Here is a 118569-nt window from a genome sequence, read left to right as displayed (position 1 = left end):
CAGGGAAGATACTGAAGGACACACACATGGAGCAGCACAAATGCAAGGCACATCAGACCTATACGTTTGGGCCTTGTCAGTGTCAGCAGGCCTGGGGGGTTTTTATCATCTCAGGCCAGTTCTGCCTCTTGTCTTTCTCTCTAATGGTAGGAGCTGCTAGGAAAGTAGTCATTCACTGCCTGTTCTTCTCCCCTGCAGCTCTAGTAGCAGAAGTGGACACAGGAGCAATGAGGTCCTGGGGCTTGTTTTAATGTTGCCCAGCCATGCACAAGGGCCTGAGCAATCCCCTTGGGCACAGCCAGCTGATTTATGTTATGTAAGTGTTCTCCTAGACATGGAGAAAACTTCCCGCCTCGCCTTGCAGTAAAATAGGAGAAATATCCCACCGTTGCAAACCCAGGCCACCTGAATCGAGGCTCCCTTCCTGCAGCAGAAGTTCTCAGCAGCGGCCACACGGTGGAGCTCCCCCTTAGAAGTGAAGCCCAGCTCACTGGCCTGGTGGTCACCTCCTCCGGGTGATCCTGCAAAGCTCACGGGCACGAAGCAGGAGACAGCACATGGACTGTGTGTGGGACTCCCAGGCCCTCTAACTCAGTACATGGAGCATTCTGCCTTGGCACGGGACAGACAGCAGGCTCGATTTCTGCCTCTGCTGGAGATCTGCTGTTTGACATTGGCTTTATCAGCTCTTGTCTGTATCAGCTGTCAGCTCTGGGGAGGGTTCTGTAGGGTTTCCTCAGTGTTTGGCAGTGTCCAGCTAGCCAGGGGCTGGACTTCAGAGGGGGCTGCACTGTAACTGTATCACAAATATCTTAACCCCTAGTTGTCTATGGCAAAGGTATATGCTCTAAGGAGGACAGGGGGAGAGATCTTTTAAAATGCATTCCAAATTAAGTATTCGAAGAAGAAGAAAGTTATGGACAATTGTTTTAATCCAATAATTTGAAAGAGATCCAAGAATTACACAGGAAAATGTTTCCAGGTGTTGCAGGACCACAGCATTGCAGAATCTGTCCAGTTAAATTTTCACTGTCTCTAAGGATGGATATTCCCCATTTCTTTGGGCTGTTGTAACAGTGCTTACCCACCCTCAGAGTGATGGTTTTATTCCTTTTATTGCACCAGAATTTCATGCTGCAACGTGCAACCCTTGCCTCTTGCCTTTTGCTGTGCGAAAGTCCCAGGAAGAGCCTGGCTCTGTCTTCTCTGTATCATCCTCAGTCACAGACAGGTGATGTTGCACTGCTGAGCCCCAGTGAGCTCTTCACATGCAGAGATCAGGGCCTGGATCATCAATTCTGGTGCTTCACCAATGTAAAACCTCTGTCAGCATAGAGGGTCAGGATGTCAGTCTCTTCAGAGAGCTCCCACCTGAAGGACTGCATTTCTCATTCGGCTTCCCTTCATAAATAAATAACCTCTTAGACCCAGCATTTCAAAGCAGTTTTTAACAACACGCTCTTACTCCAGCATTGTGGGTAGCTTCAGTCAGTGTTTTGATGCATACAGTTCATGGGGCTGCATGCTGCGAACACTAACCACCCTCTCAGTCAGCAAGTGAAGTCATTGTCATTTGCCAGTCCTTATTCCTGGTCACGAAGGAGTTTTCAGTTCAAAGAGTGCAATTTGCTTTCTTTTTTCCCTTTTTTTAATCTGTGTCAGTAAGCCAGATTTGGCAGCTGGATAACTGCTCTGAAGCAGCAGCTCAAGAGATGACACATAATGCAACAGGCGATCACATTCTTCTGGGAAATCAAAGCATTCTCCCAGTGATGGTGCTATATTGATGGAGGCATACATCTGAACACCTAACCACAACCCCATCATACACACGGCAAAGGAGAAAACCACGCAGAAGCCTGGTGATCCTGCCATACCCATCACAGCACAGTGGGTTTGCATACAGCTGTGCTGACTGGCTTCCAATTCACTGCTTCCACAGGTCACCGCTGGCCTGCCAGCAGTAGAGGCGATTGTGCCAACTGGTTTCAAAGCTCTTTGTGTCCCCGCTGTCAACTGAATCATCAGTCTGGGACGTGTTCATATTCACAAATGTCTTTATGAATAAATGCTCCCTTCCATGGGTACTGGGCATATTTGTGCAGGGTACATCACCTTCCCTAAGCAACAGCTCTGTATTCTTCCAAGTACTAAGCGTAACAGAGCGTCTTTTCCTTGAGGTGGCACACTTTGGATGCCCCTCCTGGTGACTGAACAGCTGACAGCTCACCAAGATCCACCAGTAAGAGCTGCAGGACAAGCCACGGCACTCCTGTTTCATGCTGTGCCACAAAACCTGTTCAAGTCAGTGCTTCCCATCCACGTTTTCAGCTGCTGCCACCGTTTCAGCTCCCCCTCTGCCACCTACTGACACAAAGGCTCTGCCTCACAGTTCCCTGCGTTTGGACTCTTCATCAGGGAATGTAGCAATAGGACAAGAGGTAATGGGTTCAAACTGAAACAGAGGAAGTTCAGGTTAGATATAAGGAAGTTCTTTACTGTAAGGGTGGTGAGGTGCTGAACAGGTTGCCCAAAGACGTGATAAATGCTCCATCCCTGGCAGTGGTCAAGGCCAGGTTGGACAGAGCCTTGGTTGTTATAGTCTAGCGTGAGTTGCCCCTGCTCATGGTGACAGAGGGGTTGGAACTGGATGATCTTAAGGTCCTTTCCAACCCAAACCATTCTGTGATTCTGTAAGTATCTCAGAAACCTAAAGCAGAGTTGGACGTAGCCCAAAACCTGAGCTGGAGGCTGCAGGCGCAGCTCCACCATAGTGCCCAGCCTTCCTTCTCTGCACTGTTGTGGCCTCCAGGGGACACACGACAGATCCGGAGGACACTTCCTCCGAGGAGCAGCTCCCTGAACCAGCCGCACGAGAGAGGGGTGTCTGGCAGGAGAGAGGCCAGCCCCTTCCTTCCCTTGTCCCCTTCCCCTTACCGCCTTCCCTCACACCACAGTAACACCGCCGCCATTCCTCGCCGCTCCCAAGATGGCGACAGGAGCGGGCTGGCCCCGCCCCCGCGGGTCTTCGTCTCCATGGCAACGCGGCGCACGCGGAGGGGGCGGGGCTACACCGGGCTCTTCCGGCCTGGCCCCGGCGGTGACGTGTCGGCGGGGTGACAGCGCCGTGCTGCAGGTGGCGGTGGGGCCCCTTGCCGGGCGGCCACTTCCGGTGAGCACGGGGACCCCTTCTCATCACAAGCATCCGTCTCAGGGCCGAGCCCCGCCGTTGTACCGGCGGCGGTGTCGGTGATCTTCATCCCCACACCGGCCCCTGTCAGGGAGACACCCCCTAAGCGGTCGCGCCAGTGCCCGGTGTACCCTCCCCCTCCGCTCTGAGGGCTGAGGTGTCGGGCCTCCGGGAGACCCCGCTGCCGCCCACCGGCCCGGCCCGGTGAGAGGTGCGAGGCCGCTGGCAGGAGGGGTGCGGTGTGGCGGGGTGGTGCCGGTGGAGCCCTCGCCCGTTGGCGGCCGGTGGGGTTGGGTGCGGTGGTAACTGCCTCCGGAGGCCGCTGCAACGTTGTGGGACAGCGTCACCGGGGCTTTGGTGCTGCCGAAGCATGTGTGAAGCCAAAGCATGTCTGCTGATTACTGCCCAAATTAGATAGGAAATGAAATGGGGGTTAGGGGGACGGGGAGGGGGGAGGGGTTATAGAATCGTAGAATGGTTTGGGTTGGAAGGGGCCTTAAAGCTCATCCAGTTCCAACCCCCTGCCAGGAGCAGGTTCACCTCACACTAGACCAGGTTTCCCCAAGCCACATCCACCATTGCTTGTTGGCACCAACATGCCACTCACACTACCAAAAAGCCTGTGAGAAAAACACATCTCCATAATAGTGCTAAGGCACACAGACATACCCTTCTGAATGGGATGGCAGATGGGTTTTAAGCACAGCCACTTACAGATGAGGCTTTTTGTGAGAACAACTTGGGAAAAGCTTTGTGTAGCCTCCCGAGATAAGAGGAGAACGCCAAAAAGTAGAATGTCAAATAGACTTCATAACTTGCTGTGAAGTCAAGAACAAAATGGAGATGTGTAATGATGAAGGGGATAAAACTGTAAATATCTTTAGCAGCTGTGGTGCAGGTAGAGTGTGTGGAGAAGCAGCTTCCAGAAGGGATCACATTTTGTTCTGTGCTTTGGAAACACTGTGCGGAAAGTACATATGTGCGTTTTTAACCAGGCGTCATTCAAACTTGAGGACTTTCTCTTGTCTTGTTCAGAGCGGAGAATCAGAGACACTTGACATGTTTTTCAGCTTTGGTACAAGAACAGAGGCCATGGTGTGACATGGAAAAAAAGAAAAACGAAGAAGGGCGCTGGCAAGGGTGATGGTTGATTCTCTGCAATTCTCTATTGAGGTCACTGGTTTACTGGGTTTTATTCTGTTCTTTTTTCCCAGGGAGTTTGGAATAAGCAGTTTCAGACAAAGAGGCTCTGCTTAACCGAAACAATGTTTGCAGATTTGGACTATGATATTGAGGAAGATAAGCTGTGAGTATTTTGCTTGTCTTTACCTGTTCTTTGTTAACACTAGAAATAGCTTTGCAGCCAAGACCTTATGGCAGTGTATAAATTTACCTGCTCCTGATGCTGTGTGCTGAAGATTTGCTGTTCAGTCCTGATTTCTTGCTTCCCCTGGAGACTGGGGATGGGCATTGCTGTGCTGCTGAGCAAAGGAGAACATGTTCTGTTGCTCTGGGGTAACTATTCTGTATTCCTGATTACAAAGCAGTGCAGAAAAACCTTCTGGAAATTAGTGACCTTAGCCAGGGAAAAAATATCTGTAATGGAGGATAGGAGGCAAGAAGAAGTGGACAGAAACTCGGAACTTCTTAGGTCTGTAAGGAGAACACCACTGGCATTCCCTGAGCAAGTAAAAGGTTTGATGAGATTAGCAATGAATTTAACCTGTAGCACTTATCTTGCATTTCATTTATGCTGTGCAAGGTTTCCTCTCACTCCAGCACTATGGCCCATGCTGATAGACTTTATGGCAGAGATAAAGTTTTCAGTTTGTATCAACCAGAGCTATTTCATACACATGCAGCTCTGCCTACCATGTTCAGTTACTCATTTCCCTCTCTGTCATTACAGGGGGATTCCCACTGTACCTGGGACAGTGACCCTGAAGAAGGACTCTCAGAACCTGATTGGGATCAGCATTGGGGGAGGAGCACAGTACTGCCCCTGTCTCTACATTGTCCAGGTGGGCACTCAGGGAGGAAGAATAAACCATCTGTGTAAAACAGTTTCCATCTCAGAGATGGAAAGCATAGAGAGTCCCATATGATTTGTTTTCCTCAAAGTGGGAGACATCATCTCACTTTCCAGTGAGTAAGATTTCCTTGCCCTAGCACCTAATGGATACATAAGAGACTTCTGAAATTATCCTCCTTGGAGAGCATGTTAGAATTCACAGGGGAACAGTGTGACTTTCTCAACATGAAGAAATCGTATGCTTGATGACATATGTCTTGGAGGCAAGAACTTCCTCAGGGAACTATATTATCAGCCTGCCCCTTCACTAAGAAAGGGAAAAAACTGCAGCTTCACCATGCACAAAATACAGCTGAGTTAAATAGGAGGAATGTAATCGTCTGGGTTTTTGTTCACTAGCCCTGTATTCACCTTCCTCTTCCTCTTGATTCCAGACTACTTGTGCTCTTTCTTCTCTCCACCAGGTATTTGATAACACTCCTGCAGCCTTAGATGGCACTGTAGCAGCTGGTGATGAAATCACAGGAGTGAATGGGAAGTCCGTCAAGGGGAAAACCAAGGTGGAGGTGGCCAAGATGATACAGATGGTAAAGGTGAGAGGTAGGAGGGGGCCAAGGGAGCTTCTGGGTCATAGTTTACAGTTTATTGTCCATTGGTAAAAGAATCCACTGCTGCTTGCTTCCAGCACAGCAGTTTGGGATTTGCTCTTTCTACAGGGAGAAGTGACAATACACTACAACAAACTTCAGGCCGACCCAAAGCAGGGCAAGTCTTTGGATATTGGTAAGACTGGTTTCTTTCTCCTTATAGTGTTAAAATTACATGGATGGGTGAAAGACTGGTCCAAGCTAAAACCAGAGTCAAACTTTGGTTCCATTCTTCCTCTTAAATCAGTCATTTTCAAGTGGATGCTGTCAAAGAGAATTACAGGTTTAGAAAAAAATCCTTGCCTTGCTTCTTGAAATAGCCTTGAAAGGTGAGGCGTGACTTGTTGCAGGAGGCTTGTTGCAAGAGGCTTGTTTCTTTGTGTTTAGCATGGATGGTGAAACTCAACCAGGTAATAATTTTATTTATTTTTAATACCTGTAAGTCATGCTGACTATTGAGATTTTCACAGAAATGAGGTATGCAGAAATGTGTCTATCAGAAAGTTCTGGTTGCAGTTTCTCAGCTTGGAAGACAATGATGAAACACACCTATCTGCACTGAGTTTTGTACAACCATAAACTCTATAGGAGAGGAGAGAGGCTTATTTCTAAAACAAAGCATGTATTTTGAAGTAAGCCTACACAGCTGTCTCCTTTATATGGTCACATTTCTCACTTTCCTAAAAATAAATGTATCTATTCTTTTTGCTTTCATGTATTTTTATGGTGATTAAGGTGCTAATGAATTGCAAGGGTTCAGGAAAATCATGAGGAATGAGATGGATTTCTGGGGAAACAGAAGTATGGTGAAAATGTGGCATTTTCCAGAGATGCTGGACACTGGCTTCAGCTGAACTCTTAGGAGCTGCAGGCACTTGGCACCCCTGCAAGTTTGCCTCTCAATAAATGCAGCTAAGTCATCTGATTCTGAAGAGGTTGTAACTGTCTCTAGTAATTTGCAGGATATAACCACCAGGGACAGAAATTTATTCCATCTGGAGGTGACAAAAGGGTTTAACTGAGATCGAAAAGATAAAAGCAAACAAAGGGATAACTTTGATCCATAAATTCTGTATGTCTTGCTTTTAGCCTTGTCTCCTGACTTCAGTTAGGTAAAACAGCAAGTAGCATAAGCAAAGTTTAGTTCCAAGTATCATGATAGGTGATTTATAGCAAAGTTATTGACGGGAATAATCTTCCAGCAGAAGTGCTGGAGCTTTATTGATTGGACTATATAGGATGTGATAGCAGAACTGATAGGCAAGATAGAAGATGTGCTATACACAGCTGGATTGAAAATCTAGTTCTTATGAAATGTCGGAGATTAACCGGAGTCAAGAGAAAGACTCAATATGAGTTATGCAACTTGCTTGAGTTTATTGCCAAAAACTGCCTTATTTATACAAGCAACAACAAATCACGCGGCTCTATCTTACCTATTATTGGTTAGTACCTACTGTCCATGCGCCTAACTCTATACAATGATTGGCTAAGCTAACTTCTTCACGAGGGTCTCTGCGTCAGCAGGGTACATTCCTTGCGGTAAGCTAGTTCCCAGCGAAGCGTTCCTTGGCAAAATTTCCTCCGTCAACTCCCCTCATCGGCGGCCATCAAGGACGGTTCAAGGTCATACAGCTACTTCGGTTAGTTTTGCTCCGGGGTTGTGCAGCCCATCATATGAGTCCAGGCTAGGGCTGTCAAGGCCTAGATATGGACCATATGGACTATGTCCTTGGTCTTTTAGCCACTGTTCTACATCTATGTAGGTGGGTTTTGTTTTTTTCTTGCTTGCTACCTCAATAGTGAGTTAAGTTCAGTTTATTCAGTGCCTGAGAAACCAGTGAAGTATGTTCATGAGCTTTTCATGCCAATGGAAAAGACTCTTATCCTGGTTTGCAACTCTCTTTTGGCCTTTAGTATTGAAGAAGGTAAAGCACCGACTGGTAGAGAATATGAGCTCAGGGACAGCGGATGCCCTGGGCTTAAGCCGAGCCATACTTTGCAACGGTAAGTATTGTCCAGGAGGACATTTTCTTAAGGAAACACTTACTCTCTTGTGCTTACCTACTCTTTATTGTTACTTGCATGGTCCACATGATTCCTTCATAATTCTTCCCTTCTGCTTTGCCTCACTGTTGTGATTGCCAATGCCCATCCCGATATATCCTGTCAGTGGGGCCATTTATGCTAGCTAGGGTCAAATTAATTTAAAGTGAGGAACCACTTAGTGATTGCAAATAGGTGGTGACCCCACACTGTAAAATAAGTTTGCAGTTGGTTTAAAAGCTTCCCATGCTGGGCCAGGAGACAGGCATTAAAAGGTGAGGGAAATTTGAACCAGAGGCATGAAACTGTTTTTCCAGTTGATCAGGTCTTAACCATGCAATGGATTTGACTGTTCTAATTCTGTATTCTGATTCTTGTTTCCAATTAGATGGACTAGTGAAGAGGTTAGAGGAGCTGGAGAGGACTGCAGAGTTGTACAAAGGTAAACTGCGTCTTTCGTCAGACACCAGAGGGGGGAGAGGGATACCTCCATTATGTTGCAGTGAAATGATTCGAATCCTTTTTTCTGGCTTCTATCACAGGCTTGACAGAGCACACCAAAAGTCTTCTCAGGGCTTTCTTTGAATTATCCCAGACGCACAGAGGTAAAGAATCCTGAGTGAAAGGAGCAGAAATCTTTGGCTTTAGTTTTCAGGAGTTTTAGCCAGTACTTAGATGTATGGTTCCCTTGCTCAAAGAAAACTAAGTGTTGTGGAAATGAGCTGGGAAGGGCTGCTCTCTTGGCATTGGCGGTCTTACACATGGGACATGCAAATAATGCCTTGTAGACCTCTGGTCTTTAGGAGGCAAGATTCTTCTCCAGGGTCAGTTTCTTTCATGTGTTTCTATTTATTACCCTCATCCAGCATTTGGAGATGTTTTCTCTGTCATTGGCGTACGGGAGCCGCAACCAGCTGCCAGTGAAGCCTTTGTGAAATTTGCTGATGCCCATCGCAACATTGAGAAGTTTGGGATTCACCTTCTAAAAACAATTAAGCCGGTAAAGAATTTAACTATAGGAGTACAGGGTCTGGAGAAGAGGGGAACCTAGAAAGACAGAAGCCTGTCTTTGAAGGTGTGATCTTAAAGATCATTCATTGTGGGAAAAGCTGTCTCTGCTTTCCTTCAATGAACTCTCTTCATAAAGAACCTAAGAGGTAGTGTAGTGAATATATCAGTCTTGTCCCTTTGACTTTTGCACGTGGGTATATTCCTCTCCTTTTCTTTTGAGGATGAGGGGATAGTTTGATCAGAGTAGTCTTTAGAGCCCTTTCCCTGATATTGGTACCCATACTTAAAAGATGTCACTAAATGTAAAAGTTTAGATAAACAGTCCAGGAACAACTTAAGGACTTCGATCAGTATATGTAAATTGGAGTCTCCAGGGGATCTGTCCACTTATTTTAGCAAAGAGAGGATTAGATGTTGATTTGAGCGCCATTTTCAGTGTCGTATTGAATGGACAGCACTGGGTAGTGGGCCTTTGAATCAGGGAGGGTGGTTTCCAGGACCAGTTGAAACAAGATGAGTTGAAAGAAGGTGAATTCAGGCTGGCAGTGAGGCATGCATTTCTGAGACTTGAACGACTTGCCTGTGACAGTAATGGATGCTCTGTGATAATTCTGAGTCAAGATCAAACATTTTCTTTCAGATGTGCTCTAGTTCAAAAGAGGGTTGACTCGAGGCAGTCTCATGACCTGTGCTGATTAGAAGGTTGTACTTGATAAAATGTAGTCATGCTTTTTGGTCATACATTCAGCAACAGGATATTTCCCTTGCAGATGCTTACTGACTTGAATACGTATCTGAATAAAGCCATTCCTGACACAAGGCTGACTATCAAAAAATACCTGGATGTCAAGTTTGAATATTTGGTGAGCCGCTTGCTTGCTTTTTAAATGCTGGTCGAAATTAAGTTTCGTGGAATCATAGCCTGATCTCTTGGAGTCCCCCAAAAAGCTCTCCAGTCCCCATTTTTCCGATAGTTTTAGATTGTTTTTCATTAGCTAAAGTAAGCAACTGTCAAGGCATAATTGCTTTTATTTAGAGCATGCCTTTTATTTTTTCTCTTCTCTTCTACTCGCCCTTTGTTTTCTGCACCCAAAAAGCATGGGGTTTTTTAAGTGCATCTGTTCTATAACTGTAGGAATCTTATTTTCTTTTACCAGTTGAGAGAAGTATTTGGAGCTGCAGCCCTAAGGCAAATGAATATGGCAGCATCTCTTCCCGCATCAGTCCTTCCCACAATTCGTCTTTTTTTTTCCCTTTTTCCCTCCTTATTTACTCCCTTCTCATACTTTTCTGATATTGTGATTTCCCAAACAGTAGATGAACACAGGATTTTTCTCTTGCTAGGTTATACTTATCTAAAGTATTTGCTCCTGTAATAGAAATATTAAGCAGCTTCTTTCTCCCCCACCGTTTTCTCTCATCTTTCTCCAAACAGATTTTCTTTCCACTAGGGATGTTTAATATACTCTGATCCCACTGTGCTTTCCCCAGTGCTCCTAGCTGTAGCATTGAAGGAAGACTTGAAATGGTACAACTGTATGGCTATGGGTGATGATGAAATCACTTCTCATTTTTAATATTTCCTTCTGTTTTAAATTCTGTGAAGTCTTACTGCCTGAAAGTCAAAGAGATGGATGATGAAGAGTACAGCTGCATTGTGAGTACCACCACTGTGACAATGACAACTGCATACTCTCTTTCTGCAGCTTCCCCATACACACTGCCCTGTAATTGTAAAATAGCTCCTGTGCCTGTTTGCATGAAACTGGTGAATGCATCCTAATAATTACATGCATTTGTTCTTAATGTTTTAGAAACTGGAGATCCTTAAGTGCTATCTGGGCAACACTGTCATGACTCACTAGTGCTGTGGAATAGTGGAGGGACCAGACATCTTCTCTGCAGCTTGTTTGCTTAGTGGTTGCCTATCTCAGTGTTTAAGTAATATCAGCGTATGTAAGGAGGATTAAGGTGTTGTCTTCACAGATTCCATTTGTGTGTAGTGTACAGCTTATAATTAATTCTGGACTTGTTTCTGAGAAATGGAGGTTGAGCTTCTTCGCAGCAAAATGCATGTGAATCCTACATTTGTAGTTGAAGAAAATTGACTAAAGGATCTCTGTTAACAATAGGGGATTTAGGGGCTTATGACTGTAATCCTTAACAGCTCTGTTTAAGATAGCTAAAGGTATCCCCTACATGAAGGGGTTTTGGAACTAGATGATCTTAAGGTTATTCCAACCCTAACCATTCTATGACTCTCTGAGTGTATGATTCTATGTCCAGATGCTCTGCATTAAAGTAAGATCTTGTTTTATCCCAGGTATTTATCTCAGAGCAGGGATTTGATTGTTTGCAATGCCTAGTTCCCAGTGCCAGGATGGAATAAAACTTTCCTAAGATAACATTTAATTATATCTTTCCTTGTAAATGGGAAGGAAAGAATCCCAGTCTTGCCCAGCAGAGTCACATCTCTGGTTCTGGAGCATGCAGCGTGCATTATCAAGCCATAGTCTGTAACATGTATTTTTATGTAGTTATGTTTACTGGTGCAAGAGAAGAATGCTGTTCTGCTGACAGACCTAACCCCTTTCTCTCAGGACAATGTATTGGTCCCTCCCTACTGTTTTCTAGTGTTGTGTCTGGATGGTTGTAGATACCACAGGGTTCTCTGTGTAGATGTATAGTATGTTACACAATCCATATAGAATCATAGAATAGTTTGGGGTGGAAGGAACTTTCAAAGGTCATCTAGTCCAACTCCCCTGCACTGAGCAGGGGAAGCTTGCAGAGGAGGGCAGAATTTTATGTCTGATTGATATAAATTAATATATCCCTCAGCTCTTGGACTCTTTTGTTCACAGTGCTTGTCTTAATAGTTCAGATAAGAAGCCATCCCACTTTTCCAGGCTGAGTTGAAAGGTGCTGGTCCTTTTCGCTTTGCGTAGTAGTGATGTTTTACTGTACTGTGGCTGGTGCGTATTTGGCCTTCAAAGTGGCCCCACTGACTGCCAGTTGTTGACGTGGCTCAGTGTTCCTCATGTTTCGTGCTTCCTGACTGCAGTTGCAGTGAGCCTGAGAGGGCTGTAATAACCCAAAATCACTGTGAGTCCACAACAGCCAACAAACTTTGCATACAAGGTGTCCCTGCCCATGGCAGGGGTGTTGGAACCAGATGATCTTTAAAGTCCCTTCCAACCCAAACCATTGTATGATTTTGTGAGACAAGCACTGCTGTGGGAGTCTCTAAAATGGTGCTGTGTTTTTGGCAGGCTCTGGGTGAACCCCTTTACCGAGTCAGCACTGGGAACTATGAATACCGCCTTATCCTGCGCTGCCGGCAGGAGGCTCGCACGCGCTTTGCCAAGATGAGGAAGGATGTGCTAGAGAAAATAGAGCTCCTGGACCAGAAACATGGTGAGTACCACTGTTGTGACCATCCCCTGAAAAGGTCAGGCAAACGTGGCTTTGGCCTTCATGCCTCTCCTTCATCTCAGCTCAGAAGTCTTTACTGAAGAACCCTTTTGTGGCTGTGCCTGAGACATCCGCTCTCAGAGGACAAAAGGGATTAATGCTTAGGAAACTGTATCTAATGCTGTGAGGGAGGCTTGATCACAGCCTTCTCTCTGTCTGGGAAGGGGGTTTTCACTGACCTGACTTGTTCCCAACGTGTCACCACTACAGTGCAGGACATCGTGTTCCAGCTCCAGCGTTTTGTCTCCACCATGTCCAAGTACTATGACGACTGCTATGCCGTGCTCCGAGATGCAGACGTCTTTCCCATTGAGGTGGACCTTGCCCGTACTACTCTCAGCTACGGGCAGAAGGACACATACACGGACGGTGCAGAAGAAGAAGAAGGAGGAGGAGAAAGCAAGAGAGAGGGTAGTGGGAAGGAACAGGCAAATGGTGAAAAGCTCATTGATGATGCCTGAGTGGCCAGAGGAAAGACTTTGCAGACTGTTATAAATGTCTGTTTCACATAGCGGTTCATCCTCTGTGATTTCTGTGTATGTCCAGCCTGGAATTCCTCCTCTGCTTTGGGTGGGGGTAGCTGGTTGGATCAGGACCAACCTCTGCTTTCTCCTCTCTTCCTTTGCTTGTTTGCCTGGGTATTCCTTTTACTCCTAGAGATTCCTGCTGCCCAACTTGAATACTGAGGTGTGGGGAGGAAAATCCCCTCCTGCACTGCCATATGGCTGTGTGCAGGCAAGACACTGCCGAGCATATAGGGCAGCAACCACTCCCTTCTGGCACATGGAGGCCAGTTAAACATCTGGAGATGGCTACAAATGGCATGAAGAGCCCCTTTCTGTCCTCCCCTTGTGGTAGGGGAAGCTGTTGGCACCAGCATTGTTTTCTTCATCCCACTGCTCACTGTCTCCAAGCTTCCCATTCTCTGGCCTGTTTTGAGCTACTTCTGTCTCTTCTGTCCATCCCCATGGGCTGCAGGATTGATTTCTATAGGATGATCACTGTTTTTAAGAAATAGAAGTCTCAACTGATGTCTAGAAGTGGTGGTAGTACATGTGATTGGATCACCGTCCATCCAAGGAGCTGGAGGAAGCCCTCAAAGCAGGGGCTGATGGGAGTATGTGTCTGGTATGCAGAGCTGCAGAGGTAGAAAATCTCTTCCTCTGGCTTCCATCCTCTTCAAAGTAACTGATCTCCTGCACAGCTGGCACTGTCTGCATACTCCATAGCTGCAGCCCAGAGCTAGAATCCTGTAGGATGTGGCTCTGCCCTTCCCTGTGGGAAGGAGGGACCTGGCTCAGGAAAGAGCCCCCCTAGTCAGCAGAGATGCTGAGGTAAGAGTGCTTGTCTGTGGCAGACAGGTTCCTGGGAATGACAAAAGCTGGCAAAGCTGCACCCATTTCCTTTCTATCATTCTCTTTTCCATCTCTCCTTCATTACTGTATGGCTCTTCAGCTAGAGAGGAGAGACAGGAAGCCTCGTGGAGAGAGGAAGGCATGGCCTGTAGGCAGAGGCTTTGAGATTTTCTAGTGCAAAGCATGAATAGCATGCTGCTTCCCGCTCTCCTCTCTCCACAGCCATTTGTGCTGTCCTGGGCCAGCCAGCACCAGTGGCTGACATCCCATTCCCAGCACAAGTGAAGGAGGGGAAGGAAAATTGAGGTAAGTGAGGCTGCGTCTTTCCTCCTTCCTTTTCTCTTCTTCCTTTATCCCTGTGGGCTGATCCCAGATACTGATGGCACTTTCACTTTTGGCAGACAGCACGACTGCCAGGAGCAGTATGCTTCTCAGAGGCAAGGGTTTTGACTTCTGTCATTACATTCTAGTGGTAGTGAGAGAAGTTATTTGAGGACATTAATTTATGATCGAGATGTTTGTTTTTCTTTGTTATTTCTCTTCGATTTGTCTTTGGAGCTTCGTCATCTCTGTGGGTGCCTGGAAGAAAGCCATTCACGGTTAAGCTGCTCTGGAAGATTTCAATGGATTCTGTTGTACTGACCGTTGTCTCTAATAAAGAAAAATGTGACATTTCATTTCCTGTCCTTTATGGGTTTTCTTTAGAGGTTTATTTGCACATCCCCTATTGGTTTTAATCTCAAAATACAGTGATGAGAAGATGGGTGTCATGTGCTGGCCATTTATTTTTCTTGCTCATACTGGTGGATAACCTCTGTGCCAAGCTATGGTTGTCACTGCAGCTCATGTTTGCAAAGGAGAAAGCTTATAAATGCTGTAGCAAGGCCAGTCCTCCATGTAAGACCAGTGTGGCTTCCCAGGGGAGCACCAAATCACCGGTTGCCTCAGTTCTGCTGGGTGGCATCCTTGCATACCTCCAAGGCCAGCTTCTCCACACAGCTCAGCTGTTGCATCACAAGCTTGAGCTGATGCTTAAGACCCTGATCCTCTTTCAGAGCTGTTTGTTATGCCATAATACAGAGCAGTTCAGAGGGACAGAGAAAACTGGCTTGAAAGCTGACAATGTGGAGTGGAAGGCAGCTTGGCCATGTTTTTTGCAACCTGACTGGTGGAGGAAGAGGTCTGGGGATCTTACAGCACTGTCTGTAGCAACATCTTGTACCCTGAGGGCTTTTATGTGGTTTGTGAAAAGATTTCAGAGCAGGAGGCTTAGTGGGGAATGTTGACTGGTGACAAGGAAACAGAGGGGACCTCGTTCCCATGACCTGCCTGGCTGACAAGGGCCTTGGACCACTGGGAAGATGTGAGCTGCCACTTGGAGGGGGTGCTGGTGACCAAAGGAAACCCGGCCTGGGGGACAGGAGTTTGGGGTTGCTGGGAAAGTGCTGCAGAGCAACTTGGTTGAGCAGAGCACAGACAGTGATATTACCTTGTGGGGAGGGGGGAATAAGCTTGTGGAGCAGTGAATGAACGCCTGCAGTGCTCCATCACTCTTGCTGCTCCTTCTCTTTCTCCCAGAGCTTTGCAGCTGCGCTTTGTCATGAGGCTTAGTCTGATTTGGGATGTTTCTAAGTGGATTTGAGTAGGAAGAAGCCCAAAGTCACGGCTGTAACTGATCCACAGTCAGGGCTGACAATGGTGATGGGGCAAGGCACAGCCCCATGGGGTTTACCTGCTCCCTGCCAATTGCATAGAATCATTGACTGGTTTGGGTTGGAAGGGACCTTACAGATAATCCAGTTCCAGTGTCCAGTTCTTACGTCTCTTTAAACTGACGTTCTTCAGCAGCTTTATTTTGCTTGTCACTTAACTGCTCTTTGCTTAGGAACATCTAGGATGGAACTTTTTCCTTCATGTCCCTGCTCTCCTGCTGGTTCAAATGGCTTTGCGGGTGCTGCAGGCTTCACCCACTATCTGTTAACTTGTAGTCAGTCTGGTTTGGAATGAAACACCTATTTTGATGGTCCCATGAGCTGCCTTCCCTGTATCCCTCTGCTTAGTTTTTGATCCCCCGCTATAGTCACAGGTTCCCCCAGGGCCTCTGAGGTGAAGCAGTTCAGGAAACCGGAAGAAAGGGCTTTGGCCAGGGTTGTTTATAAAAGATCCAGTCCTAAAGCAGATTAGGAGTGGTTTAGGCATGCCAGGGAAGGTTGTCTGCTGAATCTGGAAATCCACCGCTGCAGCAGGGGTGAGGGAGTCATGCCTGCCTTACCATGTGCTCCAACACCCTCATCAATGGCACTGGGGGCTCTGGATTGTCCTTCTGCCTTACCTTTGATTCCTTTACGTAAGGGGTTTTTCTCTGAGAGGAAAACATACATGGGCCTGGTGCCATTCCTGGTGAGTGGATAATTGCCTGGGACACGGTTATTTACCTGCCCTGAAACCCCCACCTCCCATAGAGGCCAAGTTGTTCCTTCACACATCAACAGCACTCACTTCAGGCTAGATACTAATAGCTTGCTGCTATTCCTGTCGGCGAGGCTCCGTCTCCTGGCTGCTCACCCAAAGGCATTAATCTTTTTAGACGCCTTCTTCCTGCACTGCAGCAGCAGCCTCTACCCAGCACTTCCCCACTTGGAAAACCAGAATCGTGTGTCACTGCCTCAACTTTACCACCCACAAAAGATGCTCCAGAGGGAGGTATCCCACCACTTTGGCAGTGCCCAACGGAGGCACTGCAGGGAATGCAGTGTCTACGCCCATGCTGGCTGCAGCTGGAAGTGGCCCATATGATAGCTATGAATTATACCACCTCCTAAACCTAGTTCCAGCTGGCCTGGCCCTATCCTGACTGTGGAAGTGAGGCGGAGGAAACACTGACACCAAACCAAAGCGTACCAGATCTGATTACAAAGAGTCTCTAATTGTTTGTGTTCTGTATTATGACAATGCAAAAGGAGAAGGAGAGTCCTTGGCAACCTCTTCAAAAGACTTTCTCTGGGGCTGGTTTGAAAGTGAGGAAAGAAGATGACTTTTTGTTTTCTTTTTGGTGTTTGGGCTGCTCTGAGCCTGAGTTGCACCAGCGTGGGTGCAGGATGCAAGTAGACCTATCACTGGTAGGTATGTGGACGTATGTACATAAGGACCAGATATTCTCATACCTCTCTCTCTTACCTCTGTGTTTGTCTGCACTTTCTCCTCTTTATCTCCCACCTACCCTGCCAAGCTGAGGTGCATGCAAACAAGGCCAGATTTATCCATCCCTGTTCCTCTGCCCTGGCTAAAAGCTGTCCCTCTCCACCGTCTGGTCAGCATCACAGCCGTCTCGCGCCAACACCTCCCCGTCCCCAGCGGGACACTCGCCTCCCTCCCTGCCCTGCTCCTCTGCCACATGGTTGGCCTCCTCGCTGGCTGTCACCACGGCATTGTCAGTGCTGTGGGCTGGCTGGTGGTTGTCACTGCTGTGCTCCTCGGCCTCCTGCACATCGGACTCTGCTTCCTCAGTGTCACTCCCACCACCCGCGGGAGGGCTCTTCTCCGGGGAACCTTCCTTCTTCTTGCCTCGGTTCAGGCAGCAATAGGTGGCCATGGCCAGGAAGAGAGCAGAAAGCACCACCTCTGAGCCTGCCAGGTAGAAGATCACCTCGTAGTTCTTGAGAGCATCAACCAAGCGGCCTGATGGTTGGAGAAGAAATGAGAGTTAGCTTCAGCCTACACTTTCCTGCATGGACAGACCAGCACCTGCATCTGGCTGAGGACCCATTTTTCTTTTTGGTAGAGAGAAGTCCTTTTGGTTGGCCCACAGCTGATGATTTCTCTGCCAAAGAGACGTTCGCAAGGTATCTTCTCAACTCACTGTCAGTAAATGTGGTGAATTCATCCCCAGGTGAATGTATGTGCCGTGTCCATCCAAGCTGGATGGCGAGCAAGGAGCCTGCGTGCACGCCAGCATGCGTGTGTGCAGCTTATCCTGCACCAAACTCCCTCAGCACCCATGGGGCGGGAAGCAGCTCAGGAGGATTACACCAAACAAAGCCACTTTGTTCAACCCCCTTCTTCCAGCTGAGCACTGCTCCCCAGGCCTGAGCTGTCGGGTTTGCCAGCACACCCAGGCTCCCTGGGCCGGGGGGTCCTGCAGGTCCTGCCGGGGGGAAGGAGGGCACCACGATTTGGCTACCCCCAGCACTGTTCTTCAGTGGCTTTGCACTATCTGCATCCCATTGTGCATGCGCACAGTGCCAAGGCACAGCTGAGCTGAGGCAGGAGGGCCGAGGGATGTCCCCCATCACTACCCCCTGGTGTGCCTTGCTCCGAGGAGCAAGGTGCTGTTCAATCTCCCTCATCCCCATGGTCTATCTGCATCTGCGTTCACGACATGTATTCCTTGACCCTCCCTGGCCTGGGGCTGCTGACTGCCCCACAGCTTTTAAGACAAGACATGAATTACTGTTATCATAAAGAGGGTCTTCTCTTGGACACCAGTTTTTACCTGAGGGCTGGGTGGAGCTGCTCAGGGTGGGTTTTGCTCATAACTGGCGGTATGTGCTAGGGAACAGATCATTAGAGGTCTTCACTGATGGGTTTTAGCTCACGCGTTGCCACTGAAGGAAGGGAGTGCACGGAGCAACAAAGCGGCCCACGGTCTGTCCCTGACCCTTCCTCACAAATCACACATGCAGAGAACTCACTTCATTTGTAAATAAGCCTTTGGCATGATCTGACTTTCTCTGACACTTAACGGTAACCTACACCAGTTTCTCGGATGAAGGGTATCTCTCTATTCAGCAGCTCATTTATGGACTGACCGTGGGGCACGGACCTTACTGTGGCCTAGACCAGGTTGGTTGAGAAACTGTGTCTTAATCCTCTTTAAACGAAGTAACAGCAAATGCCTCAGGTGGCTCTATGAGCTGTTTTGACTTGATTGGCACCAAAATGCCTGTGCCTTTGGACTGGGGCCAGCACAAATTGAGATCATAATTCACAGCACCAATCAAAAGGCCATGGACCCCAGGGAGAACTTGAAAGATCTTTGCCTTGTCCTAATGAAGACTCTCAAAGGTTTGCCTGCAGCATGTGCCTGACCCTACCCATAACATGATTTTATGCAACATTCACAGTGAAGGCAGAGTCCTGGATCCCAGCACAAAAGGACTGATCAGGACTGAAGGACACTGGAAGTCATGTATATCCCTGGATAGCTCTGTCTACCTGCCATCACTCAGGTCTCTGAGCAAAGCAGAGAGGGAAATACCACTTGCCGTCTTCTGCCATGCTTAGATTCAGTTGTGGTGCATGGAGTGAGACTGAGAGCTCTTACTTCAGAACCCAGTTTCCAGAGGACATCCGAAGTTGAGGAATAGGGTCTTTCATCAAATAACCATGCCCAATACCCGCAGTACCATGGAATGGCAGCCAAACGAATCACCTGTGTTTTGCAGCAAGAGACCTACCTGCAGAGGGTGGCCCGATGAGCACAGCGAAAGCCTCAATAAGCAGGACCAGCCCGATGGCACTGGAGAACTTCTGTGAGCCCACGATGGCCATGAGCACCTCGAACTGCAGTGCCCCCACCATGCCGTAGGAGATGCCGAAAAACACGCAGAAGATGACCAGCCCCGTGTAATTGCTAGCCCTGGCACTGCAGATGTCTGTCAAGCCATTGAAGAGCATAGAGAAGCTGAACAGGTATGCCACGTGAGGGCGGACCCACTTCAACCCTGCCACCATGCCGCAGGCCGGGCGGGCGAAGATGTCTATGAAACCAATGATAGAGAGCAAGAATGCAGCCTCTGTGTCTGGTACACCTGTGTCTTTGGCATAGTTGACCAGCAAGATGGGGGGCACGAAGAGACCCAGGACCAGGATGAACTTGGAAATAGTGTAAATGATAAACCCTCGGTTGGAAAAGATACTAAAATCCAGAAGCTTCTTTCCTTTCCTGGGCTTCTTCTTGGCTTTCTTGGCTTTCATGGTTCCATCAGTGGTGCTGATGCCCTCCTCTGATTTTCCTCCTATGGGCAGCATCTCCTTGGCTTCATATTTGTCCCGAGTTTTCTCCATCTTCCGCTTCATGCCCGCATCCAGGGGTCTCATGACTGCCCCACAAGTGCAGCAGTTAAGCAGGAGGCCACCCATGATAAGGAACCCTCCTCGCCAGCCAAACTTCTCCAGCAGCACTTGCCCCAGTGGAGAGAGGGAGGAAAGGAAAACAGGGCTCCCAGCAGCAGCCAGTCCATTGGCAAGAGGCCGACGCTTGTCAAAATATGTGCCCAGCATGATCAGTGAAGGCTGGAAGTTCAGCGCCATACCCAGACCTGCAGGAGGGTGAGAGCCAGGAGGGAACGGGAAGTGCAAGAACATGAGATGTGGTTTGCAACAGGCTGAAAACTCCCTTCAGGCTATCTTAGTCCCGAAGTCCCATGACGGGATTCATGTGTTCCTCACAAGCCTCTGCTCCTTCTGCTCCCATGGTGGTGGGCTGCCCCCACAGAAGGTAGGCTGAGCCAGCCTGTCTACCTGAGGTGTATCTGAACCAGGTAAACATGGACGTGTTTAACAGGACCTGTGCCTTAAACAGGAACTTTGCCTCTCTCGTCTACCACTATACACTGATGCCACCCCAGTTGCCATGGTCACCAAGCGTCGTTTTAGATCCAGCAGATGCATCTCCCACAGACGCAATGTTCAGGACTAGATGCCTCCTATGAGCAGATGCAAATAGGTGAGGGAAGATCTAATGTTAGACCCAATGCTAAAGGGAGATACAGCATGTTCTTGGCTCTTCTGCAGGTAAGTGTGTCCCCTTCCCAACTCGTGAGGCTCTCACCTGTCAGCACACCAGCTGTCAGATAAAGCTCAATGATATTGGTGGTAAAAGATGCCAGGATCATCCCAGAGGAAGCCAGCAGCCCGCCGATGAGCATCACGGGCCGGCAGCCAAACTGGTTCACCATGATGCTGCATACCGGTCCTGGGAGGAAGCAGAGGGGACAGAGTAGGAGACCAGGAGGAGATGAGACACCTGGGAAGGGGCAGCCATCCCAAATAGGGCACTCAGGAAGATGAAACATTAATGACAGAGATCATCGCTTGGCTGCTTAGATACGCATCCATTGGGCCCAGCCAAGGGATGTGGGGACTGCTTTTCCTTGCCTTCAGCCCCCCAGTGCCTGGGAACAAGAGGGGCTTGGTGTGATAGGGGCAGCACTTGAGCAGTGGGAGCAAACCCCATGTTAACTGTGTGAGAGACAGGTGGGGCACACCTCAGGTCTCCTGGAGCAGAGAAAAAGGGGACATGCAGCACACTTCTATAACAGAAGTGGTGGGACAGTTGTATTCTGCATGTCACCAGGTCAGTGAGCATGAGGAAGGCCCATGGGGACATGGGTCTTGGCCTGTAGCAGGGCAAGAAAGGCACAAGCTGAGAAGGAGGGAGTGTGTCCAAGCATCACCTGTCCCATAGAGCATGGCCAGCATGATGGAGGAGATCCAGGCTGTGTCGCTGTAGCCCACATGGAAATCTTTCATGAGCTCCTTGAAGTAGACACTGACGGCTTTTGGGAAGGCATAGGAGAAGCCGGTGATCACAAAGCAGCCGAGGAGCACGATCCAGCCCCAACCACCATCTGGGGGCTTCACAGGAGCTGGGAGATGCCCTTCCTCTGGGTCACGTCTCCCCATTGTCTAGCCTAGGAGAGGAAAGCAGGATGGGAGGAGGCAGGGCAACAGAAGGAGGGGAAAAAAGAAAGAGAGAAATCTCCAGGCACTGCATGAAGAGAAGAGCTATGAACAGAAGAGCTAAGAAGAGAAGAACATCTGCTACAAGGTTTCTCTCGATACCGGCCATCTCCAAGCTCTGAGAGCCTCACTGGGGTACCACACCATCTCTCTGTACCTTCATCCTGCCAGGCAGGGCAGGATTCCTTCAGGCTCTGAAGTCAAGCCACAACTGAGCCAAGGTGGGAAGGCCCCCCCCGAGCTTGGGCATCCTACAGCTCCGTAACTAGCTCCTGGTCAGACACAGCCAAGCAGGGTCACAGCTCTCAGCTGAGACTGGAGAGCTGCATTGGATGTGGTGGGGCACCAGGACCTGCAGCACTCCACTTGCTCCATATCCAGCCTTGCCTGCAGGCTGGTGCAAGGTGAAAGCCAGCAAAGTGGATCACTTTTGACTCCCAAGATCTTCCCTCAAGCCTCTCCCATCACAGTCCTGGGAGCCCTCCAGGACTTTCCCTGCTACAGAAGTCCCCACCAGTGAGGCACAGGAGCTCCATTAAGCCCCCTTGTGCTTTCCTCTGGGAGGCCCTGCCCTCTCTCGCCCTCCCTTCCCTGCTGTGAGGGGCCAGATTTGGGAAATGGGTGAAGGGGAAAAGCACTGCAAACCGGTGGTTATTTGCATGCCAGAGAGATTAGGGCTCTGTACCTACACATAAGGGCCCAAACAAAGCCTAAAGGGGGGAGAAGGAGGGAATTAGAGGGGATGTCTTGTGAGTAGCTCTCGGGGCTCTTAAGCTGCCCAGGAATTTTGTTTCAGTTGGCCGCTATGGGTATGTTTTTCTCGTTTCTCCCCTAGGCGCCAGGTCTCTGCCATGTCCCTTCCAGCACCACTGGCCCCAGTTTCTTGGTCAGCCAGGTTTATTTTCACACCTCTGTGTAAAGCTGTCACTGGACTTTGATTATAGATGCTCCCAAGTAGCATCAGACAGGCATTAGAAAGCAGAGGGGCTTTCTCCATGCTTGAGCTGGGCTTTGTCAGCTGGTTTGCCCTATTACCATCCTCCTGGCAGTACAAACTCAACGTGAGTTCTGTCTCCTCCCCAGATCCCTTGGCCGAAGGACTGTGAGATGGCGACAAGGTCCACATCCCTTGACACTGACGGTCATGGGAAATGCCAGCAGTTGTATCCTGAGACTGCTGAGGGAGCAAGGACACTCCTATGGACGGGACATACAGGGCTAGACCCGGGAGGTTTGGGTCTGTGTATGTTTCTCAAGGACTTCCTTCTTCTTCATGCTCTCCGAGCAATGGGCACCACTTGACCTGGTTCCCATAGCTGCTGTTGCTCAGCACGTTAGAAAAGTGCAAATCTTTTAGGCAAAAAGCATGGATGGCAGAAGCTGCAGGAGAGCCCAGGTAAAGGGCCCCTGCTTGGCAAGAGGTGGTGCTACCCCATGACACCACTGTGGCTCACAGGAAAGGAGAACAGCTGGTCTTTCTCAGGCTGCAGGAGGTTCAGGATGCGGAGCCGAGACTGATAACGGGGCTGGGAATTGCTATGAGAGGGTCTGAAGCTGCTGTTTAGGGGAACAAGGAAAAAAGACGACTAGGTGAGCCCATGAACCTGGGACAAGGAGGAAGAGGGAGCAGGATCTGACTCTGAGCACAGACTTGGGCGGCCATATCCTAACAGCTCTCAAGCTGAATCACGGGGCCCGGTGCAGCCTACTCCAGTCTCTTCCCCCTGGTCCCATTTCTCAGGGACTGTGGCAAGGGACAGGGGCATGAACTGAGAACAGGGTGCTATAAAGACATTTTCAAGGCAAAGAATGATGGCAAAGAAGAAAAGATGAATTGTACGCTCTCCAGACACCCATACCTCCCCCCTCACACCCTTTCTGGTGTTGTCTGGATCACTGGCACGTGGACAGCCAGGCTGAACGGTCTTAGTCAGCTTCTGCCATTCCCCTTCTCTCCTAGCTCCACCTGATTCACAGCCAGGTATGGCTGTACAAAAGGGGACCTGCTGCAAAAGCGCAGTGATTTCTCCATCAGTGCTGGTGCTCCACCACTGCACCATCTCCTGAACGTACCTACTTCAAGTAGGAGTGACTGCCACCAAACATACCCTGAGCCTTTTCGTCCGAGCCCCTCTCCCAGCCTCACTCTTCTTGATCTTGTCCTGCACCATAAATTAAACGAATCAAACCATTGCAATTCATCTGGCTTTTGGTTATGGTTTTTTTTCTCAGCTTCCTACCAAAAACCCTCTTGTGCACCTGTGCCGTGCTCTTCAGAGATTTCTGCAGCATCACCTGCCAATAAGTCCACAACATCTGGTTTTGAAGAACCCATTAGACAGTTATCCATCAGCACTGTTAGAGTTTGGAGCTGGATGAGCATCTCTACAGCAGCCACTTGTTCAGTGCTACAGAACTGTACATCAAGGCATGAAAGAGCTTTTACTTGCCTGCAGGTAAATATTGGCTGAAAAAGATGAGGTTCACCAGAGGAGCTCACCTCTGGAGGGCCTCCAAGACCAATGTACTGTAGCACATTTGTCCCAGCTCTGAGCTGGGCAGTTCAGAGTTGTTTTGCTCCTAACACTGCAGAACATGCATTAGCTCTTCTGTTCACAGCTGCACGTAGAATCACAGAATCAACTAGGCTGGAAAAGACTTTTAAGATCATCAAGTCCAACCACTACCCCAGCACTGCCAGCGCTGTTTACCCTGCGCCTGCTTTTGCACACTCTACAGCTTGCTATTCTTTTCTCCTCAGTTAAGGAGCTTTAGTCACAGGTAAAAATACCACGAGTAAGTTCACATGCACCTAAAAGCTCATCAGCATGGGCACCTGCCCTTCCCCGTGCATCGCAGGCAGGTGGACCAGAGCTGCAGAGCTACTGCCGCTGGTGGGGGTCAGGAGGAGACTTGTGCTGACACCAGAAGTCACAAGCCCTGGTGGGAGGGCAAAGACCACAGCAGGTTCAGCCGTGGCCGCCAGTCCCTGGACACACACAGAACATAAAGCAGCTGGCGCTGGACGATGCCCAGCAAAGCTCCACTGTGCCGGGCAAGCGGCATTCAGGAGGGTCCACATAAATGCTAGGGTGGCTCCTAGTGCCTCCACGCAGTACAGGTGGGGTGGGGGGTCTGTTTATTGAATGCAAGGGCAACGATTCATGCTACCAGCCTCCCCAGCCCACAGACAACACAAAGCTTTTGTTAGAGAATTAAATGAGTGCAGGCTTAAATTAAATGAGCTGCTCCGCTGGCATCCAGTGCCAGGATTCAAGCATCCCTCCACGCCACTGACCTGTGTAATGAAGCGACAACCTCCCGAGCAGCGGCTGAGCCTCTGAGGGCTGAGCGGACCGGTCAGCAGCACTTTCCTTCTCCCTCTGGCTGGCGCTTCCCAGCGCTGGACTAGGGCACACAGTTAGATGGCCCTGCTGGCTCTTTGCTCCATGGTGGGCACGCCGTCAGCCGGACACAGGGTGATGCCTGCAGGAATCCAGAGCCTGACCAGAGGTCTCTTTTGTTCCCCACTCCTTCTTTTGGGGCAACTATGTCCTCACTAGAGAGCTAACCCTGCTCTCAGCCTCCTCTCCTCTGGCTCCGATGCTGCCCTTGGCCGATCCAGGGGGATGCCCAGCGTGTGGGACCCCCTCGCCTGCTGTGTGTGCAGGTAGTGCCTCACGGCACTCTCAGCATCGATGTGGGTCAGCAGCCGCTTATGGTTTCAGGTCGGCAGAGACCGGCGGGTGCTGAGCGGGCAGAAAGCACCTCTCCACTTTTAAGAGGCTTTTCCAGCCAATGGGGAGGAGGTGGCTGCTTGCCGCGGCCCGAATCCCCCCCAACGTAATCCCGCTGCCCAGGGGCTCCTCCCCTTCCCAGCACAGCGGGGCAGGCTGGCGGGGGCAGAATCAGAGGGGCTGAGGCAGGAGGAAGCAGGGTGAGGATGGGGGATGCTGGTGATGGACCCAGCCAGGACAGAGGGTGCCGGGGAGGGGGCAGTGGAGGAGGAGGGCAGCAGCCCATGCTCCATTAAGGGGTAAAATAGGTGAAGGGGCTGCTTCAGAGCCCTCCACCTCTTCCTCAGCTGCCAGCCAGAAGGATGGAGAAGCACTGGTGTGATTTTGCATGTGTCCAGCAGAGAAGGAAGACAAGGATGGACCAGCTGAGGAAACTCTGCCAGCCATGGCTTGAAGTGCCAGATCCAGCCCATCAACATATCCACCCTCCTAAAGCACCAAAATCCCCTCAGTGGCTGCCACCTATAAAGAGGTCTGGCAGGCACTGGGGACAAGCCTCTGGCCACACAAGTGGGAAGCCATTTTGGGGAGGGAAAGACCAGGGCTGTAAATCCCCAAAGGCCCTCAGGCTCCTGGCAGTGGGGGGGCTGTGGGGGCTTTGCAGGGCTCACAGCCAGGGTTTAATTTCTATTAATAAGGCTAATCGGCTAAAGCCCTGGCCATCGCTTGCGCTCCTTCCCTCTCCCGCGTCGCCTTTCCCATGAGGGCTCCCCCAGCACATACAGGGCATTCCAGGCTGGTGAGATCCCCACAGATCCTGACCCCTGGGGTGGCCACGGAAGCATCGCTCTCTATTTTATTTAAAAAACCCTAATACTTTCGCCAGGACAACAGGCAGAGGAGCAGGGCAGCACCACTGTCCCTGCCCATGCCCTGCCCCAGGGCTGTGCAGTGAGGGAAGCGGCTGAGCTGGGGGGTAAGAAGGGGCTGATGCCGCTACAAAGGGGCCAAGAACAGAGCGCTACACGGTGCAGAACCTGTCAGCTGGTCCACAGCGCTGGGAGACCTCCTGTGGCCTCCTCCCTTTGGGCTTCATTCTTCTGGTGGCAAAGGGACTGTTCGGTGAGAGTCCTTCTCTGCCCACATCAGGGCCAGCAAAGCTTCACCTTTGTCATCCTGCTGGCACTGCCCCATGCTGCAGCTGACCTTACCCACCCGTCCCTCCACCTCGCAGAACAGCAGCATCCCCTCTCCCAGGTCACCAGCACCAGTAACACCACACTTCTCCCATTCAGGTACAGTAACATCACACAGGGAGGGGGAAAAGAAGGGATCTGCTGCTGTCTAAAGCATGCCAGGCAGCCCAGTGAAGTCTTGATGTCCCAGAGGTAAGGGAGGGGAAAAGAGAGGTTACTCCATGAGTGGTAGCGCTAGGTTGCTGCCTAGCTGGGGGGCACAGCCCATATCTTGTTTGCCTCCTCCTTCCCTGCTGACATTGTCCATGGCCTGCAGCCCTGCTTCATCGGATGATGGGTGCTGAGCGGTCGTTGGTGACTGTGGGACGCAGCTTCACTGTGGCAAAGGGGTTGGTACCTCTGGAAGGAGAAAGGAAACAGGCAACCATCAGGAAATCTGCAAAGACCATGCAGGGGTCCCGCTGACCAAGCAAAGGGTATTTAGTCCTGCTGGAGAGGCATCTCCATGCTGAGGAGGAGCTCAGTAAAGCTTGCTGCTGAGGATGTTCTCTTCCTCCTTAACACACACAGCTGCAGGTTCCCGTAGGGCTTCCCTTGGGCTTGCCTCAGGGCTTCTCTCCCTCCTTCTTCCATGGGATGTAGGAGGGACACTAGCAAAGGCTGCCCCTTGCAGTAGCACTCTCAACTTGCGGCCCCTGACCATACAAGCAAGGGGTCAGGGAGCAGAAGGAGGCTACAGCACCACCCCAGAAACATGGAGACACCAATCCAACCGCAGAGGGAAGGAAAGCAGGGATTTGTGGCAAGTCTCATCTCCACAGACCTGAGTCATCACAGCTAAAAGCCACATCCCTTATGCCTCAGCCTTTTCCAAGCAGGCAGAGCTGCATAAATAACGTAGCTTCACACTCAGCTGCTCTTGTGGCTCTTCCAGAATGGATGGGAAGGAGCATGGTGGACCCATATGCTGAGGGTGCTCAAGTCCTACCTCATATTATCAAAGACAGGAGAGAGCTTTCCCAGTCAGCAGAGGCCAGAATGGCCCACCTCTCCCTCCTGTCCTGGAAGGTGAGTTGTGCATCGCTTTCCTCCAGACACTTCCCTGCTTCTCCCATATTTGATAATCCAAAAGATTAAATTATTATAACACTGTAATAAATCCTCCCCTGTCTGATGATTCCAGAGTGGAATTTCACACCTCACTCACCGTGGGAAGAGTTCCGGGGGCCGGTCAAATATTCCTGATTTCTGCAGTGAAGAGAAAGGCAGCAGTGAGTGATCTGGGGTAGGGAATGGAGAGACACAAGGGGGGCAGGAGACACCGCACACACTGAGGAAGGTTTCACAAAACGCTGTTCCCTTAGGACACCTCCCTTTGCCTTGGGAAAGATGCCTCAGATCCCCGAAGTGTCGTGTCTGAAAAGCACAGCACACAGTGACAGTCTGAGCTACATTTCACCCTGCCAGCACAGCCAGAGATGCCCCCCTCGTGTTACTCACACACTCTGGCAAAGGGTTTATCACATGCTTCCTGTATCCACAGAGACCTCAAGAGCTGTAGCTGCCCACCCTACACCACATACTGCTTAAATGTGGACCAGCCTAACGGAGAAAGGTGGACCTAGGCCCTGTGACCCTTATTCTTGGCTATTAGATAGTGAAGGATCAGTGACAACTGACCTGCTAAAGCATTCCAGCTTCTGTAGCTTGTGCCAGACAAGAAAGGCACATGTGGCTATCTGTGTTCCAGTTGGGAAGTCAAACACACACCCGTTTGCTCCTGGCTCAGCTGGAGGATACCTTGGGCATAAGCTTAGAGTATGGCTGAGCCTTTCCAAACTTCTAATGAGGCTCAGTCGCTCTGCCATGGTACTCCAAATGTTCCACACACTTCATTGCTCAATCCCAGGCCTATCCCTGTACCCTAGCCCTGGGGCTGGATGAAAACCCATGACCCACAGGGGGTAACAGGCTGCAGATCCTGTTCCCCTCTGTGCTGTGCTGCCTGAGGCTCCCTGAAACCACAGAGCAGGACATGAAAGGAATAAAGAGTAATTAAATATTACATTTTTCAGTCCTTTAAGCCATGCCTTTGCTTGCAACCTGGAACCAGCAACTAGAGATGAGGTTTCCCAGCCTTCTATGAGACTGAACAAGTAATGCCCCATGGGCAGCAGTGTTCTTTCCTCTCCCAGGTCCTCACCTTTAACTGTCCTCAACTTTAACTGTGTCCTCACGAGTCAATTCCCCACAGCTGAAAGCACTGAGGAGTTGAGGGTTTCCTCCTCAGTATGCCATCCATAAGGCATGGGTTGACACAACTGGTTCTAAAGCCTTCCAAAATGAGTGTGTCCTCAGCCTTTGCCCCTAGCTTTTCCCTTAGCCCAGCTGTGATTTTAACCCAACCCCTGCTTGAATTTAGACGAGGAGACATATGAAACTCCTCTCCATTCTCTGAAGAGAGAAGAAGGATGGCATCTCTGTTAGCTGGTAACCCACTCCCAGCCCAGCCTGATCACTCCATGGTCCTACTATTAGCAGAAAGAGGTGCTGCCCTGGAGCCACCAGAAATCAGGCTGGGGGGTCATGGAGAAAAGGGCTGAACTGAAGGATCCCTGCTGAGCAAAAAGAGAGAGAAATGAGAAGGCAGGGGCACAAAAGCAGTCCCTTGTGGGGGCAAAGCGAGGTACTGAGGATCTGCACACACAGGTCTGACTGGCAGGGGTCACCAGGATATGGTGGCACATGAACAGACTGGGTGAGAAAGGCCAGTGCTAACAAAACTCCTTAACTCAGGAAGGAAGGAGGTCACACACCAACATCTGGAAGGTGTTTTCCTTTCTCAACAGGCCAAGGCAGAGAAGGTGTATGTTGGAGGATGGAAGTCAGAGGTGGCCCGCTCCATACACACGCAGCCCCACCAGTCACTCCTCCTGCACTCACCTTGGAGCCAGAACTGATCGGGGTGACCACCCCACTCTGGTGACTGCTGGCACCCATTGAGAGGGAAGGTGGGTTCGGCAAATGGGACTGGGCAGTGGCAGGCCAGTAATTGCTAGAGGAAGGAGTGCTGGGACGGTCCAGGATATCATCCATACTGTGGCTGCTTCGCAGTGGGAAGGACCTGAGCAAGAGAAGAAGACAGTGGGGTGAGAGTGGAAGAGCAAGGAATAGGGAGCAGCACGGCTGCTAGCCACAGCATGTATCTGTGGGATGCCTCTGCAGAAAATGCACATGGCTTGGACTGGCACACTCACAAGTGCCTTTAAGAAGGCACTGCATGTGTTAGAGGAGCCATCTAGGGTAAGCCTGTGAGATCTCAGGGCACAGCAAGGTGCTCGGCAGACGCCTCAGCATGGGAGCACTGCAGCTCTCCTCAAGGCACATCCCAAACAGGTACCCACTGGAGTTAGTGACCTACCAGGAGCAACTCCAGCTCCTGCCTGGCCAGTTGCTCTCCAGTTACCTGGTAGCCGGCTCCTCCATCTCTCTCGCGTCCTCCAGGGACTTGACGTAAGCTTCAGGGAACCAGCCGCATCTAGGGCACAGGAACAGAGACATGAAGTCCAGACAGCCACGGTTTGTGGTTCTTCGGACCCAGCTGCCCAGCACTGCTGATCTACACACATCACCCAAGCCGCTGCTGCTGCTACTGCATGTGACAGGGTTTCTGCACATCCTTCACCCCTAGATGGGGCGTGGGGTAATCACCACGCTTGGCAAAGGACCCGCTTATCTCAGAGGCCGTGCACAATCTGTGCTCCTGGGAGCAAGGCTGGTGCAATGCAGGAAGAGACTCTCTGTGTGAGCACGGTCACGAGGCAGTCAAGGCCAGAGCACAAGGAAGCTGTGGAAATCCCTTCTCAGGGCAAACCCAGAACCCCCTCAAAGAAGGGCACTGCTCTCGCTCGTCTCCTATCTGAGTGTGATCTTCCCTGCAGAGTGCAGTACAGGGACCCCATGCGGAACAGGCTTGCACGCTGGTGCTGGCTGGCAGTGCCGCAGGGAGTAATTCAGTAAGCGGAGGGTGCAGCAGTTTCCATGCCCTGCCTGTGCAGCAGTTGCGGTGTGAGCTGAGAAACGCCAGGCCTCTCAGGTAACTCCTGCAGTTCACGGCCCTGGGCTGGATCCCATCACAGGAGTCACTCAGCCTTGCAGACCAGGAGGGGGTCACTGTGCCCCTGGCTCTTCCACCCAAAGCCCCTGGGGCTTCCTCAGGCAGCTCATCCCTGTCCCACTGCATCTCTTTGGCTTGGGGAGCCCCCAGGACTGAGGACATAGTGAAGTCCCACACATACAGTGTATGAGGCAACACACAGACCACACCAGGAGGGGAAGGGGGAAGATGATTTCGGGTTTAAACCTCCCAGCTCCATACCCAACAAGCCTGCATCAGCCCAATTTACAGCACCAAAGCGACATACATGGACGAGCCCTCCAGCTTGCCATAGAGCCAGCCGTTCTGCGCCTCCGGCATCAGCACCGTGATGACGTCCCCGGTGTCAAACCGTAGCAGGGTCCGGTTGACGCCGGTCGTGTGGGGCACGATAGCCTGCACTCTCGCCATGCCGCTCGTCCTCCTGCTTTCACTGCCACTGCTTCTGGCCTCACCGAAGGAACCCGACCGGGAAGTGCGGCCAGTCGGGAGCAAACCTGCAGAGAGGCATCAGAGGGGTCTGCCTGGAGCCTGGCATCCCCTTGCAAGACCCACGCTGCCTCAAAGGGACCAGTGCTTCCCCAGTGGAACAATTACTCTAGAGGAGGAGTAGATGGCCTTTCTCTGCAGGGAGAGAGCAGGGCACAGCATGGGAAAAGCATGGGAAAACATGCATCTTGCAGGAGGAAAATCAACTCAAGCCGAAAATCAAGCTTTGCACTGTGTTTCCTTTGGCCAAACATCTAGAACATACACACTGCGTGCCCTAGCTGATGCTCTGGCTGATGGCCCTCTTCCTGACCCTGCTAGAACAACTGTTTGGGTAAGTTTTCTCTCCCACTGTCCTCTTCTGGGGTTTCTTTAAACATTTTAAGCTGGAATTCCTTAGGAAGAATAGGCAGGTGAGACATGAGGTAAGTGGCTGGATTGTGGGGCAGGCTAATATTTAATGTAGCAGCGTGAGGGAAGGTGCTTTACTCAAAAGGGAACTCCAGTAAGAACCAGCCCTCATGGTTCAAGAGAAACTGGAAATTGCACATCTGTGGGTTCCCCACCTCACGCAGCCGGGAGTCCTGGCCTTGTCCTGAATGGACCCTGCTCACCCTCTGGTTGAGCTCACCCTCAGTCTTGCCCTCCCGTAGGCACGGTCTTCCCACCATGCCAAGGAATGTGGCTGAAGACCACTAGTCTGATAGATTGGTGGTCCCTCCCCAGCCCCAACCCTGTTCCCAGAGAGGTCCAGCCCCTGCTGGACATGGGTCATACTGGCTGATGGTGTCCTCCGCAGTGGCTGTCTGGGGGGCTCTGGCTGAGGAGACAGTCTCATTTCTGGAGGCTCCGGAGAGAAGATGCTGGATCTACTCCCAGTCATGGAGGAAGTAAAGTCCCCAAGGGGTCTCTGGGGCTGTTGGAAGGAAAGGAGGTTGAATACACATCCACAGTTCAGTGGGAGATGCTCTGAGAGATACACAGTCCCTCTCAGGAAGCCAAACCCAGCACGTTCCCTCATTGCTGCCCGTGCACACATTTCCGCTCATCTTGGTCAGGAACGGCCATGGAAGCCGGACAAGCCAGCAAGTACCATGGCTGGCCAAGGACTGGCCTTGCCCTGCAACCTGAAAGGGGCAGTAACAGCTTCACCACCACAGAATCAATCATAGAATCATAAGAGTTTGGGTTGGAAAGGACCTTCAAAGCTCATCCAGTCCAACCCCCTGCACTGAGCAGGGACATCTTCAACTAGACCAGATTGCTCAGAGCCTTGTCCAACGTGGCCTTGAACACTGCCAGGGATGGGGCATCTCTCCCGCCTCCAGGCAACCTGTTCCAGGGTTTCACCAAACAAGGTGGAGGCTGTCCATGGGCTCCTCACCATCTCTAGGTGGGTGGGGGTGAGCCGGCCCGACGGATACCCTTGGCCATGAGAGGCTCCGAGCAGACCCTGCGAGTGGCTGTTTGAGGGGTTGCGGGTGCCCTCCAGCTGCTCCTTCCACTGCGGTGCCTTTGTCTGGATCATGGCCCGAGCCTGGGGAAGAGGAGAAGAGGAGGTGATGGCCAGGGCAGAAGAGCTACAGAGGGAGCCAAGGCTGCCACATGCATTAGAGTAGGGACCAGGTCCTCTCACAGTTAGGTTTGTGGGAGCCCCTCAGGAGCACCTTCCACGGTCCCAAAGACCCTGCTATAAACACCTACATCCTCATTCCCTCTCCCATCACTCACACACCCAACTAACCCTGTGTCAGCACCATCCTCATCCCCAGCCATGCTCTCCCAGCATAGCACAGTCAGCCTGGAACCCACAGCAAGAGGGTTTCCTGCCCAGTGCATGCACAGACATTGCTTTCACCCAAGGGGTGGCTCAGCACTGGCTCCCTCGTGCAGCCTGCTCCCCTCCAGCTCTGCTCCCCAGCTTGCCAGGCCATACCCTGCTGTAGAACTGGAGGAGGGTGTTGTAGAGCATCTGGTGCTTCTCAGCCAGGAAGCGGTAGCGGCGTTTCTCCTCCAGCTCAGCCTCCCTCTGGCTCTCAGAGACAAACACCTGCATCTCCGAGTGCAGCCGCATCACATTCTCCTGGGCCACAGGGGAAAGAGGGAAGAAGGGATCAGCATAAATCCAGCAGAGTGGGATCATACAGCAGGGGAAGGGCTGCAATGGGTCATGGTGTCTGCCACCTTCCCAGTCCGCTCGCAGTGCTGGAGCAGCACGGAGGAGCTGGAGCACAGTGCCAGGGATGGAGCCCTCCCACACTAATGCTTGCTAAAGGAGGAAAGGGCTTGGCAAGAATGAGCACCACAGGTCAGCAGCACCCTATGGAAAAGGACTTTCCTCCTTTTCAGGTACACCTGCGGCCTCTTGAATGTTGGGGCAAACCCCTTGGCTTTTAAGGAAGGACAAAGTTGCTGAGAAATCAACCCTGACTCCAGAAAAATCACCCAGTTCTTTTTCCCCCTCCCCTCCCTGCAATCACTGCTCACCTTCATCTCACGGACATTCTTATCACGGGCCCTCTCCATTCTCCACAGCTCTGCCATGCACTTATCCAGGTTAGTGGCTCTGCGTTGGTACTCCAGTTCATACTGCTTCTGGCTCTCCTGTCGGGGAGAAACCAGGCTGGGTGAGAAAACAGAGACCCAGGCACACTGTGATGCAGCAAGGGTCCTGCCCTGATGGACGGTTGAACACCTGAGTCCCTCTGAAATCAGGCTTTACCTGAACCTCTCATAAAAAACATCTTTCTTTACCTTTCTCTTCGCTTTGAACAGTCCCAGAATACCGATGAACCTCAAGAACTCAGGAGCAAGAACTGGCACCCAGCTCCTCCAGCACTGGGAGCAAAGCCACAGCCTCTGTCTCTCCCTGTGACATGGCCCGCCAGCACGGCCAGTTGGGCCACAATGGCACAGGACTCACAACCATGCAGAGGCTGTGGTTTGGGGAAGCTGGAAACTCTGCTTTTGGGATGCTGAGTCTCTCAGCCCCATTAAAGCATTTGACAAGTCCCACTGCACAAAGAACCTGCATCACTCCATCATCAACCAAACTAGGGAGAGGTTGGGTCCATGAAAGAAGACAAGCCCCCTTAACTCCTGCTGAGGAAAGTCAAGGAAACACCTCAAGTGCTAAAGCAAAAGCCTTTGGGAGAGAGGAGAGGGAAAAGAGAAGCATTGAGAAGGGAGGTAATCACTCACACTGATGAACTGTACATCCATTTTGGTATTCTTCTCCATGTGCTGTAGCAGGTCCACGTGGAAGGTCTGGGCCTGGGAGAGGTGAAGGAGCCATCACCCTTATCCTTTCACCATATGGGGTGTTATGAAGGTGAAGGGTGGCTCATAAAACCTGCAAAGCTGATGACTCTCTTGCCCCCTGGACCCCATATAGAAGCCAGAAATGAGCACATCAAGGCTACCCTGAAGCGGCCTTGGGGTCAGCACCCAGCACCCTCATAACCATGGGTCACCCTCAAGCTTTGGCATGGGCACAAACAGCAGTGTCTGGAAGGGTTAGCATTCCCTCCGTTCCGTCCCACCACTGTGACCCAGGGAAAGAGAGGATGGGAATGCCCCTCTTCAGAGCCAGGCATTGCTCAATCCAACTCACATCCGCCACCACGCTTATGGAGTGATGTTGATAGTCCACCAACAGCACCGAACACTGAACACCAGCTGTGCTCTGGGCATGCATCTCTGTAACATGCCTCCATCATGTGCAGCAGGGAGAGCAGGAGGGCACATGAGATGGGAGGAGATGGAATGAACTGGGCAAATGCGGTTGTTAAGGAAGTCCCTTTATTCCCCAGCTGCACCAGCCCTCGGGAAAACCACTCACCACCACTTCCAAATCAGAGCTCAGGACTCTCTGCGTGTTGGACATCTGCATCAGAATTTCACCTGCAGGGAAAGAGCCAGGAGAAGGTGGGGAAATCCAGCAGCCACTTCCTTGTGTGCCCAAGGAGGCAGACCAGCAGTGTGCAACTCAGGCTGATGATACACGGGTGTGAAAGTCCAACAGCTATCACAAAGCACCGCCCTCTGCACCCTGCAGGAGGCTGGTAGCCTTCCTCCCCAGGGCTCAGCTCCACCACCACTCCCTAAGCACCATCAGAGCAGGATTGCTCCAGCCAGAAAGCTGCCAGACCAGCGCTCTGTTACAGCTCCATGTGCTGGCAGGGTGCTGGGTTTCTGCTCTATCACAGCCCCTATGGGTCCCATTTCTAACCCCAGTGGCACTCCAGCTGCGGTGCATAGTTCTGGGTGTCCTACGGGAAGGCAGCTACAGCACTCGCTGCTGGTTGGGACTAGATGAGCTTAAGGTCCTCTCCAACCCTATGATTCTGTGATGCTGTGAATGGTCCCGGTTCACTGGTGTTGGTATCATGAAACTGGGAAAGGAAGAGACTGATGACAGGAAGCACAGGAACTAGCTGGATGATGCAGATGACTACAGGAGTCCCTGTAGAAGCTTATTATTAAAATGGTTAGCAATAGGGCAATTTCCTGAGCATATTTTCGGCAGCCATCGTTAGGCTATGGAATTATTTGCCCTTCAGCTCCGAGCTGCTGTTTCATCTGGCTGCAGGCTCAGGAGGACAACATCCCATCAGCTATTGTCAATTGACACTGTCCAGCTTTTACCCTCACACCTGCAAGGAGGAGAAAATTGGTTCCTCCAAGGTGGAAACTTCAGCTCTTAAGGCAGCAAGGACTGGTTTCCATGAGAGGTCCATTGCTGGAGATCCATCCCAGCAGCTCAGTCGTTGATCTCAGAGAGATACAGGAGAGAGGGCTGGGGCCTTGGGTTGTTCAAGGGCATACAGTAAATGTGACTCTAACCACCTAGACAGGGCCTGGCGCTGGGAGACACCATTTAGAGGAGCTGTCTTCCTTCCCCCAGTACCTAGAAAAGGACTAGGGAAGGGGTAGGCCAACAGCATGTAACTGTGGCTCATCACAGGACAGAGGATCATAAATGGGAGAGCCTTACCCAGCATGTGTGAGGTGGAGCTCTGCAGCGCTTGCTCCCCAATCTTTTCAATCGCCTTAAAATACACTTCAGCTGCTTTGGATAATGCTGTGAGGAGAGGAGAGGGGTGGTAAGGATCTGCCCTGCCTTCCCACCATCACCAGCCCCAGCAAGCAGTGCACAGGACACCCACCCCCTGGTACCTCACCTATAGGCAAGGGCACCCCATTTCTCCCAATCTGTGCCTAATAGTAGCAGTGGGTCCTGGAGCAGAAGAGTACTTAAGTGCAGCACAGGACATTTAAGAGTAGAGGGACCAGCAACTTTGTCCTGGGTGATGGCACAGTGGACACCCGGGATGGATGCAGCAGCTTGACCTGGCTCTGTGGGACCCCACTCACCGTGGAAGGCACGCAGGTAGTTGTTTCCCAGGTACACCAAGTTCTCCAGTGCAGGGTTGAACTGCTCCAGGATACTCTGTGCCAGGCAGAAGCACGTTAACACCGATCTGAGCCACGCTTCAAAGACCTCTGCAGGTCAATGTCCTGCTGTGGCTCAGCTGCATGCAGCAGGGACACAGAGAGTTCCCACAGCCGCAGCCTGGGTAGCCGCGGTGATGTGCAGCCCTGCACTAAGCCAGCTCCCTGCACCGGAGGGACCTTCGGGTGCCCTGAGTCCTCTCCAGCCAGCCAGGAGATGAGCAATACCAGAAGGCAAGGGAGTCTGCTGCACAGTCACCTGAAGTTGGCTTTCTCCCAGGGCCCCACAGCCACTGCAGATGGGAGGATAATTCAAGGGGATCTGAGCAGCCTTTTTCCCCTCACTCCATCACCTCAATGTTTATTATCCAGGCATGAACATGACTTTTTCCTGGCCAAGATGTGGTGCACTGCCAGACTCAGCAGCTTAATAAGAGAAGGGATGGACTGCATCAGACCAGCCTCTCTGCTCTTGCCTGCTGTATTTATCGAAGGTGTTTATTGCCTACAGCAGAGATTCTTTCTTTCTATTCTCCCAGTCCTCACCACCTTGGTACAGCACTGATGGGCACAGGGAAGGATTTGTGAGATCAGACTGCTCTTTCCAGCAAGGAGGAAAACAGCCAACTGAACATCTCCTTCCTACCAGCAACCAAGGTGCTTTATCCTGAAGAATATCATGAGTGCTCCATGTCCAAATCACACTGCTTACCCAGTTCCTTCCCAGATCTGCCTGAAGACCCACACCACTGTCCCCCTCCTGCCAGCCATCTGCTCTCAAGCACAGCGCAGAGCCCACGGGAGCTGCTGCTTCCCTGGGGAAGGGATCAAGCCCTTGGCTGTCCACCCAAGAAAGAAAACAGCTCTTTTCCTCCCACTCATGCATCTCCCCTAGGCAGACACGAGCAGTCTTTGGTGCCAGCACTCACCTTATAGATGGAGATGGTGGATCTGTAGGACAGGTCCATCTCTGGAGCCTTTTCCCCTCTCCCAGAGAGGAGGAAGGAATAAAGAATAGCACGAGGTGCTATCCTGGCCTGGAGGGCTCCGCTTCTGCACAACCGGCTGGATGGAAAGAGGTCGTTGCTGGCAAGGAAGGACAGCAGGAAGACACAGCCGTGGTACAAAGGGAATGGAGCACTGCTGGAGTTTAATAATTCACCAGCCAAGAGGCTGGAACTTGATCTCTGGAAGTAACCAGACTCTTGGGGAGAGAGGAATCCTGCAACAGCCAGCAAGGGCATGTGAGCCCCTCCCTGCATTATTGATGGCTGGGCTGGTACCCAGCTCTGCCTGCCCCGACACCTGTGGAGACAGCCACCTGCCAGAGAAACCACGTTATGGCTCGCTGCCTCCATCACTGCCACCGTGCAAGGTGGCTTTACTCAGCTCACTGTGCTAGAGGAGCATCCTCGGTCTCTCACACAGACACCTCATGAGTCAGGAGATCCCTGTCGGCTTGCAATCACAGGTAATAAATAGCAGCAGGCAGAGGGACAGGTAAGGAAAGCTCAGAATGGGTTCCACCTCTTCCCTGCCCACTATTCCCCCACCCCAGCCATCAGCTCGCTGGCTCTTTATCTGTGTCCCACACCCAGTGAGACTCCCTAACTGCAGGCATAAGCTTGTGCCTGAACTCTTCTGCTCTCCCTGCCCATGTGCAAGCAGCGCCAACACAGCACCACTCTGGGAAGTCCCTGCAGATAGTGCAGGCTTATAAAGAGGGGTGGATTGCAAGCCAGGGGCAAAAAGCAGAGAGGAGCTCATGTTCTCTCCATTTCAAGATGTGGAGTTTGGTTTCCCATGGGAAGGTAAGCCGCTTTTTTATGTAGGAAAATAAAACCATTTACTCCACATTAGAAGCCACTTGATTCCACAATCTCAGTTGTGAAACTGAAGATCAGAAAGCTGGTAATCAGTTTTTAGCCCTATTCATGCCTTAGTGCCCACCCCTACGATGGTGTCCCTTAGGAACCAGTGTCACAGGTCCAGCAGGCTTGCAGCAGTTAACTTGCCCAGGATCCACCTGGGGATAGAAAAACTAAAGCCCCGTCTACAGTCATTTGTATCCCAAAGGGATTTCAGTGTTCCTCTTTTTTAGCCTGGCCAGCTCCAAGAGGATTTTTATGTGGCAGCTGGCCCAAAGCATCTCCCCCGGCTGCAACTGATAAGTCCAGCACACAACGCTGTGCTTCATGGGACAGCCAACACTCACCCCACTCACCTGCTCCCAGGGCTGGCTGCAGGGACAGGCCAATTCACCTCTACAGCCCCCACAAAGGTCGAATCCTGTGCCTCATGGAGCCCAACACCTGATTTTCTACCTGTAGGAAATTCAGAGGCTGCAAGCGCAGGACTGAGAGAGAGACAAGACAAGCATGGACTGCGTAACAGTGGAACCAAATGCAAACCTTTCTTTATTTCAAGTTGGGTTAGTTTTGCACAGAAGCACTGTTCACAACAGCGGTCCCTTCAGTCAAAAGCAAGCGATTAAGAATCCAGTTTTTCAGGTTACTCCTCAAAACACCTCCAAACAGAGACATAAATTATTTATAAATACAAAAAATTTACTGCAGAACCACCGAGCAGTGCAGCAGTCACAATAGGATTTCCAGCAGTAAAAAAAAGTAAATCCAAATTGTCACAGGGTCAGTTTCTTTGGTGGGAACTGAACTCAGAGCATTTCAGTTTCACATCAAGAATAAACAGTCTCTCTCCCAAGCCAAGGCTACAGACCCTCACCTCAAGTTCGCTGTGAGTAAAGACAGGCTTTCACATCTCAGCCCTTGAGCGGAGTAGCACAGCTACAAAATGGTCACTGGGGGGTCTGCTCCCATCCTGGGCAGTCAGTACCTGTTTGCCAGCCCATCTCAGGAGGGGAAAAGGGAAGGTGCTATAGGAGACAACAGCCTCAGAAAAGATTCCCCTTCTCCCAGGGCCAGTCACAACATTCTGTGTTGTACCTACTGTGTAAAGTTGCAGCACTTCTGCTCACCTTAAAACTGGGTGTGCTAAGGGAAGAATAATCCCTTTTCCCTATACTATACACTCAAAACCACCTTGGCCTCAGTGGGCCAAGTAATCCCTGAAGCTTTCTCTAGCCATGGCCCATTCTGTGTTGCAGGAAGGTGCATGGTGCTTTGTCAGTGGAGGTGCTGCACAGACAGGAGACAGCCTCCAGCTGCTACAGCTCAAGATAGGTAGGTAGGGGCTCTGGGTTCTGGGAGGTACCATCAGACATCAGGGTAGCAAAACCAAGCACAGCAGCAGAGATGGGGCTACAGTAAGATAACTGTCAGCATTTCACTCTGGGAATACATAGGTGTACCCTGGAATACATGTGTATGTGCACAGTTGTCTATTAAATATTATTAATTCCTCATTAGTAGTGGTAGTAGTAGTCCCTCCCCCACCTCAACACCTCAGTTCAAGGGAAAATCTGCGCCACTCCAGTGCCTGCTGCTCCTTGCCACTGGGATGCAGAACAGGAACCTCCAGGTCCATCATCGGGAGAGATGTTGCACCAGCTGCTCAAACTGCTCCCGCTGCTGGTAGATGTAAAGCTGGGTGTCCCAGAGAGCATCCACCAGCACAGAGTCGTTCACCTCATCCAACATCACCTCCGTCTGCAGCTGTGGGCTCAGCCTGCATACAGCAAGACAGCGTCACCAGCTGAGCACAGATACGAACACAAGAAGGCAGTGAGCCTGCCAAGCACAAGATTTGTGCCAAGTGGCTCCCAACACAGAATCACAGAATGGTTTGCGTTGGAAAGGACCTTAAAATCATCTAGTTCCAACCTCTGCCATGGGCAGGGACACCTCACACTAGACCATGTCACCCAAGGCTCTGTCCAACCTGGCATGAACACTGCCCGGGATGGAGCATTTACCACTTCTCTGGGCAACCTGTTCCAGTGCCTCACCACCCTTACAGTAAAGAACTTCTTCCTTATATCTAACCTGAACTTCCCCTGTTTAGGTTTAAACCCATTGCCCCATGTCCTATCGCTATGGTCCCTAATGAAGAGTCCCTCCTCCAGCATCCTTGTAGGCTCCTTTCAGACACTAGACATCCAGCAGGCTTGCAGAGCAGAGGCCTTCCCCCTCCTTTAAGGCAAACCTACGCTCAAGGCTGAGGCACAGTTCAGCACCTGCACCACTTAAGGCACAGCTCTAAACCAGGCTGTGGCACAGTGGGATAGGGCAAGTCTCAAAGGACCCTGTCAGCCAGCATCCCCTGAGACCCCACTAAATGATCCCAGGCAAGGCATGCTTGGGGCATCAGCTCATACAGTGAGCCATGGCATCCTCCGTTATGCCACTGAGGCATGAGAAGAGGGGGCAGGAGGACAGGTCTGGGCAGGCATGCCTCTGGAGGGGACGCTATTTGGGATGACACATGCCTCAAGATAAAAATAGGTTGGTGCAGAGAGTGGAAAGGAAGCTCCTACCGGAAATATGGGACATTCGTCATCTCGCACCAGGCCCTGGCACGATCCACAGCTGGGCCATCTGCGTCAGTGCACTGCAGGAGAAACAGGCCCACAGTTAGAGCCTGACTGTCACACTGCTCTTCCCCTGCCTGCAAGAGGCTCCCAGCTTCTCTAGCATTTAATAAGTCAAACTGCACAAGCCGCAGAGGGAAAGGGAAAACCAGGAGCAAGTGCATGCTGGATGGCATCGGTCACCATCAAGAGAGGGGTGGCTTTTTATTTGTTTCAATGTAAGAACAGTGCTCCCGATCCTTGGGACACAAGGAATTGCACACTACAGGATCCTCCATCCATCACAGCACCAAGTGGATTCCCTTAAGCATACCCCCAGGATGATCCAAATTGTAACCTCCTTGGGATTTCATCTCTATCCATTTCTGTCCCAGCCCAGTACCAACAGAGCCTGTGATTACTACAGGCTTTCTGGGCTATCGTGAAACACCTTCCCTGGGACCCCTGAAATAAAAGACAGGGGAAGCAGAGGGATCTCTCTGGGTATTTCCTGACTTTAGGAAGCTAAAAGGACAGGAAGCAACAGAAGCAAGATTACAGTTGGAACCTGTGTCCTGATCTCTCTAGCTGTTATTCACTTGGAGTGTTTTCATGTAATGATCTTTCTAAAGCATGCAAGGACATATGCCTATTACATACTCCTAACCATTGCTCTGAACTACTGCTTTCTGTTAGTGATGCTCCCACTTCTCCAGCATTTACTAATTTCCCCAGTAGGGATCACACAGCTTTTCTAAATAAAAATGAATTGGTGTTCTCCAAGGTGTGGGGTTTGTTTCTGGTCCAGGTTGCTCAGATGATAATCAGTGCTCCCTAAAAGATACTGAGCTTCATGAATTCACACCTGAAAATGTCCCTAAGGGTCATGACCACCATCCTGTCCTCAGCTCCTTTCAGCTGCAAGAACTTTCCTTGGCAGTCAAATCCCCAAAGAGGAAGACAGGGCTTCAGACCTCATGTGCACCCACAATTCTTAAGTTACCCACTATGTCCATTCCTTGAACTGATCAGAGCGGTTCCAAGCAAATACAATTTTCTTCCAAAAGGAAGCAGCTGAAAACTGGAAACCTTCGCTCCCTCCCTGCAAGCTGCCCCAGGGGTCTTCCCCCATCCCTCGTTCCAGTACTCACACAATCCACCACCATCTTGCCGAGCTCCCTGGCTCCAAAGACAGTCTTTGCCAGCTCCCAAGGGTTGGAGGGGCGGAAAACATCCACAGAGCTCACTGGTACCTGTGGGGGCTTCCCCGTCCCCAGGGAGACCACCAACCCCAATTTTTTTACTTCCTGCATCCGACCCTGTGGACAAACAAAAGATTTGTTTGCAAGGACCAACAATTAATGCAGAGCATTCCCAACACACATCCCCCTCCATACACTTCCTTCTAAGGCGCTGCATGGCTAACTTGCTTATCCACCAGAGAGGCATCCATCCACTCCCGAACCTTCTTCCCCTTCAAAGGAGGATCCGTGGAGCCAGTAAAGCCCCAGATACCAGTCAGGGCCAGGATTTCCCTCACCTTCTTGATGAGCGTCTTGTTGTACTCATGGATCTCCGTCAGGGCATCGAGGGTCGGGTTGTTGGCTAGCAGCCCCCCGTCCAGAAAGCGCCCTATGGGCCGGAAATAAGTGGGAGCCGCACCACTGCAGCGGGCAGCACGCCACACAAGCTGGTCTGGAGGGAGAGAAAGCATACAGCCTCTTGCAGCAACTTTCCTGGGCGCAAGAAACACCCTACCTTCACCCGCACAAAGCAGGGGGGCTTGCAACCCCAGAAGACCCTGCCCTACATTGTTGTACCTCCTTCTCTCAACAGTAGGGACTCTGCTTGGATGCACAGGATCATTTGGGGATGCTTTAAAAGATGTTCTCACCACTTTCTATGTATCGTGGGTCAAATTTACTCACTACCAGCTTCACTGCTGCTCCTGAGAGCCCAGGGAAAGGTACTGACTGTATGCATGACTCCTCTAGCACACTCCTTCCTCATGAACCTCTTTGGCCAGCCCCTGGTACAAGAGAAGCCAAGGGAGGAGGAGACTGAAGAAAAGGCAACCATTGCTAGGACCAAGCTATAAGTCAAGATCAAGGACAAGCCATTGCTGGACACCCTGATTTTCAGAGCAATGGGAGGAAGAACAGGAAATCTTGCATCTCTGAGAGATGGCTTTGTCCCCTGCCAACCAACTGGACTGCTGTGTGCCAGCATGTACCTTGTGGCTGAGTGAGTGGTCTGAATGATGCACTTGTCTTGTATTCAGTGGAGGTTTTTGTCTCTGGCACGGGGTAATTCCGGAAAAGGTGGAGTTCAGCTGGCTGGCGGTCACACAATGTCCCTGTCACCATAACCCTGGAGAAGAGGACATAGCAGAGTAAGAGTAAAACGAGGGAAACAAAATGTACTTATGGCTTCAACAGTCTGCACATCACACTTGTTCAGACCTGCTCTAAGGAAAAGCTGAGCATCTCTGCTAAGAATGGTTTAGCGCACACTCAGGAGAGCATCAACCAGAGCAGCCCCATGTAGGACTTACTTGGGTCTTTGGACATCTGTCATTTTGGTGTTTTCCCCAAATTCCTTCTTCAAGAACTCATCCAGGGGCTCCGACTCGTAGGGCCGAGACCCCCGGAACACCATGTCCTTCATGCGGAAGTACAGGCAGCGCATGTAGTCCATGGACTTCCCTGAGACAGGCAACAGCATTGGCAGGAGCAAAGAGCAGGGAGGAAGGGCAGGCAGAACAAACAGCACATCAGAGCTGGGACTTCCCCGCACCAGTGGGAGACGGGAGGAGTCACTCCCAATCCCATTCCCTTCCCAAGCTGTCTGTCATCTGCTCAGAGCTCAGCAGCTTGATTGGAAAGGATTAAAGAGGAGCATAGTTTCCCACTAACAGAAAGTGTTGATCACATTGTTGTAAAACCCCCATGGAAAGGGCAGGAAGAACAGGACATTGTACTCTGCCAGCACATACTTCCCAAAACCCAGAAAGCCACTCAAGGCCAGCTGATGTGAGAAGCAAGAGAGAAGAGAGTGAGAAGGCTTTCCTTCATTAATGAACATCTCTTCCCTCCTTTGGCAGGGACAGCAAATCTTAGTTGGGACTCAGGCAGGCAGCTCCCAACCCACAGAGGAGAGCTCAGGCCTACAGGAGCGAGAAGGGGCCCACTCTTTGCACTGTGCTCACCATGTACAATAGCCAAGGCCAAGATCCCCCCAGTGCTGGTCCCCGCGATCCAGTCAAAAATCTCACGAATGGGACGGCCCACAGCCTTTTCGATAGCCAGGAGGAGCTGGATCAGCACCAGGCCCCGGATGCCCCCTCCATCCAGGCACAGGAGGTGGTCGTGACTGCAGAGAGAGAAACAGATGACTTGGAGCTGTGGGACAGCTTACAAATCACAGCGTGCCATTTGGGAAGGCAGCCCTGGGGATGGGAAACTATGCCAGTAACTAGAAGGCTGCTATGGACAGTGTAATCAGTGAACAAGTAAATCCAGAGGTGCTTCCTCAGATGCAAGTAAGACTGGGCACAGCCAGATAAGCCTCATCAGAGCTGGTGCAACACCACTCGCTCTTTTAGCCATCTCTAACCTCTGCACCAGAGAGACACTCACAAAGCTGAAAATACCCCCAGGTCCCTTGGGTATTGTGTCATAAATAAAAAGCAGACAGCCCTATATTTCTTCAGTGCCAACCCTCCCTCTGCTCCAAGCAAGGTGAGGTGCAGGCACTGTGGAGGCAGTGCACAGCCTGGCAAAGGAGCTGGGGGAGCATCATGGCAGCGCGTAGAGATGGGGACATCTCAAAGCCAAAACAGCGTTTGGTGCTCAGTGGCAGAGGGGACAGAGCAGGGTTTTCACCTGCTGAGCTCTGGCTCCCCTGCAGCTCCAGGGCTGTAGGCAGGAACAGGCCGTGGTCATTTATGGGAACAGAGATTTATCACAAGGTTCTGGCAAAAACTGCATCAATGGACATTAAATAATGTCAGCTCTGAGGATGCCACACTCAGGTGTTTGTGGGTAAACTCCACACACACAGATTTCACCTTCAAGGTGCTTGGTGACCTGGACAGAAGCTATTCCTCACTTACTTTCTTCTACCCTCACTGGGTGAGTCCACAACATCTGGCGCCTTCAACAACTGTCCGAGCGCTGCGGAAGCATATAGAAGGTCCTTGTACCCTAAAGGGCCATGAACATGCAGGAAGAAAACAGTAATTAGAGACCACTTTGCTACCTGAGGCCTCTGCTATGTGCCTCCGAGACAGCAGCCAACCAAATTATACTTAATCAATTAGATAACCTTCAGTTACTCTTCCTACTTTTCCCCCAGAAAGCTCAGCCAGAGTACCCAAACCTCCCACCAGTGAAGTAAAAGATTTCCACCACCATCACACAGAGAACATCCAACTCCCTTCCAAATCAAATAAAGCTTCCTGCAGGAGACACAGCCATCTTACCCATAGCCACTAGGTACCCCCCTAGATCAAACTCCACACCAAGGAGAAGAAACCCCATCCTTTAGAGCAGGCAGCTGGAGACGCACTGGTAAAGACAGAGGATTTGTAGAAGCAGATGATGAGCACAGTAAGCAAGAGAGAAGGCAGGGCCTAGCAGCGTGCCCACTACGGAGTAAAATAAAACCTAAATCTACTCCTGCGAGGTAACCTAGGCAGGAGAGCTGTGGGGACAGGGTGGCTCGTCATTACCCCTCAGCTGACGTACACCCAGGCCATCCTGGGTGCAAGGCACCAATCCAAGCTAGGTGAGAAGCCAGCCTGTGAAACCAAAAGAAGAAAGAACAGGGGGAGAGAAGTTAAAATACTCCTGCCAGTGCCCAGGCTGGAAGGTGGCTGTGGATGACAGTGAATGTGGTGAGAGGTTCCTTCAAGGGCCAGAGTCCATGATGAAAAAGGGCCTTGCTCTGCCACTGCATGAGAGCTGAAATAGGGTGTTTGCCTTCACAAGGTCATGGTGAGAAGAAACTCCTGGTGTCACCAGCCAGTGAGACTTGTGGTGACACAGACGCACCCCAGAGCCTGGCAGGGGGTTGTCCTCTAGCCCCACAGGAGGGTCTTTGCAAAGGAAAACACCAACTTGAGCAGGGAAGAGTACCATAAGCACTTGTTATTTGCCTCCATGCCCTTCATGAGGGTCAAGCCTTGCTCCAAGCCAACTCACCCAAAGCCCACTCTTTAACCCCTCCCACTGCCTCTGCCTGAGCTCTGGAGCTCCCCAGAGGAGGAAAACCTGGCATCTAGAATAGACCTAAGGGCTTATTCACACAGTTTGGACAGAAAAGAGCACAAGCCATGACACAATCATATGTCCTTAGGTAGGCTTTTCCTACACATAACATAAACCCTGTGACCAGGGTCACTTATCCTTGGGCTTCATCCTTTCTGCCTCCCAGCGCCTGGCCTCCAGGATCTGAATGACCAAGGATTCTAATTTCCTTTGTGCTCAGCACAACAATGGCAGGTCCTCAAGGCATACCAGCAAGTAGCTCCCCTTCTATACATGACCCAGTGGATAAAGTACATGCAGGTAACTAAGTCCTACACCTCTTCCAGAGGGTTGAGGGAATAAGTCTTCCCTTTCCTTTTTACAGAGCTGTATTGTGTCAGGTCTATGAAACAGAAGTTTAGATTACAAGAGTTTTGAGTACACACAGAGGAAAAACAGAGAAAAGAGACAGGATCTTGCAACAGCTGAATGAGAACAGAGTGACCAGAAACTGAGATCCAGGGGACGGTCCCCACAGTGCAGCCCATCTGAAGGAGAGATCTGAGACAGCGCTGTGAAGAAAGAAGGGAGGAAAGCGCAGAAGGGCCAGGGAAGGCTTTACCTAAGCTGTTGAAGCTGCTCCGTGAGGAAGGTTGGCCTTCCAGGAAGAAGGAGGTGGCAGCTGGTGCCAGGCTTGGGGAGTCAGGGTTGGGTGGGTGGCAGCGTTCGGTCCCTACAGTTTGCAGCAGGTCTAAGAGCACTTTCCGGTTCGCACCTTAGGTGACGAAGGGGGAGTCACAGATGAGAAAGAGAATCAGTGCATGCACACACTGGTGGGGGCTCTGTCAAATTCACAGCAGCCCTGACCCTCATAGAACTTCTGGGATGACTCAGGGGGAGAGGAAAGCACATCCCAGGTATCTGTCCTGGAGCATAAGGTAGCAGGGCTACACTAAGGGTACTTCGAGGGGGTGTGCCACACACTTCTTGCCACTGAAGAACTGCCCTTATCTGCTTATGCCTGGGCAGTTCAGCAGCACCGCGTCATCCTGTTTTCAGCCTGCAGTGCCTGACATCACGGCATGAAAGAGGGGGAGTACGTGCCAGCTTCTCCTCTTGCATCTCTGCCTCAGAAGAAAAATTCATCAAGGGCTATTAATACAAAGCCTACGCCGTTAGCTCAGGGAGTGCCTACCCTATGAGTGACTAGAAGCTGGGAAAGCATGCTGGAGAAGCATTACCCACTCTTGACATGTTTGCACCTCTCTCCAAGACACTGTTTCAGGCACCAAGGGGGACAGGCTGCTGGCTGGGTTCACCCTGTAAGGTTGCTGATGTGCTCCTCACCTTTGCTGCTCCTGGCTGCCAACAACCCTGGTGTCTCCCCGAAATCATTGGGGATCTCAATATCTCCTCCAAACACGACGATCGCTTTGATCATATCCAGGTGGTCATGCTAGGGCACAAGAGAAAGCTCAGTCAAGAGCCATGCTCCCCTCAGCTACTTGACTTCTCATCCCCTCCCTCCTCTTTTCATTAGCCAAAGCAGCCACAAAGGATCACCCCATAAAAGACAACGGCCACAATTTCACAGGAGCCTGTCCCTGCCACCATCCTTCAAGAAAATCCCCCCTCTTCTTCCCAGCAGCCTCTGCAGAAAACTCACCTTCATGGCCAGGTGCAGTGGTGTGTTGCCATCTTGACCCCTGGCATTGGTGTTGGCCCCATGTGTCAGCAGGACCATGGCACAGTCAAAGCGTCCCCTCTTGACTGCAATGTGCAGAGCCATGTCAGCTGTCCGGCTGGTCACATTCACCTCAGAGCCATACTCAAGCAGCAACCGTGTCATCTGTGCCCAAGCGTGCATGTGACAGGTCAAGAAGAGAGAAAAGCGTCGTGAGGACAACTGCCTGGATGCTCAAATGATCCAGCCCTCATTGCAAGCAAAGCAGGGGAAGAAGAAGGAGCCTTAGCCTGGATCCAGCCAGTTGGCAGATGCCAGCTGCATTGTTCCAAGCACAGGAGATGGGGTTTCTCTGCCTTCTGCCACAGAACTAGTTGGTGGTTTCACAATCTGGCTAGAGATTCCAAATGTTCTGGGAGTTGTGTGCAAGCGTAATGATTGGCTGAGATCAACAGAGGGAAAAAAGTTCCTACTCAAGCCAAAATCCTTGCAGACTGGAGGGAAAAAGTTTTCTTTTTCATCTTCTCTTTACAAGCCAAGCAGACTTACGTCTGCTCTGAAACTCCACAGGACATTTCTGAGAGGAACGTGATACTGCAGGAGGGAAACAAGTCCAATCATAGGAATGTCCTTTGCTTGCAACAAGCACCATTCAGGTGCTCCAGCATGGCGTGTCACACACGGCGGAAGACAGATCATAACCTACATGCCACCTCCCTGTGCTACTTCAACTCTTCCCCTGCAGTTTTTAAGGCATCAGTCTGTTTCCTCCCATGAAACTGGCAGGTAATGAGAAGAGAGCTCCCCCCACGGGCAACTGGGTTTCAGTGACAGTGCTCAATTTTCCCAGCAAAAGGGGCAGGAAGCTGGCAATTTCACAGGCATAGAAGAAACACTAGGGACAAGCCCACCAGCTGATTTCACTGCAAGGCTCCACTGTCCTGTTCCCCATGGCAAATAGCACTGATCAGCACAGGGCAAAGAGAATCAAACATCAGGCTGCTGGCTGGGCTCTGACACTGAGGGCTCTGCCTGTGCACTCAGAAAGGGACAGGTTAGCAGCAGGAGGAATTAACCAGGTGCTGGGTGGCAGCACAGGCCCTCACCACAGGCTCCATTTACCTCTGCTTTCTTTGCCCAGTGCAGTGGAGTGGCTTCATGGCGCGGGTCCTTGGAGCGAACCTGACTGGCATCCACCTCCAGGATGGCCTGGGCACAGCTGGCAAAGACAAGGAGATGAAGGGATGGATGGATGAATGGCTGCTGCCTTGACTCAAGACCTCCACTCACATCAGCAGGAGCCTCCCGCCCAGAGCCTTTCAGGAAATCCTTCAGCAGCAGCAGGCTCTCTGCAGCATCTGCAAGTTCCTCAGCTGCAGTTTTGGTCTGCTCTTTTTAGAAAGAAAGAGAGGGCACAACAGGAAGCACACAAGCAGCACAGTGTATAGAACAAGCGTGAGAATCCCTTCCCAACTCCAAGCTGTGGAGCAACATCTGCTTCTCCAATACAGGAATATGGCGGTTCTGTGAACTCTCAAGACCCAACAGGAAATTTTTCTCTTCTCCCTCTCTCTCCATGGAAATGTGGGGATAAAACTGAAATAGTTAAATACTTGCTGAAATTAAGGCCCTGTGTACTTCCCTATGAGTGAAAAATCACATCACTTATGAACAGATCAGTATCTAGTGCCTAGAAAATGTAGTAGGTAGACTTACACTCTCTACTCTGAAACACCACCAAATAAATCATGTAGAAGAGATCGAGCCCCACTGCAAACTAAGGGACCTAAACACATTTTTGCCCTGTATCTCTGATGCTGGGAAGCACTTTCAAAATGCTGAAAAATTGTTTAGCAGCAGCTAGTGTTGACTTGAGAGCCCTATTTGTAGAGCTTGGACACTGTGAAAATTAAGTACTATGAGGCACACTGAAAGGGAATAAAATTTCTCCAGGGAAAACAAAACAGAGAGTAAATATCATGTCTTTTCTGATTCAGTTCTAATGTGTTTATTATGTCCCTGCCCATGGCAGGGGGGTTGGAACTAGATGACCTTAAGGTCCTTTCCAACCTAAACCATTCTACGATTCTGAGATTAAGAGTAAAGAGAACCTTTGGCCTACAGGAGACAGGAATAGCCAGGCTTTGAAATGAAAGCTTATTAGGATGAGAGCACTCAAACACAGAGGTAGAGCAATTAGCAACACTACTTAAGCATCAGTAAATCATTCTCTCACATGTCATTCCGAGAAAACTTATTTCACAAACCTCTTCCTACTGAGCATTTCCCTGAAAGGGTCCACTCTTGGACAACCCTGCGTAAGCAGACAGGTCCCCAGGCTGGAGGAAGAGCCCTGTGCTGGCATCCCAAGCAGTTACTTACCCTTTGTGGGAGAACTTCAGTGCTGTGTGGATGGGGTAGCCCAGTGTGCCCATGACGCTGCAGCTAGCACGGCATTTCAGCAGGGATCGAACCATGTCCTCTTTGCCCAGCTGACAAGCGAGATGCAGAGCAGTCAGCCCTTCATGGCTCAGGTGGTCCAACCCAGTAGTTGGGGTTTTGCCCAGGAGCTGGGGAGAGGAGACAATAAATAAATAGACAGACAGACATGGAAGATACCATCTCTCTTCCTGAGCTCTCAAGGACAGACTCTGGAATGGCTGGGTTCCTTGCGATGCTACAGTCTGTCCTCTCCACCCCTGCTTCCAACAGAGCAGCTATGGAAATGCTCCTTGTTCTCTCTCCCTAGAGGGTTTATTGCAGCTGTCCATGCCCTTCTCCTCTGGCCTGGGTGCTTCTGAGACACCCCTGAGCCGAAAAGGGCTCACATCACCTTGAATGACACAGCCCAGCAGACTCCCACCATCTCCCACTGCATGAGCCAAGTTCAGTCCAACAACATGAGAGTGCTACCTGAAATCAGTAGTTTCCTCCCCTGCTGCAGCCCCATCCGTTACCACAGCCACTTAGCAGGCAGGAGCTCAACCTCCCCTGCAACTCCACCACTGCTTTCAGATACAAACAGGATTCTGTTTAAAATAGCCACGTGGGAATATATTTGAAGGAATTTTCCTATTCTCCCCCTGAATTTTATATCTGCTACCCAAAAATATCCCACTGCCATTCTGGTGGAAGCCTGCAAGCCCTGGTGGCAGGAATTTAGTTTCTCTTCTCTGGTTTAGCAAGAAAGAGAAAAAAAACTAACAGGAGACAGATCAGACCTGGAAGTATTTTGGTAACAAGTTGCTGCCATCAGAGAAATAAAGGAAGAAGCTATCTTTTTAATACAAAGGTCTTAACTACCCTGCTCCACAGCATAGCAAGCGCTGATTGTCATGCCTCCCCCATCATGAGTTAAGAAACCCCAGCATAGTCTGGCAGGCAGAGGGAGAGCTGTCACAATAGGTATTGGGCAAATGGGGGGTGCTGCCATAGGGGCAAGCCCATCTCACACTCCCACTGGGTGCTGGGGAGCTGACAGACCCAGGGAACAGACATGGAAAGCCACCCACATCTGACGAACCCTGTCACTCTGCCCAAGCTACTCAGCAATTGCAAACTCTCTGCCTTCAGACTGTCTCTGCCTCGAGGCTCTGATTGCTGTCCCTCATGCAAGGCCACTCAGTTCAGACAACAGGTTCTGCAGCTCAGGAGAGCCTTGGGGAGCTCCAAACTGTCCTTCAGTCCGTGAGCAACACACGCGCCCCCACATCAGCCTAAACAAATGCTCCCCCTGCTTTGAGGAGATGGAGAAGGAAAGGCAAGGACTTCAAGAAAGGCAGGATCAAGGCCTGATGCAAAGAGCAGTGAAGAACACTTTCTAAGGGAACTTGTTTCGTTCCACTGCAGGGTGGAAGCTGGAGCCTGCTTATGGGAAACAGCACCAGTAAAGGGAGAGAAAAAAAAGAAGCTGAAATCACCCTCAAGCATTAACTTGATGCTGCAGCAGAGAACTGACTTTCTCCTCTGTTCTGCAGCTATTTTCCTGTCTCCCTCCTCACAGCATAGAGAGGACCCATTCTAGTCCCACTTACTCCCTCTCAGCTTTGAAATCACTCGCACCTCGATGACGTGGGGGCTGTTCCCTCGCACAGCATAGTGGAACACAGTCTCCCCGCGTATGTCAGTGATGTCCACTCGCGCGTGGCACTCCAGCAGCTCCAGCAGGCACTCCACGTCTCCCTTGCGGCATGCCAAGTGCAGCGGGGTGCAGCCATCCTCACTGTCTATGCTGTTCACGCAGCTGCAAGAGAGGAGTCAATGTGAGGCCAAGGAGGGGTTGCAAAGAGGAGGACGTGCAGCTGCCCTGGGAGCTGATACAAAGGTACCTCCCATGTCTGCGACGGGCCCAGCTGGTGTGAACCACAAGGTTCACAAAAGCCAGGCCTCCTGCCATGGAATGAACACAGGGAAGGGTGACCAAAAAGCCCTGCCACGGACCCTGACCTTTGTTCCTTCCTCTGCCCCCTAAATGGGAGCAGCTCCCCCTGCCCAAAAGAAGGCAGGGAACAGGTTACAGTCAGCAACCTGGTGCTGCCCCAGACTCCTAACTCCTCACTAGTCTCCTTTATCCTCAGTGAACTTTTCTACGGAAAGAGACCAAGGGCTTGTGGCCAAAACCCATTCCCAGAAAGACAGTTGCACTGTACCTCCTCTCTCGTGGTTCACAGTCAGCCACCATCCCTTCCAAAAAGCGGCTCCACAAGGGCTGCAAGAATTTAATCAGTGTCTCTGGCCAAACACTGTGATCCTTTAGCTCAAACACCAGAGCTCTGGGCTTTAATGTTCACTGAAAACCCTCCAATAACCTTACACAGTGAGGACTGGATCCCCTTTGCTGCCACATCTGTCACTCAGGCAAGACACAGTAAAACTGACACTTTTAAACTCGACGTCTGCAGTAACCACAGGTATATTAAGCTCCTCCATGAAAGAGCTCCCCTTGCTTTGGCACATCAAGCTGGGATACCTCAATCAGGCCCAGCCCATCATCCCAAGCTCATTCCCAGCACCAGGCCCACTGCAGGCCCCTCCTGCCCCTTGCCTCATGACATGGTTGTGCCGGAAGGTCTCACGATGGCCGATCTCCACCGCGACGTGTGCCGCGGACCAGGTGGGATGGTTGCGGATGCAGTCACTGAGCTGCTGGAGCTCCTCCAGCGACAGGGGCTGGCGCGAGGTCTCATAGAAAGGGCGCAGCAGCCTGGAGTACTGCTCAAAACGCACCAGGGCATCTGCTTCGTTGTCGAGCTGGAAGAGCCTGGAGAAAAGGCAAACACAGCGTTGGTCCTGCTCAGAGAAACAACCTCCATCGCAAACAGCTCTTCTCCAAACATTAGCGCTGGGGATTTTCCTCATTCCTCCTCACGTGGTGTTATGCTTCTTCCAAGGAAAGAAGGGAGACTACTTCATTAGCAGAGAGCATCTATTCTTCCTGAGCTGCTTCCACAAGCTGTTCTGATGACAACTTTCGACGGCCTCCCCCTCCTCAAGAGCCCACCTGATGGAACCCACCACCCCACAGCCACAAGGCACCATGCTCCTGAGCTCACGTCTTCAGTTTCGCTCTTGAGCAGTGACTGGTAACAGTCTGTCACTTACCGGAAAGCGACCTGAGGGCTCTGGGGGTTCACCAGCAGGCAATCCCAGGAGCGAGCAGGGTTGTTCCTATACAGAGCCACCCTTCCTTCCTCCCTGAGGCAGGTGTGCGCAGCGTACTCCGCAGCCGGCACCTCCTTCACCCGGTACGGGTTAGTGAATATCTGCGTGACACTGTTGATGGTATCCACCAGCCGGCCAAAGAACTGCATCTTTATGGAGCCTCAGGCGGCTTCTCGGCCGCGTCCTGGGGGAAACCCAGCCACAGGCTCCGCCCGGACCTCGCCTCAACGTAGCGGCACACTGCCAGGTAACGCGAAACGAGAGCCGCCGGCGTGAAGGAATCCCAGCACCTTCTTTCCTCCGTCCCCCAAGTAAAGCACCCGCTTCCCCTCAGCGCCCCACGGCCACCACCCCCCTCTCTCAGGAGCGTTACTGCTCCGCCTCGGTGGGAAGCGCCCCGCTCCACGGCCGCTACCGGGACCCGGGGCCCTGCGCTGGGGTCGAACCCGCGACCTCACAGCTGGGGGCAGCGCGGCGCCGTGATGCAGCGACACCCGCAAAGCACGACGGGACTCCAGCGGCGCCCGCTCTGCGGCCGCTCGCCAATCGCCGCCCCGCCCCTCGGGACGGGCCAATCAGCGGCGCCGCGCCCGGGGAGGTGCGATCGGGGCGGGGCCGCCGCTGCGTCACACCCGGAGGAGGGCGGAAAGGCGGGAGACGCCATCTTTGTGTGGGGCAGGGGAGCTCTTCTTAAAGCGCCAGCGTCGCATTCCGCTGGGTTTGGGTGGGGGTGTTCGGTGGGCGTGAGCCATCCTTAAATATGGGGGAGAAACAGGAACCTTTGTGCGTATCTCCGTGTGCCCCAGTGTGTCTGACCCACTGGCGGCGTGCGAGGTGCGGGTGTCCCCCCCGAGAGCTTTAAGGAGAGGCGGCCGCTTTAAGGGCAGCAGGGCGGTGGGAGCGGAGGGGCGGGGCGTCGGTGACGTCACCGCATGACTGTGTTTTTATGAATGAAAAGAATCCGCGGGTGAGTAATCGCGGGGAGCGGGGTTGGAGGCGCCGCCCGACGGCACGACCCGGCAGCGGCCCGCGGCACCAGCGCAGCCCCTCGGTAATTACGGGACGGGATCGGAGGGGAGAAACACCCCCAGGGCGCTCCCTTCTTGTCCGGCTTCACCCACCCCGCTCCCCCCGCGCGGGGTCTGGCACCGGCTGGAGGCCGCTGCCCCGCCGCCCGCATCGGGACGGGAGGGATGGCATGGGATGAGGGGTGTCCGTGCTCGGCATCGTCCGCGCTTCCCTCCCGTCTCCCGGCCACCGCCCCGCAGGGAGCCGGCGCGGCTCCCCCGGCTCCGGCGGCGGCTCCCCGGCCTGGATTGCATCAGCTTCCAGCCCGCCCGGCTCCACCTTCCCCGCCGCCCCCTCCAGCCCCTCACCTCCCCGGTCCGGCCCCCATCGCCCCTCCGGGGGTCTGCTAGCGCTGAGGGGGCGCTCGGCGGTGGGGAGCGGCTGCCGGGCTGCAGCCCAGGCTCTCCGCCCGCTCCCTGCTCTCTTAAACCCAGGGAGTGGAGGGACCGGCCGCCGGAGAGGGGACAAGCGCCGCTTCCTTGATTTTCCCCCTCCCGGGCTGCTGAATCACGGGGAGGCCGCGGTCCCTGCCTTGCGCCCCCCAAGCCCGTGGACACCCGGCGCTGGGATGGGGATCGGGAGACCCAGTGCCCGCGCCCGCCGAGCCCGCGGCAGCTGGGGAGGCAGCTCGGCGCGGGTCCCGGCTGCGTGGCTTAGCCACCGTTTTGCACCGTGGGGCTGCTGCTGCTTTTACTTTCCTTTCAGCCCCGGGCGGATCTCACCCGGATTTCCTCCCCGGGAGGAAGCCTCAGGCGCTCCCCTTCCCCCGGCAGCCGGCTGGGGCATTTCGGGTCCCCCGGGCAAAGCAGCATCCCGACCGCCTCGGGGTGGGATGAAGAGTACAGCCTTCCCTGTGACTGTTATGTTTTGCAGTCATTATTGCTATCATCGTTGTTATTGTTAAGTACTTTTAAAGGAACAGGGACGAGTTCTGTGGCCGGCAGGGGGGGAACATGGGCAGGGGGCAGCAGGGCTGGTGCCCTCTGTGCCGAGGTGAGTGGCGCAGGGCTGGTAGTAACTGGCTTTTCTTCTGATTGCCCTGCAGGGCCAGTGTGAGGCAAGGATGGCTGCAGATGGACTCGCCAGCAAGGCCCTAAAGGTGAGCACTAGTGGAATGAGGGGTTTAGGGGCAACAGGGTTGTTCTGGGGGGTCTCAGGTGCTCACCCCACTCTCTCTGGCAGGTGAAGCGGGAGCTGGGGGAGAACACGCCGCTGCTGTCAGATGAGGAGCTGATGGGGCTGTCGGTGCGGGAGCTCAACCATCACCTGCGGGGCCTCTCCAAGGAGGAGGTGGCAAGGCTGAAGCAGCGCCGGCGGACGCTGAAGAACCGGGGTTACGCCGCCAGTTGCCGGGTGAAGCGTGTGTGCCAGAAGGAAGAGCTGCAGAAGCAGAAGATGGAGCTGGAGTGGGAGGTGGACAAGCTGGCCCGGGAGAACGCTGCCATGCGTCTGGAGCTCGACACCCTCCGCGGCAAGTACGAGGCCCTGCAGGGCTTCGCCCGCACTGTGGCTGCCCATGGTCCTCCTGCCAAGGTGGCCACCGCCAGCGTCATCACCATTGTCAAGTCCGGTGCCAACCAGGCCGCCTACTCCTAGTGCTGGCCTTCATTCCCCGGCCTGGCACAGTCTTCCCGGGGTGCCTTCCCCCACCAATTGCCTCCCACCCCCTTCCCCAACCTCCTCCCTGCCAGGACCTTGCCTGAAATCCTCCTTCTCCCATCCCTTGACCTCCAGCTCCCCCACGCAGAGGGGGCTGCTGCAGTTTGGGTGCTAGGGTGGAGGACAGGACCCCATCCGTGACCCCCAAAGCCCTGCAGCCCTTTCCCCTGTGGGGGCACAGGCAGGAGAGTGTGAGCCTGTGCAGGCAGCAGTGGGGAAGCATCCCATGGCTCCAAGCTGGCAGAAGAACACCAAGCACCTCATTTCTTTGGGGAAGGCATTGGGAGAGCTGAGCATGGGCCAGATACTCCCAGGAGCATGTGCCAGGATGGGAAAGGAGAGGAGGGAGCAAGGGATAGAAGGAATAGGATGGAGAAAGGATATCAGCATTAGCCCCAGAATTTGGACCGTGGCGGGAGCAGGGGTAGAGGTGGCAGCATGGTTGGAGTTTCTAAGGGTGGAGGTGGTGAGGGAAGGTGACAGGTCAGAGCATGAGAGAAGGTAGCTGCAGGTTGGTAGCTGGTAAGGGCAAGCAGGATGGGAAGGTGCTGTGGCAGCCTGCGGAGCTGCAGAGGTGATGGTGATGAAGGAAGGCAGGGGAAAGCTGGGGGACGTGAGTGGGAGAAGCAGTGGTACTGGTTTATCTTTCTCCATCATGCACATCCTTCACGCCTCTTCCTGCCTATGGGTTGCTCAGCCCAGCTGGGTGTCTCCAAAATGCCCCAGCACTGGCAGGAAGGAAGCAGAGGCAGCTGGAGCAGAGATAAACACTGTTTTGCTCAGCACAGGCCAGCTTGCACTGCCCCACCAAGCACTCCCCAGTGCTCCACTGCCTACAAAAACCATGCAAAGGTGCTCCTGGCCCCTGAGAGCCAGAGCTGCGGAGGTGGAGGTACAGGAGGTAGGAAGCAGGCCCAGAGAGCATCCGTGCTCCTGGGAGCTGCCTGGCAGGCAGGTAGGCTCCTCTCCTTGGTTTTCCTCCAGCTTGGACACCCATGTGGGACAGCCGGCTTCTTCCACAGGTCGAAATGCTGTGGAAGAGTTGGGTTTGCTAAAAACAGGCAGCACAGGGGAGGTAATGGGAGGCAGACCCTCGATGGCATCTGCTGCTGTAAATGATCCCCCCCTTTCTGCCTTTCTGCTCACGCCAGCCGCCTTTGGTTGCAGCCTCCATCCCCTCCCCAGAGAGAGGTGCCCACCACTGGTGGAGGGGGCACTGTGGTTCGCATCCCCCCACCCCGACTCCTCTTGGGTTTATTTATTGCACGAACATAAGTTATTTTCACGTCCTCTTTGCCATTCCGCCTCTCGGCACAGCCAGGATGTTGGTACAGAGCCGTACTTTATATTTTATATATACAAATCACATTTTATCTTATATAGAGAAAAAAATATACTTATTTATTTTCTGACTTACAGTACGTGTCCTACCCGACTCCTCTGTATTTTATAGACTTTACAAATAAAGCAAGTTCTTTGTTGTTGGGTTTTTTTTCCACAGCAAGAGTGTGTTTGGTCATTCTGAAACTTGAGGACAGAGCTGCCTCTGTGAGACCGGCTTTCTGGCTCCCTCTAACCTTGCTGCAGGATGTGCTCAAGAATGTGCTTGAAGAAAGATGGGGCTGGGGGGCAGCTTGTGACTTTTTAGAGCAAACACAGATTATTAGAGTCTCAGACTGGTTTGGGTTGGGAGGGACCTTAAAGCTCACCCAGTTCCAACCCCCTGCCATGGGCAGGGACACCTTCCACTAGACCAGGTTGCTCCAAGCCCCGTCCAACCTCGCCTTGATGGGGCAGCCACAGCTTCTCTGGGCAACCTGTGCCAGGGCCTCACCACCCTCACAGGGAAGAACCTCTTCCTTATATCTAATCTAAATCTCCCCTTTTGCCGTCACTACATGCGCTTGTAAAAAGGCCCTCTCCAGGTTTCTCATTAGGTCCTCTTAAGGTGTTGGAAGGCTGTTGTAAGGTCTCACATGAGCCTTTTCTCCTCCAAGTTTATAGTCTGGAAGGGCTCAGGCAGCCAGCTGAACACTGACCATCATCCCCCAAAGCTTTTGCTTTCAGGAGCAGTTTGGCTGCACTGAATCTTTTTTCCTAAGAAAGATAATGCTTTTCACTAGAAGAATTCCTTCCAGGCTGCCCTGATGTCACCTGCCTCTCCTCCCCTGTAGAGTGACCTCACCAGCGAGGAGGAAAGCAGAGAGCTCACGTCTGTGGGTGGCAGGAGTAGGGGAAGTAAGTGTGGTAGGTGCCTTACCCAGAGGTGAAGCTTGACATCCTCCCATGAGGAAAACCCACCTTTCCTTGGAACTGAGGTGGAAGTGATGAGCATGTTCCCTGATGCTGCGTCCCAGCCTGCCAACATCTTGGAGTGCTCACATGGTGGTTCCAGGTTTTGTGTTCACATTCCTTCTGCCACTGCAAACTGCCCCAGCCCACCACTGCTCACAGAAACAGAACACAGAGCTGCTGCTTGCTGGAACCTGTCGGAGACAGCAGCCCCCTGTCTCCTAGAGGTGTTTCACACTGAGCATCCCAAGATCAGGATCCATCTGTACTTCAGGGTTTTGACAAATGTGTTTTGCTCCTGCCTTGAGCCATCAGTGATATCCCAGCCCCAGGCTGGTGTAAGAGCTGCTTCTCATGGCATGAAGGTTCCCTTCCCAAAAGAAGACTAGAAGGACAAGACCCGTTGAGCCTCAGCCCCTGCAATAAGCAAAAGCTCAAGCTCGCTTCAGAGAAGCCATCCAGACAGCACCACGCAGAGGCAGCTTAAGTACAATCTATATTATCTCTATATTTTTATTTGTCATCATATTTGCTCATTTCTGCAGAGTATAATGTCACAAAGACCAAAATAGAGAGAGCGGCTTGTCGCTGAGCTCACATCAGTTTAACACGATAGGTACAAAACTAGGTGACTCTGTCTTATTTATCATACTTTTTTTTTTTTCAGTCATTTATATACAAAGAACTACTCTATATGGAAAAATAATAAACAAATCCCATGGCTATGTTACATGGCAAACAAAAAAGGAAGGAAGGAAGGAGAGGGGAAGCAGGTGAGGGAAAGCAGCTCCAAGGGCCTATTCCTGGAACCAACAGATTTGCTGGGGCCCTGGGCTACTGCAAGCAGACCTGCAAGACCATGGATGCCTTGGCCACCTTGGTCTCAAGCTCTGGGTCTTCTACTTGTTCCTCCAAGTCAGAGCAGCGTCGGAGCCAGTCCTTGCTCTGGCACGTGCCTGTGGTGAGGGAGAGCAGGAAGCTCAGAGATGATTTTGTGTGGTGTCAAAAAATACCTATGTATATAAAACTATAACACATGGCAGCCGGCTGTTGTTTGGGCACTAGTTTTTCACCAGGTCTCTCCAAAGGCAGCTAGTGCAAAAGGGTTCTACTTGAAACCACTACACACTGGAAGCTTTGAAAATACCCAGATCCTCTGCGCAGCCTGTGTATGCAGCATACAGTTCAGAATCACTAAAAATAATAGTAATAAAAAGCTTCCCCAAGCCTGGATCACCTTCAAACTCAAAGAGGCAACCCCAGAGAGTTCAGAACTCAGCCACCTGATGCAACAAAGACTGGGGACAATCACCAACGAAGTGACACTGAAACATCATCACAGCCTGCAAATGCAAGGGAAGGGGAGGAAGGGATCGTGTCCCATGGCTCGCTTTCCTAAGAGAGACTCACCCTAAAGGACTTTCAATCAGAGCCATGGAAGATATAAGGAAAGCCCATTCAATCTTCAGTCCTGCTTTCCAGGCGTGAGGAGAAGGAGTTTTATGCCAAGCCCACTCGGAGCCTGGCAGCCAGCATTTGTGTGCCCATTTAACCAGTGACAGGTTTAGGAAAAGCAGTAACAAACTGCATGGCATCACAGGAGGTGTGCAGATGGGGAACTCCAGCAGCAGAGAAGCTGCTGGATCCACTGGTCCTGCCTCAAGAGTCAGCACCGCTGCCCCCACCTGCTTCACCACCCTCCCAGACACGAGTACAGAAGGAGACACTGCCCTGACATGGTCCTTAAGCCTTCCCTTATCCTATCCTCATGGCAGGGAGCAAACCTGCCTCTCTTCAAGCCTTTTTCCTCCCACTCCTGACCACAGGCTTCTGGCAGGGGTGCTGAGGAAATGAGGTGCTCTTCACTCGCAATCGCTTCTGAGAAAGTGAATCAAGCACATAGATTAGGATACAAGAGGAAAGGTGAACTCCAGCTGGTAAACCAGACCCGTTCTCCCAGCAGAGCAATGAGGAACAATCTGGGAATGCACAGGTCTGCTGACAGCACAGTAGGCATCAAGCAGGAGAGGAACAGAGAAACTGCAGCCAAGAACACAGAAGCTTGCTCCAACCCCTCCATTTGCTTCCTGCATGGGGGTACGGGGCATCTGATTCGCAGCACTTGAGCGTGCTTCCCTGCTCCTACCCTAGACAATTTTAAGCAAGCAAGAGGCATCTCCTGGTCCCTGGATAGATCTACAGAGGGCTCATTTTTATTTTGGCTCCACTAAATACCTAGGGGCTAATCCAAAACCCAACAAAAGCAAGGGGAAGCTTCTTTTCCCACTCTCATGGATTCTGGCTCCATCCTTGGTAACAATGCAGTTGCTGAAGGGCCTGTGAGATGTGCAGGAGAAACTGCTGCTTGGAAAACTAAGAGGGACAACTTGAACCAGACAGATCATGTCAGGTTTCAAGTCTACTCCAGTTTGGCCTGGAACAGCTATGGAGATAAAAAGCAAAGGAGTGTACAACATCCCTTCCAGCCTAAGGGCAGAACCTGTGCAGCTCAATGGGGAAGTCAGTGATGACCAGTGCAGGGAGAGCTACTTGAAAGACCAGGACCTGCTCTGGCAGATACCTGGTGCAACCCACACCTTTAAGAGGGGCAGCTATGTCAGTGGTGGAAACAAGAAGAAAAAAGGTTCTAGTGTTTATATATCTTCCTTTCCCAAAGAGGGATGAAAGGGCCAGAGCTCTACAAACTTCCACCAGCTATCGCAGCCAATCCTCAGTCTTGTCAGTAGAAGACAGATGCTCCAGGGAGGCTTCTTGCCACCAGAATCATAGAATCGTAGAAGAATGCAGGTGAGATGGAAAGCTTAGACACCTGGCGATTAGAAAACCCTGCCATTGTGAGACAGCAGTTCCATCCCTGCTGAGCTTCAACAAGTATCAGCTTTGACGGGGAGCAGGGGGGATGCAGGGTACAGAGGAACAGGACAAAAGTCCTTTCTCTCCCCCACTCACTCAAGTACAGGACTGCACAACTAGGTGAGTAGAGGGTGAGGGCAGATGTTCCTTTCTAAGCATTCAAGGCAATGGCTATAAAGAGACCAGTCTCTGGTCTGGTCCTCAGGAATGCTTATCGCTGCATCCTTATCACATTTCCCAAGGATCACAGAGGTGTTAGTACCAGAGAGCTGGGGGAGAAAACTGTGCCTACATCAACCATTCAAGAAGAGGAACACAAGTCAGGTTATCCAGTTGATAAAAAACACAAAAACATTTTTGGCCACAACTCCAGGCTCTGGCCAGTCACAGTCCACACCAAGCTGGGCAGGTGTGTGATGCCAGAGCCCTAAACCCTGGAGCTTTGCTTCAATTGATTCCAGCCAATTGCTGCTGTAAGGGATGGGCTCGAGAACAGAGTCTTGGCCATTCCCCCACCTCCACACCACTCATCGTGTCCATGCCCACAAAAGCTAATGGGAAATGCCCATTTCTGCAATCTGCACTCTCTAGGAAGTGATATGACTTGTGTGTTTCTGCTTCAATAAATTAAAAAGGAACCACAAAATCAACAGAAGAAGGAAAATGACAGCCTGTGCTGGCAGCTTCCCCTCCTAGAATTCATCGTCGGAGCTCAGCAAGAGGGTCTTCTCGTTGTCACGGGCACCCGAGCAGCTGTGGGAACGCGAGATAACGTGGCTGCCATTGCGCCAGGGAGGACCATGCTCCAGCGTTGACTGCTGGGTGTACTGCTGGTAGGCTGGGGAGAAGTTGTGGATCGCATCTTGGACAATGTCGTGGGGGTTCATGGTCTCTTTGAGGCTGCTGGAGATGCTCTTCATGGGAGCACAGCGACCTGTTGGGGCAAGATGGGGAGGGACAAGTGAAGAACACTGCTGCCTTCCCCCACACCCCATAACATAAAGGTGAGGAGACAGGGAACATGCAATTCTACATCCTGGAGACTTCCAGACTTTTCAGACTTCCTTAAGCAGCTGCTGAGGAAATGCCACACAAATTGTCAGGTTTTACCAATGGTGCTCCTAAATCCAGCCCCTTTTAGCCAAGTGAATCTGCCTCAGAACCACATGGGGGACATGCCATGAGAATGGGATATACCCACAGCAACAACCTCCACTGCACCCTACCTGTGTTGGCTTGGGTGAAGACAGTCAGGTAGGGAGGTGCTCATGTAAAGAGTTTCAGAAGACAAAAACTAAAGAAATTCTAAAAACAAAGGAGAAATGGCATTCACCATTCCCACTCACTGGAAATTCGACTGATAGGCAGTATTGAGGTGCCCACAGGAAATTGACCATAAAAGTGGAAAGCAGTGGAGGGAGGAGAGAAAGGAGGGGAACAGGCAGTACTAGGAGCACTCCACAGGTGGAAGGTGTCACGGGGATATCATGAAGGAAGCAACAGTTGGAGATTGTGTCCCACCCAAGTGCTGAGCACAGAGGAAGGCTGTATGTCCTTCTAGGATCTGACATTTCTCTTGGCTTCTAGGTTCCATTTCCAGCACGGGCTTTTGGCTCTGCTCATGCTGGGAATGAGCTCCCCAGATGACCAACGCATGCTGATCATCTGTGGCAATTATGAAAGCAAAGAGAGGCCAGGGTGAGAGAGCAAACCAGCTCCTTTCACAGCCCATGCAGCTCTCTGGGGAGACAGCCATACAGTCCTGACAGAAACGCTCTCAACAGGCGTTATGCCACTGCCCAGACAACCCTAAAGCAGCTGTGTGAGGCAGTCAAGTTACAGATCTACAAGGAAGGGTAAACAAGGGACAGAGCAGGCAGTAGGCAGGCTGGGAATCAGGGCAGAACAGGATCCAGTTAAAAACCAACAGAGACAAACACATAGAGCATGCTGTACCTACCGTATGGCCCATATGATGGAACAGCTGCATCAGGGACCAGTAGCCAAAGCAAGGGAAAGAGAAAAGGGAGAGGAGAAACAGAAAAAGAGAGAGAGAGAGAGAGAGAGGAAATAACAAGAACTGAACAAGACCCACCACTCAAACATCTCCCACTCTACTGGCCAGCGCTTTACCCTTTCATCACCCACAAATCTCATCTCCCGCAGCTGCAACCACTATCCTTCCAAAACCTCTGGGGCTGGCTGGGATGAAGGGATCATCTACATTAACACTGCCCAGGGGCTGCTGTTTTCCCACAGCTCAGTGCAGAGTCTTCCCAGCAGGATGGAATCCTTTTATTTAGATAATACTGAATGCACTTGTACCACTGGGCATGAAAGCCCCCTTTTCCCAGAGATAACATCCACCTCCCTGTTCCCCAGAATAAGACTTCCAGCAGCCCAGCCCTCACAAAGTCATTACAGGAACATCCTCCTCCCCTGAGCCAAACATGTTGCCAAAGCACAGCCTCATTTTCCTGAGCCAGATTCAAAACAGAGGCTGTTTCAGGCCCTGTCCCTCCTGCCTTCAGTCTGTTGCACAATCCAAAGCAATGGAGTTCCCCTTTGGGGAGACAGGAAGAAGGACAAGCCCACTCTATGAAAAGGATGCAACTTCTTGCAGCCCTCAGGTCTGCAACAAGCTGTCGTGGGTGGCATACTGGGGAACTGAAAAGGGAACAGTGCAATTCAGACAAGGTTTCTGCCCTGCAGAGCTGTTGCACAATGAATCTGTTCAGACACCATAGGAGAGGATGTGATGTTTTCCAAGCATTCAGGTTAGGAGTCATATCAGTGTGTTGCCTGTCAGAGGGACCAGTCTCCACCCAGTATTACTACCACATAGACATGCCATATGCACTGGCATACTTCTTACCTTGGGCATCAAGTCTTTTGTCCACATACACCTTGTACGTGAAGGCATGGCGCAGGGCGATGGCTGCAAAGAACATCTCTACACAAATGATGAAGTCCTGATATCCAGCAGCTACTGTGCCTTCACCCACAGACACATTGGCAGAGTGGATTTTGGGGATGGCGCCACACTTTTCCAAGATGGCCAACAGCATCCCTAAACAAAGCGACAAGCTCACGTAAATGCAGAAAATGTGACTGCATACTAACTGTAACAATTGGAACAGCTGTCTGTGCTGTATGCCCTAGATCAAATCCATTTAACACAGGAGCTACAAAGCATGCTAGATACTCCCACCTACACTCAGTTGTACAACAGAGAAAGGAGGAATAAATGAGACAAATATGTTTAGATGGTCCATGTAGAGAATGTTCAAACACTGAAGACACTCTTCCATTCTCAACTTATGCATAATCTGTGGAATTAGCTGCTGCAGGATGTAATCAAGTCCAAAAGGGTAAGAAGTGGTCAGATATTTCTGTGATCTCAGCACTTCCACTGGTTAGAGTGGAAAAATGAAGTAACTGAGCTTTTCATTTAAGCATAAAGCATTTTTGACACACCACTGCAAGCAGGATGCTTCTCCCTGCCCATAGCCAGCTGGCTGAAGAATTCCAGAGAAGGCAGAAAGTGCGTGACCAGAAGGCTCAAGATGATAAACTAGACAGCTTATTAGTTTGCCTGTAAACAGGGATGAAGGGACATATTCCAACAGCCTAAATTCCACCTAATTTCCTACTCAATTAGTCTTTGAAGTACAACTGAGTAAACCAAAGTAGGGCACTCAACAGGGAAATGCTTAGAGCCAATTAGTAGGAAGCACTAAGCCCAGGTGGAATTTCAGCTTTCTGAATGTGCTGCTGCATCACGCATACACATTCTGAATGCCCTTCCACTCGGTGATGGCTCTGTGGCAGCACACACTGCACTCACATGAATCACAGACATACCATTAAAATTTTATTTCTAGAGACTAAAAGTACTAAAAATTTTTAGATGTGCCACTTTAATCAATCAAATGGCACCATGCAGATAAAACGTAGGCAGCTTGTGTTTTATGATTGTTCCAGGAATGGAAAGGACTCTTCATCCAAACAGCTGATTTTGCCAGGCAGATACAAGTGTGCACATGCGCAGAGATAGTGAAGATTTAAAAACAAAGAGGAAAATGAGCAAAACAGGTTTCCCAGAGAAAAGCAATGAAAGACAATAAATCCACCATAATAATATCAGAAAGCCATTCCGGCTATTAATCACCATCTGCTCTATCAACTCTAGTGTCTGAGCCCCTGCAGAGAACTCTTTGTACCTACCACAGGAAGGGAAAAGCAGCTCACCTTGCCAGAAGGACAGGAAGATGACAGACTTCACCATGAAGAACTTGAGGACTGGGCTATAGGGACTAAGCAGTTCACGTGTGGCGAAGTAGAAAAGGAAGAGGGCATACAGGGCCAGGCTGACAGAGATGTTGTAGATGATCGTCACATAGAGGTAGCCACTGGTTACACTGAAAAGACAAGATATACAAATGCCTGAGATTTCAGCCTGAGCTTTTCCCCTTGCCACTGTCACTGGGGAGTTCTAAGACTCCATTTCCTTCCTGCCTCTCTGTTCCACTCTCTCCCCCAAACACAGGTGAGAAAAACCTGAAGCCAACAGGCTTACCCCTGCCCTCTATTCTCATATGCAAATTCAGCCTGTGTTGTCCCCATCTTTTCCCAGAGTCCAGCCACACATGGACAATAAGCCCAGCTAGACAGAGGAGATCCAGCCGAGGCTTGCATGCTAGACAAACAAACTTACTCAAAGTCACCATCCTGGTACTTGCCAAAGGCCTGAAGGATGACTGTGCTGATTGCCATGAGGGGCTTCACCACACAGAACTGCAGGGTAGCCTACAGGAATGAAAGAGAAAAGATGAGAAAGCAGGAGGTGCAAGAGCCAAGTTCCCACACCAGCACCACAATGGAGTGTCCACTGGGACAACTCAGCAAGGCAACACAATCCAGCCTCAACAACGAGTCTGACTTGCTAATCGATGGGATACTGGGAAGCAAACTCCAATCCATAGCTGCCATAAAGCTAGGCAAAAAGGTCCCCTGGATGGGAGGGAGGGTAATCCAGCTCTCTTGAGGAGGCACTTTGACAACTGCCACCATATTAAAGAATTTGTACACACAGCAACATGTGTTGCCAAACAGAAGTTAAGAGCTATTCTGTTGTCACCCATACAATCTTTACTGAATCTCCCCAAAGACTCCATGGCACTTGGGATCAGCTCTATCCATTCTGCCAGTGTAAATCAGTGCTCCTACTGGGATGACTCCTCTCTCAAAGTCACCCCATTCTTCACCTTTCTGGAGACACTGAACTTCGACGTCCTAAGAGAGCAGAGAGTTATGACCCTAAAAATGTCACCCGTATCTCCCTGAAAGAGGCTGGACAGCCTGGGCAGGTGCTGACCTGTGCACACGTGGGGAGGGCTGTGCATGGAAAGAAGTCAAAACCAAGCAGGAATAATTGCTTTGGATACGATGCAATTTGTTAGTGGTCATAAGACTTCAAGGAGATTAAAAACCCCAGCACATGCCAGTTAGTGAGTCACTGTAAATATGTGAACTGGAAAAGGTCAAGCTAATTGGTAAACAACTCTGTCCTCTGAGCTTCCCCTCCTTCCAATCTGGGGATGTTTTAACCATTTCCCTGTAATTCAAACCACCACATCCTATTTTTAGTTGCTTCCCTAGAAGATGGTACAGAATACAGGAAGCACATGGATGGTGTGTGACCCATCTGTGCGGCTCACCAGACACAGGCCCAGCAGAGAACCTTGATCGATACATCTTGAAGGACACAAGCTGTCCAAATTTTACACCACAGCCTCCAGCACATCACCAAACTGCTGGAGGGCCACAGGCAATGCAGCCAGACTCTGACCCACAGCTCAGAACAGCTTGGGGTAACAGTGAAAGTGGAAAGAAGAAATGGTTATAACAGATTCTTTCAGGATGAAAGAGGCTGGAAAGAGCAGAAAATTAGCAGGTGGCAGTGGGAGGCAACAAGAGTCCTGAAGATACTGAGGATGGATAAAATGGGCAAGGTGCTCCTTCCAGTACATTTCGCTGCCAGATCATAGTGATGGTGGATACTGCACACACCTGCATTGAGATGTGCTCTGCTGTCCTTTCACACCTGCCTTCCCAAGAAATTGCCTTGAAAGGTCTTACTCAGCAATTCTGGAAGTACTAGAAAAGTGAGTCTTGGTGTCAAAAATTTCTCACCAAGGCAACATTTAAGCTCGAGTCAAGAAGGACAGAAGTATTTAAGCATCCCTTCACAAGACACCTCCCTTACAGCCTCCTCAGCAGACTTAGCAGTTTGCAAAGGGCAGGCCTGACTATAAGAATTGCTACCAGACAGCAGCAAAAGAAAAGCGAAACATCCACCTGAGCCAGTTACCAAATGAGTTGAGGAATTGCAGGTGGCCAGCAGAACCTCCCCCCACCAAAAAAAAGGTGCTTCTAGTCTTCGCTGTGAGAAAAACTTCACAAACACAGCCAGTGCAACCCATATGGAGATAATTGCCAGAGGGAAATGGGAAAGACAAGGCCTAAGGGAAATCATGTCTTCAGCACTCATTCAACCTTGATCTGCTTATGACATATTTAAAAGGTAAAAGTTAACGTTAAAAGCAAAAAGAACAGGTAAATGCATTGAATCAAACAACGGGTGTACAAGTGAAGCCCAAGAGAAACAGGTGAAACAGCACAGTGGGAGCAGATTAGAAAATAAAGTATCAAGGAAGAAAACAGGAAAGCCATGAGGACAGAGGATGGGACGAGACAAACAGAAGAGAGAAAATAAAGATGTGGTCCTTTGAAAAAGGCCAATTGTGCTGCAGAGATTAACACTGGGTATCACTGTGAGGCTGCATTGTACCTTCGATGTTCCTGCATATTGCTAAAACACAAAAGAAGGGTCTTGATGTGGAGGAGAAGCCAGGGCAGATCTCTAGACCCAGTGATTGGAATTACAATGACCTGAGCCCTTTCAAAGAACCAGACCTGCTTCATGCTGTCTCCAGAGAAACCTCTTGTGTTCATTCCAGCAAGTGAGCAAAGCCTTGAAACTCACCTGCTGTTTCATGGCAGCCAGAGGTGACTGACCTGGGATGAGCAGACAAGGGCTGTATCGAGGTTTAGATCTCCCCCATTCCCTCCCCCTCAACATACCCAATTCAGCACAGGCAGACACACATGGTGCACAATACTTAGTTCCTCCTACAAAGCACTGTGTCACACTTAACCTCCACCCCCCTCCTCAGCTCCAAACCACAACAGCAGCGCTGGGAATTCAGGAGGCTGTTACACAACCGTGGGGTGTCTGCAACACAACACAGCCATCTATTTCTCAAAGTTGGGACCTCTGCAATCCAGTAAAGGAAGAGGAAATCAGATTTTCTTCCCAGGGCTAATATCAGATACAGGAGATAAATTGTGTCTTTTACTGAGGCCTTCCTGTTGCAGGATTCAGTAGAAAACAGTACGATCATTCAAAACATATCAGCCCACAAAACAGCACCTCTCCTCAGCTGTCTCTCAAAACGCTATTACAAACGCCCTCAAAGGAGCGCTCATCTCAAAAGTTCAGCAGCAAAAGGCACCATTGCCACCCCTAAACTTCATTCACTCCTGGAAGATGGCACAGTTCCTCCTGCCCATACCTGTTTGCAGAACCTCAGGAATCCAATAGAATAGGTCTTTCCCCACAGGCAGCAAGTCCCATATACACAGCTGGACCTGAAAGGACCAACACAAGATGACAGGGTTCAGAAGCAAGATTTGGGCTAGAGTGCAAGATTCCTACCGTCTTTGTCTACCACTCTGTAGACAGGACTACTGCTTTCTCCAACCATGACTACAGTTACAGCCATACCCTCTTTCAGAGACTAATTTAAAACAACATCCCAACTCCACACTCCGATCTATTTTATTTATTTAGTTAACTGACAGATCCCAGAGGAAGCACACACAACCAACTGAAGACAGAAACTATTTAAAGGAGGGGACAGGAATAAGAAAAGAAACAAAGGAGTAGGCAGGTGCCCAGAAAAGTTGTGAATCAGTTCAGCTTGCCCAAGAGGATGTGATCAGCCTGATCTGTCTCAGACCAGGTCACTGGTAAATCATCACCATCCATGCTACCCAGTCATGATAGGCACAGAAGGAGGAGAGTGTCATGCTGCAAGCACAATAAATACTCACTCAATTGGTTTCCCTCTGATCTCAGACATGATGGAGCTCTCCCCTCCCAAGTACTCATAGCAGAGGCTGAGAAAGTTGTATATTACAAAGGCTGCAAAGACATCAATCAGAGCAAAATGACAACCAACTTCAAAACAGGTGCAAGGACCAAGAGTACAGGCAACAGACCAAACATTAGCAGGGACTGCCTATGCAGCATCTTTCCCTTCAAAGCACTCCAGATTATTTTCTCTTCATTTATCACCCTACCTCAGCACTCACAAGACTATTTGAACTGGAGTGTGGCCAAGGTCCCAGGCCAGTTCCATGACTCATGCCACAAGGGTCACAGGACCATTTAACACTTTGGTCAGTCTCTGTTTTACTTGGCATCTGTAAGATGCCATTCTTTACAGGGTTCCTGTGCACCATTCCAGGATATTACATGGGTACTAAATAATTTGGAAAAGTTCTCTCTGATTCATCAGCCATATCTTATCTCCCGTATTTAACCTGTTAGGCGAGGAATACAGTTTCTCTCTCTGAAGTAACCAGACTGTAGGCCTAACAGCTGGAGAAACAGAGGGGTTCTACCAATCAGTGAAACTGTTTTCATGGCTGGCAGAGACCTTTGAAAAACAGGCTCTGTACTTCATTTCCTCAGAAAGCTGAAATTCCTTGTGCACTGAACAGGCTTCTGGGCCACCTCCTTTCTGCCTTCCCCAGCAAGCTGGTACAGACGAGGAAGGGCTTTTCAGACTGATTGCTAATACTCTGTCCCGTTTCAATTCTCTTCAAGGCTCAATTTTGCTGACATATATAAACTGAGGTGAAGACACTTCGGGGAGGACTCTCATCAGAACTACAGACAGGTTTCCATTTCACAGGATCCAAACCCACTTAATTGTACTTAATTGTACATTCCTCATCTGCCACTCTCTTGATTTGCTATAATTGCTGTTGGACTATCATAAAGTTGTGAGATTTTTAGGGCAAGGACTGTACTCTTTAAGTTTGCCACACACAGCTTTGGGGCAAAAAACGGCAGAGCAGGTGACCATTCTTTCAACATAGTTTTCTATGACAGCCTGTATCTGGACATTCCCTGGAATTCCAACACCCAAATCCTGGGTTTACCCCCCAGCACTGACATAATACAAAGAGAAAATAACTTGGGATGGAAACAGAAGTCTTGAGGAACTTGGAAGTAAGAACAAAAGCCTACTGAAGTACAGTGCTGAGAAGCTGACCTCACCAAGCAGCTAGTTATTAGACCTGAGGTCAATTTTCCCATGTGGATGGACTTCCAAAGTCAGAGACAGACACCAACTCTAACTCTTCTACAAGCATCCAAACTATGCCCTGGAAAAGAGGTACTCAACACTCCCCAGAACACTCATAATCTCAAAACCTTGTATTTACAGCTAGTACACGTGCCTAGCTGGCAAGAATGCTACAGCACATAAAAGCCAGTGGTATACCTGCTTCTGTGTATGTAATTGGGATATTGTTACGCATCTGTAATCCTTGCAATTGAACAAAGTTAGGTATGTTCACACAGCAATGATTTTGCAAAAGCCTAAGTAGAAAACACCAAATGGAAAACTTATTGAAATAACTGTGATAACTCCTTTTGCCTGCAATTTTCCTGCAACTTAGCTGACAGCTCCCAGCACCCAGAGCAAGAAAAGCTGAGCTTTTCCTATTGTCCTCCAGTGACCCCTGCCCTCTGATGTGGTCATTACAACACCAGCTGCCCATTCCACAAGCACTGGGGAATAGATGACATCAGAGGAACAAATCATTCCATAAAAAAAAAAAAAAAAAGGAGGGGGAAACATTTGTACATTCATTTTCAAGAGAAATGGGTACTAACTATCAAAGCTCACCCCATCAGCAAAAGAACTCTTCTCCAGTTCGTGATCCACATTCATCAGATGGTGCGCATGACATCAATGTAAGAAAAAACAAATCTACTTGTGTCAGTGTTACCGCCACCCAGATTTGTACAGAAGCAGAGTCATGTGAAAGAACACCACCAAAGTCTGCTTCTCCTACTGCACACTATGAAATGTCCCTAAATGGCCCGAGATAGGTTTTAAAATCTATTAGTAGGGTCTTCTGCCCCATTCCCTAACAGAGCTCCTCCTCGCTTTGCAACCTAAAATCTTCCCCACAAAAGAAAGGATGAGGTCGATGGCAAAAGAGGAAAGAGAACAAAAAGGCTGTTTTAGAGCAATCTCCAGAAAAAGGAAGGGAAAGAACTGCTGACCAAAGGTGCTTTTGCCTCCACCTGTAGCCTTCTTGCACAGCCCAACATGCCGAGGGGAACTCCAGAGCAAGGGCTGCTTCCTGAGCAGATGCTCAGATGTTTGCAAACTCCCTGAGGCAGAAGGATACTGGCTGTTGCTAGGAGAGGAGTTTGGCAGAGCAGCAGCTTCCTGCTAGACCTGCACACGCACGCAGAGCAGGGCAATTAAAAACACAGGCCCAAACAAAGATGCCTTCTGAATCACGTGTGTGCATTTGCCATCTGCTGCTGCATCTCAGAGCACTGTCATGGATGTGAAGGAGGGCCTGCTGGTCCCTTCAGCTGATTAACTTGTTCACATGGCTGGGGCACCTCGCTGCAATGCAGATCTCACCACAACAACTGCACCAATGAGACATGATTTAATAAGGGTATGGTGATAAACTGTCCTCAAAAATACACTGCCAGAGTACAGTTTCTCCTCCTGGGTGGGCAGAGGCTTCTTTCTGGATGAGGTCAGGAGGGAAATGTAGACAGCATTTACTGGAGAGTAACCGTTTCCTTTGCATACAATAGTCGTATTATCTGCTGCAGATAACCAAAACCAAAGCAATTGGTAACTCATCCTGAATATGGCACCCTCTCTCCTGCAGGACTCCAAAGCACTTTACACCTCACGAACCCCAGCATGTGGTGGCTGTGATACCCTGTGTGAGCAAACAAGTGGCCACAGGATGGGACCAGAAGATTACATTGCTAACAAACTGCACCAAGAAAACAGAACATAGCAAGTGTCTGACTGCTGAATAAGTGCTGTTAGAAAGAGCTAACTGATAAATTGCTTTATAGCAGGTAGAATCAGATTTTCGGCTTTATACCTTCCTGAAGCAAAGGAAAATCATAAACTTTGTCTCTACAGAACACTGGAGAGAAGGCTCCATGCATCTTATCATGCTCACAGGCCAGTGAGGGGAAGATCAGGTTAGATGGGGATTTGAACAACCTGGTCTACTGAAAGATGTCCCAGCCCATGGCAGGGGGTTGCACTAAGATGATCTTTCAAGGTCCTTCCTGACTCAAAGCATCCTATCACTCTGTGACTTTCAGACACTGAGCAAGACATGGTCATGTAGTGAGGCACACTGTAAAACTTTGTCTCAGTAGGTGACAGTGATGCTTCTAAATGTCCCCAACCAGAAGCAAAAATTCTCTCAGGGCAGAGACTTCCCACCTCCCCCATTTTCTGTCTGACCCCTTTTTACCTTCATAGCAGTCCCGCACTGTGCCGAAGTAAACATAGTACTGGTCATTGGTGAAGAACAGAAGACTGAGCCATGAGTCAAAGGCATAAATGGGCACAATGAAGAGGATTCGAACAATGTAGCGCTGTTCATTTGGGCAGCTGTAGCAGCGAAGGTGCATGTAGATCTGAGAGAAGGGAGAGGGGAGACCAGGATCAGCAGGATATGGAGTAGAGAGGAGAAAGTAAAACTGCAGAGTCAACTGGGCCAGCAAAAAGAAACTCAGTAAATCACTTCTGGATGGCCTCAAAGTAATAACATAAAATTAAAACCAAATCACCGTTATCATATGATATTAATACAGCATCCCTTAGTTTGCAGAGGGAAGAAAAGGAAGCGGAGGCATTTCTAATCTAGTCACTTATAGGGAATTAATTTACTGTTATTATCATCACCTTGCCCATATTCTTTTGTTTGTACCTTTTTCCCCAGTTATTCCTGCCTTTTTCCCCATATTCCTGCTAACCTGTTTGAAGTACCTAAAGATTTATACCACTGCAGGCTGTTTTTCCCTGAAGAGGGAAGCTGCATGCACTTAAGCGCATGCTCATTCTAAACACTCTCTCTCTCTTGGCATTTTTGGATGCTTTCAAGACTTTCACCTGAAGCAACCTAAGAGAGCCCTTCACAGCACTGCCAAGAGCTGATAAGCCACAACTCATCTTGGCTCAAAAAGTGCCATTCTGCACATCGGTGACAGCACAGCCACAAAGTGTCAGCCAACAAGGGAGCACCAAGCTCACCCAGCGTGCTCAAAGGAACCATGCAGACACACCGCTTGCTTTGTCCCACAGTTTGCACACATGCCAATCCCTGTAAGTCACTGGCTGTGGGGAGCACGCTGTCCCCACCCTACCACTGCTCGCGGTTTGTTAGCCATCATTAAACCCACACCTAAGATGCTTTCTCACAGACTACCCACCTCCTGGAAAAGGTAGTGACCACAAACATACCCTGAAGATGAGCACTACTCTGGCCTAGTAACATGACCAGAGCTTCAGCCACAGTTGTGGGTACACTCTGTTTACCACAGAGTGAAGCAGAGGGCACGTTCTCCAGAGGCAAGGCCTCCCTCCGTATGGCAACCCTCACCAAGCTGCTGCCCCAACTGCTGGATTTAACGACAGCTAGTTTATGACATACGTGCCTCATGACTGACCAACTTTGCTGCCTGAAGAAGCACAAGCATTTGCTTGAAACTTCACCCTGTGTTTGGGGGTGCTGTGAGGATTCTCCAGGGTCTAAAACAAAGCATACACTAATGATCTCACCTTTCCTTGGAAAGGGAGAGCGAGTTCTCTCCCCCCAGCTACTTGTTGCTCATCTCTCCTTGCCTCTTGGGCAGATTTGGTCAAAATCAACTGAAGGGCTCAAAATACATCTGTTTCCTCTCCCTAACCCATGAGGAGCTCAAAAAACTCTCGTTTCCTGAGGATAACAGGTTGAAAATAAACTAACAAACCTAAGGGATATTTTTTCCTTGTGACAATCCCAGTGACACATCTGACCCAGTACAAGGATAGCTGACACCGGGGTTCAGATGACTCCAAGCTTTGCCCTTGGGATGTCACAAGAGCCCTGCGATCCATGTGCCTATGAAAGCACAGGAACTGCTGCCTTGGAAGAGGACAACAGTGCATTTCAATCAACAGCGTGTCTCTGGCACTGACTTGCATTGGTTTCTGCAGAGAGGGCATTAATGCCTAACTGTGCAATGCTATACCGCAGAGGAAAGATTTCTTCCTATCCTCAGCAGGTGGTCAATTTGACAGGAGGATCCACGACACTTGTAATTGGTACCCAAGCTGGTGAAACTGCAGGTGTTAGTCTTATTCATCAGTGACTAATTCATTTTTGAACTTCACTAGTCCCTGTATTCCATGAATAGGCTGTAGTTTTCTAGACCCTAGTCATCACTCTGGAATCTATGGACCAACAGGTACAAAACACAGGTTGATAAATAACAGGGTTTGCATTTTCCCATTGTGTTTTTCAGTTCACATGACGAACACATGAAAGAGAGGTATGGAACAGGATACAGCGTTTGATTTGCTCTGGCTCCCAGGACACCTGCCCCAGAAAGAGGGGAGGGGAGAAAAGTTAAATAAAACATTTCCTGTTACTCCTTTCCGCAGCAGAGTTCAGCCTGTGGAATCCACTGGCACAGGAGATCAAAGGAGGTATGTCAAACAACAGATGACCACAGTCGTTTAGCTAGCAGCTGACACAGTAACAAAATGGCTAGATTCAGCTACTAGACCTGGGAAAGAATGGCTTGAGATAACACACCTTTCTGCAAACACTCAAAAGATGGCCATATGTTTTACTAGTTTTAAAGAGTTTGCTTCCTCTCCATTTACACTATGGAGAGGAAGCAGACTGTCTGAACTTGGGCAGAAAAAGGCCCATATAAAAGTTGCCACCTTGATCAGCACAGATAATATATTAGACCCAAAAGAAGAGGTCCTGGTACCACTCTAGAGACTGAAAACCCCCATCACACAGCTGCATGGGGGAGGGATATGCCATAGGATCATATATGTTCTTCAATATGTGTGGAGAAAAGAAAAGGATGAGAAGCATGAGTGACAGGGCTTTACCTGATGGCAGGTGATGAGCAAAGCTGTCCATACAAAGAAACCTGAGATAGCCTGAGCAGCAGTGGTCATGAGGAATACTGGCTGCTCCACAGCTGTGGGGCTACCATCCTCCGGCATCCAGGAGAAGTTGGGAGCCACGGCTGGAGTGGTCGCAGTTGACCCCAATCTGGGGGCTGCAGTGACGTCAGTCATCACTATCATGATGCCTTTTGGTGTGAGGTTCCAGTTGGGATTGCTAAAGAGCCACCACCGAGTCAAGATCTGTCAAGGAAGAGAACCAAAAAGCAATTGAACCCAGCTGAAGGGACTCAGGAGCTTAACAGTAACAGTACTTTGCATCTCTCACATGCCTTTCACCAGGCTGCTCACATGCTTTACAAACAGGACCTGGGTAAGTCTGCCAGTGCCACCCCTCGTGATACAACAAATCATGCGGTCCTCAGGAACCTCTCACCACACAGCCTCCCCAAGACCATAAAACACTGCCACCACCACTGTCACCACCCTTCTGCAATAAAAATATTTAAGAACAAGATGAATACAGCATTCACCTAAGATCAGAAGGAAATATCTAAATCATCTGTACTGGAAGATGACAGGCACACCTAACCTAGCAGCTCTACTTCCCACAAAAGCACTAGCTATTCTGCTCTGTTCTAGTCTAGTCTGCCAGTCTTACAGTTTCATTTGGAAGGCAACAGAACAAGCAGCAGCAGGCAACAAGAACAGACACCACGAAGTGTTACTGTGCAGCAATGAGGAAAGAAGAACCTCCTTATTCCTCCAGCAAGGAATCCCCACCTATCCTACTGCCATTTTTAAACCCAACTCAGCCCGAAGCACCTTCACTGGAAGGATAGCCACTGAAAGCTCATCTCACGAGAAAAAAGAGCATGAAAGGTGATGTTTTTACCAAACACTGTATGGCATGGTAAACTTAGCCAACCTGTCACTAATTCTATTAACTTAGCATGGTTTTCTACATGACATGAATTTAACCTGATTGGCCTTTAAAAGCCATCTGACCCATGAAAACACAGCCAGAACACAAGGATATGCAAGATTTCAAAGTAACATGACCCTTGGTCATTTCATGGACGAAAAGCTATTTTCTTTCAATGGAACAAATTCTTGAAGGCCTAAGATCTAAAGCAGCCATGGTTTTCAATTTGGTTGTAAGCAGGCTCTAATGTGACCTCTGGACTGGAGGAAGATAATCCACTTAAACCAAGATCATAAGCAGGCAGCCACTGGTTCTAGCCATTAGAAGAGCTGCTTCTGGTGCAGTTCTAGTAAAGACATGGCTATCAAGGGGAACAGCGTAATATTGCCTCCTTCTGATAACCTCCTAATAGTTTTTGGGATAGCCTTTCTGTAGAAGTGCAAGACATAGCTCTTACATAGGCCTTTCAGATCAGCAGATGGCAAGGGCTTTGGAACGGCCAACGATCCATCACCACAGTTTACAGCTGCAACGGGGAAGGACACATCTGTCATTTACTGACAGGTCCCATCAGAACACAAAAGAGAACATACCTCCACAGATGAACTGCCACAGCTTCGCTTCACCTGAAGCCACAGCACAAATCAGGGAACAGGCACCCAGTAAAAGCAGAGGGCCAGGAGCAAATCACTTCCACATGCGCACTACGGTGTGCAAACGGCCCCTCCAGCACATGCTCTTCCAAACCACACACTTGCACCAGCAGTGCACAGCATTCTGACTTTATTTAGGCCACATTCCATTTCATTTCTGCTTTCTCCCACAGGAGAAAGAGAACAAATACAAATCCTGTGAATTACCCAGATCTGCTTAAGCAGATATTATCTTACTATAGAGGGAGCTGCACAACTGTTATGTTTTAATTTACAAAAAAAAAATCAAACTTGGCTTTTCTTTGTTCTTTCCAGTCATTCTTTTTCCAAAATATTCCTGCTCTCAGTTACAGCTTTCCATAACTGCACATACTGAAGGGTAATTCAGTTACAGTCCTGATAAGTACAGGAAATGTAACTGTTAAGTTTTGAGTTTCAAAGCACATGCACACATATTACATACTATATCTAAAAATCCGGAAAGTTCAAGGATGGATGAAGACGTTGCAAGGTAGCAAGGTTTTTACTGCTTTGAGAAGAACGGGATTTCTACCCAAGTCACTTCTGAAGAGACTGAACACTCACAGTGCTGAGAGTGCTTCCACTGACCTCACAAAGGGCACATCTAAAATGAAATCAGAGCTGATGCACATGCGGTTAACCTAGCTCCAATTAAAGTCCAGCCAGCAGCAGCCCTGCACATCCCACTGCGCTTTGGGAGCTATGCAAGACAGAAAGCTGTTATGCCCTTTCTAAAGTTCATAGCAGAGAGGATCACTACTGCAGCCCACCAGCGGCAGGAGGGACAAGACCTGAAGCTCCATGGTGCAGCTAATCAAACCACACCGACAGCACAGACCCAAATGCAGGGCTGATAACATCAGCAGAGCTGAAGATCTGAAATGGAATTCCTCTGCTTCTCTGCACTCATTTTAAAAAAGGCTGAAACAACAAAAAGTGATCAACAAGCATTCTGATGTGACAAGGGCTGTTTTCAGCAGCAAGGACACTTACAAGTGTAACCTTAACACTGCCCCCTTGTGATTAGACATCAACTGTCACCAATTACATGACCATGCATCATTCTTTGCCTGCTCACAGTCATTGAAACTAGTAACTCCTTCCAGCACTGTGTTTTGACAGAAAATACACAATCTCTATTAAACAGGGCTCCATTTCTCATACCCCAAACCCCAATCCACCTCATCCATGAGCACCCCCTATTCCTCAGGGCTGTCCCTGAGGACAACTTTTTAATGGCTTGATACTTTTCACCGGTTGCAAAAATCAGCTTGCAGCTCATTTTCCTTGCTAGTGAAACACGAAGGAACGCTGAACTCCCAAATCTGCAAAATAACATGCACCTTCCACATTATCCCTTCTAATCTCCTGAAGTCCCACACATCATTGCTACACTGACAAGTATAGGCAGCGCTCAAAGCTATTATGAAAGATCACTGAATGCAAGATGCTGAAGCTGTAAGAGCAATTCCGTACTATATTTAAAAAACAGGCAATAGCACAGATGACTGGAGCCTTAACCAGGTGAGTGGATTTTGACACATTCACCACCAGCAGCTTAGGAGTCTGCTTGCTCCTCTTTTTCCTTTTTAAAAGGAACATCATAAGGGAAGGCTATGGTAACTGCCTTAATAGGCCTTGTTTCCAAGATGCCTCCTCCCCACAGGACACAAGCCCAACACATCATTAGAACAGGCTTCCAGCAGAGGTGGTGCCTGGGAGCACGTCACAGTTAACACGCTGCCCTGACAAACTACATCCCAGTGTAATCAGGTTCCTTCTTACCTGACACAGCAAATGTGTCTTGATACTTGTTTCTTGGACACCTACCAGCATCACAATCCCTGTCAGTGTCAACACATACCTTCCTGCTTCCTCTCATGCCTCGGGAAATGGGTCCTTTCCAACAGCCACAAAGCTATTTCATATTCACCTCAATTTTCTCCATTTTCCCATTTTGCTACTCCAGCCGTGCAACAACCTGATAACGGTTACAGCTGTGAGCTCTTCTCTCTGTACTCCACCCAGCTGCCTGTATTTCTCCGTTGTTTCTTGCGCATTTTAAGCTCCTCAGGACAACCATCTTTTTGTTCTCTGCCCATACAGTTCCCAGCACTGCGAGGCACCAAACCATGAGGAAGGCACTTGACATTACCATATGGAAAATTAGGGGCATTTAGAAACCTGAATTATCAATGCAATACAAACCAATGTAATGCATAACAAATTCTGAAGAGTTCTTTACTCTTTTGCCATATCCTGCTTTCTCTGCCTATCACTTTCACCTCCATCTCACTGCTTCCATTTCAAGGGACAGTAAAGTTACCTGCACACTTAGTCTCCCTCTCTGGAGGGCTCGCCTAAATATATCAAATGAAAACATTTCAACATCACTCTTGAAGCTTTCCTCATCTCCAACTGATGACCTTGCTGCCCCTGGAGGTAACCTGCAATACAGCAAGTCCCAAACGGGACCAGGAGAAAGGATAGCCAGGAAAAGCATCAAGCTGGAAACTGGAAACGTGTACAGAAAAGGACATCAGAGTAAACACACAGGGCTTTCAGATACAGGTTTAGGTGTATTTCAGGATGGCTGCAGGAACCTGGATCAGCTGGTACAATTCCTCTATGTGGGCTACATGAGCTTCAGGCAATGCTTAGGCCTGTGTGAGGTCTATACCAACGACTCCAAACCTGGAAGGCAGAGATGACACCTCCATCCCCAATGAGCCGTTATGTGTTCTCACCCAGATGCCACTACAAGTTATGCACATTAGAGCAAGATAAGACTCTGTACTGCTACAGGGCATTAGCCTAAACACCAACCTAGTACTGGCATAAAACTTACTTAACAGATTTTCTGAAAGCACTTTAGCAGTATTAGGGCCTGCTCTCAATGCAAGGAGAAAAAAGAAAATGAAGCAAAGTGTGTGCTGTTTCACAGAATCACTGACTAGTTTGGGTTGGAAGGGACCTTAAAGCTCATCCAGTTCCAACCCCCTGCCACAGGCAGGGACACCTTCCACTAGACCAGGTTGCTCCAGACCCTGTCCAACCTGGCCTTGAACACTGCCAGGGATGGGGCAGGCACAGCTGCTCCAGGCAACCTGTGCCAGGGCCTCACCACCCTCTCAAGGAAAAACTTCTTCCTAACATCTAATCTAAATCTACCCTCCTTCAGTTTAAAGCCATTCCCCCTTGTCCTGACACTACCTCCCCTTGTAAAAAGTCCCCCTCTAGATTTCCTATAGGCCCCTATAGTTGCTGCTGGAAGGCTGTTACAAGGTCTCCCTGGAGCCTTCTCTCTTCCAGGATGAACAAGCCCAGCTCTCTCAGCCTGTCTCCATAAGAGATTTATATCAACATAACTATCCTGATGAAAAACTAGAGACACAGAACACTGTTACTGAGATTTCTGACAGGGAAGGGGCTCCAGCCTGCATCGGGACCAGTTCTGTTGGAGACACCACACCCATGTGAAGCTAGCAGGGATGTGTCCACAAGGGCCTGCATCCACAGAAAAACAGCAGCACACTAAGTCTTGTTCAGGAGCAGATTGCCATTCTTGTATCTTCTGGAAACAGAGGCCTTCTGTCTTTAACATTAACATGGCAGCTACTTCCACCAAAAATAAACTCGGAACAGTAAACAGATGGGACGTGGCACAAGTGAAAACAAAAAAAAAAAACTTCATTTTTGGCTTGCGTAAAGGCATGGAAAATGTTACCACCAAGGAGGAGCTATTTCAGCATAAGGACAAACAAACATAAATATGCAAACCCTATTTCTGATGCAACAAAAGCTGCGCAAGAGGAGAGAAGAAACGTTCAAGCTTAGTCTTTCAGTTCTTCAGGGCACTTCTGAACACATATTCAATCCTAGAGTGCAGTACAGGAGGAGTGGGCTGACTGCTCTGAGCAAGACCTGACCCGTCGCACTGCTGCAAGCAGCGCACTCGCTTTGCCCTGGTGTCAGTAGGAAAAGAACCCCAAACGACGTGACTCTGATGCTGTTCTCTGCCATCTGCAAACACAATCTGTGTTTTTAAAATAGATGATCTCCTCTGAGGCTGAAAGTATTTAATTTCTAAACTGCTGAGAGAGCAAAGAATGACACACAAAGCTATCCCGTGAAAGAGTCTTAACAGCTAAGCCTCCTTCTGCTGTACAAGACACAATCCAACAAAACATGCGTGACCTGGCTGCAAGGTTCTCCTGGAAAGCTACAAGGCAAGAAAAGTCCTTAAAACCTACTCCATACTTCCTGTAGTTTTAAATATCCACCATGCTGAACTTAGTTTCCATTAAGACACCACAAAACCATTTTCCACTCCCCTCTTAAATTCTTATTTCTCCAAGAGCTGTTCCATTAAATTTTCCGTACTCAGGACACAAAACGATCAATGCAGAAGAACCATGCAGTGGATGATTTCAAGTCTAAATTTTCTACATCTATTAGGACACAAGCAAGAGCTTTATGTTAGTGAAAGCAGGAGCTTTATGGTTTTCAGAATGTCCCCTAGACTTACAAGGACTACAAAAACACAGGACAAAACGGTTCCAGATTTTAGACTATTTTAATTATAAGAATGCCTAGACTTGCCAACTGGGATCAGCTCTTTCCTTTGTGCTAGATAAATATTTCAAATTCGTAATTGATCTATGGTCTTTTCAACCCCCGAAGGCATGGCACCACCAGCTGATCTGACAAGAGGTAGGAAAAGAAGGAGGTAGAGACCCAGGGCAAAATAACGTAACACTACACAGTAAGACAGTCACTGGTGCAGCTCAAATCAGTAGTAGCAATAAAAGAAAATAAAATGCTTTTACATTTATTACTTATTAAATTGCTTTTGCTCCCTGGAGTGGCATCTAGTTTACTTAGCTACGAAATATAAAAAGGTCCCAACAGCGCAATTTTAAGCTCTCCAGCAGCACTCCCAAAACAATCTGTGAGTTAAGTATGTGACCTGGCATGCAAATTTTACTAGTGCAACTCATTTCCATTTTATTATTCATGCTGGGCAAAGCTTTCTTGATGTTATGTGGGTGAAAGTCACCCCACAGCATGCACTTCATACGCAGGCACATATCCAAAACTCCAGACACACATGAGCAATAGTGTACTCGGCTAGCAGGCGAGCGTTCATCAAGATTTACCAGAACAGCAGTTGAATCTACAGTTACTGCGTTTTGTACCAGCTTAATGCACTTCTCCCTCTGCACACCAAATTCAGATGTTAATGCAAGGTTATTTCTCCAGAGGAGTGAGCAGGCTGAACACTGAAGAGGTTTTGCCCACTCACGATTTCCAAAGCAGCTGTCAGTACAATCAGTGAAACAAGAGAGAAGTATCACTGGGACATAAAACCAGTAGCATCAGCACCAGTGGAGCAGGAAGGCCAGTAGCCTCAGAAGCAGAAGGCACAGGAGTCAAGCACCCAGGAGGACCAAAGCATAGAGCATAGTACACACTCGCTAAGCCATATTCAAGACATGATCCAATGCCTAGGTACACACACATAAGAGCATACCATACACACAAACAATTTAACCTTCAACAAGGCCATGCAATTTCTTTTCTCATTTTAAGGAAATTAAACTCTGAGGCTACCAAAACAATCATCTCCGCTTCCAGTTCACAGAGCCCCCACTCGTTTTGCTAATGCACACACAGTGATCCGAAGAGAGAACAGCTTACCCTCCTCAGGCACCCATTTAAAAACTTCAAATCAACAATAAAACCTTTTTACCCTGAGCCATGCAGTCTTCTTTCCAGAGTGTTTTTCTGCTCTATTAATTTCTGTTGTCTCGCTGTACTCGCACAGCCCTCCTCCCCCCCTCCTCATCCTCCTCTTTTTTTTTAACTTTGTGGACTGACTCATTGTGATAGGTCAACATCCAAAATCCAGTCCCTTTTTTGGAAGGGGACAGGAAAAAGACAGACAGGGGGAGGGAGAAGAGGAGGAAAAGGGATGTTCCTCAACCTTCCAACTGCTCCTTTGAGAGGAGGATCAAGCACACTTGGGTTATGCGCTGTGTCCCTTTCCCATATTTCCAGCAGCTCCACTCCACATGAACCAGTCAAGCCCTCTGCTCCCAGGGGAGAAACACAGAAAGACTACAAAGACATTCTGCAACAGGCAGAGGGGAACAAGACTCAAGAAAAAGGATGTGTTGCAAACACTTGTGTCTGGCAGGACAGAGGAAGCTTGATTTCATTTTCCAAATTCTCAAGAACGAAGTCAAATCAGGACTTATTCCACTACAGTCTCATACATCCTTCCCCTCCTCCAAGGGGAAGCAACAGCTTTGAAGTTGCCACAGGGTATAGTTACTCCAAGAATAATCAGAAGTCAAACTCTACGGCAGGATCAAAAGCCACTGAACTTGCAGCAGTCACACATGAAGGGAGGTTTTTTTATATCGGAGCATACTTTTACACACAGAATATAACATAGAGTATCTATCAGATCAGATCCAGACATAAATTTAGCAAGTAAATGTGCTGGAAGAAGCCAGACATCATAAGCCTAGGGAACTGTGCAGCAATGCATATGAGGAAGATAGCACATCTGACTTCCCCGGCAATCATTCTCTGATGCAAATATGTAGCAGTGATGAGCGCTGCAGAAATAAAAATGGTGATTCTCAACAAAGCACCCAAAGCCACTCACTATGAAGCCAATTCTGTAATTGCTAAAATAACATCTGATCTGGGATTTTTCTGTTTGTGGGTTGTTGCTTTTCCTGGACTCATAGAATCATAGCTTGAGTTGGAAGGGACCTTAAAGCTCATCCAGTTCTGACCCCTCTGCCAAGGGACACTTTCCACTAGAGCAGGTTGCTCCTCCCCACACAAAAAAATGCCAAGCCCTAGATACATCAACATTACAGCTTTGCTAGTTAAAGAGTGAGCCCAGACACAGCACTTCCCTTACAGAAAAGCTGCCTCTGGAAGCTCACAGGCAGAGAGCAATGCCTGGGGGAGGAAACCATTCTCACACTTGCTGGCTAAAGCCAGGAAAAACATTATCCAGCATGCTCTTCTGAAGGCTACTTACACCACAGCAGTGGCTGGAAGTTGCTCACCTTTTCCCAACTCAACACTGAAGCTGACCACAGAGGTTTGCAGAGAAGTCACCAATACTGTCAGAAGCTGACAGATGCCAACAGCTACTAACTCACTGTTGAGGCAATTCTGAATCTCCTCTCTCTTGCCCAGAAGTCAGCAACAGCAATGCCTTTTCTCTACACAGGTAGGGGCACGCTAAGCATCCATCTGAGAGGGGGTGTGCTTAAAAAAAGACGAAACTTCAACCCAGTTTTTCCAGACACTGTATCATTAAACTACTCAGCTGGATGAAGTTGCCTAAATGGGAATTTATATGAATAACTTCTAGCTGAAAACTCTGCTGTGAAATCAGTGCCATCATAAAGCCACTGGGACAAGGGAAAGAAAGTCTTAAAGTCAGGAGAGTTTGGAGGAGGAGAGAAGTCACCCCCAGCTCCCATGGGACAATCAGCTGCAAAGAGCTTCACCCACCACTAATCAACCTTTCCTGGCACAACTGGCATGAAGGAGACAAGATGTGGTGGGCCATGAAGAGAAATTCACTCTCCTCTAATCTGCCTCCTCACGTTACTGGCTTTGCCAGGTTCATTTTAAATAACCTAGACAGAGATAGGCACAGCCACTTATACTCCTGCTGCATGGGCTGTGTCTGTGCTGGAGACAACCATGCAACTGCAGGCTCCCAAGCAATCAGCTCAGCAGCCTCCAGTAGCATCCATGTCATGTTTCACAGCCTGAAGAAAGAACAATGGGCCAGCAAGGTCAGCTTTTAAGGTATGACTTCATCTCCTCTCCTCCTCATAAACCTCACCACTGCACTAGACAACATGTTGCAGTCATTTTCTTTGCTTAACCAGAGAGACTTTTTCTTACCTTATTGCCACAGAGTTGACTGGGGGCCAGATGTACAACATACCCAGGCAGAGAGGAATGCTTTTGGGTTACACACAAAAAAACTGAGGCTGCGATATCATCTATGCTCTTGGTCACTTTCCATTATACAACATCCTCAAATAGCTGATCCTTTCAGTATCATCAGACTCCCAGGCACTGTGACTGTAAGATAATAACAGCAGTATTCCCATCCTTTCAATTCAGAGACATACTTGAGGGTGGGGAGACAAATATCCACATACTTCATGGGTTAAAGGATATTCAATGCTACAGGTAGAGCATGTAAGTTATTTCCCCTTTCAGATTTCCTGTAAATTATGCCTCTTGAGGGCTCTAAGACCTGGTCACACCCAGATACAGCACAGCTCCTGGGCAGCTTGCCTATACACTGCATTCTCCCTGGACACAGCCTGCTCATGTTGCCATCCCAGACATGGTACTTACCCCATCACAAACAAAAAACCCATGGAAGTTGAGCTGATTTTTAAAGACGAGAGAGAATATCTGGCTATCAGCAAGTACTCCGGTCACCTGCCTCTTCCTAGAGGAGGAAGACTGCGAGGCAAGATTCCTGGAGGATGGTGGCAACTCACTGCTTCCGCTCGCAGGATTTCACCTCCAAAACCTTCCTGGGGAATTGCTGCTCTGACAACACGTCCACCTGCTCTCTCCCAGAGTAGTCCATAAGGAAGGAAAATGAAAAGGGGGGGGGACAGAAGGAAATAAAAAAACCCCACCAACACCAAAAGCATTTTCAAAAGGGTGCTCTCAGTCCAAGAACTACCATATTTTACAGTCATTTTAGCTAAGTGTCTTAATCCATCTTATCATGGTTTCAAACCGCTTTCAGAGCCCCAAGTGTTCTGATAGGGTGTAATGTCTTGGCAGGAAACCGCCCTTCCACCACAAGAAAGCAAAGCCCATAGAGTTTGGGAAGAAGAGAGAACAGCACACAAAACACACACACCGCTTCAAGCCAACAGATGGGCAAGTCAGCACACAAAACTCAAACCCGATGCTGTTCTCCGCAACATCTTAATTTTCCAGGGCCTCAGCAAGCACAATCAGTCACAAGCTCTAAAACAGAGACAAGCTTCTGCCCACAGCTCTGGCTGCTCAATAACAGCAGCATCTTTGTTATGTGGATAGCGAGCAGCAGTGTGTAGTAGGAAAGCTCTACTGTACAAAGGTTAAGTGCAGTTTCTCTCTGAGGCTGTACTATTCTCTTGATACTGCAGATAGTCCAAGCTGTACATTCACCAGTGCTTTATGACCTTGTGTTCCTCAATTTTAGCCTGAAAACCCCATGAAAACTAGACATAGCACTGGCGCTTCAGAATCAACAAGTCAGGGAGTCCCCATCCCTGGAAGTGTCAAGGCCAGGCTGGATGGGGCTCAGGCTGGTCTAGTGGAAGGTGTCCCTGCTCGTGGCAAAGGGGTTGGAACTGGATGATCTTGAAGGTCCCTTCCAATCCAAGCCATTCTGTGATTCCATGATTTGCAACTTCCATATTTTACCTTTGATACTTAGAACAATGCAAGACTGGGCTCTTGAAGCAGCTAGGTCCAAATAACAAACATCTCCTGAGGAATTCACTGCTCCACCAGCCATAGCTGCAAGAGCTCAAAGATACCCTTTGAGCTGCTGGAAAATGAAACAGGCACTTCTGCTAGGAGGAACAGGCAAGAGCTCATCTCCATCACTGCAAACATAAGCCAATTAAATACAGACCCAAAACATGAAGGGAAAGAAGGATGAAAGGTAAGTTCCATCACAGGGAAATTAAAAAGTTGCTGTCTTAAATCAAATATGATTATTAGATGTTTTAGTTAACTCAGCAGTAGAACTGGGTAGAGAAAGGGACTGACATTTGGGGGCGGGGGGGGGAGGTGTTTTAAAAGTTATTTTAATTATAAATCAAGAAAAAATCCAACCCACCCTTCCTTTATTCACAAGAACAGAACCTTAATCCCACAACTGCAAATGCTCATCTCCCAGCCTGCTACCAGCGAGCTGACAGAGAACAAGGCGGACTTCTAGCTGGATTCTGTCACACCATTAGAAACCACCCAGCTCAGAACGCTTTCATTACGTCACACCACCTAATCACACTGAACTTTATTTTCTGATCAGCTTGTGCGTGTTTAAGAACCTTCCCCTTCTAACTGCCACGTGTCCCAAGGAGACGGGCAAATAATAGCACAAAAGATGCCCGAGTGACTGGGAGGCGTCCTTCCCCTTGCCCCACGATTCCAAAACAACCAGTTCAGCACTCTGAGCTGATTGTAGAGACCCAAGTAGAACATTTTACAGCAGTCACTCCTGCTCCAGATGCTGGGGGAGCCATCTGCTGCATATGTGCCACTTCAGGTTTACAGCACAACCATAAAAACGATGGTATTAAGGACTTTTAAACTGTTCCACTAGACCAGAGCAGATTCAAAGTGCATTTTCTTGTGGACAATGGTGAAAAAACGAGCCTGAAGGAGGCCTTTGTGGTACGCCTTCAGCATAAGAAAAGCTGTCCCTGAAGCCCTATTGTTTAGTACTTAGCCAACATCCTAAAAGCCTGAGAGCTTATTTTTTTCCCCAAAAGTAACACCCAAACATAAACCTTCAGTATTAGAAACTTGAATAACACGATCGTTTCTAGAGAAATCTCTGGTCCCTTTTAGGGAGGTTGCTAAGCTCTTTGACTCAAGGGTAACTTCCAGCAGCACAAGTTCAAAGGAACAGCTAGGTCTTGTGTTGAAAAAAGCCAAGGATTTATTAGCGGGATATGCTTTATTACATTTTCATCGATTGTTGTCTTTCTCTTGCAGGACAGGAAATAGGTTTTTCTATTCATCCTATTACCCTTCGCTCCAGTATTGATCAGTGCCTTCTATTTCTTTCTTCAGCAGAGGTAAACAGTCTTCTCTCTGGGGAAGCCTGTCTAGGCCTTCAATAATTACTCCTGTTCAAGCTCTTTACGTGGCAAGAACAGTTGCAAACTTTCTGTAAGCAGGAACCATCTTCACTATTTCCTCTACATCCCCCACTCCTCCTCCTCCTCTTGACAACTTCACGGTGTTTCAGGCAGCTTTCATAGCCTGAAACCACTCCAGTCCCTTTCCTGGATCACAATTCACCAGAACTCAGGCACACACATGTTCTTCCAAAGCCCTCCTTCCACTACGTGCTGCAGTGGCCAAGACTGAATTAGTCCTCATGGAGCCACTGACATTTCAAGCCACCATGATCATCCAAACAAGACCCATCGTAATTCACCCACGATACAGGAGCACAGTAACAGCCTCCTCACACACCTACCCACGGTGTCCATCAGCCCATCCAGCCTGAACCAGCAGAGGCACAGCAAAGACAAACCTGGTGCCCAGCACCCTACTAGAGCCAACCTGGAGCCAAGCCGACCCTTGCAGACAGCGACACCCACTTAATGCCGCTGCAAAGCGTGTCAGCACCGTACGTCTGCGTGTGCATGGGGAGACGGGATACGCCGCAGCAGGGACATGCTGGGGAGAAGGGGGAACTGTGTGGGCTACATGAGGGGATGCGGTGCTGTGGGGACTGCACTGGGAGCTTGTGGGGAGGCACGGGGGGTACGTGTGTAGGTATGAAGGCCACACAGGGCGAACGTGCGTGGCGGAGGCAGGCTGTGGGGGCCGCGTACGTGGGGAGGGAACATCGGGGGCCGCACACGGGGAAGAGGAGGGGACGGGGCACACGCACCTGGGGAACGTGCGCGGGCTGCACGGGGGAATGGGGAGAAGGGCTGAGGGGGGGCCGCACCGGGAGGGCACGGGGCTGCCGGACCCCATCTGGGGGACCGTGCGGGCCACGCCGGGGAAAGGAAGGAGGGACTGTGGGCGGAGCGGAGATCGCGACCGCACCGGGCGATGCGGGGCGGAAGGTGAGTTTGTGGGCGCCTCACCGAGCACCCCTCCCCGCCATCGCGGCCCCTCAGCCCTCCCGCCACGTCTTACCTGCCGGCGGGAGGGGCTCGGCTCGGCTGGGCTGATCCCAGCCCGCTGGGGTGAGGAGCGGTCGGGTCGGGCCCTGCCCCGCTGCCCCGCGGGCGGGCGGGCGCCGGCACCGGCGCGGGGACTCTGCGGGCCTCAGGAGCCCATGGCGACACCGGGCCCACCCCGGCCCTCCGCGCCTGCGCACGGCTTGCCACGCCCACTCCACTAACAGGGTGACGTAACCGCCCGGCTCTTAAAGGGGCAGCTCCGCGCAGCCGGGGACGGTGAGTGGTCGGTGGTCGACCTGATCCGAGCAAGACTTCGCTTTCCTGGGGGTGTCCAGCGCTCCAGTAGCTCTGTCCACCTCCAGGCCGGCTACGAGCAGCGCAGCCCTCAGGAAGAGCCCCACAGAACATTTCCACCTCTACCTCAGAACCGTTTTTCCTAAAGTTCCAAGGAAAAACATACATGTAGGTGTTGGGAAGCAAGGGTGTACCTTTGCTCAAGCCAGAAGAGGGGAGTTTCAACGTAAATGAATAATAGAACCTCAAACACAAGCTCTAAAACCTCTAATACACAAGCAAACTGCTTGCAGGGAGGACTGTGGTAGCAAGAGGAGGCAATATCCCACCCAAAACATGCAGGATCAGACTTTCTGCTGCCCTTCTTTTCAAAGAGATGCACCCATGCAGCTCCTACTCCATATCCCCCAAAACGGGGGTGCACTTCCCTCCTGTCCCAAACCAGTCCAGTTTACTTTTAATGCCTCAAAAACGCACTCAAAATGGAGGCAGGACTACAGGCAACAGGACAACACCCTGCATTGCCCTGAACTACCCTCCTTCTCTCCTCTGCAGCAGGCAACCGAAGGAGCAGCTCTTCCTGCTCAAGCTGGCTTAGAAGAGCTTGCAGAGTCACAAAGATCCATCATTTATTCCCAGCAGCTGTTTCTGGAGAAAAACCAAAACATCAAAACCCAATTCAAGTGTCACACAGCCTACAAAAAACGGGCCTCTTGTCTCAGTACCCCAGGGAAGCGTAACAATAGGGGCAGCACTTCAGAAATAAATCAGTATTAAAACTTAGTAATTTACTACCAGACAGGTCAAGCAACCAAAGAGAAACCCAATGCACACCACTGCAGACACCAAAGCAGCACCTGCCACTTCACATTGCTGTTGGCTGGTGCTTGGGGCTGCTGCTCCAACCCTTCTCCTTTCCCCTTCCTCCATGATTTAAGTCTGAGGACAGCAGGAAGCAAGGAAACACAAAACACAGGATCCACCTCTGTCAAACTCAGTGCACATGGAAAGTCAACGGCATGGAAAGGTCCCATCCCTCTCCTCTGGAAGGCCAGACGCATGGGATGGCGGAGGCTCAAATCCAGGAACTGAGGGATCCTGAATCAGGTTTCACATAGCTCTCACTGTTCCAAGGCTGCAGCTGCAGAGATCTGCCTGGATTTATTTTTAGGCACTTCCAGCCCTGTGTCTTTTTTCCAGTAATTATGATCAAACTTGTTCCTGGAAATCAGGAACACAGGTTCAGCTCCAAGACAGCACTTCCTGCATGTAAGATGTCACTCCCAGCAAGGAGGCCAGGGAAGGAAGAAATGACAGATGCTGGCGTCACTTTATCATTTTCTACTTTATTACTTCAAATTAACAACCACGATAAAGCTCAAAAAAGTCCAATATTTACACAGGAAAAAAGTACAAAATCCCCCCCAAAGTTCTTCAGGTTTTTTTTTTTTGTTTTTTTAAATTACAAAGTAATAAAAAGTTTTGCTCTTTAATTAAAAAAAAAAAAAAAAAAAAAAAAGACAGTAAGAGGGGTAAATAAATTAGGAAAAAAAATAGGGAGGAAAAAATAAAGTGTTAAATAGAAAGGATAAAAACAAACAAAACAAAGACTAACCCCTCCCTCCCCGCCATGCCAACAACCCATCGGCTCCACACTACAGTGACAGTGTGTCTGCTACAGGCCATAGGTCGCAGTGGTGATCATTGTGTTTCAAAGCCCCAAGTGCCACAAAGCAGCTTGAGTATTCCTAAATTATATTTAAAAAACAACTAAAGTGAGGGGGGGAAGAGGGAAAGGGAGACGGGTGGGAGAGGGCAGGTAGGGATTGTGCATGTACGGTGGATCTTACTTGGGGTCGCATTGAGGGAAGGAGAGAGCAAGAGCCATCGCTCTGAAAGAACACCCAACTCCAGTTTCTGTGCGCCCCTCTCTTCTCCTCGAGTCCCACGCTCTCTCCGCAAGAATTAAAACCAGGTTTTAATTAAAAATAAAAAATAAAATAGAAAAACCACACACAGCCAGACGAGAGAAAAAAAAAAAAAAAAAGAGACCCCGCTGCAGGGATGGGAAGTGTGTTTGTCCCTGTATTTCAGCTCCAGCCTTCCCATCCTCCATGGGACCAGATGCCTCGCCATCGAGATCCCTCGGCGCGTGAGGACCGCTCGGATCAGGGAAGTCCGGCACTTCTCCCAACAGACGAAGAAACAAAGACGCAGAGAAGCCACCCAAGGTAAGGAAGCCCGAGTCAATGATTAGGCTGTTGCCACAATTCCCCTCATAGCTTAAAATTCATTTAATGCTTGAGAAAATAAATTCTGTTATAATAATAATTAAAAAAAAATAATAAAATCAGACTTCTACCATCAAGTGTGGCTGGAATCTGATTCCCTCCTGGGCCACAAAGCTCCTGGAAAAAAAAAACAACAACAAAACAGAACAACAAAACAAAAAAACCCCACACCCCCACCTGCCCCTGCCCTCAGAAAGACAGGAGAGCAAAGTTAAAATTTATATGGCTAGAAACCATATGATTTTAAAATAATGATAATAAAAAATGATGAGAAGATATCCCAAGAAGAAGGACAAAACAAATAATAAAACGAAAGAGAGAAACCAAACCCAGGAGCAGAGGGTCACGAGAAGGGACTGGGGATAGGGCCCTGCAGGGCTGGGGTGGGGGGAGCGGAGGTATTCCCGCATGGCTCCCACGTCGTCAGCTCCTCGAGGCGCTGGTGCTGGGGGAACAGAGGCAGCCCCCTCAGAAGCGGCTCACACCAGCACAGGGGGCACAGCTCGACTCCTCCTCGTTGGCAAAAAAGAAATCCTGTCAGGTGGTTTTGGGTTCATTTTTTTTGTTTGTTTGTTTTTTGTCTTTTAAATTTTTTTGTTGGTTGTTTTGGGGTTTTTTGTTTTTTAAAAGAAAAATACAGTGAAGACACTAGAAAGAGAGTAAAATTTTTAAAAAAATTAAAAAAAAAAAAAAAAAAAAAAGAGAGAGAGAAAAAGGGAAGAGGTATTAGATGAAAAGGCTCTTCTCAGCACTTCCAATACCAGCTGGAGTGTAACTCATCAAATCAGCCCTTTCTTCTACACTCCTGCCACCCCTTGGAGTTACCTTGTCCAGCTACTGCTGTTTCCTCTACAAGAGGCACTTGCTAGCCGTGCAAAGCCTCACACACTTGATTACATGCTCAGCACCCTCCTCCCCAACACTATCACACTGCTTAGAAAAGCCTTCATTAGGAACTAAGGAAATCACTTCCTGGCTCAGCACCTTCTTCACCCTCCTTTACCCTCCCTGGAGAAACAGAAATGATCTTTACACCCAAAGATAATCTAGTCCCTCAAGGTTTTGGCAGCCAACCTTACTCTTCCCTCTGAAGCCAAGAGAGATCTCAAACTAAGGCAGAGGAAAAGGAAATGTACCAACCCTCCCACACCAACATTACAGCCTTAATCTAATCCTTTATGCCATCAATTCCATCCTTGGGGGTCCCCAGGCACAAGGACAGGCTCACCTAAGCAAACACTGGTCCAGTGGCAATTGCTTCTCACTTCCCAAGGTGATCAAATGGCACACTTGTCTACAAGAGAAAAGGAAAAGTAGGTGAAGGGATGGAGAGAAAGAAAAGGCACCAAAGACACCAAAACAGAGAGGCTGCACATTTCCTTCAGGAGATCCTCCCTCCCAAGAGTTTACAATTCCAGTTCTCCAAACCACTGCAGGCTGGAAGACAACCAGATGAAGGTTTACTCCGAGCAATGCAGAGCTGACAGTAATCAGCATGGCCTCCAGAAAATACGTAACTGAAGAGTGAAGGCATAACTTGGTACCACCCCCCTCACCACTCTAGAAGCTTCAGGCTCGTGTCAGTTCCATCAGATCAGGTAAAAACTACTGTGAGGCCTACAGTCCTTCTGGGACACGCAGGCCAAGGCCATGAACATCGCAGCAGGGACTCACCTGTGATGCTGAAATCCGTGACACTTCTTGCCGCCCTGTGAGGTCAGATGAAGAGACATTGGCAGGAGCTCCTCGGTGTAACCTCATGCTGACCTTCCGCTCCCTGTCCACTCTTGAGATCGCTCTGGGGGATGTGTTTCCTGTTGGGGCAAAGAGATGCGAGACAAGATCATTGGTCAATAGTTTTGGTTTCCAACCAACAACCTCCCCCCAAGCTTTCCCACCCCACTCACCAGACTGCTGGATTCGGGAGGTGGGGGTGGAGGCCATGGGCTCAGTGACATTGCGAAGACGGTTGGCAGTGGCTCCAGCAGGTGGGCCAGGAGGCAGTGCTCGTGTGGCTGACCCCCGGAGCTGCCCCATCCTCTCTTCACGCTCATGTTCTCGCCGCTCCCGATCCATGTCCTCAGGGTTCCGGGCTGCTCCCTGAGGAGAAGGGAAACCCCCACATCACACAGGGCTATCAGGTGGGAGAGACAGCAGCAGCCCCAGACAGAACACACATGGTGCTCCATCACACCAAGAAAGCAGAGCTCCAACCCCAAAACACATCTTCCAGTCCACTGAGAGAGGGACTCATTCTCTTCCATGAAGAAACAGGGAAGACAGCATATAGTACTTCAGCTGTTATTGCAATCCACCTGTGTCCCACCTCCAACTAGAGTTCTCTCCTGAAAAATCATCTCTACCTACCTACAGCTATAGATCTACTGACATACATGCTCCATCAGACACACTTACTAATACAACAGTAGCAGCATCCCTCTAGTTGGCACCACCAAACAGCTCTGCCTCTTCTCATTCTACCTGGTCCCCTTTCTCAAGTTGCTCACCAGGGGTAAAGTATAAATGGCAGGTAGTTTCCAACTTTTCTCCCTCATCTTCATGATACAAAAAACAACCCCTATCCCTCCAGCCCTTTCACCACACACACTTACAAATTTAAGCATGTTCCAGTCAAAGACATAGTCGTAGGAGAAGCCTTGGCGGTGGAAGAGGTTGCGGAAGAGCTGCCGCAGGTACGAGTAGTCAGGTTTATCATCAAACCTCAGTGAACGGCAGAAGTTGAGGTATGTCGAGAACTCAGCTGGAGGGAGCAGAGAACAGTTGGCTGTTGAACACCTTCCAGCCCCCCTTGTACCATTGCAGAGCTGCTGCAGCCTTTCAGCAGTGATATGTAACTGCATAAACACAGAGTCTGCTGACTGCAGTGCTCTGGCCACTGAGAAGACCCCATGCCTATTTTTACCTCCTCTTCACACTTCTCTTTTTCTGGCTGCTTCTGCAAGCGAGTGGTAGCAAGTCTTGCTCTCTGCTGAAGGAGAGTAAGAATGCAGGCCTAAAGAATAGCTAGAGGTATGCTTGGAAAGCTTCTAGTTCAGTAGCCTGTCTGAGGCAGTAGCCAGCAGTAGACAGGTAGGATGGGCAAGCATATCTGACACTTCCATTGACATTAGCCCAATGTCTACCTACTTTCAGCTCAGGGAACTTCCTCATCTGGATGTAGTTTCTAATTAATGATTTAGTAACCCTCAGTGGATCTCTCTTCCACATGGCTGTCCAGTCTATCCCTGAACTCCTGTAAGGTTTAAGTATCCACAATATCTTCTGGGAAGGAGTTCCACAGGTCTATTACTGGCTGTATGAAGAACCGTACCATTTTGTTTTGAAGCTAGCAGGGTGTTCATTTCTCATTCAATACAAAAACTCAGGCACCCCAAATAATCAGCTCTTATCCAAACTTCTGGAGGCATGAGTGTAGACTTTATAATGTCTCTAATCACCTCTTCTCCAGGTTCCAGCAAACTCACTGCTTGTACAAAAATCACCTCACCTCTGACCACCCTTTTGGCCCTTTCCTGGACCTTGGAATATATAGAATCAACCAGGTTGGAAAAGACCTTTAAGATCATAAAGTCCAACCTTTACCCCAGGACTGCCCAAGCCACCACTAAACCATATCACTGAAGGCCTTATCTATAGTTTATGAACACTTCCAGGGACAGTGATTCCACCACTGCCCTGTTCCAATGCCTGACCACCCTTTTGGTGAAGAAATTTTTCCCAATATCCAGTCTAAACCTGCCCTCGTGCAGCTTGAGGCTGTTATCTCTTGTCACTTGTTATTTGAGAGAAGAGACCAGCCACCTCCTGGCTCCATCCTCTTTTCAGGTAGCTTCAGAGAGTGATAGGGTTCTCCCTAAGCCTTCTCTTCTCTAGACTAAACACCCCAGGTCCCTCAGCCGTTCCTTATCACACTTGTGCTCCAGATCCTTCAGCTCCATTGCTCTTCTCTGGGCCTGTTCCAGAACCTCAACGCCCCTCTTGTAGTGCGGTGCCCAGAACTGAACACAGGATTCGAGGGGAAGCCTCACCAATGCAGAGTACAGGGGGGATGATCACTACCCTGGCTCTGCTGGCTATGCTATTTCTGGTACAAGCCTTTTCTGCCAGGCAGCTTTCCAGCCACTCTTCCCCAAGTGTGTTCTATTGCACCCTTTCAGAAATAGTGGGATGGACCAGAGCTGCACAGTGCACTCAAGGTGCAAGTGGACCATGGGTTTATACACACTGTTTAGGTTTCTTCTCTTCCCAAGTAATTCCTAGCACGCAGTAGCCACAAAGTACAGAGTCACCGCTTTCACAGAACCACCTATTTTAACTTCAACAGCTCATTGATGAGTGGCACTGGTCAGCTCAGAGCCTACTATTCTGCATATGACATAAGGACCAAGCCTTCTCTCACCTTTCAAGGTTTACTCCTCTTTTAACTACAAAGAACTTCATTTGCCACTTCATTGCCTGATTATTTCTGGGGTTCATCAGTTGGCCCTCATTCTCATTACCCAGTAAAAACTGAGGACCATTAGCACACCTTCTCACCTCACTGTCCACCCCCCTTCCAAACCTTTCATAAGGTCCTAAAGATCCTTCTCATCACTCTCTGCACTTAATATCACAAGGCTTGACTCTCCACAAAAATATGTTTTCCCCTTCTGAAACAGAATTGTATCACTGCTGACCTCTTCTTCTCATCACTGGTGTGAGCAGCACATCCTGGTCTTGGGGTACTAGGCTCTACTAGGTACAAGGCTCTAAGGGGTTTCAGCAGGAGAGCAAGCCATACATCAGACAAGACAACCATCAAGATCAGAGCACTTACAAGGGTACCCTTTGCAGAGCACCTCGATGGGCGTTGACATCTTTTTCTCGCTGATCCTCTCGTACTTTTGGCGCTTGGTGGCAGCCTTGAGGCCCTGCCAGGGCAGGGAGCCCAGGTTGAAATACATGAGCACATAGCCCAGGCTCTCCAGGTCATCGCGTCGACTTTGTTCTGTGAGAAGAAGTTACAAAGGAGCAAGGAGTGAGCAGCAACCAAAACTGCTTTGGCAATCGCACAGCTTTGGAAGTGAATACAGAACAAAAGAAACAACCTCTTTCTTTTCTCTGGTAGATTCCTATGGATAGACAAATTTGTAGAAGACATTCCAGTACAAATTCCTGTGAGGATGCTCATCCTGCAAGAGTTAGAGAGCTCCTCTCCCCATAGAGCCCAACCCACTTCATAAATAAATAATTACTCTGACTACCTCCTTAGACAAGCCTTAATTCACACAAGAATTCAACAGCTTAAGAAGTCCTGCAGCGACACTGCCTACTTTGCTCTTCCCAGTCCCAGAGGAAGGGCACCTACATTTCTCTACACGGAATGATACTACACTTCACCCTGGGGATTAGTCACAACTGAAGTAGTCACAGAAAGCCAAAGCTAATAGAGGTAAGCCCAACACAACCCTTTCAAACACATCTTCTAATTAACCTGCTGATACTCTTTACACTGTGAAGAAACAGGCAACTAACAACCCCTTCTTGTGGTAAGTAACTGTTGGTAGTTTAGAGAAGCCTAATATGCAATGCTGTACAATGATCTTTCTAGAGAGGTGGCATTTTTCAAGCTGTGGAGGAAAGAGATATGAATACAGAGGTATATTTTCAGCAAAGGTTCCCCTCCAAATGAGGAATGACTGTTTAACTGGCTTCACTGCCAACTCTACTTAGAGCAAGGGTTGCCCTTAAAATACCATTTTATGAGCCCACTTTTAGACACTTATTTGGGAAACAATAGTTTTGTTTCATAAACAAAAACATTCCACATTGAACTTAATTCTCTGGAATGACCAAGCCATTTTAAGTTTCAAGTTAGCTCAAGATGGAGTTGATGCAGAACCTCAGCAACTGGAAATGCTGACTGGTTAACTTGTGAAACTCCTCCCAGCAACACCAACATGCTTACAAATTCATCTATAAAAAGGAGCAAGAAGCTCTTTGCCCTTGTTCCCCTCTCTCCTCACACCCCCACAAGAAAACCCACTTTGGAGAAAGTCCTTTACATCTTGAGGAGAACAACAACTTACATAGGTAACAGAGAGGCGAAATATGGCCTGAGGGAGAACACAGGGGCAGAGGAAAGACTAGAGAGATTCATCTATTATATTAGTTTACTACTACAGCCGATTTTGCTGGATTCAGTGCCATATCCTGGAAGATGCTGCAGATTATGTATTAGTCTGTGGGTTAATTGTCAGTATTAGTTACATGCCACCACCTGCCCCATTCTAAGGCCAGTGGATTATTCCAGCTACCCCTTACTCTGCTAGCTGAGCTGAACCCTAATGAAGGAGTAGCTGTAGCATGTCGCAGATCTAGATGTCCAGGTGTACCAACACAAGCTGTGGCTCACCATGGGCCTTTCTTTCTCCTGCATCTCTCAATCTCCTAGTAGTTTTGAGAACTAGGCTCATCACTGGTATTGAGAGGAGAGGGGCTTTGGGTCAAAGCACATGAAATGCCATAAAAATGCCATGTTCCAAGACAGGAGTAGAGGAGAAAGCAGTCTTGCAGATGCCCCAAAAGTGTTTCATTTCTGCATTCTCAAACTAACAGCATTTTTTGACCCTACTGCCTCAAGTTACCCACTTCAAAGGGGCTAATACTTCGTAATCTTATCAGGCTGCTGCCGAAGATAACTACATGACTGGCTGGGAGATGCTTAGATGCTATGGATGGAGCAGGGAAAAAGAAACCCAGGTTTGCATTTGGCCAAAGGCTGGGATATGTGTAATCTCAGAGGGCTGCAATTACAGACCATGTATACCAAATAAATAAAACCAGACAACATTTGATAATAACCTACATCCCGAGACAGAAGGCACGTAGAAATGGAGTCAGAATGCACATCCAGGGCCTGAAAGCAGAGGAGATGAGGGTAACCTCAATCTTGCCATTTGCCATGCCCTGACTTATACATGCTGTAGCTTTAAACCCTGTAACTATGGGTTCCCTGTCTAGAGCATGGTTGGAGCAGGGAAAGGCAGGGCAGGAACCAAAGAAACAGAATGAACAAGCAAATCAACTTTTTAGGACTAAAACAGGATTTTGCCTCCAAAATCTTGCTTGAACTCCCCACTGCTTAGGGCAGGCTGGATCACACACCTCCACCTGAGTGGAGCACAGCAGCTTTAAGCACAGCTGTCAACCCATCCAGAATAGGGTATGTTCTGCAAACACGTGCCCAGGCACAGTCCTAGTGATTTGGGGAAGGCCAGAATGAGCGACTTGAGGTTAGGTATCCTGAAGTCAGTGGGGGATACTACAAGCTCTTACCAGAGGCAATGAGAGGGGTTACAAAACCAGACTGGGTAGCTTACTAGGATCTATTACATGCATGCAAACACACCCCAACTATGCCTTAACACAGCAATACGATAGAAACAACTGCAAGCACAACACCTCATTATTAAAACGCTCAATGATAAATGCCTGATTGAATCGCATCGCCCATGGCCAGTACCTCAGGTATAAGTGGTCACTGCAGCCCACTTAAACAATTTCAGTGAGACTAAACCTATGAGGAACCTGAAGCACCAGGCTCATGGGTTACAGTTGTCAAGCTACCTCAAAACACTGCAGCTGTCTTTCACCTGTAACCCACACTACCATATCCTGAATTACATCCCTTTTTCGTTTGTTTGTTTCATCTTCAGTTACTATTACACATCTCCATTTTCTTTTTTATGGGCCTGGCCTCATATACCAACCTCCTTAAGATACTAGGTAACATTAGACAGCAGAAGTGGAGTAATTAGAGTGGAGTAATTAGAGTTAGCAAAAAAAAAAAGTTCACCTTTACACACCAAAGAAACATTATTTAAGATCACTGCTTTCCACTTTTAGAAGCTTGACAACCATTGACTAACTCTCACGGCATCCCTGGGACGCGGGGGGGGAGTTATCTATCTCACTTTACAGTTTGAAAAGAGAAAGCAAAACACAAGTGACATGAATGCCTGCCCAGAAGCATGATTACAGTCCTGACCTGTGACTCCACATCACACCTCTCTCCCTTTTAGCTCAGCTTCTTGGTTCTCTTGCAGTACATGAGGAACTGCTACATTTATGAGACGCTTTCCTCCCTCCCTCACAAAATCTCTTCCAATAAAAAACAGGAGGTTGCCTTCCCACACAACCCAGCATAACCTCAAACCCAACCCACTCTGCAAGCCATCTCCTGCCAGTTCCCTCCCACTCCCAGGGAGGTTCCCAGCCAGCCCACACCCTCACTCCCTTCCCAAAGCAGGGTCCTCAGAAAGAGCTGAGTCAGGGGTGAGTAGGAAGACAGCAAGATACCTGAGGAAGGCATGGCTGGGCAAAGACAGAGCACTGAGGACTGGCTGCCATGGACAGAAGGTTCATGACAAAACTTGTTTCTTTGCAGCCAAAAGTGCCTCCTGGTCCCCTAGGGCAGTGCTTCCCTCCACCCTGATCCTATCCAAAGGGATGCTGTTCCATCCATGCAGGACTCCCTAGAAATCAGCTGTCTTCTCTGGAGCCAGCCCAATGCAAGCCATCTTAACCAAGCAATGTTTTCCTGACTATATACTTAGATCTGATCTTGCAAATGCTGGCTGGAACTACACTTCCCTTTTCTCTCCCCAGGCATGGCAACAGCCTTTAAGAACACACAAGAATCCAAAATGGGAGACAGAGGGCAAGATGAGCAGAACTTGATGATCTTCACAGCCTACACTGAGACCATGCAGGGCTGCATTTGGGCAGGAACTTCCCACCCTCAGTCTCCTGTTATCCAGACAGAGCCCACCAGGCTTCTTTCAAGACTGTCTCCTGGGCACCCCTGGGTATCTATTTCAGACTTTACAAGCTCCAGAGCGTGCAAGGGACTCTCATCCCCAGAGCATGTGAAAACTGACTGGAATGCGTGAACCAAAGCCTGTACAGTCTAATGACTCCCCCCACAGCAAGTCTCCAGCTGTGGAAGCCCTTCCCAATCTCGCCTCCTACTTTTCCCCCTGGTCACTGGGAAAAGAATGTGTTTCCTCCAGACATCGGAATGCCCAACCCTTAGCTTGCACATTCAAATAAAGGCATTTATTCATTTGCTATTCCAGTCACATGAATACCCTGGCACCTGGTTCCTGCCTTCTCCCTAAACCACGTTAATGTAGCATTAAGACAGAGAATTTAGCCTCTGAAAAGTCAAAAAATTCAGAGCGATGGTTTCCATGGCAATGCTGCTAACTCACAAACGTGCTTGTCACACACCCTGTGCCAAGGTCTTGAGAAACAGGAACTCCAGCTGCAACCCCAACACCCTCATCCCCTTTCCTCCAGGCAAGCCATGTAACCTTTATGCCATTCAGGGGAACTATCTACAACACGGAGATAATACACCCGAGACCTGTTGCGTAGAGTAGCTCACACCCAGACCTTCCTGAAGCAAAGGCCATGGAGAGAGCAACGCCTGTGCTCAGACCGGTGGCACATGCAACTTGCCCTTGGATTAGTGTTCAGACATTGTTTGTTCAAGCCAAGCACCAGTAATAAAGGGCTAAGTCGGGGTGGGATGAATAATAAAGTCCTTAAAAAACAAAAAAACAACAACAAAAAGTCCCAACCCAACCCCACAACCAGACATTGAGCCTCCTGTGATCAGTTCAGACAGAGCAGGCACACACAAAAGAATCGACAGACATAGTAGTGAGACTTATTTTGTGCATGTCTCCTTTGGCAGTTACTATGGCTGTGGAAATTTTGACTGAGAATTCAATGGAGAGTCAGTTATATATAAGCAGGTCAAGCCAGAATACAGAAGATCAACTCGAAAAGCTCTACAAGAACTATTTTTACCATGTGGAAGAGGTCAGGATCACAGCCCACTCTCAATGCACAACACTCCACATTTCGATATAAATAAAGCATTTTCAGTCTACAGTTATACAGTATGAAGCAAGGAAGGGATTGGGAAACTGCTTTATTTTCTGCAGGGCAAGTCTTGACTCCAGATTTCTGAGAAACCATCTGCAAGAGGGGAGTTTTCCCTAGGACATGGAATCTTGTGGAAGCTGATAGTTTAAAAGGTTTGAGTTCCTTGCTCTGTTTTTCAAATTCCCAGCTTATTCGTCTCAGAAGGTCTCCCAGAGATGCAAAATGAGCTGCAAGCACAGCAGCTATTTTCCTGGGTCCACAGGCACGGCAGCTCCCATGTTTCTGCTCTTTGGATTTGCCAATCAGTAGCAGAACCAAGTCAGCCTGCGCAGAACAGGCCCTACAGTTAACTATGAAAGTCTCACACTGTGGATAAAGCTTAGCAGAAGGAAGACATCACACACCAGAGAGAAGTTTCTGGCCAGGTAACAGAAGAGAAAACTGCATCAGGTTCTCACCTCTGTTCCTCACAGCTACCAAGTGTTATGCATCAAGGGCGCATTCACAAGACAAGACTCTGGATGACTTTAGGAAATTTACGGCAGTGGGTACTAACCTGCACCTGAGACAATGGCCACTGCCGTTTCAACTCTCAGCACTTTTCTCAGCCTAGTTTTATCACCTCAGTACTAATCATAGACACTAAAAGCAGAGCCCTACCTCCCTAAAGCTGCCTCACTCATTCTTGTGGTGAACAGGTCAGTGTGGTTCACAGACACATCCGTATTTTGAAGGCCTGTGACAGCCAGTCCTCAATCACAAAACCTGCATGTCCAGGCAGCAGGAAGCCCTTCCCTATTTCATCTTCTTGTACATTTCCAGCACATGGCTACCCCCATACTCAGTGGTGGGTAGCAGGATATTACAGTGGAATTGAATTCTTCCAGCTGACAGCTACAGAACAATCACTGATGAAGGCACTTTAGAGTCAACAAGAAAGGTTTCAATTACAAATATCCCTAAAGGCTTGGTGCCTGTGAATGTCTCCTTTACATACCTAATCAGCCTGCAAGACTTGTGCAAGGCAGAGCTAGGAGCAATAGATTTGGGGAGGCCAGAGTCTCGATTCTAAATAGGGCCCCACTGTACTAAGCCATGCAGACACATACCAGTAGACAATTTCTGTCTTCAGGAGCTCAGAGTGCCACAAAAGGCAGGAGAGGTAACACAAGCCTGACAGCCAAGTTATTTGGCCATCATCTCAAATCAGGCCAGCAGCAGAGCCAGGCATAGAACTCAACCCCCTCCTTCTGGGGACACACTACCTCCCACGGAAAGCCCCACATAGGGCAACAGCAGGCTCACCAATTCCCAGGTGGGTGTTGATAGAGGCATAACGGGCTGTGCCAGTCAGATTCTTGTTTTCCCGGTAAGGGATGTGTTGGTGGGTCCGGGCATCTCGGTACTTCTTGGCCAAACCAAAATCAATGATGTATACTAGGTTGCCTTTTTTGCCGAGGCCCATAAGGAAGTTGTCTGGCTTTACATCCCGATGGATGAAGTTCTTGGAATGAATGTACTCAATACGGCTGATCTGGAGGGAAGAATAAAGAAATAAGTAAATAACGAGACAAGCAAGAAGGAAACTTGTATCATAGCTGTGTCTGTTAAAAGCAGCGCCCTGTCCAGGTCCAGGATACTGGCCTGTCAGAGTAGGGAAAGGGACACTTTGCAGAGAATATCAGAGATGACAGCCAAGGAAAAGACACTCTCTGGGGCAGAAGGATCTGGAGATGGACACATAATTCAACCCTGCACACCAGTCCTCAGTCTGGGGAGGTCACCATTAGCACCACAAGGAAGGATGGGAAGCAGGTCTGTACGGACTAAAACTCTGAGCTTCAACATTGACACCAGTCAACTTTCAAACAGCAGGAAAGGGAGACGGTCCAAACAGCTAAGGGTCTTAAAACACCCAGGCCATAGGCAGTTGAGTTCAGTTCAATGCCAATCATTCATCACGCAGGGAAAAGCATCTTTGCATTCAATGCTAACACAGGGTGAGCAGCAGGGGACGGAAGGAGGGATGGAGATCAGGAAAAGCCAGCAGTGTCTAGGTTCCATGCCCCCAGCTTCATCAAGAAATAAAAACCTGGCAGCTGGTTACTGCTAAATGAAAAAAGCCTGGGATACAGCAGTTCTTGAGCACAGGGGATGGGAGGAGAAAAAAAACAAAAAGGCATGGAAAAGGAGAGTAGGCACAAATGCTTCAGAGGAAACTCACCATCTGGTCTGCCAGGAGCAGAACTGTCTTGAGACTAAATTTGCGGGAACAGAAGTTGAAGAGATCTTCCAGGCTGGGCCCCAAGAGCTCCATCACCATCACATTATAGTCCCCCTCTGCTCCACACCACTTAATGGAGGGGATACCCACTGGGGAAAAGACAAGTATTAAGCCCACAGAACTGCTGCATCCCCTGCTAAGAAGATTGTATGTAACACCAAATCATTTCCTTTCCAAGACCCTCCAGAATAATTTCCTTCTTCAACCACTCCCCCAGCTCCATCCTTTTCTCCCCATCTCACCTCCTCCCTGCATCATCTTGTAGAACTTGCTTTCAATGTGGAGCTGGGGATGCTTGGTTTTGACACATTCCAGTTTGATGGCCACCTCTTCACCAGTTGCAATATTGGCTCCTGCATAGAAATGAGGGTAAAATAAAGATTGTGCAAGCTTCCACTGAAGCTAAACACTTTTTTAACAAGGCCTGTACAGATGCCAAAAATCTTAAAGACTTGCCCTGAAATTTATTCTGTGACAGAAATGAGAATCAGCCTCTTCAGCTTCATACAGTGTTTTCAGCACTGCCATTTGCAAAGGCAAGCCCAGAGGATGGCACATGAACGAGAAACCAGCTCTGATCCTGCACCCAGGCTAGAACAATGTCCTACAACGTGTTAACTGCCTCATTGTCTCAAAAAGTGCCAGGCTTTGGGAGGTCAGTCTCTACATATCAGCAGTACCTGAACTGAGTGGAAGTTTTAGCTGTCCATGATCATGTACCTATCTCCTGAACCCAAGCAAGCCCCAGGCAGTGATATGGAATACCTTTTGCCCAGCAAAATTACTGGTTTCCTCAGGTACACCATGTCGACAGAGCCAATTAGTTCAGGAGGAGACACTGCTAACATTCCCCGCTACCTCTTTTTCTCCCCACAGCCCTGACTTGATCAATATAGACAATTCCTGTGTCTCCAGCTTCTCCCCTCTCCCGAGGGCTTTAATATTACCTTTATCTTTTGCCAACACAGACATATTTACTATACCTTAAGTTAGAAGCATGAAAAGTAAACTGAATCTGATACCAAATCAAGCTACTCAGACGCCTTTGTTGAAGGTATTGCTGAATAGTTTGCAATGACACAAAACCCAACATGCTGTCTTTCTGAAAAGAACTGAGACGTCAGCCATGAAAGCTAGCACTCTACTCCCAAAGTGCACTGTCAAAGGAGGAACAGGCTGGTCTTTCTCTTGTACTAGCTGAGAGTATTCCAGATGTTTCACATCATGCTAAAATGGAAAGAATGAAGATCTGTACACAGATCACGGGAATGACACTCAGGACTTGCTTCTCTTTCCCCCTCCATGCTTGCCTCATACACACAGCCCTTCCTCGTACCTGGAACTAGTGAAAGTTGCACTCAAACACAAATCAGAGAGCCTCTCTGATCATGAGGAGCTTATGAAGACTGTCATGAAATAAACTACTCCAGAACATACATGCCAAACATGAGCTGGAGTTAAAGGTGATGTTTTGCAGATAACCCATAGCTAGTTTAGTAGGTTGGGTTAATTCGTGCTCCTGATCCCTGTGACAAGACTTTCGGGGTACACAAGGACAGCTGCAGATAGATCTCTCCACCCATCGCCTCAAGCCAGGGACCAAAGAGAAAAAGGGAATGTTCACACAACTGGATCCATTTTCCCCTCTGGATCCTAAGGAGATCCATCTCCTGTTGAACTGTTCTGGCTTGTAAACAAAGTTAGCCAAGAGCTGCCTGCTAGCAAAAAGACGTCATCTAGATACTACAGTGCCGGGTCGAGACAGACAAGCTGTTAGGAATTTGTAAGAGAGGAACAAAAATCATCAGGGCCTAGAGGGATTGATTTACTAAGAAAGATTAAAAGAGCTAAATATGTAACATAGACAAGACATACAACTAAGAAGGGTGGGGAGGAAGAATGGGACATGACAACAGTCTGCAAATATTTGAAGGCTGTAAACACTAAGGAGGGAGAGGAATTATTTAGGGTGCTCTGAGGGAGGGAAGCAGAAGCAATGGGATGAATTTAATAAAGGTTTTTACTCAAGATCCAGGAGCAGGGAAAGGGAAAAGGCCATCCTGAGAGCTAGAGTCATTTTTCCAATGGTAACTTTATGAAAGATGCTGCCATTTTTCCACTTAGAAACTGCTGGCCAGCAAAACAAGTCTGTACATTCCCTTCACTCCATCACAGGACCCTTCTTACAAGCATCAGGAGTGCAAGGAGGAAAAGAGCAGGAAAAGGGTCTCAGATCACAGTAAGAATGTTACTCTGGACTAGTATCTACCTTTTAAATTAGTGTTCAGTCACTAGCCCTCATTCTACATGCCAACAGCCAGGACATCCAAAAAATAATAGCACTTCCTTCACATCTCTCTTTCCCCTGCCTTTGTGAAGACTTTCCTTCAAATCCCCTGCAACAGCTCCCTTGTCCATTCCCTGAGGGGATTTTTCCCTCTCCTAATCCATCTGCTGACACACAAGCAATGATGAGTCTCACTGACTTTCAGCAGCAGTAGCATTAGCATTTTGAATGAACCCTACCCCCCCCCCCCAAGTTAAACAGTAGAAAGATGAATGAGTTCTCATCTCCACATTACCCTGTGTGTTTAGGAAGATGATACATCCATCTACTAGGCTGTCTGCAGGTGGGGAGTGTTATCTGTGAGCATGCAAAGCAGGAAAAGGGACAGGAGGGGTAAGCATCACCTTAAGAGTCTGCAAAATGTGCATATGCCATTCAAATGACCAACATGGCCTTCAGTCCCACACTCCCCATAGCCCAAACACAGGTGTTAGTCTCCTACGCAAAAAAAACCCCAACCCCATGACCTGGAATTACGAATGCAGGACCAATGAGGAGCTATTCTTTGCCAAGGGAGTCACCAACTGAACACTCACCCCGCTTCCCAAACCCCACTATGGCTTCAGGTTGCTCCCTCTATCATTTCTTGGCTAGAGATCTACCCAGACCACGGCTGCCAGCAGCGAAGAGAGAATTCAAGGGAAGGAGTCTCTCAGATCCTTTGTTCCATGCTTTAACCACCATCTTTTTTAAAGATACAAGTAGAAAAGCAACAGTTCTCTGTTCCCTTTCCAGAGTGGCAAGCATCACGTTTCAGACAAATGCAGCAGAGCCTGCCTAGCTTCAGCCACTCGAGAGACGCATGTAGGATTGGGGATAATTCCTTACATCCACCCCCAGTCTCGCTCCGCTGTGGGGGCTGCACAAATTCAACTCATTCATCACAAGCTGTTTGAAACGGAGCCCCGGGGACAGAGGATGTCACCGGCTAAACAGGATCTTTTCAGCGTGGAAGCCTTGCTGCATGTCTGATACAATAAACACCGCCCTCCCTGCACATCCGGCGAGCCAGAAGGCACAGCCCCCCGCTCTCCCCATTGCTCACTCTCCTCCCTACAGCCCCGAGAAGGAAGAATGGAGGGCTAGGAACAGATGGAAGAAGTCAGATAGGGCGAGAGAGAGTTAACAGGCCAGGAAACAAAGGGAAGGCACTCCCCTCCCAGCAAGGGAGGAGCCTGCCACCAGGAACTGTCCCCAGTCAGCGCAGGTCCCAGCATGCTTTGTCTTCCCAGCTTTTCTCCACCACCAATGTGCATCCTGGCCTGACAATTCTTACCATGTCCAGCAACCCTCCCCTGCCTCATGGCCAATACCGCCAACAAAGCACCTCTCTGATGGCCCAAAGGTCTCCACACATCCTCTGCAAATCGTGTTTTGCTCTTCTGAATGAGCATTTTTAGAGACAAATGGGCTAGTCTAGGGCCAATCTCATTTCCCACCTTCCCACGCCAACATGGGGAGGATATCCCCCCAGCACATCCATCCCCACAAGGTAGAGCATGGAAGTAAAGCACTGTGCTTTAAGCCCAAGACGAGAATTAGCAGGAGTCCATCCTTTGTGTCTGCCCATGTAAAATTTCACATTTTCTTCTGTCAGGAAAACCCCAAAACAAATCCCAAAGAGCATAGCAAACAGTACCCCCTGGTCACAGAGGTGAAGGTACTAACATCCTGAAAGAAAGAAGCTGGGGATTAACTGCACACCCCATGCACATCTACAGGGACAAGGCTTGTCTGTCCCTGCTCAATCTCTGCACTAATACGGAGACAACTGTGAGGTGAATCTGGTGTGGGAGAGAAGCCCTCATGAATGAGTCCCTCTGTCTCAGAACAGACGGTGAGAGGATAGCAAGAGCACAAACGTCCTCCAGACGCACCAGAGACTCCATGCCCAATCCCTCCAGGCTGGGGAGTCACCCAGGCTCCAACAAGTCTCGCTATCACTGCTTCAAAACACACTGGCTTGCACCTCAATGAACATCACAAGGGCTTTGATACTGCATTCAAGTAACTTGGTTGAACTTGGCAGTTGGAGGCATCCCACTGTGCTCACCACACCAGGAAAGCACTGGGGCTTCCTCTGCCCCTCATGTTGTTTGGTTACAGGCAAGGCAGGCACAACCCCTTCCACTTCATTTCCATGTCCCCTCTCTGCACAGGTGGAAGATCTGTTACATGATAGAGAGGAATACAGTCTCGGGCCTCATCATTTAATACCTCCCTTCTTTCTCCATGTGTACCCCAGGGGTTTTGGCAAGATCCACAGTCCTAGTACAGGACAGTACAGGGTCTGGAAGGCTTCAAGCATTAGCATAGGTGGAAAATGCCGTGTCTGGGCTATCATTCCCCAATCCCTAGCACCTGGGGATTAAAAGCATTGTCACCCAAGTCACTAACTGGTCGGAGGGCCACAGAGGAGTGGCATGCAGGAATAGGCTGCAGCAAAGGCAGCACACAGTGGAATTGGGATCTCAGATCCATTATTTATCATCTTTGTTCACACTCTGGATAAAGGTGGCAACAAAGCCTATTACTGATGATTCCCACAGGATACTTAATCAAGAGAGGCTGCCAACACCAATCAAGAGAGAATAATAAAACAGGAGGGAACTGGAGATAAAAGCCAGAGGTAGAAAACAGAAGGTGATTTACAAACACAGGGAAAAGTAATATGAACTAGAGGTATTCAGTGAAAGGAACTTGGGGAAGGTTGGGAAAACGTTGCAGATCCTGGAAGAGATGTCCTACAATACAGCTGACAGTGCACCAAGGCCAATTTTGCAACCTGATAGTGCTGGTGATGGGGGAAGCCAAGGAGACCCAAAGCAGTCTATACAGAAGCATCACATTACAGATCACCCAAGGGTAGCCCTTCAATGCCAGGCACTGGGAATGCCACACCTCGAATGCTGTGTAGGCTCCAAGCTGCTCACCAGATGGACAAACAGGGAAAAACTGAAGGACCAGCAAGAGTGAGGAGCAGTGGACATACTGGGAAGCAAAATACAACTTAACTGAGAAATTAATAGTCAAGGAGCACACAACGACCACCTGTAAGTACCCAAAGGGTCCAAACACCAAGAAGGGAGAGGGCCATCACTCTGCTGGCCTGCAGGACTATAGCTAAACAGGTAGTGGTGAGAACTAGATGACAGATAGAGCCACACCAGCTCTCATGAAGTGATTGATTAGGCTACTGGGTAGTCTCTCCAGTCTGGCCCCACATAGTCTGAGCCAATAAAAACACCAGTAGGCAAAGCATCAGGGCACATATCTACACATCAGCATGCTGGCTTGGGAGAACTTCTCCCCAAGTGACCTGCCACTGTAACTGGAAACCCAGCGTCTCATGGGCTCTGTCCACTGAGCTCCCAGCTCAGGTCACTCCAGACATTAACTAAATCCCATTACAGATACAACTGATCTGGGCCTCAGCACTTTAACCAGGCCAGCCTCTCTGACCTGTTTTGTACCTCCCGGTCTCAAACCATTTTCTCACAGGTGCTGGACCACCTCTTCCACTACCAATCTTCCCAAAACTTTACTCCTTTTACCCTGAAAGAACAGCCATTTCCTCCCCTTCCACCAGCCACTCTTTACAGAGTTTATATTCGCACACACCGAAGCTCAAGAAAAGCAAGAGAGCTGGAATTGGGTGTATGACAAATATGCCCTGAATAGTTCAAATCTAAATCAGTCTGACCAAACATTACAGTGTATCCAATACTTGCAAGGCAAAGCTGAGCTCATCCCACTTTCTTTGCCACCAGAAACCAGCAGCAACTAGCAGGTATTCCTAGAAGCTCTTTTCTCTCCACCACCTCCAACCTTACATGGTACCCACAAATACAAACAGGCAAGAAAAACAACCCCAAAACAAGGATGTAATTGAGAAAAACAACCTTTCAGGTGGATGGACAGACTCACACTCACCTAGGTAAATGTCCCCAAAGGAGCCGCTGCCGATCTTTCTGCCCAGCCGGTATTTGTTCCCCACTCGAAGCTCCATGGTTCGGTTGTGCTGAGAAAAGAAGCACAGAAATTGCGGCGTCAGAGCAGAAACAGGAAGTGAATCATGTAAGACTAGAGAAGAGACCTCCCCACTTCACCCAGAGGCTGGGTACAATTTTTAATCTACATGGCCTCTATCACCTCTCCTGACCTCCTGTATGTCCAGGGACAGCATGAGCTAGAAACGCTACAGGAACATGCTCCTTTCAAGCGTGTTTTCCACGTTCTCATTATGGGAATAAAGGAGGGTTGAATCTCTTCCCCACCATTTTGTTCAAAGGCTTGGGGGAAGGGGAAAAGGAGGGCCCAGGAAATCCCTCCTCAGAATGTTTCAGCAGGTGATACTACTGTGAAGAGAGATGCTCCTTGTAATCTACAGTACCTGGCACCAGGACAGTGGTAACCTCCTGAGACACCAAAAGGAACAGGCATAATAAACCCCATGAGAAGGAATGCTCTCTAGCCCAGCCCTAGACCAGCACCTCCACTGTGGTGAAGCACGGGACCCAAGGGCTGCGAGACAGACTGCCAGGAGCAAGCGACTCCATTGCTCCTAGGTGGGGGCCAGCACATGGGACAGGGAGGAGACATCTCCCTGAACTGAACCCTGCGAGGCATGCACTGACTAAGAACGCCACTTGCTTATCTCCAAACACTTCTGCTGATGGGATCACTGCCTCCTTTGGTCTACCTGAGCTGCTCCATCTCTGTTGCCTACCTAGGTGTGCCAGCAGTTTGTTTTTAGCAGCTTGGGCCTTTCCTCATCCCTTCACCCGAGATGATTAGCTAACCCTTTGACCTGCTATACCCCATCAACATGCCCAGGCTTAGCTTACTCACCTTCCACATAAAACCAACTAGGAGGAAGGACTACAGCCACAGAGTTCTCCGTGCCAACCTCAACTTCTGCTGCAGCACCTCAGCCAAACAGTTCCAGCAGTTTCCCCCATAACAACCCCCATTCCCTCATGCCTTCCATGGCCACCAACTTGTTCTAGGAACCACAGCTCTTCCCAAGACAGCAAACACATCTCCTCTTAGAGGGATTTGCTACACTCCTAATTTATGCAATGCCACATTATTAGCGTACAAAATGCAGACACAGAGCCTGTTGGGGACAGGAAAGGTGAGGAATGATTCATGTTTTCACAAGTAGGTGAGACGAACTTTCCCTTGCTGGAGCTGGTGGGAAGGAAGGGAGGAAGGAAAGAAAGAAGGGAGGGAGGAGGAACGGCCTTGTGAGACACAAGCACAAAAAAAATAATCCCAGCTATAGGATTCTGGGCACACTATAAACCCAGAGCTGCTTCTCCTTGCCCCAGGAGATGGGATTACAGAAAGAGGAATGGACGGGCTGCAGAGACAGACAGGGAAATAATCCTATCAAGGCATTCAGGGGACATTGTGAACCCTGAAAGCAGAGCTCCAGTCACCAGAAACCACACACAAAACACTTAAGAGGTGGAGTCCCTTCACCTAGTATTTACTTATGCATGTGGGTTTCTGTGCGCCTAAAGTCTACAAAACCCTGTGGCTATTTCTGACTTTCTTACTCCAAGGAATGCAGGCAGAGCCTTGGGAACCAAACCAGGAGGCAGGCGTACCTGGGTGAGGGTGCAGCAAACAGACATGATTTTTATCCGCTGCCTGCTGTTCTGTATAACCACATTAACACCCATCTGACTTGCTCACACTCCTGCTCCAATAAACGATCAAAGGTCTGTGTCCCCAGGAACCCATCACACCACTGTCAGGAAGACAGCTCTCCAGCCTCCTTCCGTCATGGCCTGTGAACCCTGAGCGCTTCCATTCCAGTCCAACTCCCAGCCGGGTGAGTCTCTACAAGCTGCAGAGACCCAAGAGACCAGGCAGTAAGCCCTGGCGGGGTCTTCTCTGCACCAAGGCACAGCAGTTACTGCTCTGCAACATCATAGTCCCAAGCCTAAATCTGGTCTCACCCTTCCGGGACGGGCAGGAGCCAGGGTAAGAAGGGTTACTCGCGCAAGCAGGCAGCAGCCCTTCCAGCTGATGAAGCAACAGGCTCCAAAGGGGAATCTAAAAAATGCTCTGGGGTGAGGTGGTGGAAGCGGGAAGCAGGATAATGGAGTGAAAAATCATGGTCTCGCACAGCTGTCATTTTGCTTTATCTCCCCCCCAACACACACACACAAGTGTGCTTAGAAAACCAGGGTGGAGTAGGACAGAGAGAGAGCAACAGCCTGGATTTACGGTAAGGGGGCAGGGCACGCATCCCACCCCCCCACAACTGCTCCAGGAGTTCAAACATCGATCACATTTGCCTTTACTTCGCACGGATACACCCACCAGCTACAGCTTCCGCCCTTATCATCTGATCTTCAGGTCTACTATTACGAGAAGAAAGGAAAATTTATATCGAAAATTTACATTATTATATATAAAATTTATGGTACTCTTCCTATATTATTTATACTTGTAAAATAAATAGTCATCCCGCCCTCAAGCCACCCACCACCCCCCCCGCAGGTTTAACCCCCCCTGACCTGCCACCCTTCCTGCGCTCTCCAGCCAAAGCAGCATCCCCAGGGGCTTCAGGGCAATCATTTAGTTAAACCATTTAGTTTTCCATACGGGATTAACACACATACAACCTCAAAGCGAGTGTGTGCTCTGCATGAGCGTTTGCATACGTGAATAGCCAGCATTACACAGACACCTACAATATACTACACAGCCTCAAAAAAAACCCCACAAAAAACCCAACCCTACTATCCAGCCACCAGCACTGCTTCCCCACACACACCATTTTGCACCAATCCCCTTTTATATAACATAAAATACCCACGTACAGGCACAAAGGCCATTATATAAACACACGATAAGAGTTGATCTCGCACCGCTGTGCCAGCGCCGATGGCGACCAAAGACACAGGGACCATCGGAGGAGGTGGGGGTACAGGGGACACACACACGCGACAGGAGGGCCACCTCAGTGCCATCTGAAGGGGTCGGGAGTGATAAGATGCCCTGGCTAGCAAAAGCCACACAAAACCAAACCCACAGCTCCATAATGGAGGCTGCCGAGCCCAGCACCTCTCCAGCGTTCAGTGGAAGTGTGGGGAGCGGGGGCTGCTTTGCTCATAGACCATAAAGACTTTACATGGCTTTTTGTGTGTGTGTGTCTCTGTGTGTGAAGGGAATAAAGGAACAGGCTGGCAAAGCAATAATTTTAACTGGCTAAAATAAAAACGGGAAGGAAAGGAAAAAAAAAACCAACACGTTTTGATTGCAGTGCAAAACACCAAACCCCTCCAGACCCTTTCACACTTACAAAAAGGAGAGCAGCAAATTAGACGGGGGGCGGGGGGGGGGTTGGTGTACAAACCCCATGTACAGGGCATTTGGACCACTACATCCGAGGGGGAAAGAGCCACAACAGGAAAACAGGAGAAAGGGACAAAAAAATGATCATAATAATAAATATATCCCTTACACCCCCACCCCCTACAGGCAAAACACTACGCGAAGGCAGCCTTACCCGGGCTGTTATTTTTCCGGGTAGGTAACAAAAAGCAGCCACCCCCGGGAACGGCGCTGAACTTCTCGCCGTGCTCCCCCCCGCCGCGGCCACCGACCCCCGACGCCCCCAGCACACCCCGCACAAAGGGAACACCGAGCCCCCTCTAAACGCACCACCCCACCCCCCGAAACAGGCGTTGAGGGGCACTGGGGAGGGAGACAAGGAGCATCAGTGAGCAGGCGGGTGGGGGGTTAAAGCACCCATGGGGCGGCCCCCACGGGGACCCCCGCTGCCCCCCCTCAGAGAACAGCACCGACCCCCCTCCCCGCTCACCCCGGCCCCACGGGCAGGGCCCCGGCAGGGGGAGAACAGGAAGAAAGGGGGGAAGAGGGAACCCCCTCCCCAAATTCGCCGCTACCGGAGGGGGTTACCCCCTCTACCACGTCCCCACAAAGGGGCTTTTGTCCCCCGCTGCCCCCCCACCATCCCGGCGCATCGCGCCCTGCCCTCCGCTCCCCGCCCCCTCCCCCTCCCTCCGCGCACACAAAGAGCCGGAGGGGCCGCCTTTCCCCCGGGGTTTGCGCCCCAAGATGGAGGCGGGCGCCCCCCATACCCACCCTGACGGGAAGGGGGCCGTGTGGGGCTGCTGCTCCGCCGGCTGTCAGGGGGCCAGGCGGCCGCGGCGGGGAGGATGACGGAGGATTGGGGAGGGCTGGTGGCGGCCGTGCCCGGCGCGTCCCTCCTTCGCTCAGCTCAGCTCGGCTCGGCTGGCTCAGCGCGGCGCGGCGCTGCCTGCCGCCTCCCGCCCGCTCGCCGTCCTTCCAGCCGGCGTGTGCTCGGCACAGCCCGGCGCTCACCCAGTTTCCATTGAGCCCCGGAGCCAAACCCACTGATGTCACCCAGCGCAGCCCCGGCCCTCCTCCTCCTCCACCTCCGCCCGCTGTTAAAGGCGCAACAGCCCGCCGCCGTTCCCGCTGCCCTCCCTCAGCCCCGGCGAGGGGGAGGCTTACGCTATACAAGAGCTGGGTTTGAGGGGATGCTTCTCCACAGCGGGTCCCCCACGGAAGGTTTCTCCTCATCAAGGCACTGAGGGGGAGAGTGGGGCAACAACCCACCCGTGGCACCCTACTGCGGTGGGCGGCTGTGAGGCAGCCCCAGTACGGTGCCATTGCCACCACAGCAGGGTCATGGGCCCCAGGTCCTCCATGGGGATGCTCACAACAAGCGCAATGGGTCCCGTCGTGATGGTGGCAGATGCCAAGCAGGAAGGCCCATGAGGCATCATAGCTGCTTCAACCCCTCACAGGGCTCCCCACCCTGCATCCCTTGGGAGCAGGGAGACCCCTTCGGTGAAGCACCCGTAAATCAACATGAGCATCGTCATGCACACATAAACTGTAATGTGGACAGACAGAGGTCCATGGGGCACCCACCAGCAGAGCCAGGGGTACCCTGAACACCTTGGGGTGTTTGAGGGCCAGAAAGCTACCATGCAAGCCCAGGCGCAGCTCAAAAAGAGCCAGCTGGGTCAGGGGGAGGTAGCCAGGGTGCATCAGACCCTCATGGCAGCGCGGAGCAAAGCCCAGGCTTGGGGAGGTATTTTGGAGCTCGTGGGAGATGGGGCTGGATGGGTAAAGGAGGAGTGAGGTGCTGCTGTGAGCTCTGGGAGCGGGAGCATGAGGAGAGGCTGGGGCCCAGCCTAGGATGAGAGGGAAAGGAACAGCAGGAGGTCTTGGGGAGCAAAAGCAAGACACTGATAAGCTTCACTGTCACCTGGGTGCTTCATCAGGGAGAAGGTGCTTTGGCACAGTGATCCCAAAGCCAAGAACTGCAGTTCATGCAGTCGGGCTAAGGGCAGAGGAGATAAGCGTGATGGAGGTGTGCTCAAGAGCCCCCATACCAGGCCAGTCCCAGAGTGCATCTAGCCCAGGACCCCTGTGTCAGCTTCCACGTACACAACATAAGCACAGACTGTCGGCACCAAGAGGCTCAAGTTGCAGCCCCGCCGGCACTGTGCAGTGCAGAAAGCCATCATTGCTTCAGGTTGTACCAAGATGGTGGGCCACAGTGCTGCCAGTCAGCACCCACACTGAGCTGATGGGCCATTGAAACCCGGGAACAGTTCCTGTTTTATGCAAGCCTTTGGGAACCAGCACTGTTTCACTTTCTCACTACTGGGCCAGTTTTATCACAGGACTTTGTCTCCCTTTTGAGAAGTTAAATTTTAATTGAGTTTTTCATAGTAATGACATTTCCTTACACATGCTCCATTGAACCTCTGTCATTCCACAGCTTATGTAAAGGTGAACAGATGGGAAGGCAGGTAACGCAGTACGCAGCCGCTGCTGAATCTAGCCGAGGGCTTGCCCCCTGCCCTGGGTGCGGGATGCACATCAGCCAAGAGGGAATTTGCTAGAGCCCAACACAGCTCATGACTTGGCTGCGAGCAGCAGGCCTGTACAGGCACTGAGCAGGGCGGATCTGGCAGAGAGGGCTCCCGGAAGGATGGATCTGAATCACATCCCAGGAGAGGCAGCTCTTGGCCTGGCTGGCGGGAGCAGGGTTGGGGGTGATGCTGCATGGCAGGTGGGTGCAGGGTCTGTGGGGATGGTGGCCACATCAGCTCTCCCGGTGATGCTGGCTGAGGCAGCGGGAGGGAACTGAAGAAATCCCAAATGTAGACACAGCCCTTGGGGATGAAGTCGGAATGTGTGTACGGACACTTCAGCTACCTTTATTTTAATCATTTAGGACTTAAAATAAGAACTCTTTAATTAGAAACATTCCCTTAATTGAATTGTAATCAAGCTTTTAGTGCTGTTAGCCTGGCTAACCATGTGATCCAATAACACCCACCTTCTTCTCTCCAAGCACTGCCTAGTTACTCCTCTTCTAATGGAGTGATTTATATTAGGGAACCTGAGGCAGGAGCTACTGGTTTTGGCAATGTGTGTAGCAGTCAGTACTGCAGGGACCCCATCTCGGTCAGGACTGTCTGTGCTTCAGTGGTAAACAAAGTAACTCCTGCCACAGTGTCTAAAAGAGCTAAGTGCTACGTGTTGCACAAGCAGCAGGACCCCAGCTGGAGAGGTTTTGGGATTAGGTTGGAAAGGGAAGGGAAGATACTTGAAGGACAGACAAAAATCCATGCTCACAGTCTGGGTCATCTCCGTTCCTTTCCAGTTACCAAACTGGTGTGCAACAGTAGCCACAAGTTTCTTTTCCTTGCTGTGTACCTTCAAAAATGAACATCCTTTCAGGTACCCTGAATTAGGTGTATTAATTGTATTAGGCGCCACAATACAGTAACAAAGGCCCACTAAAAATTTGTTTAAACATCTAGAAGGTTGTCTAACCTCCCAGACCCAGCACTGAGCCACAGCTGCACTCCAAACCCCATGCCAGATTGAAACCCCACAAGGCCTCACCTCATCCGTTTGCCCTGTTTTGCCTGGAAAGGATCTCTCGATGTAGAATATGGAAGTGAGTCAAGGTTCCAGCCAAGCCCTTTAGCTCAACAACTGGGGGACCTGCAGCTGGGACACCTCATGTTTACCTTTCATGGGGTTCAGACGTGGCCAAGGCATCTCTAGATTATTCATTGAGTGCTGCTGCTGAAGCCAGGCAAGCAGAAGATGAGTTACATGGAGCGGCTCTGCCTGCAGGCCCTTTGGCTGCTGTTTATGTGGAAGGTCCTTGGGCAGTGCTCACACTGCAGCGCTGTAGAGGGAACCTGCGGCGATGTGTCTGGAGCTGAGTCTTGTGTGATGGTGTATCCAAGGGGGCTGTACCTCACTGGACACCCAGCCACTGGACACCCAGCCAGCTTCACTGCTGCCCGCCGTGTCATTCCTTGGGTAGGAAAGGAAAAGAAGGGCTAGAATTGCCCTGTTTATTCACAGTGTCACTGCTGGGGGGGTGGCCTTTCAGAGTCACCATATGTGATATTCATAGCACCTCATAAAACCTGTGGGAAAGCTGAGCTCCACTGACCTAGCAGACCTCAGAGAACTGCCAGGTTGCGTTTGGCAGCTCTTCCTGATCTGCAGGGAGCAGAATCCCATTTCACCCACTGTCTGGAGAGGGTTATGCTGCCTTGAAGACCAAAGCCACATCTCCACAGAGAGACTTGCCTGTGCTAGGAAAGCGGGAGGAATCAGGGAAAGAGCAGAGGAAACTTTAGCTCTGTGCTGAAGTTTCACTTCTGCAAGGCCAATGAAAGCAAGAAAAGATGAGATGCGAGAACAAACGCATTTCTACCTGCAATTCAAGAGCAGAGGTTCACAAGGAGGCGGGTGTCTCTGGCTTGACACATCCAGCAGAGCAGAACAAAGTTGTTCAAAACATTAACTCACAGTTTATTCAGAACACGCAGCCCCCACTCAGAAAACAGTGATTAATATCCACAGGGTCTTTTTTATGGGGGACACAATCTCGTTTCATGGTACTTCCCAAGTAATAATAGATTTGCCTTTTCAATACTTACACCAAGCAAGAGAGTAGTGTTTTAGAGAA

General features: G+C 49.8%; 7 protein-coding genes across 15 annotated transcripts; 2 read left to right on the top strand and 5 right to left on the bottom strand.

The window, feature by feature from the left end:
* The first annotated feature begins 3090 nt into the window (after window positions 1-3090).
* On the top strand, window positions 3091-14194 carry PICK1 (protein interacting with PRKCA 1). 3 transcript variants are annotated; one of them, XM_080630010.1, is made up of 13 exons: window positions 3091-3172; window positions 4405-4496; window positions 5100-5211; window positions 5687-5815; window positions 5939-6005; window positions 7787-7876; window positions 8304-8357; window positions 8458-8520; window positions 8782-8915; window positions 9697-9789; window positions 10533-10583; window positions 12199-12343; window positions 12611-14193. In XM_080630010.1, exons 2-13 carry the CDS (start codon window positions 4456-4458, stop codon window positions 12859-12861), a joined length of 1230 nt encoding a protein of 409 aa, XP_080486136.1. In that variant the 5' UTR covers window positions 3091-3172; window positions 4405-4455; the 3' UTR covers window positions 12862-14193. The 3 variants fall into 3 exon arrangements, with proteins under 3 accessions (XP_080486136.1, XP_080486138.1, XP_080486137.1); XM_080630011.1 differs by lacking the exon at window positions 3091-3172 and adding an exon at window positions 3234-3401 and having other exon boundaries at window positions 12611-14194; XM_080630012.1 differs by lacking the exon at window positions 7787-7876 and having other exon boundaries at window positions 12611-14194.
* Window positions 14195-14217: 23 nt separating this feature from the next.
* On the bottom strand, window positions 14218-25179 carry SLC16A8 (solute carrier family 16 member 8). 3 transcript variants are annotated; one of them, XR_013958064.1, is made up of 6 exons: window positions 24797-25179; window positions 21213-21449; window positions 20588-20731; window positions 19212-20075; window positions 16976-17433; window positions 14223-14406 (listed from the first exon to the last, which is right to left on the bottom strand). XR_013958064.1 is itself a non-coding variant. In XM_080629987.1 (5 exons), the coding sequence occupies exons 2-5, from the start codon at window positions 21439-21441 to the stop codon at window positions 14222-14224; spliced, it is 1350 nt and encodes a 449-aa protein (XP_080486113.1). In that variant the 5' UTR covers window positions 21442-21449; window positions 24797-25179; the 3' UTR covers window positions 14218-14221. The 3 variants fall into 3 exon arrangements, 2 of the variants coding, with proteins under 2 accessions (XP_080486113.1, XP_080486112.1); XM_080629987.1 differs by lacking the exon at window positions 16976-17433 and having other exon boundaries at window positions 14218-14334; XM_080629986.1 differs by having other exon boundaries at window positions 14223-17433.
* Window positions 25180-26534: 1355 nt separating this feature from the next.
* On the bottom strand, window positions 26535-37931 carry BAIAP2L2 (BAR/IMD domain containing adaptor protein 2 like 2). Its single transcript, XM_080615891.1, has 14 exons — window positions 37460-37931; window positions 36453-36528; window positions 36073-36159; window positions 34918-34979; window positions 34278-34349; window positions 33564-33680; window positions 33013-33159; window positions 32461-32613; window positions 31854-31992; window positions 30856-31084; window positions 29898-29969; window positions 29375-29555; window positions 27639-27679; window positions 26535-26830 (listed from the first exon to the last, which is right to left on the bottom strand). Exons 1-14 carry the CDS (start codon window positions 37886-37888, stop codon window positions 26755-26757), a joined length of 1881 nt encoding a protein of 626 aa, XP_080472017.1. The 5' UTR covers window positions 37889-37931; the 3' UTR covers window positions 26535-26754.
* Window positions 37556-54122, bottom strand: PLA2G6 (phospholipase A2 group VI). 4 transcript variants are annotated; one of them, XR_013956633.1, is made up of 18 exons: window positions 53551-54122; window positions 52994-53209; window positions 52012-52192; window positions 50332-50519; window positions 49072-49168; window positions 47932-48114; window positions 47613-47721; window positions 46888-47040; window positions 45131-45221; window positions 44225-44388; window positions 43571-43721; window positions 43250-43386; window positions 42557-42711; window positions 42168-42335; window positions 40984-41057; window positions 39944-40175; window positions 38755-38854; window positions 37556-37595 (listed from the first exon to the last, which is right to left on the bottom strand). XR_013956633.1 is itself a non-coding variant. In XM_080615868.1 (16 exons), exons 1-16 carry the CDS (start codon window positions 53757-53759, stop codon window positions 40034-40036), a joined length of 2418 nt encoding a protein of 805 aa, XP_080471994.1. In that variant the 5' UTR covers window positions 53760-54122; the 3' UTR covers window positions 38930-40033. The 4 variants fall into 4 exon arrangements, 2 of the variants coding, with proteins under 2 accessions (XP_080471994.1, XP_080471995.1); XR_013956634.1 differs by lacking the exon at window positions 37556-37595 and adding an exon at window positions 37740-37851; XM_080615868.1 differs by lacking the exons at window positions 37556-37595; window positions 38755-38854 and having other exon boundaries at window positions 38930-40175.
* A 166-nt stretch (window positions 54123-54288) lies between these two features.
* MAFF (MAF bZIP transcription factor F) lies at window positions 54289-57755 on the top strand. The gene is made up of 3 exons (XM_080633551.1): window positions 54289-54661; window positions 55724-55777; window positions 55861-57755. The coding sequence occupies exons 1-3, from the start codon at window positions 54557-54559 to the stop codon at window positions 56272-56274; spliced, it is 573 nt and encodes a 190-aa protein (XP_080489677.1). The 5' UTR covers window positions 54289-54556; the 3' UTR covers window positions 56275-57755.
* Window positions 57756-59112: 1357 nt separating this feature from the next.
* TMEM184B (transmembrane protein 184B) lies at window positions 59113-89577 on the bottom strand. Of its 2 annotated transcripts, XM_080633532.1 has the most exons (10): window positions 85842-86502; window positions 85377-85559; window positions 75813-76073; window positions 73174-73339; window positions 69682-69772; window positions 69141-69216; window positions 66221-66312; window positions 65755-65924; window positions 64379-64573; window positions 59113-62437 (listed from the first exon to the last, which is right to left on the bottom strand). In XM_080633532.1, exons 3-10 carry the CDS (start codon window positions 76011-76013, stop codon window positions 62196-62198), a joined length of 1233 nt encoding a protein of 410 aa, XP_080489658.1. In that variant the 5' UTR covers window positions 76014-76073; window positions 85377-85559; window positions 85842-86502; the 3' UTR covers window positions 59113-62195. The 2 variants fall into 2 exon arrangements, with proteins under 2 accessions (XP_080489658.1, XP_080489657.1); XM_080633531.1 differs by lacking the exons at window positions 85377-85559; window positions 85842-86502 and adding an exon at window positions 89385-89577.
* A 945-nt stretch (window positions 89578-90522) lies between these two features.
* CSNK1E (casein kinase 1 epsilon) lies at window positions 90523-114764 on the bottom strand. The gene is made up of 11 exons (XM_080620821.1): window positions 114672-114764; window positions 110478-110565; window positions 104440-104550; window positions 104138-104286; window positions 103219-103447; window positions 96794-96964; window positions 94569-94717; window positions 93864-94056; window positions 93631-93770; window positions 93185-93250; window positions 90523-92604 (listed from the first exon to the last, which is right to left on the bottom strand). The coding sequence occupies exons 2-10, from the start codon at window positions 110551-110553 to the stop codon at window positions 93218-93220; spliced, it is 1251 nt and encodes a 416-aa protein (XP_080476947.1). The 5' UTR covers window positions 110554-110565; window positions 114672-114764; the 3' UTR covers window positions 90523-92604; window positions 93185-93217.
* Between the last annotated feature and the right edge of the window lie 3805 nt (window positions 114765-118569).

Source organism: Psittacula echo, assembly GCF_963264785.1.
Source record: "Psittacula echo genome assembly, chromosome: 1".
Classification (NCBI taxonomy): Eukaryota; Metazoa; Chordata; class Aves; order Psittaciformes; family Psittacidae; genus Psittacula; species Psittacula echo.
This window is presented reverse-complemented; position numbering and strand designations above follow the sequence as displayed.

Bases quoted from the DNA above. Each gene is read 5' to 3' on its own strand.
- SLC16A8 (XM_080629986.1), bottom strand. From the start codon at position 21,441: ATGGGGAGACGTGACCCAGAGGAAGGGCATCTCCCAGCTCCTGTGAAG. The intron at 20,732-21,212 runs GTGATGCTTGGA...GCTTCCTCCCAG, and splicing joins GGCCATGCTCTATGGGACAG to GACCGGTATGCAGCATCATG. The intron at 20,076-20,587 runs GTGAGAGCCTCA...ACCCTCCTGCAG, and splicing joins GACAGCTGGTGTGCTGACAG to GTCTGGGTATGGCGCTGAAC.
- MAFF (XM_080633551.1), top strand. From the start codon at position 54,557: ATGAATGAAAAGAATCCGCGGGTGAGTAATCGCGGGGAGCGGGGTTGG. The intron at 54,662-55,723 runs GTAATTACGGGA...ATTGCCCTGCAG, and splicing joins GGCACCAGCGCAGCCCCTCG to GGCCAGTGTGAGGCAAGGAT. The intron at 55,778-55,860 runs GTGAGCACTAGT...TCTCTCTGGCAG, and splicing joins TCGCCAGCAAGGCCCTAAAG to GTGAAGCGGGAGCTGGGGGA.
- PLA2G6 (XM_080615868.1), bottom strand. From the start codon at position 53,759: ATGCAGTTCTTTGGCCGGCTGGTGGATACCATCAACAGTGTCACGCAG. The intron at 53,210-53,550 runs GTAAGTGACAGA...CCTTTTCTCCAG, and splicing joins AGCCCTCAGGTCGCTTTCCG to GCTCTTCCAGCTCGACAACG. The intron at 49,169-50,331 runs GTAAGTAACTGC...TGTCTTTGCCAG, and splicing joins CTGAAGTTCTCCCACAAAGG to CTGTGCCCAGGCCATCCTGG.
- BAIAP2L2 (XM_080615891.1), bottom strand. From the start codon at position 37,888: ATGGAGGCAGCGAGCCATAACGTGGTTTCTCTGGCAGGTGGCTGTCTC. The intron at 31,993-32,460 runs GTGAGGAGCCCA...TCCTTCCAACAG, and splicing joins CCCCCACCCACCTAGAGATG to CCCCAGAGACCCCTTGGGGA. The intron at 26,831-27,638 runs GTGAGTGAGGTG...TTCTCCTTCCAG, and splicing joins CCCCCGGAACTCTTCCCACG to AGGTACCAACCCCTTTGCCA.
- CSNK1E (XM_080620821.1), bottom strand. From the start codon at position 110,553: ATGGAGCTTCGAGTGGGGAACAAATACCGGCTGGGCAGAAAGATCGGC. The intron at 93,771-93,863 runs GTGAGTGGGGTG...TTGCCCCAACAG, and splicing joins CTCCCGAATCCAGCAGTCTG to GAAACACATCCCCCAGAGCG. The intron at 93,251-93,630 runs GTGAGTCCCTGC...TTTCTCTTGTAG, and splicing joins CACGGATTTCAGCATCACAG to ACAAGTGTGCCATTTGATCA.
- TMEM184B (XM_080633531.1), bottom strand. From the start codon at position 76,013: ATGATAGTGATGACTGACGTCACTGCAGCCCCCAGATTGGGGTCAACT. The intron at 69,217-69,681 runs GTGAGTATTTAT...TGGTCCTTTCAG, and splicing joins ATCAGAGGGAAACCAATTGA to GTCCAGCTGTGTATATGGGA. The intron at 65,925-66,220 runs GTAAGTTTGTTT...TTGTCTTTTCAG, and splicing joins TACCAGGATGGTGACTTTGA to TGTAACCAGTGGCTACCTCT.
- PICK1 (XM_080630011.1), top strand. From the start codon at position 4,456: ATGTTTGCAGATTTGGACTATGATATTGAGGAAGATAAGCT. The intron at 6,006-7,786 runs GTAAGACTGGTT...TTTGGCCTTTAG, and splicing joins GGGCAAGTCTTTGGATATTG to TATTGAAGAAGGTAAAGCAC. The intron at 10,584-12,198 runs GTGAGTACCACC...TGTTTTTGGCAG, and splicing joins ATGAAGAGTACAGCTGCATT to GCTCTGGGTGAACCCCTTTA.